This window comes from Crocuta crocuta, unplaced genomic scaffold (assembly GCF_008692635.1).
Source record: "Crocuta crocuta isolate KB4526 unplaced genomic scaffold, BGI_CrCroc_1.0 scaffold337, whole genome shotgun sequence".
NCBI lineage: Eukaryota > Metazoa > Chordata > Mammalia > Carnivora > Hyaenidae > Crocuta > Crocuta crocuta.
In genome coordinates, this window is record NW_027528873.1 from 1,964,035 (window position 1) to 2,108,213 (window position 144,179).

Here is a 144,179-nt window from a genome sequence, read left to right on the forward strand (position 1 = left end):
GGGTGTTGAATTCTCTGTTTATCAAGTGTAAACCGGTTCAGTCCTCCCAGAGAAGATTAGGTAACAAAGACCAAGAACCCTAAAAATGTCCCCTACACTTTACCCAGTGGTGTCATTTCTAAGAATCTCACCCAGGGAGGTCTTTTGAAATACAGGCAAAGCTTTGCATGTCATTTCTTTTGCAACACCACAACACAACCGAACGAGGGAAATGCTCATAGAAACTCTGCCTCAGTCCAGTGAAGGAAAACTATGCAGCCTTTAAAAATGATGGTTACAAAGAGAGTTTGATGAAACCAGAAAAATCCTGCTGATTTAAAATTGAGCTAAAGGTAGGGGCAGGGGAAGGTGGGCACAGAATGACAGAACGATAAATAGTATCTCACTTATTTGGGGGGAAAATGAATGAAGGGAAAAAAAAAGACTGGAAGGAAAAGTAATGTTGATTGCTCCTCTGCAATTTCCTGTTTGTACAGCTTTCTGCAGATTTAGCTCTACTTGTATAGTCGGAAAACACAACCAACCGACCGGCCATAACAATAAATAGAAGTGAACGCTGCTGGGGTTGGTGCCTCTCCAGACTGGGAGGGCAAGGGCAGCCCCAGCCTTCTCTGCTCCTACAGGGCCTGAGGGAGAGGTGGGCTCAGGAACTGTGAGAAGCACCATGTGGAACTGACCTGGGAGAGACTGCTTGTGTGGGCAGGGGAGAGGACAGTGCTCCAGCTCACCCTCACTGGAGGGACGAGTATGTGCATGTGGGTGGGTTGGGGTGGCCTCTTCATGCAGCCAGCTGAGCCGACGTTGCCTGTTACTTGGGGAGGGCCCAGGAAGGAGCAGGCCCCCTGAGAGGGCGACCCAGCTGGCCAAGAGTTGACCTGTAGTTGGGCTTCCCTTCCTCCCTTCTGCAAAGCTAAACAAAATCTCTGTTGCCATGGAAAGTGCAAAGCTTTGAGTGGGTCAGAAGAAGCAGAGCCTCTAGGTCAGAAGCAGCCTGAGTTCAGGTCTGAAGTCCAGAGAGATGGCTGGAGAGTCAGGGGAAACCTCTTACATGGTCCAGGACACCCAGCAGCGTCCAAAGCTCTGGACTGGGGTGGGTCCAGCAAATCCAAGCCACAACTGCCCTCTCCCTGCACACCTACCTCTTGTGGAACTGAGGGTCAAATGGCTTGGCCCCCAAGCAGGCCACTGGCTTGGCAAGTGAGTAGACAGAACCTACACATAGGAGATTGTGGCCCCCAGCAGTCCCTGCTGCACCATTAATAACCATATCTTCTGTCTGTTGAGTGCCTGCTTTGCTGTGGTGCACCCTACCCTGGGAGCTACTCGGATGTCTACACAGAGGTCAGTTAGATGAACAGCTGGAGCAGCCTGGGACCTGCCCCAACCCTTGGTCTGCTGCCTGGGGGACTAACCATGAACAGCAGGGCAGGACGGGGAGAAGGAAGTGGCCTCCAGAAGAGCCACGGGGTGCTGAGGAAGGCCCTCAAGGAGCTAGTGGAGTGACTCTCCACGTGGCAGAGTTGACAGTGAGTCTACACTGAGTGGAAACCTGAGCTCTCCATGGCTCTCCTCTCTTCATGTGATTCCTGTGTTCTGCTCATTCCTGAACCTTCTCTCCACCCACCCACAGACTCATGGGCCAGAGTGGTGCCTCTGGCTCTGGCGCTGTGCAGATGCGCACACATGGGCCCCCCACTGCCCCCCCACTCGCCCAGGCTGCCTTGGTCTCCACGCTGGAGTCTGACTCATCCCCCACCCCTGGGAGCAGTCTCAGGTTTCCTTTGCTGGATCTCGTCAGGACTTCTCTCTCCGTGGTGGCCGGACTGGCCCACTAAGCTATGCCTGGCATGTGTGTGGTCACGGGACAGTTACGGAGTTACTTGGGTGCTGGTTATTTTGGTTTTGCCTTGTGTTTGTTACTGTTTCTTAATACCGCTTAGGTCAGACAGAGCTGTGGTTCTGTAAAAAAAAGTAAGGACTCTTGTCTGTGAGTGACAAGAAAACTGACAGTGCAGCCCTTCAGCCCTTCCACCTATTTCATCACAGGAGCTACTGTTTATTGAGTGCTTACTGTGTGCGCCGCCCCACCTCATCATGTTGCCCCTAATTCTCACAACAACCCTACGAAGTAGGTATTTTTGATCATTCATTCACTCCATAGTTCTTGGACTAGTCATTGTTGCCCACCAGGCGTTCTTACCACACCTATTGTAAGGTGCAGCGACCTAGACTCAGAAGGGCTCAGGACCTTGCCAAGGCACTCAAGGCAAGGAGTGAAGGGAGGTGAGGGAGGCCTGGTGGCAGGGGCCCAGATCTAGGGAGGGCTGTGTGTGTTAGGCCAGAGAGTTTGGGTACTGCTGCTGAGAATGGGACCCTCAAGAACGTGGCTTAGGAAAAGCAGGTGTGGTGTGTGTGTGTGTGTGTGTGTGTGTGTGTGTGTGTGTGTGTGTATGATGACTTACTGAGAAGGGACCCTGAGTGCTGGAGAGGACAGGAGCACTGATTGATGAGCTTGGGGTCAGCTGGAGATGAACCTCGTTCACTTTGCAGATGACTTATACTGACTTCCATATTCCCAGACTTATACTGAACACAGCAAACACAAAAGGAAGAGCTGACCACATTGGAACAACTGAGGCCAAATTTGATATCGTGAAATTTGTTTTGTTAGATTTGGATTTTCTAAAAAGCTCCCTGTAAGACTCAGATTACTCCCAGCCCTCGTTTTCATCCGGAGTTCTTAGTGGACACTCATCCTGTGCTTGGGCCGGGGCTAGCTGCTCTGGGGAGGGAGGGCGAGGGAAGGAGCAGGCGTGGAGGCTGCACACAGGGAGTCACAGCCCAGGTGGAGACGACAAGACCAGTACTTGTTTCCGTGCACCATGGGCTGGAGAGCTCACGGGTGGCTCCATGGAGGAGGGAGCCCCTGAGTTGGCCCTTAAAAGTAGGGTAGGAGCTGGATTGTTGAGGCAGAGGAAAAGACATGGTGGAAAGCACAGCATGACTAACGGAGGAAACAGTTTTAAGCATGATTCAAGCTAAGCCAGGACCCAGCTTGAATGGAGTGGAGGAGGGCGTGTGTTGTGTTGTCGTTTCCAGTTCTGTTGAGATGTAATCGACATACAGCCCTGTATAAGGTTAAGGTGTACAGCGTCATGACTTGACTTACATATATTATGAAATTACCACAATAAATTTAATTACTGTTCATCACTCATATAGATACACAAGAAAAATAAAAGAAAAAAATGTTTTTTGCTTTGTGATGAGAATTCTTGAGATCTACTCTCTTACCAACTTTCAAATATGCCATACAGCAGTGTTAGCTCTGGTGACCTTGTAGTGTGTTATCACCCTCGTACTTATTTATCTTCTAACTGGAAGTTTGTCCCTTTTGACCACCTTCCTGGAATCCTCCACCCCCCTCCCCCACTGCTCCTGCCTCTGGTAGCCACAGATCTGATCTCCTTTTCCATGACTTTGATTTTTTTTTTTTAAGATTCCACATGTAAACCAGATCATACAGTATTTATCTTTTTCTGTCTGACCATTTCATTTAGCGTAACACCCTCTAAGTCCACCCATGTTGTTGCAAATGGTAGGATTTCCTTGTTTTTTATGACTGAATAATATTCCATCCTATATATCTACCTCAACTTCATTATCCATTCGTCCAGGGACACTTAGTGGTTTCTGTATTTTAGCTATTGTAAATAATACTGCCGTAAACATGGGGGATGCAGGCATCTCTTCAACATAGTGATTTCACTTCCTTTGGATATATCCCCAGAAGTGGAATAGCTGAGTCGTATGGTAGTTCTATTTGTAAATTTTTGAGGAACCTCCACACTTTTCTACAGTGGCTGCACCAGTTTACATTCCAACCAACAGTACACGAGGGTTCCCTTTTCCCCACATCTTCGCCAGTACTTGTTATCTCTCATTTTTTTCATGGCAGCCATTCTGACAGGCATGAGGTGATATCTCCTTGTGGTCTTGATTTACATTCTCCTAATGAGTAGTGTTGAGCACTTTTCACGTACCCATTCAACTATCTTTTTTTTTTTTTTTTGAAAAATGTCCTTTTAGTTCTTTCCCCTTTTAAGAAATTAATTATTTGGAATATGTGTTCTTTGAAAGCTTTCATCTAAAATGTTCCTGCTGAGAAAGAAAAGCAGGGTCCCAGGTCCCACCTGGGGAGTGGAAACAGCCTGTCTTGGGTTTCTTGCCACCCTCTCCCACCTGGAAAATAATACCTGGAATCCCTTTCTGGTGAAATGCCCACGCTCTTCCACTTATCTACAGAGATCAAGAGGTAGTATGGCATGGTAGCTATGAGATCAACCTCCATGTTAGAAAGACTTGAGTTCTAGTCCTGGCTGAGCCTCTTCTCCGTGCTGTGATCTTAGGCATATTGTTTAGACTCTGTGCATCTTAGTTACTCACCTATTTAAAGGAGATAATGAGAATTTCTATTTCACCCAATTGTGAGGATCAAATGAAATATACCACTAGAAGTTAGAGTGTATCTGTGGTTCAGACTGTGCAAGGAAGCCCAGTCCAAGAGCGAAAAGTAACTTAAAAAGTATTTCAGTCTTCGTGGCATATCTTGAAGAGCCTCACGGGAGATCCATTCTGTAACTCACCACGGTGATTCCCAAAGTCACTCTCCTTTCCCCCTCAGTTCTCCTGCACCTGCCACAAAAATCCTCACTCACCAAAGGGCTTTTCTGTTCTTTCCCTAGTGATTAGCTGAATTGCATCATAATATGGCAAGTGATGGGAGCCTGTGAATGCTCATACATTGATCTGTTTGCTTTGCTACAGAAATAGTATTTACAAAGCCCTACTCACAGAGCCTGACTCTTGAAGGCCTCAGTGCATTCTGTTATTAATAGGAGGCACTGTCAATGCACAGAGTAATTGTGCAAAAATTGGAGCTCAAAAATATAATCAGCTAGTAGAAATAGTACTTTTTCTCCTAAGAATATTAAATAACTGAAAACAGCTATTTAAACATTGAAAGGTTTTTAAAAAATTTTTAATGTTTATTTATTTTTGAGAGTGAGTGACAGAGAGAGAGAGAGAGAGAGAGGAGTGAGCAGGAGAAGGAGAGAGAGAGAGAGAGAGAGAGAGAGAGAGAGAAAGAGAGAGAGGCACAGAATCTAAAACAGGCTCCAGGCTCTGAGCTGTCAGCACAGAGTCTGATCCAGGGCTCAAACTCACAAACTGAGATCATGACCTGAGCCAAAGTCGGATGCTTAACTGACTGAGCCACCGAGGTGCCCCAAACCTTGAACACCTTTTAAAAGTAACTCCCCTAAAGTTTTAGTTCCATAGAACTGCATCCTGAAATGGTGTCTGTGGATCAGTAAGGGAGATTGCCTTCTGTGGCCTGCTCCAGTAGCTTTTCTAGTTCCCTTTGCCACTTCTTGTCCCCAAATTCCGAGTGGAACACTGCTAAAACTCCAGGGGCAATTGAGGGAGCTCTGTAGCTGGAAGGGATTTCAGGCCCCTTGGCCTCTAGAACAGGAGGGGCCACCAGAAAGGAATTCCAGGCAGGAGTGGGTGGGCAAGGAATGCAAGTGACTTGCCATTTGCATTCATTGGAGTTGGCTAGAGTCTTAACTAAGAATTGTGGGAAGACAGAGGAGAGATGGACAGTACAGAGTAAGAGTTGTTCATTCGTTCATTCACTCACTCACTCACTCACTCACTCACTCACTCACTCACTCACCAGCCCTTCATTGAATGCTTGCTGGTAACTGTGGCAGACTGTTTTTTCCAAAGATAGCCACACATTTATGTTTATTCCACCCTACATACTTTTCTTACAGTGTGAACATCACTCTTTCCACTGAGAAGTGGGGACCTATGTTTATATCCCTGGAAGGGTGTGTGTGGCTACCTTGATCAACAGAGTACAGCAGAGGTTATGCTGTGTGACTTACAGTTCTAGGTCATAAAAATGATACAGATTCCTCTTTTGTTTGTCTGTCTGACTCTCTGTCTCTTCTTGGATGCTTGCCCTTGGCACCAACCACCCAGAGGAAGGCCACACGGAGGGGCCCAGTTAGTGAGTGGTCAAAAGGCAACATCAACGACCAGCCATTGCGAACAGTCTATCAGCTGGTTCTCGACTCTGGCTAAGGCCTCAGATGCTGTGGGCACGACATCCCTGCTGGGCTGAATTCCTGATCTCCAGAAATGTTGGACCCAATAACTGTTGTTGTTTTGAATTACTGATTTCTGGGATAGTTTGTTATGCTGCAGTAGATCACTGGTACATAGGCTCTGTGGGGAGGCTGGGCCCACTTTCAGGGTCCCTGGGAGATCTCTAAGTTAACAGACAGTGATTCTCTTGCTTGATAAGGTGGGATAGAGGGAAGCGTCCAGGAAGTATGTCAAACTCCCTTGGGCAGTAGGGGTAAGGGCCCAGAAAGGCTTTTTGGAAGAGCTGACACTTCACTTGGTCTGGAAGGGCAGGTAAGAGTTAGCCAGGGGGAGGATGGAAAATGGAGAAGAGTGTGGGGAGAGCCTGGACTAGGGGCCCAGTCCCTGGAAAATCACTGTCTGGGATTTATCTGGCTTTTCTCACTCCACATGAGTGACTGGTCTCTTAAAGATCTGACTTTAGTGTGGGGCCTCACATCTGGCACAGCCCCTGACATCTGACCAGGGCACATCAGGACCTGTGCCCAGCCAGGCCTACGCTCTGCCAAGGCATGAGGCAGTGGCCCCACAGACAACAGTGGGGACTTCNTCACCAGCCCTTCATTGAATGCTTGCTGGTAACTGTGGCAGACTGTTTTTTCCAAAGATAGCCACACATTTATGTTTATTCCACCCTACATACTTTTCTTACAGTGTGAACATCACTCTTTCCACTGAGAAGTGGGGACCTATGTTTATATCCCTGGAAGGGTGTGTGTGGCTACCTTGATCAACAGAGTACAGCAGAGGTTATGCTGTGTGACTTACAGTTCTAGGTCATAAAAATGATACAGATTCCTCTTTTGTTTGTCTGTCTGACTCTCTGTCTCTTCTTGGATGCTTGCCCTTGGCACCAACCACCCAGAGGAAGGCCACACGGAGGGGCCCAGTTAGTGAGTGGTCAAAAGGCAACATCAACGACCAGCCATTGCGAACAGTCTATCAGCTGGTTCTCGACTCTGGCTAAGGCCTCAGATGCTGTGGGCACGACATCCCTGCTGGGCTGAATTCCTGATCTCCAGAAATGTTGGACCCAATAACTGTTGTTGTTTTGAATTACTGATTTCTGGGATAGTTTGTTATGCTGCAGTAGATCACTGGTACATAGGCTCTGTGGGGAGGCTGGGCCCACTTTCAGGGTCCCTGGGAGATCTCTAAGTTAACAGACAGTGATTCTCTTGCTTGATAAGGTGGGATAGAGGGAAGCGTCCAGGAAGTATGTCAAACTCCCTTGGGCAGTAGGGGTAAGGGCCCAGAAAGGCTTTTTGGAAGAGCTGACACTTCACTTGGTCTGGAAGGGCAGGTAAGAGTTAGCCAGGGGGAGGATGGAAAATGGAGAAGAGTGTGGGGAGAGCCTGGACTAGGGGCCCAGTCCCTGGAAAATCACTGTCTGGGATTTATCTGGCTTTTCTCACTCCACATGAGTGACTGGTCTCTTAAAGATCTGACTTTAGTGTGGGGCCTCACATCTGGCACAGCCCCTGACATCTGACCAGGGCACATCAGGACCTGTGCCCAGCCAGGCCTACGCTCTGCCAAGGCATGAGGCAGTGGCCCCACAGACAACAGTGGGGACTTCTCTCAGAGCATACCCTTCCTCCTGGGGTTCCTCTAGGGTCTGGGCCACCTTCTGAGGGGACTGGAAACCAGTGGTGGTGGGGAGGGTCAGCAGCCACCACCAGTGCAGGGGGCTAGCACTGGAAAATGTCAAAATAGTGCCCTACTCAGAGGGGCACGGTGTTTTTAATATGAATCATAGCAGCATCAGTGATCTGACTTCCTTCAGATGCTCCCAGCCACTCCTTGTGTTCCAGCCATACTGCATGAACTACCCCCCTCTGAACATAGCTTCTCCCCAGTTTTCTTGGGTTTTGGCTTGGGCTCTGCCTAATGCCACAAATGTCCTTCCTGCCATTTTCGCCTAATCCCTCACCTCAGGCATCCCCTCCTCCAGGAAGACCTTGGAGAGATCCCCAGGCTCTTTAGGACTCCACAGCCCTTAATGTCACAGCCTTGAGATAGTGATGCCCTGGCCTATTTACGTGTATGCCTCCCTGACTAGGCTTAGGCCAGTGGGATGTTAGAGTAGGTGGGCGTGGTGTGTTTGTACATTTGTGTGTCTATAAGTATCCTGTGGTTTGTGTCTGTGTGTCCTATCTAGATACATGTGCTTGCATATATCTGTGACTGAGTGTCCATGTGTGTCTAATCCTGGATGTGTCCGTGTGTATCTTTTGTGACTGCGTGACTGTGTGTGTTGTGTGCCTGTGTGGCGGATGCTCCCTCTGGGCTGAGACTGGGGGGTAGAGACAGTCACCACTGAGAAGCCCGGCAGCTATGTCTTCATGGAATCTCCCGCTTGCCAGCCTCCCAGGACAGCCAGCCTAGCCCAGAAAGACACTCTGTCCCCTGTCTTCCAAGTTAGGACACGTGACACAGACACAGCCCGTGGCACTGCCCACCCTCCATCCCCCCTGCTTGGGTGGTGTGCGTGTAGACAGGGCCAGCATCTCCCCAGTCTCCGTGCTGCTCAGTAAGGAATGGATTATAATTCCTGGGCAGGCTGCATCTGCAACCAACTTGAGGGAAATAATTGTTGAGCGAGTTGAAAGAAAAAAATCGTAGCAAGGAACTTCAATCCAGCCAGCCATCCGTGTCATTAAATTAGGCTAATCTAAATCCTCAGAGCCTAATTTAGCAGCCTCCAAGGCCAACTGAAGCCTTACCCTACATGGCTCTCTGGAGTTCCTACTGCAGAGTCCCCGGCAGAGGTGAGCTAGGGGGACACAGTGGGCAGTGACCTTGCAGCCTGAGGACACACAAAGCTATGATGGACACCAGCTGCTCTGTGGGGACCTGGCTCTGCAGGAGGAAGCCTGAGCTGGGGGGTGGGGGGGAGGCAGTGTTCTTGCACTGGCCCTGCCCCTGTGCCAGTCTCCCAGCCACCCCAGGCCTCATCTGCGCTTGCCCAGCTCACAGGGGCCATTAGCAACATGAACAGGGAGGCTGTTCATGCAGATAAGGCTGAACTCTCTCAAGTTACCTTAGTGTTTTTCCTCTGAGCCTAGAGCCCCATCTTGTTGACACCAACTGGTGGGTGAATGGAGGAAGGAATGCAAGCTGAATCTGCTATAAAATACAGTGTTTGTAACAGATTACTGTGAATCACTAACTCCTTCATGAGTGAGACACTTAGACTCATTGATTCAACCATTGCTCCCCTCCTTTAATTGTTTTTTTCTTAGACCCTCTGACTCCCTCATTCTCCCTGATTTACTCACTCATTCGCTGGCTCTTCCTATCTTCTCTCCTTCCTGCCTGCCCTCCTTTCTTCCCTCACTGCCTCCTTTTATTTCTGGTTTTGGAGAATTGGTGGTAGATGCTCATCCCAGTGGCTGCCCAGAAATGAAAAGCCCTTGGGGTCTGTTGCCTCAAGGCTCAGTGCCTCTGCCAGGCTCCTGAACTTGCTCCTCTTTCTCCATCCTTGCCCCTGGCTCCCCACTGCCCCCTTCCTGGAGCAGCATTTCCTCCTTGCTTCCCTCCCTGGGGGCTGGGAGGGTGGGAGCTGATGGTGGGCTGTTGGGTGCGCCTTTGCCAGGGGCACTCAGGAGGAAAGGTGCCGAACTGACCTGATAAATGAACCAACAGGGATGTGTGGCCTAGCCCCCCTCCCCCTTTGATCAAAAGCCTCTGAACCCCTGATGACATCCCATGGCATATTCCTCTATTAATCAGAAAAGCCTTGACAGATGTAAGCAATTTGTCTTTGGAGAGGACTGGAGGGGGAGCGGTGAGGGGAGGGAGCCCACTCCGGCCCCATCAGCGTGGAGAAGATGCTGAGGGTAAGTCTTGAAATGGGGGCTGAATTCATGCATACTAAGAAGGCAGGAGAACCCGGAGCCAGGCAGATCAGAAAGAGAAGCGTTTTCATTTCAAAGCATATTTCTTCCTTGATTGAATAGGGCCCCCCCCCAGTACCACCACCAAAACGGGATGCTGGAATGAGGCTGGGATCCAGGGGTTAATCCCACCCAGACCCCTTCAGGGCTCAGATGCTTAAAGCCACAGGGGCTGGCAGGTGGGGTTCAGGTGTGGATTCTCTGACAGTACAGCAGTCAGCATTCTCCCAGGGCCCTGTGGCCGTTTTTGGTTCCTGCCTGCTGCTGATGGTGAAGCTCGGCTTAAAAACACCATCAGACACCCAGTGAGCCCACTGTGCAGCATGTCCAGAGTTGGCACTGGAGGCACAGACAGGAAGTAAAGTCTACTCTCCAAAACACCTAGCCTAGACCACCAGGCAGTACATAATCCAGGAAATGAGTCTTGGCATGGGGGTGGGGAAGGGAGGGAGCGTACCTGCTATGGTGTGGACGCAAAGGGGATCAACAAGTCAGCAAGGTGGGGACACTTCCTGGAGGAGGAAACATAACTGTGTCTTCAAGGATGGGTAGATGTGCTCACAGGGGAAGGGAGAACTACTCCTCCTTCAAGACCCAGCCTGAGTCTCCTCCTGTTAGCCTCTTTTCCTCACTGATTCTTAAGGTCAGAAATTATGTCTGATTCATCTCCATATCCTACTGCCCTGCCCAGAGCTTGGCTTAGAGTAAAATAAATCCTCCCTGAGGTGAGTGGAACAGAGTTGCAGACAGTGGGAACAGTGTACAAAGGCATGGAGGCAGGCAGGAATCAGCTTGGAAGTGTAAGAAAACTGCAACCTGTGTTTGTATCAGTGGGGCTGTGTCCAAATAGTGTTTTGTATCAGTAGGGAAACTGAAAACTGAATTGCATTTCTCAGTTTTCATTTAGATGTCTGGCATGCTGCAAAGGCAGCCCAGGGGTACCTGGGTGGCTCAGCTGGTTGAGCCTCTGACTCTTGATTTCAGCTCAGGCCATGATCTCACAGTTTTGTGAGTTCAAACCCCACGCTGGGGCTCTGTGCTGACAGCACAGTGCCTGCTTGAGACCCTCCCCCTCTCTGTGCCCCTTCCCCCATTCACACTCTCTCTGTCTCTCAGTAAATAAACTTAAAACAAAAATAAAAACAAAAACAGAGGCAGCCCAAAGACTCAGCTGCAACTGAGGAGTATATACAATCTTATTCTCATTGTGGTTAAAAACAAGAGAGGGAGAGCTCCATGAATCTGTTTAGATGTTTCAAACATAGACTTTAAAACTCACTCTTGCAAATTTCAGAGACCGGAGCCACAGCCAATGTTTTGATCATTTGCCTCCTTCCCTTTCCAATAAACACCTAACGTACTTTGCCAAGCTTTCTGTGGTCGGGATTTACAGATCTGTGACTCACCCAAGTGAGCCAGGGAACATGAAAAGATGTCGCTGGGGAGAAATATGCAGGAAGGATGGGAGAGGTCAGCGCCTCCACCAAGCAGGACAGACTCCCACAGCTTTTCCTAATAAACAAGTTTCCAGGGCCCTTTGAATTCTTCCGGAGAGGAGAGGAACGTTAGCATTCACATGGAGGGGAGGAACATCATGGACAGTGACCACGTGGGCCTGGATCCTTAGCGAGGGGTATAAGCTGAGGCAGGAAACCGAACTGGGAGGCAGGCTAGGACCCAAGTTGTGATCGCTGACAACCATCATTGAGCACGTGCTGTTTGCCCATGTAGGAGGTGAACTATCTTGTCTGAGGTCTTGGGGGCCAGTAAGCGGGGAGCTGGTATCAGAGCTGGGCTTGTTAGTTTCAAAGAGCCTGTTGTTCCATATTCCACTGTGGTCTGGGCAGTATTGGGTCTTTCAGGAGGGCTGTGCTCCGGGGCCTGGTCCTGAACTGCCTCACTCTGAGATTGCTGCTCACTGAAACATGCCCAAGGGCATTCACTGATATTCAGGCCCTCAAACTAGTTCCAAAGGGCTAAGAGGATTTTAAATAGGATTCAGCCCAGGCTTCCGGAGTCCTCCGAATCCCTCCAACCTGCAGGACAAACCCTTTGCCAACTAGGGCTCCGTATGCCTAAAATCCATTCCCTGTGCCCATGTTTCCACCAGCTGCCCGACCGTCTGCGAGGCCAATACAGCGTCCAACCCCTGGACACTGCACACAGCCCTCTTTGGTTCCTCTGGCCTCAATTTATTTCTGGGTCCCCAAGAGCCTGACCATGACAACAAAAAGCTGCTCTGCTCACTCGGTGCTCACACAGGCCTGCTCTGCGGTCAGCCTTATGTATATATATGTTATCTGGATTAACTCCCCAACCCTGGTAAGAGGTGGGTCCTCTTGTCTTTGTTTCTTAGATGAGGCAGTGGAAACTCCGAGAGGTTAAGTATCCAGCGAGAGGTCACACAGCCAGGAAGCGGTGGTAGCAGTGTGAACGTCTCATCTGCATGACCGGAGAGCCAGTGTCCCCAGTGCCTGTGCCCTTCTGTGGTCAGGCCCCCTCACAGAGGTTCGCTGTCCTCCCCTGTGCTGCCACCGACTCGCGACCCTCTAGTTAACCTGGCTTCCCAAGTTCGAGGGGACTGGCCCCTTCATCTCCTGGTGCCATTTAAATCCAGCTTTTCAGTTTGTGTTTAAGGCATTTTAGCATCATTAGACCTCAGCACATGGTTTCTAGAAGGTGGCTCTGTGCATCGGTGGGCCTGTGGGCACATGCATCTGTGCATATATATAAGACCACGTGTGAATGTGACTGTGTGTGTGAGCACATGTGTGCATGTGAGTGTGTTGGCGGGCAGAGATGGGAGACAAGAACAGGGAGAGGAGGGGGAAGGAGCTTAGGACAGAACAGGCTTCTAGGACACGAGTGGGGCCTAGGGAGCCCAGGTATCTCTGCTGCACCCCACAAGGGACAGGAGCAGAGTGAGCATGAGAGCCTCAGTGGGGGTTCAGAGACTGGAGGCCCAGGGATGAGCAAGGCCTCTGTGAGGTAGACACACTCCTCTATGATATGCTTGACCATGGCTTCTGGGAAGCCTGGCCCAGACTTGTGTAGATACATAGGGCACAAAAGACAAGCTTCCTACAAAAGCAGGACCTGCCTTACTGATGAGGTGTGAAGAAATATAGTAATGACTGCCATTAGCTGAGCACATCCTTTGTGTTAAGTGTGTTACCTGCATGAATGTATGGAAACCTTATACCCTTGCAAGGAATACATTATGAATGAGGAAACTGGCCCAGAGAGGTTAAGGGGCTTGTTAAGTCCACACAGCAGACTGATGAATATGGAAGTATGAATCAGGACAAGGATGGGTCTGACTTCTAGTGACTGAGGCCAAGAGCCCTTCTGGGGGTGCGGGGTGTGAACTGGTAGGGGTGCCCGGTGCCTCTGATCAAGGAGGACCCATGTGTTTCCCACTGCTGGCACAGAGAATGTGTCAGCAGTCTTGATGGGACTTTGGAGATCTTTGTATCTGTGTCTGGAAGATCAAATTAGGATTCACCAGGGAGACCCCACGCTCAACCTGCTTCGGAGTCATTGAGCTGGTCTTCCTCTCCTCATTCTGGTTCTTACCCACTTCTCAGGGCTGAGTTCTGGGCCCACCTCCTCCAGGAAGCCTGGCTCGTCTAGTCCAGACATGTTGATCATACCCTCAGGGCCACCCAGCCCTGGCCTGTGTGCAGGATGACCGTGACCCCACCTGGGTGCTCTGCTTCGTGGAAACACCACAGCTTGGAGGCCCAGCAGAAAGCCAGCTGGCCGAAATGGAGAGGTGAGGGAGGCGAAGAGCCGTTGTCATCTGTTGAACAAACACAGTGGCGGGGAGCTCTCTGTGGCCCTCTCATTTGGAAAATAAATTCTAGCAAAGAGCTGCAACTGAGCAAGTCCTTAAAGAGTGTGCAGATGTGAATCTAACCAGGATACTATTTTTAAAATGCCTCTCAACATACATTCTAAACTGGGTAAGCTGGCTTTTTTCTCTGACATCCCACCTACCCACTGAGGCAAAGCTAGGGGCTCTGTGCTCCAGGGGAGGAGAGAGCAGGTATATGGCCTAGAAGATGGAGCTCCCTGCGGCAGGGAAGGAGGAAATGCTGAGAGAACTCTGTCAGGCTCCGAGGGGGAGGAAAACCTCCTTTCGTCTTGGAAGAGAGAAAGAAAAAGAAGGCAGGGGAAGTGTTTTCTGGTTTTCCCCACAAGCCCTTCCCCCATGGAACCCAAGATAGATGTGGTGTAAGAAGATGCAGATAAGTCTGAGGGTATTTCTGATTTCAGGGCTTATTTATGATTTCCATGGAGGTAGGCAGAACATTTTGATCCCTCTTAGAGAAGTTCTGCACCTAACGTGGTGCCACTGCCCAGAAGACAGAGTCAGAGGTGGCTGGACAGGGAGCTGTGCAGGTGGTGGACAGTCTTCTTGGTCTTTCTCTAGAGGAGTCTGGAGTTGTCCACAAGTTCCCACTGGGAAATGTTGGAAGAAGGTAGCAGAACAGCTGGGGGACTGCTGTGGTGAAGGTCAAGGGGGCCCAGAACAGAGACCAGGACAGGGGAAGCTGAGACACAGTGTGTGCATTATCACTGAGGAGGGGGCTGGGCTTTGAGGTTGGGGAGCCCAGTGGGCATGGCCCATGTTGAAGGAGAGACCATGCGTGAGGTCTCAGCCCTGAGCTCCATCAGAGGAGGTTACGCGGGGATTAAGACAACAAATCCAAGGCTCGGCTCTCACTTTTCTGAGACCCCTCCCCCACCTAAAAAAGGCCACACGAACTTCCCGCTACTCTTAGAAGCTGTTTGGGGAAGAAAAAGAGGAAGGAGGGTGAAAGAATATTTACCTGAAAGGGACTGGGATTCCATTCATTGTTTTACTCAGTGACCACCTGCTTCCCTCCACTCTCCTGATAGAGAAGACATATTTACAGAAAATAAAATGAAGCTTCAGTTTGGGGTTTAGTCCAGCATGTTGTAATGTGTCAAATTTTTACCTTTTTTTAACCTTTTTTTTTTTAATGTTTATTTTTGAGAGAGAGAGAGAGAGAGAGAGAGAGAGACTGAGAGAGTGCAAGTGGGGGAGGGGCAGAGGGAGAGGGAGACAAAGAATCTGAAACAGGCTCCAGGCTCTGAGCTACCAGCACAGAGCCCAACATGGGGCTCAAACTCACGAACCGGGAGATCATGACCTGAGCTGAAGTCGGTCGCTTAACTGACTGAGCCACCCAGGTGCCCCTGTACTGTGTTAAATTTTTGACCGTGAAACAAGATTAATTTCAGGTTTGGCCATAAATTTATGCTGAGGGCACAGTATCTCATATGTGAGACATCTTTTCTCTCTCTCAGAAAATTTATCATTTTAAATTATTTTATCATTTATTATTTGAAATACCTGGAACCAGAGGCCTTTGAAGACCATTATACCCCACTCCTGAGTCCCTTGAAGTGCAAATGTTCTTGCTTTGCCCTCTTTTTCTTCCATCCCAATCCCTGCGTCCTCTCCAGTGTGCTTCCCTTGTGTGGGGAGAAGAGTGAGGGCAGGGATGGGTTCTCCAGTGGCCCAGCTTAGCTGGTATCCCATAGGGAGGATACGTGGCCAGCCTGAGTGCAGATTGCTAGAAGAAGGGACAGATCTAAGCTTTGTAGTTTGAAATTACATTTGCTAACTCAACTTTTGGCTGCAAGTAACAACTCAACTAAGGGCAGCTTAGAAAATATAGATACTTAACAGGATACTGAAGAAAGGTGGCTCCAAAGTTAGTTCAGTGGCCTGAGGATGTCATCAAGGGCCACGGCTCTTTGCAGCTATTTTCCTATCCTTAGCACATCAGCATGTTTGATCCCATGCATGTTGCCTCACAGTCACAATACAGCTGCAGTAACTCCAGACATCACATTCTGGTACAAGTATATTCAAATTTAGCTCCTATGCCTCTCTTTTCTGGTAGAAGGACTTCTTTCAGAAGCTTGACCAGGGAAGGGGGCTCATGTGCCCACTCCCCAGACTAGGTTCTACACCCACCTGCCCTAGATCAAGACATCCATTATCAGATAATCAAGGTTCTCTTAGCAGAGAGAAAGGTTGGGAAGTCTTTGGGCCAGAAAGCCAATGTTTGCCAGTGGTTCAAGTAAAGCCAGGAAAGGAGACGAACCAAGGCAGAAAGCCTCATGAGGCAAAAGCTAAGAGGAGACAAAAAAGGATTTAAAGTGGGTCATTGCTGAGCTGCTGTGTAGATGATGATGATGGTGATGAGGAGGAGGAAGAGGAGGAGGGTGATGGTGGTGGTAGGGATGGAACTACAAGTGCCGGAGCACTTACCGTTTGTCACGCTTGCACAGCACTAAACAGTCCACACTTAATCCTCACAACAATCCTGTTTTACTTACAGTGAAACTGAGGCCCACACTGCCTGCTAGCGAGCGGTGGAGCCGAGGTCATTACTGCATACCTTGGCTACTGTGTAGGATGTTAGGAGCATTTCAAAGCAGCTGCTATGCATAGATTCCTTCTTCCCTTCCCTCTCCCATCACATATTTAAAAGTATTTAGTAAGTCCTCCGATGAGACTCAAAAAATATTTGATGAGACCTCTATCAAAGATCCTCACATTCTAGAATACACTGGAGAACAAGACTGACAAGGCCCCTGCCCTCATGGACCCACTATGAGAGGTGTCATTTGATCTGTCAACAAGAAAGATGCCGTGGTAAGGACACTGTGACGAATTGGTGCACTAGCAGTGCCTGGAGAGTGAGCCCTGTTTATACTGGGTGGTTTGAGAAGGGCTCTCTGAGGACAGGGTGTTTGGGTTGAAACTTCAGTGTGAGAAGGTGCGGCCGCCTAATGATCTGGGGGATGGGAATTCCAGGCAAAGCAACAGCAAGGGTAGCATCGGAAGCACTAAAGAAAACCATCCTGGCTGGAGCCTGGCTGGGCAGGGACGGGCGAGCGTGCTTTGGTGAGGAGTCTGGATTTTTTTCCAAGTGGTATGAGACACAGTAGAGCGTCATCAGCCGGGGCTGGGGGGGAGGCCTAATCTGAGTTATGCTTTTGGACATGTACTCCTGCTCGCAGAGCTCTCCCTTTCCTGTGGGGCACACTGACCCTCCATGTTCTGTGGGCATCTCCTGAGGAGGACTGTAAGTTCCTGGAGACGCCAACTGGAAGGTGCCTCCTTTTGCACCTGCGTGAAGTCGTCAGCAATGAACCAGTGACAGAGAAGCCAGTGTCCTGAGTAAATATTGGAAGTTCCTATCTTCACCTGAAGGGACCTGACAGCGGCTGTCCCAGGTGGAGAGTGAGCATGTAGGCATCTCCTTCTCTGAAGTGCTGGGGTCCATCATGTCACAGAGCAGAGCAGCCTTGGAAAAGGAACATCTTTCTTCCCTGGGACATGTTTCTCCAGGGTGTTGGGGCTTCTTCTCGATCCAGTTTCTCACACAAGCTTGGGAGCAGCCCTGGGTCTCATTAGGAGGAGACTGTCAGATGATCTCAGCATCCGGCAGATCATTCCCACAATGAGATCTGATAGGTAGCAGACATGTGTGCTGGGGGCGACCTGGTGAGCAGCTACCCCTCTGCCCCCGCCTGCCAGCCCAGGGGGCTTCCCCCGCCCTCGCAAGGTGCTCTCAGAACTCGGCTCTGAATACACGAAACATGAGGCCATCCCCCTTAATCAGAGCTGACTTATGGGAAAATTAAACACAGAAGGACACGCCAGCTCCAGGGAAGGTTCCTTCCCTGCCTTCCTGGAGGCTCAGCCTGACTCTGAGCACCTTCAGGGGGAAGGGCTGACCCCACTGTCAACCAGAGAGCAGGGACCCCATGGTGGCAGTTGCATCTGGATGATGTGTGTGCCTATTGACTGAAACAGGGAGACCAGTAACAAAAGACAGATAAAAGGGAAAAATCTTTTTGTTTAGAATGTTCTGTCTACTCTCTAAGTCCTCATAGCTAGATATCATTGATCTTTCAGAAGCACTGAGTTGAAGTCTCATTAAGTTTTTCCAGGTGCGTCAGGTACAAATTATCTAACTCCTGAAGCCATTAGGAGGAATGCAGTTTCTGTTCGAGGCAGTTTACAATAGACAGCCACGGGGGCCAGTGCAGAGGGATTGTCAGGAGCCCAGGCATGGGAAACCTCAGAAAATGGTTCAGGATGTTGAACTTTGTGGAGGAGACCCTAAGCTGGGCTGTGACTTGACTCCACTGTCACTGTTTGGACTGAAAGACCAGGAGTCTTCTCCTTTGTGCCACATTGAACTTGCACACAGGGCAGCAGGGTGATCCAGAGCCAGGGGTCTTCTTCATATACCCTAATTTGTCCAGAGAGTCCTTTGAAGGCTGCTGTGGGCTCCCTCTCCACTTAAAAAGACCCTTTCTCATGAGGATTTAAAGCATATGCTTGGCCAAGGCTGTCAAAATGCATCACAGAGATGATCCCAAACCAACCGCTGAGCACCCCCCCTGTCCTGATCAAAGCAGAGAAGGCAGGCGTCCCGCGGCCCGTGGATGCTGCAGCACAACATGGGGAGAGGGGGTGAGCCAGCTGGGACGGCAGGCTGACGGCCCTGCTAGCCATGGGGGTGGGGGCGGGGTCTGCTGTCCATGAGCTGCTGACCAGCTGGACACCTGGACAGGCACTGTGCCCAAGGTATCCATGATGAATCAGTGCCGACTCATGTCCAGAGTCAGATCACAGCAGCCTGGGCTAGTCCAGGGAATCAGGCTGGTAGGGCTGGTGGGGAGGGGCCATCCCTGCAGGAGCAAGGTGGAAAATCAGAAAGCACAGATGGTGCTTGTTCCCTGGATGTGGGTGGAGGACCAGAGTAGATCCTGGAAGCCCCAAATCTGAAGCTAACTCTACAACAACCACCTTGCCTGAGCACCCGCCCTTTGTCTGGCATCCTGCCAGAGCTGTCAGGCTAAGCCTCGTGCAGTCTTCCTGCCAGGCCTTGGGGACGGGCATACTTGCATCTCCCAATGTGACAGATAACACAGTGGAGCACAGAGAGACTGTGTGCTGTGCCCATCTTCACCCAGCTAGCTTGTGGCAGAGTTAGGATTTGAACCCACGGCAGTGTGAGCCCACGGTTGGAGCCCCTGCGTATCACTGCCCAAAGATCAGATCGGTTACAGCCTTATCGCAGAGGAAAGGTGATGGTCAGAGGGCTGAGGGATTGGGGTACAGGGCTTCCCAGTGGGAGACTGGCACAGAGGAAATCCACGTGTGGAGAACCCCAGCTCAGCGGCTGCACACCCAGGGGAAGATTGAAAGAGGAGGATGAGAGGGGGTTAAGTGGGCAAGGAGGGCATCTCCTGCAGGTGACCAGCTGGCCTGGATCTGCCTAGAGATGGCCAGGAGGTTTGGCAGGGCCAGGGAAAAGCAACCCACACTCTCTGTCTCATAGCTCTTCCTGGCACCCTTGAGTCTGGGGTGTGGCCCCATTCTCTGCAAACTTCTGAGAAAAAGGGACTCAGAGGTGAAGTGCATGGTGGCTGGCTTATGGTCATTGAAACAGAAAGGCTAGTTTCAGAAGAAAGCTGCAAACTGATTTGGGAGGTGACCCATCTGGGATCCTAATGGCCTTGCCTTGGGAAGATTTCAGCTGAAGAAGAGGTGCTGTGTCCCCTGGTTCCCTGGCTTAGACGGCCCAGATGTCTCAGGACATCAGCGCTGTTGCCTTGTGTGGGCTGGGATGGGGGTCCAGCTCGGGAACACGTACTGTTGCCCCATAACTGCGCTCTAGCTTGGCTTCATCAGCAGTTGTGATGCTGTGCTTCGGGACCCATGGTGGGTTTCTGGTACCCACTGGGAGTTCTTGGGTGCTGCCTGCCCAGTCTCCCGCCCCTGCCCCAGTGCCCAACATATCAGACTTTTCAGGTTCTTGTCTGGACTCCGAGGCTGGCACCTGCCAAGGGTTTCCTCTCAACCCCCAGCTGGGGATTGGCCTCAGAGCCAGAAGCTCCTGGATCAAAACTCCATCACTTACTAGCTGTATTACCTGGATAAGTGACTTGATCTGTGGTGCTGGTTATGAAGCTATTGTCTCCAAGTTCTGAAGCTGCCCTTCTGTATTGTTATCTAGTGCTCTGGGTGTCTGCAAACCAGATTATGCCTTGCCAGGGGCTCCTGTTAGGCTCTGCCAAGGGCAGACACCGGGAGGAGCCTGAATGGCTGGAGGAGGGAGAAGAGTCTTGTTCCTTTTCATCTGCTCCTGCTCCCATCAGCGATGCTCCAGTGGTGGCCCTGCACCCAGCAGTAGCTGCTGGTCCCACTTGCTCAGAGCTGGCCCATCACGCCCCCTCAGGGCCACCGGCTCCTCAGAGCTCTGAGTCCCAGCCGCACAGGCCCCTCCTCCAGGAGCCTGGTCTTTATAACCCCCAAGTCTTCACCTTTGTTCCCCCAGCCCTAGTGGCTGAGCATCTTTTCATGTCCTTATTTGCTGTTTCTATATTTTCTTGGAAGTGTCTGTTGAAACCTTAAAAAACAAACTGGGTTGCTTTCTTATTATTTATTGAGTTGTAAGAAGTCTTTACATATGCTGTCATTCCTTCCTGCTGTCATTACCTCTGTGCTAGCTCAGTGTTCCCTTTTGCCTTTTCAGTTCTTTAATTCCTGGTTAACAGCACCTATATGAAATTGGCTCTGCCAAAAAGATATTTTCCTTCTCCTGATGCAGACACCCATTCATACCAGACTCTTCACTTGTCCAGTGGAGACAATGACTCCATGCCCAGACGGTTGTGAGGACTCAGTGAAGACATTCCTGTGAAGAGCATCATTGGTCCGAGGCCAGTCCCAGAGAGGACTTGGTCAAGGTGGCCCCAGCCAGAGCGCCCCAGTGCAGCCCCTTGTGTGTGTTTTAAGCTGAGGGGAGGAGCAAAGTGCTCTCGTGGGCTCCTCTCATTTGGCCTGGAGGCAGTTTTTCCAGCCAAGCTCTCCTGTGAGAACTGATGTAATGAAGGGAAGACCCGAGCCTGCATGTCTCTCCACCTTGGAGTGGGACAGGCAGAGGGCAATAGGCCCTCCTTACACAGCACAATAGTTGAGTTTAAGAAGGACCTTAATAAGAGGGGCGCCTGGGTGGCTCACTTGGTTAAGCATCTGACTTCGGGTCAGGTCATGATCTCATAGTTCATGGGGTCATGCCCTGCATTGGGCTCCATGCTGACAGCTCAGAGCCTGGAGCCTGCTTCAGATTCTGTGTCTCTGTCTCTCTCTGTCCCTCTACCACTCACATTCTCTCTCTCTCTCTCTCTCTCTCTCTCTCTCTCTCAAAAATAAACATTAAAAAAATTTTAAGAAGGGCCTTAATGAGAAATCAAAAACTTCTGACATCCCAAATGCACTGTTAAGAAGCAGAAAGGCAGGGTACCTGGGTGGCTCAGTTGATTAAGCCACTGACTTAGGCCCAGGCCATGATCTCACCATTAGTGGGTTTGAGCCCCACGTCAGGCTCTGTGCTGACAGCTCAGAGCCCGGAGCCTGCTTCTGATTCTGTGTCTCCCTCTCTCTCTGGCCCTCTCTTGCTCATTCTCTCTCTCTCTCTCTCTCAGAAATAAATAAAACATTAAAAAAAAAAAGGAAGCAGAAAGGCATGCCATAGACTGGCAGATACTAAACCAATAAGTACATGAATGACTAAAAAAGGGCAAAAGATTTGAAGAGATACTTCATACACACACAAAAGATATCTGAATGGCCAACAGGCACATGAAAAATGCTGAGTGTCATTCATCATAGAGAAATTCAACTTAAACCACAATGAGGTATCACTACACCCCCACTAGGAGGGCTGAAGGTAAAAAGACTGACAATACCAAGTGGTAGTGAGGATGTAGTGAAACCAGAACCCTGCTACTTTACTGGTGGATTGGAAAAAGACGTAGAAAACAGTTTGCCAGTTTCTTATAAGATTAAGCAACACTTGCAAAATAATATGGCAACCCCACCCACAGGTATTGTGAGAAATTAAAACATATATCTACAAAGTCTTATATGCACATAGTCATAGAAGCTTTCTTCATAATAGCAAAAGCCTAAAAACAATCTAGATGCACATCAGCAAGTCAAGGAATGGATACATTGTGACATATTAGTACAATGGAGTCTTAACTCAGCAGTGAAATCTATGAACAACCAATGTACACAGTAACATGGAGAAATGTCAAAATGCTGCAGAGGGAAAGAAAACAGATGCAAACGAGTACATACTATATTTTTTCCACGTATATGCACCTCTAGAAAAGCCTAATCGAATATATAATGACAGAAAACAGACTGGTGGCTGCTTAGAGCCAGAGGTGGAAGGGAGTATTGACTGAGAAAGGGCCTGGAGTACTTTAGGGAGAGGACAATGTTCTGTTTGTTGCTTGCGGTCATGGAATATAAATTGTCAGGACTCAATAAAGTTGACCTCAAGGATATCACTCAAACACGAAGCAGAGAGTCTTGTTGAGACTGATGTATGAGGCAGGACATGGGGCCCCTTCCAGATTGACCCCTTTCACATACCCCTGTGCTGGGTCTCTCTTTATGCTCCTCCACCCCTCCATCCTTCTCTGTGTCCAGGAAACTGACTGGAATGGACTGTGTGGATGACCCGTTGCCCATGGTCTTCCTGTTAGATTTGCCAACAGCAGGCACCATATCTGAGGGTGGAGGAAGGTGGGTAGGAGCATTTATTCCTCTGGCAGACCCTCTGGGGTTGCTGCAGGCCAACTGCACCCCTGGACTGAAGGTCACAGCACCTCAAGGTAGCTCTGTCTGGATCAAGCTAACTTCTAGGTTCTGGTGACGCTCCCACCATCACACCCTTTCTGAGTCTGCACTGTCCCAAGGCGCCCTACCTCTGCCCACACTGTTTGAGTATTGGTTAACCCCCCGTCAAATGGGTAATTCATATGTGCCACCTCTTGCTTGAGGGATCCTGACTGATGGAGCACACGCTATTTTTGGTGAAACAGAATGGAGGCTCTGTTTTGCAAGAGAATCTGGGGAGCAGGCGGAGGTATTAATGTGCGAGTTTTCATGCCGATGCCTATAGAACTGGCCCCGGAGAGCACAGTCCTCTTCCAAAGCCTTGGCCCTCCCAGGCCTGGACAAATTCCTTCTCTTGGTTCCCTAAAGGAGTTAATAATTTTTTAAAAGTAGTCAATACCAGGGGACATTAGCAGGAAAACAGAGAGGACAGATGCAAGAAGCCTGAATCAGGCAGGTGGTGCAGAGCGGGATGGAGGTCCCCGGAGTCTGTCTGCTGCCCCATACGCTGCCCAGTAGTCCAGCAGCCGGGGTTGGAGCTGCCCTGGTGGCTTCCACAGAACAGTGGCTACCGTGTGCTTGCTGTTAGTATGGACATCTTTCCCGTGCGATTTCATCTTTTCCTCATGCCAACACTATGGCTGAGACACTGCAGTTTCCATTTTTTAAACATGATGAAACTGAGGTCCAGCAGAATCAGGTAACCTGTCCAAGGTCGTACCGCTTATGGCTGTTGAGCCAGCTTCGAACCCAGGTCTGACTCCTTGGTCTGACTCCAAGCACAGCTTGCTGCTGCCCTTCTTTACTAATCTTGGGCTGTAAAAGCTTGTCTGGTTGTACCCCCACCTGTAAAACCCCAGAAACAAAATGATCGATTTTCTGGGACCCTCCAAAATGCCTCAGCGAAGCCTTGGACCCCCAGGCCTTGCTGAGCAGAGAGGAGTTAGCCAGCCATCTCTCCACCTGGTTCCCCCAGGGCCCTGCCATAACTACAGTGGAACAGAGCCCAGAGGACTCACCTCACTGCATAGGGCACTTGTCCTTGACATGGGGAGCTCCTCCATGTCCCAGTGTCACAGAGGGCTGTTGATGGCACATGTCGGGCTGCCCAGGTCTCTGCAATGCCTTGTAAGCTGGTCCCAGCAATAGCATTGGTGCCTGGGCTCCCCTGCAGCTGGTGGCCATGGCTAATCTCGCCTCCTGGGCGTCCCTGCTGATCCCCCAAACACCTAGCCGCATGCTCTCTAATTGTTTTTGGAGTGTATAAAACGTTTATATAAGGTTTACAGATATGTATAAAATCACCACCCTTGTAGATTACCAGAATCTTAGAAGCCGTATGTGAGCGTCCCCCTTGTCCCTTAGGCTACGGTCCCTAAGAGCAGCCCTGTGACATTCGGGGCAGGCTAATTCTCTGGGGAGTGTGTGTGTGGCTGTCTCGCACATTATAGGATATTTAGCAACACCCCTGGCCAGTAGCACACTGCTACTCCCCTTATTTGTGACAATCAAATATTTCTCCAAACACTGTCAAATATCTCTTGGTGGGGGGCAGAATCACCCCAGTGGAGAAGCTCTCCCATGGAGGAAACCGCCACTGTGACTTGGTGACAGTCGGGACTTTGATTTGTAGAGCTGTAACACCCATGCACACATCCCTAAAGCAACATGGTTTTGTTTTGCTTGTTCTAAGACTTGGTAGAAATGGGATCACATAGCACACGCTCTTTCGAGTCTGGATGAGACGCGTCCCCGCCGCTGCAGGCAGTTGCTCCTGTGCGTTTTCATCGCCGTGCAGCATTTTGTCGTGTGAACATGCCACACTTGGCTCGTGTATGTTCTAGCACTGACGGCCCTTGGGCAGTTTCAGTCCAGGGCTGTGGTGAGCATGCTGCCATTCTCCCGGGGGTGGAATTTCTCCAAGGGGTTGTAGAGAGCAGACACTTTTTTTTTTCTTGTTTCCTTCCTTCCTTCCTTCCTTCCTTCCTTCTTTCCTTCCTTCCTTCCTTCCTTCCTTCCTTCCTTCCTTCCTTCCTTCCTTCCTTCCTTCTTTCTTGAATAGCTGCGCTAAATTAGTTTCCCACAGGCAGGGTATGAACATTCCTATTGTTTTCCCATCTATGCCATCATTTGAGATGACCAATTTTTAAACCTTCATCAACGGATGTGTGCGTATATTTTGTCATTCTTCACACCCCATTTGTCTGCACTCCATTGAGAGCCCATCCCCCATACTATCCCAAATGATCAGAGCTTCCTCTGACTTCGCTCTCCCTGCCTGCATTGTATCTGCCTCATTGCTGTCGCCCTCTTCTCTTGCCTGGGAGCCCCACAAAACCAGGGATGTGTCTGTGTCCCCAATCCCACCAGCCAACTATGTTGGATGAATGAATGGATGATTCTGGTGAGAATCCACGTAGGTGTTAGCCTCTCCTTCTGACAAGAGGAGAAACTGCAGCTCAGCCCAGTGGGGGAATCCCTGTGCCCAGAGCTCTGTGGGGAGGCAGGCAGAGGCTCCAGATTCTTAACCCTGTCCTTCCCAGCGGGACACGCACCCCAGCTCTCCCCCACTCCCACCTGCAACTTGCCCTAGCATCCCCCTCTTTCTTACTGTTCCCTCCCCCATTCTCAAATGCACTTTGCTCTGGATGCCACTTGATTTGAGGTCCAGCAGGGAGGCAGTGGGCAGGTTGGAGGAACCTGACTTGCTTTCCCGAGGTGGCTGGATTTCTGGAAGGTCTTGGGTGGGGAGGGAGGGCATATGCTGGTGGGGTGACGAAGGCACGGCTGCAGTGCAAGCTGTTTGTTTCTCTGCTGCATTTGGGAGCAGAGACAGTGACTGTCATTTCCCATCCATGGAAGCTTGAGGAGATGCAGAGAGATGGGCATTGAAGAGACAGAAGTTATCAAGGTCAGTGCCCTAGAATCCTGAGAGTATGGAGACGAGGGGAGAGGCAGCAAGTGAGGGAGAGCCTTCCCTGCAGACAGAGCGCATGAGTGATGGCCAGCTGGCCAGCCTGGTATGGTGCAGGGTGGGACCAACAGATGGTAGTGGTAACTGGCAGGTGCACTTACTTATTACCTACTGTATGCCTGGCACCCTGTTAGGTACTTTAGTGGCATCATCCTGTTTTCCTGTTTTAAAGCTAGGGTTGGCCATTATGTCATGAGGACTCTGAGGCTTGGAGACTGGGAGCAGCTTGTCTGCAGACACTGCTTCTACAGCAGGCACACACTCTATCCTGGGCTCTTGAAGAGACCTGGTAGCCTCCCACAGGCTCCTTGAAGCAAAGCAACAACAAGCCCAAGCCACATGAACCACAGTGGGCAGGACCCAGAGCACAGAATGATTTCAGCAGCCTCCAAGAACCAAGCAAACCTCTCCAGAGCCCTGGAGGTGGATTGGGGGGTGGGGGGAGGAAGCCAGGTGTGAGAGTGGACGAGGCAGTGGGGTTGGAAGAAAACCAGGTACCTTTGGAGATTAAGAGATTCCACTGGAGTTGGGGGGGAGGTTTAGGGGTTCAGAGTGAAAGACCATTTTGGTTGCTAAGGCCACTGTCCACGATCTCCCCAGAATACCTCCCAGTCTGCATTTTCAAAGTGTGGACAGTTTTGAAGCCCTTTCACCAAGATGACCGTCCATAAAGTCTGAGGGAATAGAGTTGCCAGATAAAATATACAAGATTCCCGGTTAAATTGAATTTCAGATAAGCATCAAATAAGGTTTTAGTGTAAATCATTTAGTATGTTCCAAGTATTGCCTGGAATATACTTGTAGGAAAAAAAATTTGTTGATTATCTGAAGTTCAAATCCAAGTCTGAGCATCCTATATTTTTATTTTGCTAAAATTGGCAACCGGAAGGAGGAGGCCCAGACTGGTATCCCCATTTTACCCAGAAAGGAATCGAGGCACAGATAAGTCGTGTGAGGCACGGCTGGCACTGTCACCATGCACTGCGATCCCAATCCTTCCCACTCCACACAGCTGCCACCTCTGAGAGCTAATTGCTGAACGGAGTTGCAACCTGACATCTGGGGCATGTGTCAGACCACAACAGAGCCCGTCTTCCCTTTCATCAGGCCGGGCCGGGGGAGCTGCCGGAGCCCTTGGAGGGAGGGAGAGCTGTAACTTCAAAGGCCGTGTCGCTGAGAATTCCAGCCACAGCCTTCCAGGTTTGCTTTTGGCTTCATTTCTTGGACTCACTTGGCTCTGGGGACTGAGGTTTTACTTGGATGTAGGGAGAAGATACTGCTTCTTTTTTCCACTTGGGGAAAGCACCACCTTCACTAAATGGTGCATGGCCATTTTGCAAATTCTTTCACACGTATCCGTTAATCCTCACGTCACCCCTCTGAAATGCCTTCATGTACTGTTGTCCCCATATTACAGATGGAATAATTGAACATGAAGCCGTCTGGGGGCTGTGTAGGGCAAACAGAACGAGGCTGGTTCTGGTTCAAAGGTCTTGCCAGTCCACCATGGGGAGGGGAAAATTATGTGACATGGGGAGTTACCCCTGGATCTCAGAACATATATCTTACTGAGCCAGAACCCAGCAAACCAAGTCATCCCAGATTCTGCCTTCTTCCTCTGACTTTTCTGTGAAGGAGGCACGTTCAGGAGGCATAGAGATAAACTGAGATTCGGACTCTCCTCCAAAGAGGTGATCCCCACATTCCTGATGCCCTCCTCTTCTTCTGTGGCCTTTCTGTTGCTGGAGTTCAGAGTTAACATTCCAAGCCACCAACAATGATGGGAACTGGTATTTCAGAAGGATTATCAGCCACAGGCAGAGAAAGGAAAGCAATTTGGGGTGTTACTTTAAGCCTAATGGAAGAGCTCCTTGCCCCACCCCTCTGGTGAGCCAAGGTCTCCTGGCTGACAGTCCCAAGGCTTAGTGATAAGTTTGCTGTAGAGAGAAATGCCATGCTGCATGGGAGGGGCCACCCAGCCACAGCACCTTCTCTTCTGGTGTGTGGCAGAGGGGATAACCTGTCAGCGTACCACATGGCCATGTGGTTTGTGTGGCTTTCCTTCAGAACAGAGGTGGCCCCGGCCTCCATACATTTCATTTCCCAAGTGTATCTGTGTGTGTTTGTATGTGTGTGTGTGTGTTGGCGGTGGTGCTGTCATGAGTGCCAGAGCCAGTTTCTCTCTTTGAGACAGCTCAGATGGGCCTCGGCTGGGCTTCCTGCCTTGCTGGAAAGTGGGAGGTGAAGCCTCAGAAACATACTTTGTGGTATCAGTGCAGATGGGGATACATTGTGTGTGTGTGTGTGTGTGAGTGTGCGCTGTGCCCTGGACAGTCCTGTCTTCTGAGATAGGATGAGTGAGCCTCCACTCTCGAGCCCATTTCAACGGACAGGAAAAGTTAGAGAAAGAAGAGCACACTTCCAGAGTCACAGCTAATAACAGGGAGAATCACCGCAATGACAAGGCTACATATAGGTGTATTGACCAACAGCTCAGTCCAGCCGTCTGGCCATCCTCTCCAAATTGCCAGCATGTACGTAGTTACCTTGGATGCGTCAGATCGAGCTGAATGCACCCGCTGAATACCACAGGGACTCTCAGTTGCCACTATATAGAAGGATCACCCAGCTGAGCCCTACAAAAAATTGTGAGGACTAATAAAATAGTTGCTGTTTAAACATCTTAAAAAACACAGAGTGAAATGCACACTGATTACAACAGCCTCCCAGGCTGGCTTCCCACTCTTCCATTTTCACTGCTGCCAGAGGGCTCTCTCCAAGCACTGCCCTTTGTGGGTGGAAGTTCCCTGATAGTTGGGGTACCGGGTTCAGATTCAGCAGTCAGGCATGAAGTCCCCACATCTGTCCCTGTCCTCCCCTTCCAGCCTGTGCCCTGGGCCCCACTCAGCCCACATTTTCCGGGCCCTGTGCTTCTGTGAACCCGCTCCCCCTCTACCCTTAATCCTATTGGCCTGGCTCAAGGTCACTTTCNAGTCTGTTATCTTTTTGTGATAATCACATCGCACAGGTGCCTAGAACTTTCCAACCGACAAAGCACTTTCACAGGATACGCTCATGTATTCCTCATGGCAACCTTACAAATCAGGGATCACTCGCCCCACTTTGTAGATAAGCCTCAGAGAAGGTAAATGCCGACTCTGATTCTAAATCACCCTGTTCGTGGAAGCTGGACTTTCTTTCCGGGTCTGGCGTTTCCTAACTCACGCTCTCTCTTCTGTCCACATTGAAAATTCCACAGGAGAGTCCTGTGGGCACAAGGGGGGTTCTTGAGTCCCAGACAGGAGAGGCACTTGGCTCTCTGGCTCTGTCAAACCCTTTTGGAAAAACAAGTCTCTCTAAAGACAACCGATGCAGCGATTTATCATCAAGCTTCCAGAATTAGAAAGAGGAATTTGCATGCCTGGATGTGGGTTGTTGGTTTTAGGAGGTAGATGGCGGTCAAGAAAGCAAGGTCACTTTCTTGCCCTCTCTTTTCTGTTGACTGCTCCCTACCACCCCTGTAAACTGGGAGATCCCCTGCCTCTTTGGATGGAGGAGGGAGAGTTGAGGTTTCCTCTGTCCGAGGGGCGGGTGGAGAAGGAACGAAAAGGCTGTGTGAAAGGGGAGGACGCTCTGTGTCTTTCCAAAGATGCGAACGGGGAGAGGGACTGCGGTGGCCTGGAGAGGCACCCCCAGGACTGAACCGCCTGGGAGGACAAGATGCACCAAGGGTACATCTGGGTCCTGACGGCGGTACCACAGCGCCACCTACTGGCACACAGGGAGAACACATGTGCTGTCTTGAATGGGGCGCTGGACAGGATCCCAGAGCACCTCCTAAGCCAGGACCGGGGCCAGGTGTTTTTTTTTGTTTTGTTTTGTTTTGTTTTGTTTTGTCTTGTTTTGTTTTGTTTTGTTTTTCTAGGAGAGAGAGCGAGAGAGAGAGAGAGAGAGACAGCGTGAGCAGGGGAGGGTCAGAGAGAGAAAGAGAGAGTCACAGACTCTGAAACAGGCTCCAGGCTCTGAGCTGATAGTCAGCACAGAGCCCGACGCGGGTCTCGAACCCACAAACCGCGAGATCATGACCTAAGCGAAAGTCGGACGCTTAACCGACTAAGCCACCCAGGCGCCCCATGGGCCAGGTTTTTTTTGCACATTAAGTGGCCAGATCACCTTGCTAATCTTCCCACCAATTATGCCTAGCAGGAGATATGGAAGAGGCTCAGAGAGAGCAGCTCTAGAAGAAGTTGGTTCCTTGCTGGGATGAGTCAGAGCTGGTTCCAGCAGTGGCTCCTCATGTCCTTCTCCAATGCCCTTAACCCACAACCACCTGTGTCCCCCTTGCCTCCTGGGTGATCCTCTGTGTGTTCTCCCACTGTGTCATTTTGCGGGCAAATATAAAATGCCTTACGATAGTGTAACTTACTGAGTACCTGCTCTGTGCCTGAGGCTGCTTATTAATTTTTGAGTATTCTCACTAAGCCCACAGCAACACTGAAAGGCAGGGATTATCAATCCCATTTTACAGAAGAGAGACTGATTCTTGACGAAGTGGAGTAATGCATATAAATTCACCCTGCTGTGCAAAACAGAACTGGGATTCACAACCTAAAGCCCTTAAATCCCTGCTTTCCTGGGAGGAACTCTTGATTTTTATAATTATTGTCTTCAAACAGCCTATGCTTTGGTAGAATAAAAAGTTTTGCAACCAGAAAAATCCCCCATAAGACAGTAGTAAGTTTTCTACCAAATTCAGATTCATTCTCTCTTCATGGCTTAAATAAAAATGGGCATTGTTATTGTCACCATTATCAACATCATGTATCCCACAAACAAATAATGAATGCTGTCACTGTCATTTTCATAGTCCAGCATGAATTGTGGCCACTGTCTGCCATCAAGGTCACTCTCATTCCCATCAAAGTCACTGTCACTGCTATTCTCTGATTTCTCTGATTAGGGTGGGCTCTTCTTATCCTTGCCTGGAGGCCTGGACCCTTATTTTCTAGTTCTGCCCATTGTTCATGTGTTTATTCATTCATATATTACTGAATATTTATTGAGCTCCAATTATGTGTCAGGCACTCTGATGAGTACTGAAGATATAGTGGTGAAAGGCTATGCTCAAACAGAGCCTGTAGTCTGGAAGGTAAAATAGGTAATAACCAAGTAAACCTTACAAGTATTTGACCACAATCTTAATAAGCGCTCTGAAGGCAGGACTGGGATACTATGGTAGCAGTAAGTCCCCTGCCTTAGTCTTGGGGCTCCCCTCTCTGCAGCCTCCCTCACAACCTCCAGCCCATGCTGGCTATGCACTATGGGAAATCTTCCAGCCACGGGACCCTCTGTCCTGGGTCCTCAGTGACATTTCCAAGTTCCTGGGATTTCATTGCTTGCTTTCAGTTGCCTCATAATTTGTATTGTTTTGTGAGTCTTCCCGAATTATAGTTTTTAAATCAGAAGAAAAAGTGCCCCTTTACAATCTGGGTTCAGAAAATTCATGTTATACAGTCTTGAATTACTCTCCAATTGTATCATATAGGTGTTTGTGCCCTTCAGACTCCATTGAGGAGGATCTCCACTTCCATCCAAGAGAGGAAGGGACTAGATTTACCTGAAACAAATAAATGAGAAAATATATAAAATGATGGTTCTCAAAATACAAGACACCAGGCAATGAAGAGCAGTGTCCCTGTCATGGGAAACAAATGAGGTGAATCCTACAATTTTCACATCTTACTGACTTGAGAAGTTCTCCAGGCTATAGCACAGAGAAGGGGAACCCAGCCAGAGCCCAGAAAATTCCCTGAATTCAGGAGATGGAGTTAAAAGCCCAGGGAAACCAAGGTGTCCAGAGTTTTCCAAATATATATCAAAGAAGCAGAGAGCTGCCCATGGAACTCTGAAGATCCACACAGGGTTCCCTTCTAGCACTCAGCAGAGTACTGGTCAGGGCATGAGTATGAAGCTACTACCTGAAGCTGAGGAAGGGGAACATCTGAAAGGAATAGAGAGCAGTGGAGAGCATACTCAAAAGGCTGGAAATAGTGATTGTTCCCACCAGCAAGAAAAATTCATAAATTATGGTGCATTGGGTAGACTATTTGAAAGGTGTTGTCTGAGTAATGTGAAATAATTAGCCCTATGTGAGGCACTGCCCTAGACCTACCTAACAAATCATAAGAAGAATATCCAGGAGCATCTGGGTAGCTCAGTTGGTTGAGCATCTGACTTTTTATTTTGGCTCAGGTTATGATCCCAGGGTTGTGAGATAAAGCCCTGTGTTGGACTCTTGCTGAGCATGGAGCTTGCTTAGGATTCTCTCTCTCTCTCTCTCTCACTCTCTCTCTCACTCTCTCCCCCCCCGCCGCCCCACTTCCCCACTCGCTCTCTCTCAAAAACATTTTTTTTTTGAAAGAATGGCCAAAAAGATTGATGTTTTCAGTTCACCTAACTGAATCCCAGACCAAGGTACAAGAATATGCAATGAAATACCAAAATATTCAGCTGCCAACAAAGTAAAATTCACAAACTGTGGCAATCAAATATTAACAGGCATGAAAATATTATTAAGAACAAGAATAATCAATCGAAACTGACCCAGAACTGACACAAATTATTAGAATTAGCAGAAAAGGACATTAACAGTGATTATAACTATTTTATCTATTATAAAAGTTAAGTAGAGACATAGAAAATACAAGAAAAGGCCTAAATCAAACTTCTGTAGATGAAGATTACAATGTCTGAGATTAGAAGTATACTGGGTTAGATTTAACAGCAAATTAGACTCAACAAAAGAAAAGATTAGTGAGCTTGAAGCCATAGCAATAGAACTTATTCAGAATGAAACATAGAAAAAAGTTTTTTAAAAAAGAGGATCAGTAAACTGAGGGATGACTTTAAGTGGCCTCAAATATATGTAATTGGAGTCCGTGAAGGAGAGTGGGGGGTGGGGAAAGAAGTGGACAGAAAAACATTTGTAGAAGTAATGGACAAAAGTTTTCCACATTCACTGAAAACTATACACCTATTGATCCAAGAGGCTTAACAGATCAAAAGCACAAGAAATGTGAATAAAACTACATCAAGGCACATCATAATAAAAATATTCAAAACCTGGGGCACCAGGGTGGCTCAGTCGGTTATGCATCCAACTTCAGCTCCGCTCATGATCTCGGTTCTTGGGATCGGGCCCCACGTCAGGCTCTGTGCTAACAGCTAGCTCAGAGCCTGGAGCCTGCTTCAGATTCTGTGTCTCCCTCTCTCTCTGACCCTCCCCTGCTCACGCTGTCTCTCTCTCTCTCTCTCAGAAATAAATAAAAATATTTAAAAAATATTCAAAACCCAAGATAACGAGAAAAATCTTAGCTGTCAGAGGAAAAAAGACATTATGTGCAGAGGAGGAAAAAAGACATTATGTGCAGAGGAACAAAAAAGAAATGAGTACAAAAGATTTCTCATCATAAAGGTAATCAGGAATACACTGGAGCCAGTCTTCAAAGTACTGAAAGAAAAAAAAAAAAGGACAATTTAAGGTTTTATACCTAGCCAAAAATATCTTTCCAAAAATGAAGGTGAAATAAAGATTTTTTTTTCAGAGAAACAAAAGATGTGAAAATTTGACATCAGCAGAAATGACAAAATGCCTTTGATGGGTGAGCTCATTAGTAGACTAGACATGGCTGAATCTCTGGGCATAGGAAGACACATATATACTGAAAGTAAACGGATGTAGAAAAATATACCATCCTATCAATAATCAAAGGAAAGAGAATAACTATATTCAGACAGAGCAGACTTAGAATAGGGGATGTTATCAGGGATAAAGAGGGGGCATTACACAATTACAAAGGTGTTGATTCTCCAGGAAGACATAACAATCCTTATGTGTGTGTACCTAACAAGAGACTGTAAATATATGAGGCAAAAACTCATGGAACTCCAAGGAGGACCAGATGAATCCACTATTATAGTTGAAGAATTCAGCAGCCCTCTATCAGAAATGGACAGATTTATCAGGCAGAAAATCAGTAAGGACGTAATTGAATTCAACAGCACCATCAGTCAACTGGATATCGTTAACATCTGTCAACAACTTCAACCCACAATAGCAGGATATAGATTTTTCTCAAACTCACATGGAACATTCACCAAAGTAGACCATGTTCTGGATCATAAAACACCCCTCAGCAAATTCAGAAGAACCAAAATCATACAGTGTCTGCCCTCAGATCACACGATGGAATTAAACTAGAAATCAGTAACTCAGCAAGGTAGCCAAGTGCACACTGAGCATTTACCAAGGTAGAGCATACTTTGCACCACAATACAAGTCTCAATAAATTTAAAAAGCTTCAAGTCATACAAAATATATTCTCTGATTACAATAGAATTAGATTAGAGATGAGTAACAGAAAGATAACTGGAAAATTATCAAATATGGAGAAACTAAATAACCTATCATTAAAGGAGGAATAACAAAGAAAATTTAAAAGATTCAAAAATTTGTGGAATGTTGCTAAACCAATTGTTAAGGGGAAATTTATAGCATGAAACACCTATATTGGAGAAGAAAGATCCTCAAACAATAATCTCAGCTTCCACCTTAAGAAACTAGAAAAATAAGTAGAATAAAGGGAATAAATAAAAATATCAAATAAACAGAAATCAATAGAAAACACAAGAACAGAGAAAAATACAACAAAAACATTGAGATGATCAATAAAATTCATAAACCTCTAGCTAGACTCATTAAAAAGAAAAGAGAATATACAAACTATTAATATCAGGAATAAGAGAAGTGATATCTTTATAGAATCAACAGATTTAGAAGCCTAGTTGGTTCATAGTATAAACAATGTTATACCAATAAATTTGACAACTTACCTGAAATGGACAAATTCCTTGAAAGATACAAGCAACTCACTTAAAAAACTAAAGAAGGTAATCTGAATGGCCCTGTATCTACTAAAGAAATTGAAGTTTATTTAAAAAGCTTCCCACAGTGAAAACTCAAGGCCCAGGTAGCTTGACAGGTGAATTCTTCCAAACATTTACAGAAGAAACAATACCAGTTCTACACTAAATCTTTCAGGAAATTGAAGAGGATGAAAGATTCTCCAAATCATTCTATGCAACCAGCAGTACCCTGATACTAAAATCAGACAAAGACTACAAAAGCAACTACAGATCAAATCCTCCATGAAAATAGAGTACAAACTCTACAAATGTAATCAAATCATCCAATGGTCCATATTAAAAAATGATACATCTTTATCAAATGGGGTTTGTGCCTGGAATGAATGTGGGGTTGGTTTAATGTATGAAAATATATCACTGTAATTATATTATATTATTATATATTTATTATATATAATTATATAATTGTATATTTTTCTATATAATATATGTTGTATATTAACAAACTATAAGAGTAAAACCCTATGATCATCTGAAGAGATTCTAAAAAAGCATTTAATGAAAATCAAACATCCATTCCTGAGAGAAGCTCTCAGCCAACTAGGAATAGAATTAATTTCTGCAACCTTACAAAGGATATCTATGAAAACCTACTTAATGTAAAAAGACCAACACTTCTCCTCTAAGATCAGGAACAAGACAAAGATATCTGTTTGAACCACTGCTCTCCAACATGGTACTGGAGGTTATAGTAAATGTAATTAGGTAAGAAAAAGGAAAAAAGAAAGTCATCCAAATTGAAGAGTTAAAAACTATCTTTATTCACAGATGTGACTGTTTATGTGAAACATCTGATGGAATCTACAAGCAAGAACTAGAAAGTTAGTTTAGCAAGTCTGAAGATTAATAAACAAAAACCAATTGTATCTCTAGGTTAGCAACAGTCATAAATTGAAATTAAAGTAACATTTACAGTAGTATCAAAAATATTGAACACTCAGGGATAAACCTGACAAAATATATGATCTTTACACTGAAGGCTACCAAACATTCCTTAGAGAAACTACAGGGACCTAAATAAACAGAGAAATAAGTGTTGTTCATCAGTCAGAAGATTCAGAATTGTTAAGATATCAATTCTTTCTAAATTGATTTATATAGAAAGAATAGATTTAATTTGGTCTAAGATCTGAGATTTGATCTGAGATTTGATATCGTCTCAATCAAAATTGCCACAGGATTTTTGTAGAAACTGAAAACCAGATTCTAAAATTTATATGGTATTGTAAAGGACATATTATATGGAAATGTAAAGGACATAAAATAGCCAAAACAACTTTGAAAAAAAAAGGAAAGGAGAACAAATTTGGAGAACTAACACTATCCAGTTTCAAGAGTTATTATATAAACCACAGTAATAAACCAGTGTAGTATTGCATAAACATATAAAAATAGGTCAATGGAATAGAGACTTCAAAATAAAGTACATTCACACATATATAGACAACTGATTTTTTTTAAAAGGTGCAAAGGCAATTCAGTGCAGAAAAGATAGTCTTTTCAGCAAATGATTCTGAAACAGTTGGTATGCATATGCAAAAGTATGCTTCAATCCATGCCTCATATTAAAAAATTAATTCAAAATGCACCATACAGCTAAGTGTGAAATCTAAAACTATGAATCTTCCAGAAGAGACCATAGGAAAATCTTTGTTACCTTGGGTTAGGCAAAGCCTGACCCATGAAAAAACATACTGATAAATTGAACTTCATCAAAATTAAAAACTTCTCTCTTAAAGATGTTGTTAAAAGAATACAAAGGCAAGCAGAAACAGAGATAAAATATTTGCAAATGTATTTTTAGTATAGGTTTTGTATCCAGGATATATAAGAATTCCTGAAATTCAGTAAGAAAACAAACAACCCACTTTAAAAATAGACAAAAGATTTGAATAGAGAACTCTCCAAAGAAGATCCATGAATGGCAAATAAGACATGAAAAGATGTTCAATATCATTAGTCATTAGGCCAATGACAACTAAAACCTTGGGGTACCTGGTTGGTTCAGTTAAGTGTCTGACTCTTGATCTAAGTGTAGGTCATGATCTCACAGTTTGTAGGATCAAACCCCATATTGGGCTATATGCTGACAGCATGGAACCTGCTTGGGATTCTCTCTCTCCCTCTCTCTGCCCCTCTCCTGTTTGTGTGCGTGCATGCATGTTCTCTCTCCCTCAAAATAAATAAGCCAAAAAAAAAAAAACAACACACTAAAAACTGCAATAAGATACCACCATACATGCATTAAAATGGTAAAAAAACTGACCACATCAAGTGTTGGTGAGGATGTTGAGGCAACCAAACTCTTGTACACTGCTGGAGGAGATGCAAAATGGTACAATGACTTTAGAGGATAGTTTGGAAGTTTCTTGAAAAATTTGATACACCTAATCATATGATTCAGCGATCCCACTCCTAGATATTTTCTTAAGAGATGAAAACATATGTGCAAATACTTGTACACAAATGTTAATAGTTTTATTTCTAATAGGGCAAAAGACTGGAAACAACCCTAAAGTCCCTCAGCAGGTGAATGGCTAACAAATTGTGGCACACCCGCATAACGGAATATTATTCAGCAATAAAAAGGAACAGTTATTGATACACATGACAACATGGGCAAACCTTAAAATCATTATGCTGAAAAAAAGAAGCCAGACAGAAAAAGAGCACATACTTAGGATGCCTTTTTATACAACTCCAGAAAATGCAAGCTATTCTGTGAGGGAGAAAGCAGTGGTTGCTTGGGGGGAGGAAGTTGTACAGGCTGAGTGGAAGAAAGGGATTCCCAAGGGTCACAAGGAAACTTTGGAGACAGAAGGAATGCTACACAGCCATGGAACAAGATGAGAGGAGACCAAAAAGATGCTGATGCTAAGAGTAATAGTAATGATGCTGTCTATCATTTGATGGGCACTGACTGTGTGCTTCATGTCTGTTAACCCTTGCTCCTGTCCTATGTGGAAGCTGTTATCATTTCATCTTAGGAGGAAATGAAAGTGATGAGGAGCAAGGGCTCATACAGCTAATAAGTTGTGAGGCTAGAATTTTAACCTACATCTGTTATGATCCCAAAGCTCTTAACATGAAACTGCCCCCCATTCCCAGGCCAGTAGACACATGTGAAGACATGCATGTTCACCTGTACACATACAAGACCGCATAAACACACGCACGCACACACACTCACTTTGCATATACACGTATGTGCTTGCATACATGCATATTCATATGTATTTGAATACGTGCACACAAAATGATCACCCATGCACATACACACATGTATGCAGACACCTATGTCCCCAGAAGACACTTACATATACACATACACATTTGCATGACACATCCAAACACACACATTTGCACATACACATAAGCACACACACTTAGGTCACCCTAAGAATCTATATTCTGCTCTTTTGGTTCTGGTTTCCAACTGCTGCAAACCACTGCCAGCCTCTCCTAGTCCAGGCCCCAGGAATCTTCAGGACACTGAAAGTTCTGAGACCAAGGTGAAATTATGCTCAGACCCCTGATCTGGGAACTGCATGCAAGTCAGGGCAATCAGATGCATCACATTTTCTCATGAAAGAAACTTCTGACAGGCTTATTAACCTTTGAAAATACCAGCTCTCTGTCCAAAGGACTTCCGGAATCCAGATCGAACTGAAAAATAATCTTGTGACAGACCACCCGGTTATGAGCTGATGGGAATTACTTTCAACCCAGGCCAGCACGTCCCTCTGACAAAATGTTCCACATACCAAACCTGACAGCAGCCAGCTCTGGGGAGCAAGAGAGCCAAGTGTCAGCTATTATAGATTGTATCCCTGATGGCCGTGACATGGGGTGATTACTCTAGGCCTCCGTCATTGTGGGGGCATCTGGGATGGCAGGAAGGAGCTGGCCTAAGTGCCTTTGACATTTATGTCACTGTGCTATAGGACAGAGGGTCTGCCTGTTATCACAGACAGATGTAGCCTTGGCCTCTGGCAATCATTTTCTGTCTTGAATGCTCAGTTTGGGGTAGAATTATAGTTGAGCGGGTGCTGTCAGAAGCAAAGAGACAGAGTATCGTGTGGAAATTTGGAGATAAACTGATAACTCCAGGGTTGGAGGAAGTGACTCATCCACTCCCACTGTTTCAGGGTAGAAGACAGTCTTCCTGCTTGCTCTTTTTTGGGTCACCTTCTGGACTCAGAAGACAGTCTGTATCATTTCTGGAAGTCTCCGTGTTTTTCCTTACCCCAGGAAACACATGTGAAACTACTTTTCCACCATAATAGCTGCCAGGGATCCCAGAGTGTACCTTGTGTTTGCTTTGAATAAGTTGGATGGCCTTGGGCAAACCCAACTTTGGAGCCTCAGGTTATATGTATAGAAAATGGTCATATTGGTGCCTGTTCCGTCTGCCTCGCCAACATGCCATGAAGACCAGCAGGACTGATGAGAAGACAGTGCCTTCCGAACGAAGGGATGGCGGCTGTGCTTTGTCACATCTTTCCACATCCTCACCATGACTCAGGGTATTTCTTCTCAGATGCAAATTTGCTCAGGCTTCTAGGGACAAATGTTTTCCTTCTTCCTCTAGAACTATCAGAAATAACTTCCAGGCTTCCAGATCCTGGTTCCTCTTCTCTTGCATGGCTGTGACTGTCCCACCGCTCGGTGGCCTGCTATTCCTTCAGGTTCTGGTATTACGGTCAAGTGTACAGGCCCCAGCAGCACCATCAAACTTCTTGTTCCTGCAGCTACCAACACAATCCAGCTTTTTCTCAACTAATGACTGCTTTCTGTTGCTCGGAGAAAAGAGGCAGAGAGGAAGGAAGGCCTTCTGGTTCCTTCCACAAGACCTATCCACACTCAACTCACCTTTAACTTCTTGCTTCCTGGTACAAAGACTGCTTCCCATCAGTGGCCAGTGTCCCCACTGAGGGTCTTGTTCTCTGCAGCTTCCTTGGGAGCCTCCCATCATTACTTGTCCCTTATCATTTCACTTCTTGCCTTGTTATCCATCTCTTCGCAGTGCAAAAAGGGGCTTTGGCCATGGAGTCTATGTCTGTAGGAACATGTTGGGAATTTGGACCTGAACTGGGGCAGGGAAAATACACTCTGGGTGAAGACATAAATGGGACAGATGTGGTCCTTGGGGAAGATGATGTTTTGAAGACCTGTGGAAGTTTCAAGTGTTTGCTGGAGATTGCAAGGGCTCTTGGATTTTCCAGATGGTCACTTTTCTTTCTCAGGCCCTGTCCTTCCTCTTTCCATCGCTCTACATCCCTCTTCCAGTCTTCTGCCCCCAGATCCTCATCTTGAAGAATTCTAAAATTCCAGGGAAAAATCCCAGTCCCTTTAGGAAAACAATGAAAATTCAGACCCCCGTAAAATCACTGACAGTTGAGTAATTGAAATGTCACTATACTTTTGCTTTACAAATAATAATACACACTCTTGCTCCACAGAGCTGGTGATTCCAGATTTGACCTGATGAATCCTACCACTGGATGCATTTAGGGTGTTTTAGGACTGTCAGAGGGCCCGCCCTCTCCATTTCCTAGGGAGTGAATAGGACCTCACCTAGGCCATTCTGTTTCTCTTGCCAGGAACTTGGATTTGATGGAAAGCAAGTAGTTGGAATCAAGACATTCTGACAAGAGCCTCCTGGAGAGATTTCTCTTGAGTTCTTGCCTCTGGGAACCGTGGAGCTTCCATCCTTCAAAGCCTTCCTGCACCTTTGCTATTCAGCTTTCCCTTTAACTCTGTAAGATGGTCAACATCTTTCCCAACACCTCCATCTCTGTTTTAGACAGGAAATATTTCTGTGGCTTATAACCAGATAACCTTAACTGATAAGCTTTCCTTCTGAGGATCTTCAGACAGGCACCGACTTGCTGCCACGCAGCCCATCTTGCACCCATCCCATTTACGAAATGCCAGACATCAAATCCTCAAAGTCCTTTATCCTCAAAGTCTGCAAGGTAAGTGCTCTCATTATACCCATTTTGTAGGTGAGGAACTGAGATTCTGAACAATGTGGGCAACTGTCCAAGGTTAAAGGTAGAACTAGGAAACTTGGTTAATACTTGTCAGTAAAACTTATTGTGGCCCAAGTAAAGGAGATTAATGAAAGGGCCATGGGAAGGTCTCTGGCCAAGACAGCACCTTTCCTCATCTCTTTCTTTCTCAAAGCACACAGTCAGCCATCTCTGCTTCTGCTCCATCTTCCAGCCTTTTTCTGTTCACTGACTTTCTCTGCTCACTCATCAGTGAATATATTGCCAAGAAAGGCAGCTCCAAATCTAACTATAAATAGTAATTAATTTCAAGGTTCTACCACCAACTACAGTTTCCATGTTTCTTAGTTTAAATAGTAAGAGAAAATATGGTGCTTTGACAGCTGAGGTAGGCTGAAAAATATCCTTCCTTCCCCAAAGATATCTACCAGTAATCCTTAGAACCTGTGAATGTTTTATAGAAACAGGGTCTTTATAGAAGTGATTAAGTTAACTATTTTAAGATGGGGAGATTATCCTAGATTATCAGGGCAGGTTCTATCAGAGTGAGGGAAAGGAAGATTGGGCACAGCCAGAAGAGGTTAGGTGAAGGTCAAGGCAGAGATTGGAATGATGCGGCCATAAACCATGTAACGCTTGCAATCACCAGAAGCTGGAAGAGACAAGGAGTAGATTCTCCCCTAGAGCCTCTGAAGGGAGGATACTTTGCTTTCAGCACAGTGATACTGATTTTGAATTACTGGCATCCATAACTGTGAGAGAATAGATTCCTGTTGTTTTAAGCCACCAAATTTTTGTAATTTGTCACAGTGGCTACAGGAAAGGAATACAGCAGCTAGTGGATTCATTCCTCTTACATTAGGTGTCCACTCATTGTCCAAACAGTGTTATCCAGGGGGATGTTGATATGAAAACATAGCCAGTGAGGCCTATCCTCTCAGCAGTGCCTATGAGAATGAAGTAGGTGGTCGATTCTTAGAGAAAGGGCATGGGCTGGGAGACACTTGGATGCATCTCACTGACACTCCCTGACACCTGCTACCTGCTGTGATGTAGGTGTGAGCAGAAGTGTGGGGAAGCATAGGGCAGCAGCCATGCCTGAATGCAGCACCAAGCCTAGGGCTCTCTCCTTCCCTACCCAAACAGGGAGTCTGTTCAGAAACAGAGGTCTTAATACGCAGTGGTAGAAAAGAGGTAAGGTTAGAAGATAAATCTACCTGTCCAACTAACTCAAACAAGTGTTAACATCCTTCTTTAGCCAGGCCTTGGGATGAGTTCTTAGCACAAGATTTGCACATCCTGGACAGCTGGTAAGAAAATAACAGGATCATTTAATCATTCATTCAGTCATGTATTTAACAAATGTTTGCTGTGTATAGACATGTACCAGGTTAGGTGACATATGTAGAGTGATTATCTTCATGGGATGAGAAAAGTAAGCAGATAAATGAGCAAAATAATCACAAATTGAGAAATGGGTTATGAAGTAGAGGTAAGGTTCTCAAGACAGAATGAAGTGTATGAGTTGATATGAAGGTGGTGGTGGCAATCAGTTATATTTGGCATGGGGGATGGTGTGTGATAATGTGGAACGGGTAAATCGAATAGGCAGTTGGATGGATTTAAACCTGGGGCCAGGAGAAAAGGTTTGGACAGGCAATGGAAATCGGTTAGAGCCATGGAAACGAAGGAAAGGTCCAGGAAGAAAAAAAAAAAAACATATAAGGGAGATGTTGTAAGTTTTATCTTTGGCTGTATGCATACAGAGGACACGAACATCTTCCACATGTAAAGAAGCGGATTACAAGAAAATTGTAAAGGGGCGCAGTCTCGCCTTCCACCTCTCTCAACCGGACTACACTTCCCAGAATGCCGCGCGAAGCGCGCGAGACCCGAAATGGCTCACAGCCGCTTCCGGCGCCGACGGCCCCGGACAATCATGGCGACCCTCAGAGCGTCTGTGTCGCTGTGGAGCCTCCTGACAGGTTCTCGGAGCGCCGAGCGGGTTTGTTTCCGGGCCCGAACTCGGCCCCAGCTCGGCACCCTGCTCCAGCCGCTGCCCGGGCCCTGCGGGGCGGCGTTGCCATGCCGTCGGCTTGGCTCTGAGGCAGGTGAGTGANGGCGCGTATTTATGGGGGACCCAGAACCTGCTTGTGGCTGAAGAGAACCACGCAGACCCCACCCCCTTACGCCAGTCTCCCGCTTCTCTAGCAGTGCACCCTTAGGCCCAGCCGGCGCCGTCCTGTACCTTGTACCTGCAGGGTCTGTCATCGTCTGCCTTTGTAATTCCTTCTCCCACTTAACTAACGGTGCTTGAGATCGGCTCCTTGCTATGTTCGGCACGGTGGTATGTTTAGGGGATACGGCCAACTAAAAGGGTTTTTCTTCGAGGGAACTCGTGGCTCAGGGGGGAGTGGCAGTGCAGTGTGACCCAGGCGGTGGATAGGGGAACGCACATAGGAGTAGCACTCTAGGTGGGAAGGGTTTCTGGAGGTTGTGACGAGCGCCGAGACCTGGCTAACCGTGCTATAGTGAGAAAACAGGAAGCATTTCAGGCAGAGGAAACAGCATAAGCGAAAGTGAGCAAAATGAGACTGAACACAGTTAGTTTGGAAACCCGTGTTTTATGTAGGCTTGATAAGGGTTGGTTATGGCGTTGGCTCTACGTTTAAAAGAAATCAGTGTTGCTTCTCAGGTTTCTGACTTGCGCAGTTGAGTGGAGAGTAATCCCATTTATACCAAGACAGAGAAGATCAATTGTAGGAATAGGCTTTTGGTGGGGGAAAGGGGGAGGTGAGGGAAGAAGAGGCAGGAGTACATAAGAGGAGCTTGGAAGGAAAGCAGAATTAAACGTCTGTTTGCGCACGTTAAATTTGAGGTGCTTTTGAAATTCGAGTGTAGGTATCAATCATACCTGAAGTGAGAAACATCTGGTAAAAGTGGTAACTCAAGCCGGGGGGACTGGGTGAGACTGACTGAGGAGAGAATAGTGCTGAACACGTATTGTCTGCCTTAAGTGGCCTGGGTGCTAGAGATGAGTATGACAGGGTTCTGGACTTTGGGGGAGCACAGTGTTTATGGGACGCAGTGAGTAAGCAAACTACCTTAGTTTTTTTTCTAAATTATGTTGGCGGTCATTGGTGAGTTTCAAGCATGCACGATCTTGATTACATTTAAAAATTTGTTTTATTGAGATACAATTAACATACAGCATTGTGTAAGTTTAAGGTGTGTAACACAATAATAGTATGTTATGAAATTTGTATGTCATGAATTATTACCATAGTAAAATTAGTTTACATCTTTTCTTTCCTGTAGATACAAAGAAAAAAAATTTCTACCCTGTAGTAAGAACTCTTAGGATTTACTTTCTTAACAACTTTCATATATGCTATCCAGCAGTATTAACCATATCATGTTGTACATTGAATCCCTAGTTCTTATTTATCTTTTAGTTGGAAGTTTCTCCCTTTTGACCACCTGCATCCACTTCCCCCTCCTCCTACCCCTTCATCTGGTAACTCTAAGACCACAAGTCTGATCTCATTTTCTTTTTTCTTTTAAAATCTTTATTTGTTTTGGGAGAGAAGAGAAAACCTATGAGTCGGAGAGAATCTAAAGCAGGCTCCTTGCTGTCAGTGCAGAACCAGACATGGGGCCCGATCCCAAGAACCATGAGATCATGACCTGAGCCGAAATCAAGAGTCAGATGATTAACTGACTGAGCTACCCACCCAAGCACGACCTGATCTCTTTTTCTGAGTGTTTAAGATTCCTTGTACAGTTGAGATCATACAGTCTTTCTCTGCGTGACTTATTTCACTTGGCATAATGCCTTCACTGTTCATCCATGTTGTCCCCAATGGCACAATTTGCTCCTTTTTTATGGCCAAATATTCGATTATGCATGCACACATGTACATATACACACACACACACCACAACTTTATTATCCATTGATGGATATTTAGTTGTCTCCATATTGTGGCTATCGTAAATAATGTTGCTGTGAACATAGGGGCTCATATCTTTTCAAATTAGTGCTTTTGGCTTTTTTTTGGTAAATAGCATAGTGGAATTAACTGGGTCATATAGTATTTCTGTTTTTAGTTTTTTCAGGAACCTCCATACTGGTTTTCACAGTGGCTGTACCAGTTTACATTCCCACCAATGTTGTACTAGAGTTCCCTTTCCTCCATATCCTTGCCAGCACTTGTTGTCTTGTCTTTTTGAGTCTAGTCTTTTTTTTTTTTTTTAATGTTTACTGATTTTTGAGAGACAGAGACAGTGCGTGAGCAGGAGAGAGAGAGGGAGGCACAGAATCCCAAGCAGGCTCCAGGCTCTGAGCTGTCAGCACAGAGCCTGACTCGGGGCTTGAACCCACAGACTGCGAGATCATGCCCTGAGCTGAAGTCAGATGCTCAACCAGCTGAGCCACCCAGGCGCCCCATTTTTGAGTCTAGTCTTTATGACAGGTGTAAGGTATTATCTCAGTATGGTTTTGATTGGCATTTCCCTGATGATTAGTGATATTGAGCATCTTCTCATGTGTCTTTTGGTTATCTGTATATCTTCTTTGGGAAAATGTTTATTCAGGTCTTTAGCCCATTTTCAATCAGATTATTTGTTTTTTTGGTGTTGAGTTGTATTCTTTAGATATTTTGATACTAATCCCTTATCTGATTTATCATTTGCATTCTCCCATTTAGTAGGTTGCCTTTTCATTTGTTGGTGGTTTTCTTTGCTGTGCAAAAGCTTTTTATTTTGATGTAGTTCCAATAGTTTGTTTTTGTTTCTCTTTCCTGAGGAGATGGAGTAGACAAATGTTGCCATGGCTGATGTCAGAGAAATTACTGCCTGTTTTTTTTTTCTAGGAGTTATGCCTTTAACACATTTTTAGCTTATTTTTTGTGCATGGTGTAAGAAAGTGGCCCACTTTCATTATTTTGCATGTAGCTAACCAGTTTTCCCAGTATTATTTGTTGAAGAGACTGTGTTTTTTTTTTTTTCCATTGTAATAGTCTTGCCTCCTTTGTTGTAAATTAATTGACCACGTAAGTGTGGGTTCATCAGGGATATTGGCCTATGGCTGTATTTCTTTTCTTTTCTGGTCTTGGTATCAGGATAGTGCTGGCCTCATAGAATGTATGGAAGCTTTCTTTACTCTTCTATTTTTTTTTTTTTAAAGTAGGCTTTATGTTTAGTGTAGAGCCCAGTGTAGGGCTTGAACTCATGACCCTGAAATCAAGACCTGTGTGAAGATCAAGAGTCGGCTGCTGAATTCATTGAGCCACCCAGGTGCTCCTATTATTTTGGAAAGTTTAAGGAGAAAGAGTACTAACTCTTCTTTACATGTTTGGTGGAATTCACCTGTGAATCCATCTGGGCTTGACTTTGTTGGAGTTTTTTTAAAATTGTGATTTAACTTTATTTTACTTGTAAGGGGTCTGTTCACATTTTCTGTTTCTTCCTGCTTCAGTTTTGGAAGATGGTTATGTTTCTGGGAATTTACCCATTTCCACTAGATTGTCATACAGTTTTTCATGGTAGTCTCTTATAATCCTTCGTATTGTGGTGCTGGTTCTTCTGTTTTAATTCTAATTTTATTTGAGTCCTTGTTTTTTCTTGATGAGTCTGGCTATAAGTTTATCAATTCTGCTAATCTTTTCAGTGAACCAGCTCTTGATTTCATTGATCTTTTCTATTTTTTTACTCTCTTTCATTTATTTCTGCTCTAATTTTTTTATTTCATTCCTTCTAATGTTGTGTTTTGTTCTTTTTCTAATTTCCTTCAGGTAGAAGGTTAGATTGTTTATTTGACATTTTTCTTGTTTCTTTGGTAGGCCTGTATTCCTGTAAATTTCCTTCTTAGAACTGCTTTTGTTGTGCTCCAAAGATTTGGGGCTGTTGTGTTACCGTTTTCATTTGTCTCCGTATATTCCTTTTCGATTTCTTTGTTGACCTATTGGTTGTTTAGGAGATTGTTGCTTAGCCTCCATGTATTTGTGTTGTTTTTTTAAAAAAAATTTTTCCCCTTGTAGTTGATTTCTAGTTTTATACTGTTATGGTTGGGAAAGATGCATGATATGATTCAATTTTCTTAAATTTATTGAGACTTGTTTTGTAGTCTAACATGTGATCTATCCTGGAGAATGTGCCAGGTGCACTTGAAAATAATGTGTATTCTCTTGTTTTTGGATGGAATATTCTGTATAGATCTCCTGAGTACATCTGGTCTAACGTGTCATTCAAAAGCATTGTTTCCTTATTGATTTTCTGCCTGGATGTTCTATCCATTGATTTAAGAGTGGTATTAAAGTGCCCAGCTATTATTGTATTACTGTTAGACATAATTTATGTCTATTAATATTTTACTTTATGTATTTAGCGCCTCAATGTTGAGTGCATAGATATTTACAATTATTATGTCTTCTCTTTGGAGTGATCCCTTTATCATTATGTAATTCCCTTTGTTTCTTGCTACTGTCTTAGTTTTAAAGTCTATTTTGTATGATGTAAATATTGCTACTTTGATATTTTTTTTACCTCCCATTTGCATGGACTAGCTTTTCCCATCATTTCACTTTCAGTCTCTCTGTATCTTGAGTTCTGCAGTGAGTCTCTTGTAGGTGGCACATAAATATTTTTTTTTTCTTAAATCCATCTTCTACCCTGTATCTTTCGTTTTTAGAGAATTTAGTCCATTTACATGTAAAGTAATTATTGATAGGTATTATACTTATTGCCATTTTATTAATTGTTTTCTGGTGGTTTTTGTAGTTCTCTGTTCCTTTCTTCTTTAGCTCTCTTGTTGTTTGGTGGCTTTCTTTAGTGTCATGTTTAGCTTTTTTTCTTTCTTTGTGTGTGTGTGTGTGTGTGTGTGTGTATGTGTGTGTGTATTACAGATTCTTGATTTGTGGTTATCAGGGGTGCATATATAATACCATATATGTATAGCAGTCCCTATTAAGGTGATGGTTGGTTAAGTTTGAACACATTCTGAAAGGACTATGTTTTACTTTTTCCTCCATGTTATAAATATATGTATATATATATGATATCATATTTTACATCTTTTTATTTTGTGTGTCCCCTAGTTTTTTTTTTAATTTTTGTAGATATAGGTGATTTTACTGCTTTTGTTTTTACTTTTTTTTAACTTTTTTTTTTTTAACAAATAGTTTATTGTCAAGTTGGTTTCCATATAACACCCAGTGCTCATCCCCACAAGTCCCTCCTCCATGCCCATCTCTCCCCTCCCCCCCACACCCATCAGTCCTCAGTTTGTTCTCATCATTCAAGAGTCTCTCATGGTTTGCCTCTCTCCCTCTCCTCCACCATTTCCCCTCTTCTTCTCCCCCATGGTCCTCTGTTAAGTTCCTCCTAATTCTCCTATACGTGCAAACATATGATATTTGTCCTTCTCTGCCTGACTTATTTCGCTCAGCATAACACCCTCAAGGTCCATCCAGGTTGCTACACATGGCCAGAGAACTCAGAGCTGGACCCAAAGGTATGCAGCCAACTAATCTTTGACAAAGCAGGAAAGAATATCCAATGGGAAAAAGACAGCCTCTTTAACTGCTTTTGTATTTTAACTTCCATAGTGGTTTTCTAAGTGATTAATCTTCTTTACTGTATGTTTGGTCTTACTAGTGAAATTTTTTCCTTTCACAGTTTTCTGAATTGTAGTTATTGTCTTTTATTTTTTTAAACCACTTAAGGAATTACCTTTAACATTTCCTATAAGGATGATTTAGTGGTGATGAACTCCTTTAATTTTTGTTCATCTGGGTAACTCTTCATCTCTCTAATTCTGAATGATAGATAATTTGCTGGGTAGAGTATTCTTGGTTATAAATTTTTTTCTTTTCAGCACTTTGACTGTGTCCTGCCATTCCTTTCTGACTTTCAGATTATTTGCTGAAAAATTTGGTGATAGCATTATGGGATTTCCTTTGTATGTAATTGTTTTCTCTTGCTGCCTTTAATATTCTCTCTTTATCTCAAGTTCTGTCATTTTTATTATGTGTCATCGTTTGGACCTTTTTGAGTTCATCGTGTTTGGGGATTTTTGTGCTTTCTGAACTTGGATGTCTTCCCAGATGAGGGTAATTTTCAGCGATTACTTCTTTAAATAAATTTTCTACCCCCTTGTCTCTCTCTTTTTCTTCTGAGATCCCTATAGTACTATGTTATTGTGTTTGATGATGTTATAGAGGTCTGTTAATCTATTCTTACTCTTTGTTATTTTTTTCTTTTTGCTCTTCGGCTTGGTTGCTTTCCGTTACACTGTCTTCCAGATCACTGACCCATTTTTCTGCATTCTCTTATCTGCTGTTGATTCCTTCTAGTGTATTTGTCCTTTCAGTTACTGTATTCTTCAACTCTCATTGGTTATTTTTTATATTTTCTGTCTCTTTATTGAAGTTGTGAATTCATCTATTCTCCCCCAAGTCTAGTTGAGTATCTTTATAATTGTTACTTTGATCTTTTTATTAGGCATATTCCTTATCTCTGTTTTGTTTAGCTATTTTTCTGTGATTTTTGCCTTGTTCTTTCAATGTGGACATATTCTTCAGTCTCTTCATTTTTTTCTAACTCTGTTTCTGTGTATTAGGTAGATATGTCTCCTGATCTCTAAAGTAGTGTCCTTGTGTAGAAGGTCCTGTGGTGCCCTGTAGCACAATCCCTTCTTGTCAACAGACCACAGGGTCCAGGTTTGTCCCCTGTGTGGGCTGTGTGTGTCCTCATTTTGTGGCTAGGCCACAATTTCTGTGTGCATCCTGGTGGATTGGGCTGGCCCTTAGCTCAGTGGACTGAATGTCCTACTTCATTTACTGTAGGCACGGTGGGCAGCGTTTGCTGTCTGTACTGTTGAGAGGCCTGGCTGCAGCTGCCACAGGCTTGCTAGTGGGTAGCCTGGTTGTTTCCAGTTAGTCGCTGGGACGGCTGTGGGCCCACTGAAGGGGGCAGGGTTTGTTCCCCATGCAGCAGCTAAGAGGCCTGGCTAGCAGGAATTGAGTGAATGCTGTTGTGTGGAACTGTCTCCCCCACTTCCTGTGGCAGGAGTTGCTTTGGAGGGGTGCCTACCAAGGCAGGTGGGTTGGGTGGGACAGGTCCACAGGACAACACTGAGGCAAGGCACATGCTGCTAGCAAGATAGACGAAGGGTGTGTTAGAACTGGCTTCCTCAAGAGTCTGGCTGTCTAGGCTTGGGGAGGGCAAGAAAAATGGCACCACCATCACTTTTGTTAAGTTTCCTGCAGATTCCTGTCTTTCTGGCACATGTCCTCAGATTAGTCAGTAAATTGCTTTCACATATGCCCCCGGTGCTTTTCCCACTGCTGCTTTTGTGCTGTGTCTGGGGTAAGTTATTTAACATGCTGGGTCTCAGTTTTTTAACCTCTGGCTCTCTCAGAGTTTAAAATCAGCACCACCTCATTTTCAAAGCCAGACCTTATGGGGACTCCTTTTTCTAGCGTGGGTTCCCCAGGGCTGGGAGAAGTTTATTCTGAGAGTCTGATCTTGCTCTGCTGTGCTTGTGATGTCCTTGTTTTTGGTTAGTTGAGCCAGGGGTTTGGTTCCTGTGTTTCCACCCTTCCTACCCTTTTGGATGTGGCCTTATTTCTACAACTAGCTGTGGGAGATCTGTTCTGCCAGCCTTCAAGTCATTTTCAGAGTTTGTTGCCATACATATAATTGTTGCCTCGGTGCATCCTTGGGTGAAGGTGAGCTTAGGATCCTGCCACTCCACTGTCTTCCCTGCATTCCTCCTCTGATTTCTTTCATCGTTGTCTTTTAGTTTTCAACACAGAGCTCTTTCACCTCCTTGGCTAAATTTATTCCTAAGTATTTTGTGGTTTTTGATACTGTTGTCAGTGGGATTGCTTTCTTTCATTTTCATATAACTTACTGTTAGTATAGAAATGCTAGTGATTTTTAAATGTTAATTTTGTATCCTGCAACTTTATTGAATTTGCTGATTAGATCTAATAATTGTTTTTTTTTTTTAATTTGGTAGCGTTTTTAGGATTTTCTACATACAAAATCTTATTAGTCTGTAACCAGATACAATTTTACTTATTCTTTTCCAATTCTGATAACGTTTTCTTTTTTTTTCCCCCCCTAATTGATTGGCTTGGACTTGCAGCAATATGTTGAATAGGAGACATCCTTATCTTACTCCTGAACTTTGAGGAAAGGCTTTCAGTCTTTCATGGTAGCTGTGGCCTTTATTATGTTGAGGTGTGTTCCTTCGCTGCCTAATTTGTTAAGAGCTTTTATCATGAACCAGTGTTGAACTTTATCAAATGCTTTTCTGCATCTGTTGAAATGATATGATTTTTTTCTCTCATTCTGTTAGTGTGATGTATCACGTTGATTTGTGTATGTCAAACCATCCTTGCATCCTAGAGATAAATTCTAATTGATCATGGTGAATGGTTTTTTTCATGTGCTGCTGAATTTGGTTTGCAAGTATTTTATTGAGAAATTTCACATCTGTGGTTATCAGGAATATTGGCCTGTGGCTTCTGGCAGTGTCCTTTTCTAGCTCTGATATCAGACTAGATTGGGTGTGTTCAGGGTGGTATGGCTGTAGAGTCTGGCTTTGGTATCAGGATAATGCTGGCCTCATAAAATGAGTGTGGGAGTGTTCTCTCCTGTTCAGTGTTTTGGAGGCGTTTAAGAAGGATTGGCATTAATTCCTCTTTGAATATTTGGTAAAATTCACCATCTGGTATTGGGTTTTTCTTTGTTGGGGGATTTATTATTGCTCATTGAATCTCCTTAATAGTAATTGGTGTGTTCAGATTTTCTGTTTCTTCCTCAGTCTTGGATTTTTTTCCATTTCTTCCTTTTCCTATTATTCCTTATCCTAGCAGCATTCATAGGTCATGTGGGCCAGATATCTTACAGTCATTCCTGACTTCTCCTTTACTCTCCACATCTAGCCAAACAACAGTAGTAACAGCAAGAGCTTTGTTACTTACTATATGCCAGTACTTACTGAGCTAAGTACCTTACGTATTTAGCACATTTAATCCTCACAATCCCAGAAATACCATACTTCTCTCCATTTTACAAAAAAAAAAGTGTACTAACACAGAACATACTGCCTGTTATATCTTATAAATCTCTCTTTAATCGTCTATTTCCCACTGCCACTACTCTGATCAAGGCTATCCTCATCTCTTGCCTTAGCCTCCTAATCAGTCTCCCTGACTCCATTCTGACACCACTGTAGAGCATTCTCCACAGAACCAGTGTAATCTCTTAAAAATGTAGTCAAAACAATAGAAAAGAGTAAAACTAAAACCTGGTTATTTGAAAAGATAAGAAAATTCACAAACCTTTAGCTAGACTAAGCAAGGTAAAAAGAGAAAGGACCTAAATCAACAAAATTATAAATGAAAAAGGAGACATTACAACTCATACTACAGAAATACAAAGGATCCTAAAAGGCTAATGTGAATAATTACATGGTAAAAAGTGGGCAACCTAGAGGAAATGGAAAAATTCTTAAAAACATGACCTACCAAGACTGCTGGTGTCCCTAAAAATCCCTGGGGTATGTGGATGGAGGATGATCTTGGCTGAAGATTCTGATTTTAGAGTCACCAGCATATAAAAGTGATTAAAGTTATATTGCTAGGATATCATCCAACAAGAATATAGGAAGGGAGAAGAGAAGGATTTTTAGGGACACCAGCATTTACAGGACTAGCAGAGGAAGAGGTGGCTGGGAAGGAATGGTGCTTTTTTCCTCTCTCTCTCTCTCTTTTTTTTTTTCCTAATGGAGATGGCATAGGGGAAGTTAGGCAAAGGGGTAGGCAAACTGGTAAGGCAGAGATATCTGGGTCTCCCGTCCTGTCCAAGCTTCTTCCATGATACCCACATGGCCTTTTCAATTCCATGTCCAGTGATCTAAGCCTGTGTTTCCTAGTTGCAGCCCCTTAGCTTGGAATTTTCTTCCCTTTATTCTCTGTCCTGTTCAGGCCCCTGGGAAGTCTTCTTTGACCCTGGCATGCCCTTCTCTGCTCCAGGAGCATGTATGTGGCACTTGCACTGGGACCACCAGGACAGACTAGAGCTGATACAGGCTCTAGAAACAAACTTTGGTTTGAGTCCTGACTCTGTCACTTAATAGCTAGTTGTCTTTAAGGAGGCTCTAGTATTTTCATTTATAAAACTGAGACATCCACACCTATCTTGTGGGTTGTTGTAAACACTCCTAAAAATGTATGTAATGCCTGACGTATAGGAGACAACTAAGTTATTACTACTTTACTTACTTTTAAAATTTTGCTTCTAAGTAATCTCCACATGCAATGTGGGGCTTGAACTCAAAACTCTGAGAATAAGAGTCCCATGCTTTACTGACTGAGCCAGTCAGGCACCCCAGATTAATTAGTTTTTTATGTTGCTTTTCCACTAGATTGAGTGCCTTTTTGGCAGTATTCTTATCACTGTAAATGCTCAGTAAATGTTATCCAGGAAAGAATGAATGGATTTCATAGGGATTAACATTATGCATACTGAGGTAGACATTTTGTTCATCATTTCTGTTGTTAACTTTTCTGTTTTGAGGTCTTGTTGGCTCGTCATTTTTACCATCTTCTTATTTATTAAAATCCATTTTAACAGAATCTGGTAGCTCAGGGATCAAGAAACCTACATTTATGGATGAGGAAGTCCAAAACATACTCATCAAGATGACAGGCTTGAATCTACAGAAGATTTTTAAACCAGCTATACAAGAACTGAAGCCACCAACCTATAAGCTGATGACCCAGGCACAGTTGGAAGAGGTATGTGAATGCAGACATATTGCAGGATACTTTTCTTTAAAGGGTTAAATGAGATTTCCGGAGGCTCCCTTGGTGCTAAGAGCTGCTCTTCCATAGGCGCTCATGATGTTTCAGGCACAGACTGAGAAGAGAAATGGGAGCAGGCAGGCAGGCAGAGAGAAGCAGAGAGAGTGGCTGAAATTAGGCAGATGAGGGGTGGGGTGGGCACGTAGGTCAGGCCTGGGTGTCCAAGCAGAGCCTCTCTTCTGCTCCCAAACCTGCTTGAGCGTCCTTCGTTTGTCCTGCCTGAGCGTCCTTCGTTTGTCCTGCCTGCTTCAGCTTCCTTCCTCAGAAGCCTCTGCTGTGAGCTGCTTTGAGGCTGATGCTTTGGTGGAATTAAGAGATCCTGCTGAACCGCATCTTACTCTAGGCACCAGGGTCCTCCTGGAGTCATGCATATTGAATGCTTTCTGGAAAATGCTTTGGTGTACGAATGTGTGAAGTATTACTGCTCTCTCTAGTTTAAAGGTAAGTTACAGTCAGAGCAAAGCATTCAGATATCCAGTAGTATATCACATGAGTAAAAGGTCCCCCTGGCACTTCTCAGAGGTAATCACTGCTAACAGTGTGGCATGGAGCAGTGTGGTCAGTGGTTAAGAGCATGGGATTTGGAGTTGAGTTGCCAGGATTCAAGTCCCAGACTGCAACTTCTTAGCAATTTACTTAACATTCGTGTGCTTTTATTTTCTCTTCCATGAAATAACAGTATCACCTAGTTCAGAAGGTAGTTGTGGGCATTAAATGAGCCAAATACTTTGAGAGTATGTGAACAGTATATGATACATAGTACATACACAATAAATGAAATTCTTCTTTCATTTCAAGCAGCTTTTGTGGCCTGGCTCTGTCTCCGAGCATCCTTTGCTGTATTGAGAATGGTTGAGCCTATATAGGTGGTGCTCTCAGCCACACCACAGAGGCAAAAGCCAGGGCGCTGGGGACTTTTCACTCACCCAGTCGTGGCTACAGCTTCTTTTCTTCTTAGTCCTTGGCATTTTTTATCAGTATCTGCTTTTGTCAGATGATGATTCTTGTCCATAACCTTGTAGCTTTCCTTAAGAAATGTTTTATTTCATTAGGCTACAAGAAAGGCAGTTGAGGCAGCTAAAGTGCGATTAAAAATGCCACCAGTTCTGGAAGAACGAGTGCCAATAAATGACGTGTTAGCTGAAGATAAGATTTTGGAAGGAACAGAAACAGCCAAATACGTGTTTACTGATATATCATATAGCATACCACACCGGGTGAGTATATGTCTAATTGCAAAATGATCTTTATTTGAAATATGTGGAGTTGGGCCTGAGGGATGAGGGTCAGCATCATTGTGACCCAGCTGTCTCTGAATCTTCCAAACCAGAATTCCTGTGATTGGGTGAGACTCTTGTGGAAGATCCAGCCCAGCATAAGGAAGAAGAAATGAGACTAGTCCCACATCATCATGTTACCATGTCCTTACAGATTATGGACACAGTATATTCCAGATTGACTGCAGAGAAAGGTGTGCTGAGACAGGACTAGGGATTTACAGACAGAAACCCACCCCCAAACCACAAATAGGCAGAAATCTTCAAGGCAGTGGCAGAAGAGGATTCTTCTGCCCAAGTTAGACTGACTTCCTAAGCTGAAACATTTGGGGGACATGGAGGGTTTCTTTCCTGTAAATTCTTGAGGATGCCAAAAAACCCAGACTTCCCAAAGGATACTCACTCTTAAGAATTTGCAGCAAGAATGACAGGTTTCCCCAGATAATTCTCAGATACTGCTGTTGCTTTTGGTGTGGTTTTTACTCTCTAGCTCCTTTCTCCTTAATGGCCAATTCCAAAAAAAACACTCTGGCACTTATAAAATAGGTCACTTTTGTGTTTGACTCTTTTCAAATAAGAGTGAAACAAGCGATTTACAGTTCAGCCCACATAGTACTATGTAATGCTAGGGTTGGGGGAAGGGCCACACCACATTAATCTTTTTATCATACATGATTATGGTCAGGAGACATTTGAGCAATGTCCATGTCTGTACATCAACCGCCTGTATGTCTGACCTGATCAGAGTTTCATTTTAATTAAAAATTTTGCTTTGGGGTGCTTTAATGTATGTTTGCAGTGCTTTGAAGGCTGTTTAGGGGAGCGTTTTATAACCTGAAAGGGAGAGAGGAACTTAGAATTCAAATGACCATAATCGTTTTGAGAAATAATTGTTATTTAGGCATCTGCTGTTTTTTCTGTTTGCAGTACTTGATGAAAGTTTGATTATGTTATCCTCAAAACACATTCAGAGACTCTCACACTCTGAAAAGTTGAGTCGGTACCATCTGATTAATTTAAAAATTAATCAGATGTATATCAGTTATCTGTGATGTGCAGAGTTCTGTGTAAGTCACTGGGTATTGCAAAGAATTGTAATCCATAGCTCCTGCCCGTCTTCAGTTCTCTAACAGTATCTAAGCAGTGTCAGGAATCTTGTACCTGATAAATTGCTACCTGAGCAACACAGACAGTGGGTGGAATTCAGAGGGAAACGATCTCATGGCCTGAGATTTGGTAGTTGGAAGAGTGAAGAGGTAGGAGGCAGGTGGACAATCTCTCTGGCACATTTATGTTTCCTTCCAGTATGAGGAATGAAAGAAGTGTGGAATTAAGATTCCACATTCTTGGGTTTGTTCCTTTTATCCCAGGGACTTTAGAGGTAGATCACAAAGTAGTAACATCTGTTTCAGTGAGACTTTGGGATGGGGAAATGAAACAGTTCGAAAGGTCTCATAGCACTTCTTCCCTCTGAAATGGATTTAGGTGAATCTCTGACCACCTTTTTTTAGTAGAACCATCTTATGTATTGAGCTCACTTTAGGACCATGGTTGGCAGTTAGTAAATACTTTCATTTTAGATTTCTGATTGTCAGAGGCAGAGCATTGATTAGTGAACTAAGTATCAAGTCTTGCAAAGTCTTTGAGGTTTAAAATTATCATTGAAATCGTATATAATTGCATTCTATGTCTCCCAGTTGCAGTTTATATTTTGATTGCAAGGTATTCTTACAATGGTGCTTAATGGAACACTGAAACTGAAAAGAAGTCTTCACAAACTCATCCTTGATTATGTTTTCTATTTCAGAAGCGTTTTATTGTTGTCAGAGAACCAAGTGGCACGCTACGGAAAGCCTCTTGGGAAGAACGGGACAGGATGATACAAGTTTATTTCCCAAAAGAAGGCCGTAGGGTTTTGACACCAGTAATTTTCAAGGAAGAAAATCTTAAGGTAAGGTGACTGTGGTTTCATAGAGTCAGTGGTGATGGTTTCTTTGTTGAACGTTGGCTCTGGTGCTGCAGGGCATCCTGCTTTGATAAGCATAGATAGACTTTCTTTTTTTTTTTTTAATATAAATCTAAGTTAACATATAGTGTAGTATTGGTTTCAAGAGTAGAATTTAGTTACTCCTCACTTACATATAACACCCAGTGCTCATCCCAACAAGCGCCCTCCTTAATGCCCCTTGCCTATTTAGCCCATCCTCCCACCCAACACCCCCAGCAACCCTCAGTTTGTTCTCTGTATGTAAGGGTCTCTTATGGTTTGTCTTCCTCTCTGTTTTTGCTTCTCTTTCTTTATGTACATCTGTTTTGTTTCCTAAATTCCACATATGAGTGAAATCACATGATATTGTCTTTCTCTGACTGTTTTACTTAGCATAACACACTTGAGTTCCATCCACGTTGTTGCATATGGCAAAATTTCATTCTTTTTGGTTACTGAGTAATATTTCCATTGTGTGTGTGTGTGTGTGTGTACACACACATACACCTTTATCCATTTATCAGTCAGTGGACATTTGGGTTCCATAATTTGGCTATTGTTAATTGTGTTGCTATAGACATTGGGGTGCGTGTGCCCCTTCGAATCAGCACTCCTGAGAGATACATGTTTCTGATGATGTCTCCACCACTGTTACCTGTCTTGCAATTGGCGTAGCTGGGATTTGAATCTAGTGTGAGTTATGGAGACTATATTATCTCTGCCTGCCTCTTACTGGGGACAGATGTGGATGACCACATCTGTCATGGCATCAGGACGAGTGTTGAACTTTCATGTTTTTCTCATCTAATTCCAACTGTGCTGTGTGCTTTTAGATCATGTATAGCCAGGACCGGCATGCTGATGTCCTCAATCTCTGTGTTGCCCAGTTTGAGCCAGATTCTGCTGAATATATCAAAGTGAGTATATTTTATAGTTTCTAAAGTATGGACTTAAGTATGGTTATGAATAAAATTTTTACAGGGGGAAGAGAAATACCTGAACATCTAGGGAATACCTAAGTCTACCAGATATTTTATCCTTACAGCAGCCCTTGTGGATGAGAGAATTTAAGTTTGGAGAGTTAAGTAGCTTGCTAGAAGTTGCACAGCTAGTAGGTGGTTGTTTTAGGACCCAAACTTGATGGCAAAGCCTATTCTCTTTTCATTTTGTCATAAAGGAACAGAGTCATTTACTAAAATTTGCCAAAATGTCACGTGTGTATCTTACAATTCAGTAAGTAATCATGTAGTGTCTTCTGTGTGTAAGAGAGTATTGTGGATAATATACAGGATGACATGAACTAAGATAGGGTTGCTCTGTCAAAGCTTGCAGTCCTGAATTGACTTTGGAGAAGGGTGCTAGGTAAGTATGCTGATAATTATCACCTTGGGTTTAAGATGTTAGGTACTAGAAGAAGACTACAAAGTACTCTCAGGAGGGGCTTCATAGGGGTCTTGAACAGGGTTCTAGAAGGGCAGCGAACAGTGTGAAGTTGAGTGAGAAGAGATGTTTCAGGCAGGGAGGCGAACAGTGTGAAAAACAGGCAGGAAACTGCTTGCAAATGGCCAGTCATCTGGTTTGCTTGTACATACAATGTATATGTATGAGAGGTGTTCAAGATGAAGCTAGAAAAGTAAATAGTAAATGGGGCCGTATGTGACCTCAGATGCTAGCCTCAGGAATCTAGACTTTAGGAAGTAGGCCTTTGAAAGCCTTTTGAACACAGGAATGCCTTATTTATCATAGTCCTCAGTTTGCAAGATCAGTCTGGAAGAACTGAAGGAACATTAGTTAATAAGATGGAATGGAGCAGTTGATGGAACAGGAGAAAAAGGGAAGACTAAAAAAATATTCTTGATTTTCTTTTTTTTTTTTTCTCTCTCTCTTCCTCTAGTGACCAAGATAATGGTGGTCCATTATTTCTAGTGGTCTCCATACGTGTAATAGGTGCTTCATAACTAGTGCTTGGCTGCTGAAAAGTAATTGATCTGACTGTAAATGTGTGGCAGGCTTGTTCCAGGCTGCCAGAAAGTTCTACAGTGGAGGGTCAGTTTAAACCAGAGCTATTGGTAAATGATAGCAGAGGCATGTATCAGTAGACCTGATTTACAGATACTTTTTTGGGCAATGTTCCAAGTTAGTAAATGTGCATCCAGAAATGCTTCTTTTTATTTTCATGTTTCTGAAAAATTACATTTTATGTGGATAGATTCATCATCAGACTTACGAAGATATAGATAAACATGGAAAGTATGACCTTTTACGTTCAACAAGACACTTTGGTGGAATGGCTTGGTATTTCGTAAATAAGAAAAAGATTGATGGTTTACTGATTGACCAGATTCAAAGAGATCTGTAAGTACAATCTTAGTAAGGAAAAGAAATTCTTACAACTATTACAGTAAATCTGTATTTAAATGATTTTTCCCCATTGATGACATCGTATTGTCCAGTAAGAAATACCTTTCATTTACCTCATTTACTTATGGGTTTGTTTTTCTAGCACAACTCCGTTTTTTCAAGTTTTTGCTTTTGTGTGTGTTTTTTAAAAAATGTTTTTAATGTTTATTTTTGAGAGAGAGAGACCGAGCATGAGCTGGGGAGGGGCAGAGAGAGAGAGAGACAAAGAATCCAAAGCAGGTTCTAGGCTGTCAGCACAGAGCCCGATGCAGGGCTCGAACTCATGGACTGTGAAATCATGATGTGAGCTGAAGTCAGATGCTTAACCGACTGAGCCACCCAGGCGCCCCTGCTTTTGTGTTGTTTAAACATGGCTAGATTCTTTGAAAGAGTACATGGTAGTGGATCTGTATTATATACCTTGGATACTGACTTATCCTGGGTCTCACCAATGTTTCTGGGGATCAGTGAACTTTCCAGACACTCAAGGGATTAAATAGGATATATAAAGACATAAGCTCTGACAGGTGCTTGTTTTCTGGTGGGACTGGGGCTTTTCAGTAAAAGTCATTTAATTTATGAAAATACTGTTGCTTTTGATACCCCTTGCTTTTGCAAGATTTTTAAGATGTTAAAAAAATTGGTTTTTTTTCCAAAGTTGCATGAAACAAGGAATGTCTGTTGTATTTTAACATGCATTTATTTTAACTGGTGTGCGCCCAAGGTTCTAGCTGAAATAATACTTTATTGCTTCTGATGAAACTGAACATTGTTTTTGATTATCAGTTGGATTAGAAATGCCAAGATGACAAGGAAAAGAAACCAGCATGGCTGTAGTAAGGACAACTCTGTATGAAAAGTCCTTGACTGACTAAAAGGCTGGTCAAGATGGTTTAGGGATTACTGCCACCTTGAGACTATAAGGAGCTTTGACTCAGAGTATCCTCCATGCAATCTAAGTCCTTCACATAAAGGTCCTAAGGCATTTGGAACTAGAAGGTTCCACAGGCATTCTCTAAGAAATACAGCCCATATTTGGAACCAGAGCACCATTTCTCATAAAAGCAGCATTCCTAATGGTCGATGACTTTGGGCCAGCCCACTACATCCAGTTCATAGGGCAGATTACCTTCATCCCACATAAGCAGGGGGCTCGTTGGCAGTGATGTCTCCTGTGAGTGAATTTTCTTAGAAGGTTTTTAAGGTGGAATCATTCTGAAGTTTTTTTACTATGAACACATGTAATAGTTTTGTGAAAAATTTTAATGTGTAACTGAAAATTAAAGTTCATTATTAAAGTGCACGATTATATATTTTAGTAATACTCATTACCATATGTAAGCTTTACATTTGAAGCACTTTACTTGTATACTGGGATGGAGTTTTGAGTACTTAATCTTTTGTGCTCCACATTAAGTGAAACCATTCCTATGGGGTTTCTGACGGGGAGTGTGCTGCAAATCCCAGACTGGACAGTAGAGGGTGCACATCCTCACTGAATGGAACACGAGGCAGAACTGGATTCCGCTCAGTTATTGCAGACTCAAGTCCACTGTTGGTTTGTGGTTGAGATTCTTTTAATATCTGTTTGAACATGGAAACTTATTTGCTCTTATCTTCAAATATGGGCTGGGGGTTACGCTAACTTGTTTAGTAAGATGCAGGCATTATACTTTAACATGAATGTAAGAAAGCCCTAAACAGGAATCTAAATATAGAAACCCATTTAAGCCCTTTATAGGACCACATGCCTAAGCTCTAAACAATTTTATTTTTTATGGGGAATTTTATTGCTATGTTTATTGGATTTTGTTAGATTATAACAGACAATACATTTGTAATGAATGTGTTTGAATTTTTTTCCCTGGAAAGTTACTATACGAACAGCTCCGGTTTCTCATTTCTCCCAGAGGATGGCCTTGAGAGTGGATGGGCCTTGGGATAAGCCTAGAGCATTTCTCTAAGGTCACCATGGCTTGAGAAATTCTTTACTCCCATGGCCACTCCACTCTATCCCCTAGCTCAGATGTAAAGCAGGGAAAATTAATGAGATGGCAGGGAGAAATACTGAAATAAGATGTCTTTATTCCCTCCCCCCAACTGGAGGCAATAACTGACTAAGTGTACACAGCATAACCTCAAAAGCATAATCATTTTAGAAAGGTGGTTACTCCCTCAGCTTAATGTGACAAATGGTGGGCAAGTATTGACTATGTGAGAAGACAGTGACTGGTTTGGGGAAGGCTAAAGAGGTTTTCATGCTGATGGAAGTTGTTTACACGTTTCTAAAAAGGTAGTACAGGAGCGCCTGGGTGGCTCAGTCGGTTAAGCGTCCGACTTCGGCTCAGGTCATGATCTCACGGTTCGTGGGTTGGAGCCCTGCATCGGGCTCTGTGCTGACAACTAGCTCAGAGCCCGGAGCCTGTTTCGGATTCTGTGTTTCCCTCTCTCTCTGACCCTCCCCTGTTTATGCTGTCTCTATCTCAGAAATAAAAAAAAAAAAAAAGGTAGTACAAATGAGAAGACTGCTTTCTAGGTTGCTAAAGTAGAACCTGACATTCCTTCTGACTCAGGTGCGTAATTTCAGATTTGCTTCGCTAGGATGCTATTTTTTAACTAATGGGTTCCTATGAATAGACAGGTGGCCTGGGAGTCATTCCTTGGACTCCTAGGAGGCCTCTTGTAGAGGCATTTATCCATTAATTCAGAGTCTTAATGAAAACTTGTTAGCGGAAGATGTCACTGCTAATGAACTTAAAGGCAAGTGGCTTTGAGCATCCCCTGACCACCAGCCTCCAGCTTATGTGGGATGAAGGTACTATTCCTGCCTTCTGAAGGGGACATTATTAGCTACTGGTGAATTGGGCTGGCCTGGCAGCTGTCTCCTGTTAAGAATGCTGTTTCTATGAGAAGTAATAATCCGTTTCTGAAAAGAATATAGTCACACTTAGAATATATTCACTTTCATAAACTGGGCCCTGCCTACCTCAGTGTGGAAATGAAGCCTAAATTGGCCCATTTTCTGAAAATGCCTTTAAAAATATAAAACCTAAAGGCTTAAAAATTTTCTGGCCTGAGAAAAGCTTGAAGTGGAATTTTAAGTTGGCACACATTTTTATAGGACTGTGAAGCAAATGAAAACTGACTGACAGCAGTAAATCCTTTCCCTCTAGTTTGGATGATGCCGCCAGCTTGGTCCAGCTGTATCACATGCTCCATCCAGACGGCCCATCAGCTCAGGAGGCCAAGGAGCAGGCTGCTGAGGCTGTACATTTAATTAAGGTAAAGGGACTTATTTCGCCTGGCTGTTGTGTGGTGCTAATTGATATTAAAAAAAAGAATTCTTTCCAACTCAGACGATATAGATTTATTTTATTTTTCTTAATTTATTGTCAAGTTGGTTTACATATAAGAGTTGGGAAGAATTCTGAAGTGGGTCATACTGCATGGTAACTAAACATTTGTGGTCTTGAAACAGTTGACTAGAGTCCTGTAGTTCTTCAGCCTGGATAACAAACAGATGGGATGGGAGTGGGGGAGCTGCAGGCTCGAGTCCCGAGTAGTTCAGATAGTAGGGCAGCAGCCCCCTTGTTCTTTGAGGTAATTAAGTGACCAGCAGGGCAGGGTGGAGTAGCAGGTAGCACATGTTCCCAGTGTACCTCCCCATCCTTCAAGGTGGTCACAGTCCTGTCCAGAAGGGGAGAGGGTGGTGCTTGTATATTACTAAGTCTTAGCTGCATTAGCACTTTGGAGCTGCGTACCTCCCCCAACCATGGCCTTAGATTTCTCTGTCTCTGTATAACTTTCATGTCTTCTAATGCTCAGACTAGACATGGTTTTGTGGATCTGGCTTCTCTCCCAGTGTTATTTTACGCATACCGCAGAGCAGTTCTAAGGATAAAAGTGACCAGTGACGACGCCCTATGAGAAGTAGAGAGAAACTATGGTACTGACTCTGGTTTTGTGTAATTGGTCAGATAAAGCAAAATGCCTTTGGGGAAAATAAAGTGGTTTTGAAATCTGATGATTTTCATTTTGATCTAGGATTTTAGGATTCTTCTGGTATTTAGAATTACTATGGCTTGAACTGTGTTGGATATCATTTTTTGTAGTTTTATTGGTTTATAATCAGGAAAAAATTGTGAAACTTGTAAGACTTTAAACTGAGACTTTGGTAATGCAGAAATGGAAAACTTTATAAAGAGTACATGTTCTATCGCTTAAAAGAGTTTCTTTTTTTAAATTTAAACAGGTCTTTGCAAAAACAGAAGCACAGAGGGGAGCATATATAGAATTAACACTACAAGCTTATCAAGAAGCATTCGTTAGCCATTCTGCAACTTCCTGAATTTTTTAAAATAAATTTCATTTTACTAAATACAACTAGCTTTCTCTCTTAATGTTGAGCTGAATGTTTAAAAATGTCAAAATGAAAATTGATGTGAGTTCCTAATTGTTTTTTAATACAAAGAAAACCTTGTTACTCCACTGATTTTCCTAGGCCACAAGGGTATATCTGAGTGCCTGGTTATGAATCTCTCTCATTAGAGTGGATGGTGCAGTATAAAACAACAAAAAGGTACTTACATCTTTCTGTATTACCAAATAAATAGGTAGTTTAAACAGACCCCAGCTTAATGAGGTTTCTGGGTTTCAGATCCTGATTCTAGAAGCAGGTAGGTACTAGACAAAAATCAAGGCATAATCAAGTATTAAAAACTTGGGGATGAAATCAAGAACGGTTAAGAGAATGTGGGCTGGTTCCTAGGTGACGTGTAGTTTTAGTTCAGCCTTCTAAAACTATTTAGAAAGGAAACTTTTGAGCATTTTCATTAATTCAAAAGATTTTATGAGATATGATCTAATGACAGTATGAAAAAAAAATCAAAGCCCACATCTGTTTTTGCTTAACAAGAAGCAGTGATTTAGATGTAGCACATAAACTTCTAAGATGAGGCGAACACTGTGCTCCCAGTGGGCCACAGCCTTTCCATATAAAAATCTAAGGAGTTTCTCAGAGTCCAAAGTACTGTGGTCAGGGTGGTGGTCAACACCTGTCCGTAATAATGAGTGTAGCCAGGTTCATGGGAAACATTACAACTCAGTCATCCGAAATATCTTCATCCAGGTTGATGTCTGTTGTGTCAATATCTTCTAATTCCAAATTATCCAGATCTACTTCTAGTTCAAGTAAACTCTGCCAAGAAAGAGAGTTATTGGTAACTTTTTGATTCCTGATCCAAAAAGAACCAAAGCAATAGTCAAGAGGGGCCTTTTTGTCATTTCAAAGCCACTGCTCTGAAAGTGATTATGTCATTGAAATGCAGCGGCCTGCACATCTTGCGGCCATTCATGGGGAGAAAGGAGTGAGCCTGGGGTTCCCATGGAAAGTTTGGGTATTAATGTTTGTACCTTTTCATCTTTGTTGGCTGTGTGGGAGGCCACAATAACTGGAGTAGTAGATGCAGGTTTCCCATCAAGTTCCTGAAAGCCCAAATGGAGAGAATATAAAGATGAAGGAATTTGTTTAGGATTAGGAAGTGGGAGATGGTACTTAAAATAAATCTTAACCAGATTATCTGATTAAGATATTCTACTGACCTGTTGAGCTGCAGATCTTGAGGGCTGAAAGCCTTTTGCCTCTTCCATAACATTTCTTTCTTCATTTGGCTATCAGAATAAAGCAATGATGAAATGAAATAGTCTAAGTCCTAATTCATCCATGAATTTGGCCTAAATCCCAGATATTAGCTCACAATCCACCAATAATGTATGTAAATTCTAAACGAGGCCTGGTTCCCTGGCAACTCACTGTGACAAGTGGGTACTGCTTGGCCGGCCACAGATCAGCGTGTGTTTCCTTCACCCATTCTTCCACAACAAAGGCTTCCTTTAATCCAGGAAAAAGGTTTTCATACTCTGTTGGATCAGCAAGGGATTCTGCTGCTTTCTGATTGACTTTTGAAAGATTTTCTCTCCAGAGTTTTACCACCCTATGTAGGTATCATGAAACCAAAGGGAAACTGAGTTAAGTGTGCTCTAGTTTTTATGTGAAACATTTGTTCCTAAAATTAAAAGTGTGTACCTTGAAACCTGACTAGGTAAGTAGGTCCGGGCCAGGAAGGCAGCTTCTGGCAGTCGGCCAGTTCTAATCAGGAGTTCTAAGCAAGCATCAAGCCTAAAGATTAAAAGAAGAGACACTAATTACCAAGAATAAACGAAGAAGTATAGATGTAGTATTGCAAAGTCAGCATTCCCTCCCCAACTTCCACACATACACTTCATTTTTGTCACTGAGCCATTAACTTGTGACCACCAGTGTTACGTAGTCACTGGACTCCAACAAGTGTGAGGGGTAGGACAGGTTGATGACCATTTTCAATCTCCTGATAACCTATTTTAACAACTCCTAAGAAGAACCTGAGGGGGCTCTTCAAGACCAGCTAAAGCAGCTAATCAAAAACCACACGGTAAAAGCTTTCAGGGAATGTGGGAGCAGAAACTCGCTTTCACACGTGGGAACATGGAGGGCAGTGTCTCCAGTGTGGGGCAATCCAGTGGTGCCCAGGAGGACAATGTCCTAGTGTCTATTTCACTTTTTTTTTTCCCTAAGTTTTTTGATAAAGTGGATACTGTGTTTTAGAAGTCCTAGGTTTTTGAAAAATAAAATCAAAGAACAAAAAGCATAGGTTTTTAGATTTTAGAAAGGTTAACACAGTATATATACCACACATTACCTAATACCTGTAACACCCTCAGCATCAAAGTTACAAACATTAATATTTTGCAGGAACACATGAATACTAAATGTGATAAACAAGTGGCATAAAGGCAACTAATAATAGTATTTCAGAGTTCAGGTCAGGTTTTGCCATCAAGTAAGTTATAAAAAAACTACTTTCAGGATATTTTGGGGTTTCTGAATTCCTATTCCTATTCCTGTAGGAATAGGGACCTATTCCTACACAGACACAAATTTACAAACACATGTATTATAAATACACACTGGGGTGCACAAAGTTCTTAAAGTATGAGGTTTAAATAGTATGCAGGGCAAGGTTAATGAATACTTTGTGTTTTATTTCATAATATGGCCAACTAATGTTGAGATGATCTGGTTTGTGCTGACTGCTACACTTTAAAAAGTATATGACATTTTTAATGCTTTTTTAATGCAGTTGGACTCAAATCTAGAAGTAACTGGCATCCTTAACTCCCTATATTACTGCCATGGGAGAATTACCCAATTTGGGTAAAATTACCTGCCTTTTGGGTACTATGGGAGCATCACAACAGCCTCGGGCCATGGGAAAATAAAATGGCTCAGCCAAGGAGAGGCAGGGCTTTTGATAAATGGGTTTCACATTTCTCTCAGTCCAAGCCTCCCTGAACAGCTCATTTTGCTCAAACATTTCGACCTAATTGGTAAGAGCATCCCTTGCTTAAGGTAAGTGCCAGCACAATAGGACGGTCCTCTGACCACTCCTACTAGCCAGGGTCTAGGCTAGGCGTCCATCTGTCTCTTTCCAGGGTTAGTTCCTCCCTCAACCACCCTCAAAGTCAGTGAATCAGCGCAGAAATCAGTGCTTTAAATTACTACACCCACCTTTTAGATCTTGAGTCAATACTTACTTGCCCTGTAAAAAGTAGCTCATGAACGCCACATTATTCTTGCCATCTCTCTCCGCACCCTCTGCTAGTTTGTTCACCATACTAGCATTTCCAGAGGCGGTGGCCAAGAGCAACAGACCCCCATAATCTTGCGCATGGTGCAGGCACTCCTGGGCGAGGCCAAACTGACATTTACTAATGGCAAGTTCGGCAAGTTGTTTCCACTTCTGCTCGGACTGTAAGAAAGAGTTCCCAAGTTAACACATCTATGGAAATAAACACTTGAGTTTTTCAACATCAATATTCTGTTAACTTGAGTATTACCATGCTGATAATGGGAGCTATTTTACACATATACTGAGCTGTGCTTGTTAAGTTGGTTCTAACAATCAAAATAAGAATACAGTGTAATGAGAAAATGGAAGTTATTCGCATATACAAAATTAATTCAAACAAATCAATTTTAGTGATGCATGAATAATCATCAACCCAAGTAATTTTTATTTTGTAATTACCCACTAAAAGTAAAATACTAGCTAATTGGGAGTTTTAAGGTAATTAGACTAATTATTTTAATGACTAATTTAATACCATTTTTTGAAAGAATAATTATTTCATATATCCTTAAATATTTAACAATGTTATCTGTCATTTGTAGCTTCTCAGAAATCAAAATGCAACACATTTAGATCTTAACATGAAATTTATTTAAAACACCTGAAATGAATTTACCAATAAATACTACACTTAAACCATGGTTGGGGGGGCCCTCAATATATAACAGTTCATTAAAATGTCATTAAATTGTGTCAAAATATTAAAATCTTTCTTAAAAACCAACAACTTTCTCACTAATCTGGGATACTGGCAAATTAGTGCTGTGTCCGTCTGCATTCAGAGAGTTCCCAGACTATAATATCTAGTATTTTACATCTTTTGGAAAACAGATCTCATATAAGCTATGAAAACACCTTTTCCTTTCTTTTGAATGTTTATTTTTGAAAGAGCACAAGTGCACAAGTGGGGAGGGGTAGAGAAAGGATGGGGGTCGGGGACAGGATCAGAAGCAGGGTCTGCTGAGCTGACAGGCTGACAGCAGCAAGCCTGACATGGGGCTCGAACTCATGAACCACAGGATCATGACCTGAGCTGAAATTGGACACTCAACCAACTAAGTCACCCAGGTGCCCCCAAAATACTTTTTTTTTTTTTTAAGGTGCTTTCATTCTTTTTTTTTTTAATGTTTCATTTATTTCTAGGAGAGAGAGAGAGAGACAGCGTGAGCAGGGGAGGATCAGAGAGAGAGGGAGTCACAGACTGAAACAGGCTCCAGGCTCTGAGCTGGCAGTCAGCACAGAGCCCGACGTGGGGCTCGAACCCACGAACCGTGAGATCATGACCTAAGCGAAAGTCAGACGCTTAACCGACTAAGCCACCCAGGCGCCCCCCCAAAATACTTCTTAAACATATCAGAATGCTAAGAATATCTTCAATATAATCCATTTAATTTATGTAAAGACTAACAAAATGCATTTTTAAAAGATTAGAGAGAGGCAATAATGTCACCAAAGACTCACTAATTTGCACTTCAGAAAACTTTAATAAAGAGAACTTACACTAAACACATGTAAGTACCCACTAACCTTTGCATTAGTTATGAAAAATCATGACTTAGTACATACCTCTGCTTCTACTGCTAACTGGTATGCAATTTTTAGTTCTCCAAGCTGAAGAGCAAGTTCAAAGCGATGCTCAGGATCTGTGGATACTGTAAGAGCTTGTTGCTTGAAGCCCTAAACAGAGAATATGGGAAACAATGTGTGGTTAGTCTGTATGTGTAGATTTATAGTGCCCAAACAGCAAATCATTATTCATCCATCTTCCTCTTGAACTAAGAATACCCTGCTGACATAGAAACCCCATGGCCTAAACAAAAGCAACAGAATACTCTTTAATGAGAAGACAGAAAAATTAAGGAGTCATTAAATTAATTGGTAAGAACCAACCCAGCAGATAGATTTCAGTCCCACAATGCTGTTTTCTAAGCAGTGAAAGCTGACTGATGCTAGCTAGTAAACTCATGTAAAACTGGTAAAATGAGAAATTCAAAAGTAAACAACTGTCAAGAACAGGATTTTGGAAAGGTGACTGAACAAGAACGATTTCATTAAAATAAAGGCACAGTGGTGTAGACCTAGCTGTTCATAGTATACTAAGCTGGGCTTAGAAATCATCTAGTCCAGTCCCTCAAACATAAGAGCTTCCTTTCAGTTTTTCCTAATCTGTAGGTCATTTGGCAAACATTTTGCTTCCAGGTCCTAATGCCAATCAGGTATCCTTACCTATAACTTTACTATTGGTCTTATGTCCACTTTATTTATCAGCCAGCATTCCAGAGGGCAGGAAATCTAAAACGGTCTTCCATTTTCCACTGAGTTACCAAAACAGGCTTTTAGACCAACTACTGTAATTACCAGATTCGCTTCTCCTCTAACAGTACTGACAGTAGTCTACACCATATATGGGCAAGTTCAGCTCTATGGATGCAGTGTGTTAGACAAAGCTCAGACTTCAAGACACTTCACTGGAATGAGGGAGAATGCTCAGTTACAGGGTGGTCAAGATGGAGGAACTGGGCAGCTTTCCAAGTTCTGTCTGGATCTTCAGGATGGCTCTATCACTGTGTTTAAAATGTTTTAACTTCCCAGACTATCCAAGCTGTCCCTCTTCTCATTCATCCATGAGTACATTGTAAACAAGGCATTCTGAATAATCTGCACACTCCTTTTCTTTCCTAGCACTGGTGTAAATAAAAATCCAAGAACAGAGTATGTAAGACCTGTGGAACTCATCAGATATAGGCAAAGCAGATGAAATTAGATGGACTAAATATACTTTTGTTTTCCCCCAAATCCCCACTGAAATGACACTAAAGGGACTCTTTTGGGAATAAATTCTTTTTTAAAAAATGTTTATGTAGAGAGAGACTGGGGGAGGATCAGAGAGAGAATCCAAAGCAGGCTTAGCCCGGTCAGTGCAGAGCCCTACATGGGGCTCGATCCCAGGAACCATGAGATCATGACCTGAGCCGAAATCAAGAATCAGAATCTTAACCGACTGAGCCACCCAGGTGGCCCTACGGTATAAATTCCTAAGGACACAGAAAGAGGAGACCTCTGTAACAAAATTTTGGAAGCTAGAAAACTGATAGAGGAATTTAAACAGTTAAAACACTAGAGAAAATTAATCCTAAATCAGGAGTGAGGTCAGCATAGAAACAACTTCATTCACACATCAGGATCCCCACAGGCATCTCATGGAGGGCAATGCTAAAATAAACAAAACTGCCTGAAAGTCTATGTAACAAGCAGCTAAGACACAGATACCCCAGGTCCCCACTCCTCACCTCCCCCAACCTCTGGACACACACAGAAGACACCAAATTTATTCCCTGAAGAGAGTAAACTAGAGAGTCTCCAGTCTGAGGGATACCTTACACACTTTTCAACAGGAAAACAGGCAATTATGAGAATAGAGACTGAGCCTAAATGAAATACCAGATATTGAGACACCAGCCTGTTTTCTACTCTGCACCCAGAATGATGGTGATTTAAACCCAATCTTACCCCTTGGGATGTAAACTAACTAGCCCAATGCGTAACAACTAAAATGTCAACTCCGGTAACAACTAAAATGTCAACTCCGGGCAAGCCATACGTCAGCCAGAACAGTACCTGATGCAATGTTAAGCGCTCATTAAATTCCAAGATGAAAATATGGACATTGAGGATCCCTAATCAAATGGCCCAGCCACATCCATATTGTGAAGTCCATACCCAACAAGACCACTCACAAATTCAGGCCTTTTATCTATTTCTTAGACCTCTACTCTTAAATGAGGGCCCAAGGATCATCAGATGCATGAGGAAAATCTCCATCAGGAAAGACAGAGATCAAAATGAACCCATAACACAAAGGAAGCATACCATGAAGGGGAAAAAGAAAACCTCAAAACAACAACAAAACCTATCATTCAGACCCTCAGAGAAATAAACTTTCATCCATACACAAGAATAAGATTTTAAAAGTACAATAATAAGACAATGAGACTAGTGCAGGAGGCCTAACATTTCATTAATAATTCCACAAAGACAGAACACAGAAAACTAAGGAAGGACATCATCAGAGAAATGATTCAAGAAAATCTCTCAGAAATTACAGACATCAGTGTGCAATTAAATAAAAAGAGCTCATTTAATACTCAACAAAATGAATGTGTTCATAATTGGCCTCTACAAGGCCCACCATAACATTTCAGAACAACAGGGACAAGGCCCAAAAAGGTTCCAGAGAGAAAAAGAGCAGGTACCAAGATCATTAATATAAACCAGTAACACTTCAACAATAACTAGAAGCTAAAAGGCATTGGAACAAATGCCTTCAAAATTTTGGGAGAAAATTACCTCCAACCCACAATTCTGTATCTAGTTAAACAGTCAAATATGTTTTAGAGGAGAACAAGGGCAGTTTCAGATAACCAACATTACAAAAAACTTTACTTCCTATTAATAACCCTTCTCTCAGGAAGCTACTGAAGGACACCCTCCAGCAAAATAAGGGAGTAAACCAGGAAAGAAGAAAAGGGATATAGGAAACAATTAATCCAATTCAGAGGCAAAGGCAAGGCCCAATCTGATGGTGAGGGGATATCTATGATGATAGGAGATTTTGAGGAAATCTGGAGAACCATCAGAATCTAGGGAGAATTAACCGTAAGTACACAGAAAAATAAGCAAAGAGGGAAAAAAAAAGGCAATTGACTCCAGGAAAAACAAATAATTGCAGGAAGGGAAAGCTACACTATATTATTTGGCTCAGCTGTGAGCAGTATTTACATAGCCCTAAAAATGTAAACACCAAAACTGACCTAATCAAAATCATCGAACTATTGTGGGAGGAGGACTGAAAAGTGGCATGTATGTTGTAGAAGTACGAGGAGAGACAAAGGGAAACCCTCACGTTCTACAGAGTGGTAAGTCACAAGAATACCTAAGGCTGAGTAACAGCAATATGTTATCTAGAGATGTGGAAATAAAGTCCAAGAGAATCAACGAGAAGAATTAAACTTCCACTTCCTTTAGGAAGTAGATATGATAGAGGGAAGGAAGTGCTGCTTTTTTTCCTTGAGCTTTGCAGAACTTTACAATTTGTGTACATACAACTTTGATTTTAAAACACTCCATTCAGAAAAAATTATATCACCAATGGTAAATTTTATGTTATATATATCTTACAATAAAAAAGAAAGAAAGAAAAAGAAAAGCCTGCTAGGATATAAAGAGAAAATGCAGGGCAGAAATGAAAATACTGATAGAATGGAAAAGAAGTCTACAGAAAGAGAAGACTGATAATCATTTCCAACAATTAAAGAAGGTACTAAGGGCATTTAGAAAGGACAAGGAAGAATATAATAAGTGACTTAACTTTATAGGAGAAATTCCACTGCCATAAGGAAATCAGTGGCAATAAAGAAACACTGTTTTCAAATCCATACTAACATTCTTTTAAATTACTGGTTTAAAAAAAAACAACAGCACCACAAAAAGAAACAAGCAGAAAGACAAAACAAAATCCTTTTACCTGCTTTTCCAGGAAGTGTGCAACTCTGGTCCTCTGTTCTTTTGGAATGGTAGGAAGAACTTTGTCAGCCATGCTGAAGTCCCTTCTCATGACAGCTGTCTGGTACTCCAGCACTGAAACCAACAGAGAGTAGCTAACGATGTTCAGTTCTTTATCCCCCAGATAAAGCCTGTTGTCTTTAGGAATATAGCCCAGGAGATACATTGTTCTGTAATAGAAACAGACACTAATTTAGGAGTAGGCCCAAATTATCAGGTAAACATATAAAAACACACACACATCCACACTACGTCTCACTCAAAATCTTTTCACTTTGATGCAATTTTGATCAACAACAGCCAATCTACTAAAACTCTAACACTAAAAAATCAGGCCTATCACTGCTACAAGCCAGCAATAGATTTTGTTAAAAAAAAAAAAAAAGCATAATTTTAAATTTAGGATGCTTGAGACAAAAGCAAAGTAATACTCAGTTACCTATCCAAGTGGGCAATGGTCACTATTTCTCCTCCAACATAATAATTTAATCTGTTCACAGAACTCGTGTAAATGAAGCAATCGCCTACCCACAGCCCTGTTTTCACAATTTCCTGAATCTCACCAAGAACCTGCAGAGAGAAAATAGTCTATTATTACCTTATTCAGCATTAGAAATCCTGTCAGTAATAAAAACTGAGTATGACTGGGGGTGATAAGGTAGAATCTTGCATTTCTTAAATGCAAAGTAAAATCCTATTTCAAGAAAGAAAATATTTCCTTGGAATTTCTATCTTCTTTTTTCATTTAAAAACAGATTCCTGGATGAGTATCTATAATGTAAAATCTCACTGCTGAATCAAAGCTGTGATCTAAAAAGTACTGATCTAAACTTCTCACACACATGGAACTGGAATGGGAAGTATTTCATAAAATCTTCCAGGACCATCTCCACAATAGGTGATTTATCTTTACCATTTGAGAGCTCATTTAAATCACCAGGTAAAATGTCTTAAGACCAAAACACCTTCTAATTTCCTTACTGAAAGATATCAAAGTCATCTGAAGATTTCATAAATCAAAGTATGAATATCTTTTAAACATGTATATTTTCAAACTCTGATCTTTGAGGCAAGGCTTTAATCTTCACATTTCACCAGACTTCCTTAAATGTTTATTTTTCCCAAACCTAACTTAATAGAATGTTAAAATCAGTGAAGTTCTGTTATACAAATATAAATCATTTAAAAACGGAGGCAAAGTTGTGCTGATGTGGTCACCTCAAAGGCATCTTCAATGCCATCTTCTGTAACTCCTTCATGTGTTTCCTGTGCAGCCAAGACTTTTTCCGACAGATACTTAAGGATAAAAAATGACTCCTCGGTGGCAATACAGACCAGCTCTCCAGAGTCAGACCAGAAAATCTACAACATGACAAATAAAAGACAAATAGTTTTGGATTTCTGAGTAGTATGACAAACTGCATATGCTTTGTTTCTTACAAGATTCGTCTTATATTAGGATAGTAAGTATGCATTGAACAACTGTATGTAATGCATAGTGGGTGCATACATATGTACAGATACATGAATGCATATATACACGTGTGTGTGTGTGTGTGTGTGTGTGTGTGTGTATACACTGAGAAGGTGGGCTGGGCAATGCTGTGCTATTTAGTCTAGAAATGGAAAGACTAAAGGGAGACAGGAAGGAAAATGTCAGCGACCAGTGGATATAATGTCATTTAGGAGCAGCAGCCTATTTCCTATTGCTCTACAACAGTGTTTCTCAGCCTTTTTTTCCCATTATCACCTGCTCCCACCCACCCAGGAATGTTTTTAGACTTTTTTTCCTAACCATCCCCTACAAAATTTTAATGCCACAGCTACTATGTATTATACATATATATAATTATATAATACATGTTATATATAAAATTACATAACATACATTATATGTAACATATATTACACACACACTGTATATATGTACACATACAGTATATATTTGCATAACATATAAATACATATGAATACCTATACTTTATAGATAAAATTTTCTTCACCCTCAGCAACCAATTTTTGCCCTATTGGGGTACTAGTGCCCACTGAGAATACATGCTATAAAAGACAGAAGCAGAGCCCTACAGAGGTGGATTTGTCTCCAAAGAATTTTGTCACAACAAAAGCTGTCAAAGAAGCAGGTAGTTCTGTAAGGTAGAAAATTTTGTCATTGGAGACATTTACCTAAAGTTTAAAGAGCATCATCAGGGAAAGTATGAAAAGGCTTTCTGAATGGTGTGATGCCCCTAGGCCCTTCCAACTCAACACTTTCTGATTTCTTGTCAGAAGGCTTTTCAAAGCAGGCTTTTCATACTCTGTCAAACGCCATTTAAAATATGAATAGCACTTGGCATTTGTATAACTTTACCTGCTTTTCAAAATACCTGTCTACTACCTCTTTTAAATACTGCAAGTCTGATTTTCTATGCAATCCTGAAGTAAATGACACTGTGTCCAACACAGTGGAAGCAGGACAGCTGAGTACAAGGACATTTTTTTGCCTCAGGGACTCAGAGCTGCTCACAAAGTGGAACATTCCAAAAGTAACAACGAGGGAAGACTCACATGTTTGGGCTGAATTTCAATTCTGCGTATGAGTTCTGTATTGTCCCAGTCATAGAAAGCTAAGCCGTTTACAGATCTGACTCCCAACAAGAAGCCTCCGTAGATACCTGAAAAGAAAAAAGATTTTTGTTTAGATGTTTCGAAGCCATTGCAAAGCTTCTAAAAATGTAAGATTTATAAATAGCACTCACTTTCAGCTCCAAAATCTGGCTTAAAGGATTTTTTTTCCTTAAAGTTCTTAAATATCTTCACAACACTGTTGCTCTCTCTTATGGCATATCTGGGGGCGAAAGGAAGGCAAACACGGCACATTATATACCAAACCATACCTCCATCAAAGGTCATAAATATCTTCTGATATATTTGAGTCATGACTTATGAGTTTCATACTATTACACAAATTATTAGGGTTTACAAATTCTTTTAGAAACTGAGAAAAGACCCAACATCCCTCAACAGATGAGTGATTAAACCAACTGTGGTATATTCAGGCAACGGAAGGGGACCAATTACTCATGCAGCAACGTGGATGAATCCCAAAAACACTGTGCTGAACAGAAGCCAGACACGTAGACTGGATACTGGAGGATTCCATTTCTATGAAACTCTAAAGACAAATCTAATCCACATGGTGAGAAAAAGCAAATCAGTGACTGGGGCCAGGGAACTATTAAGGGAAAATGAGGATTTTGTGGGGATGGTAGAAATGTACGGTCTTGATTTTGCTGGTGGTTATAGATTGTATACATTTACCTAAATTCACTGAAATGTTCACTTAAAATAGTACAATTAATTTTGTAATAAATTATACCTCAATAAAGGCAACTTAAAAAGTAAAGAAAAACTTCTGAAAGTGGCTCAAGAAGTTAGCCAATGTTTGGCAACAGCTTAGAACACTGTGTATATTCAGGCATCTTGAAGAGGTGGCTGTTCCTGGATATTCAAGAGTACCTAAGGAAGTGATCTGAGGAGTGTTCCTACCAAAATAGGAAAGATGCTGAATAGGACCTTAGCTGGATAAAGCTAAAAAGAAAAAGAAAAAGAAAAAAAAAAAAAAGAACTATCAAAACAGAGAGGTATGGTGAGAGGTAAGGCACAATTCATGAACTCTAATTTTGTTTAAGATAACAAAATACATTTAGTATATGGAACTGTATAAATATGCATTTAGTATATGGAATATATGAGTATATTTAGGAAATTTACAAAAAGATCAAAACAAATTCCTACTCTCAGTGTACTTTATATCTTACTGTTAAAAAATTTAAAAACATGCATCTTATATGCAACACTGAGGCTCAGGTTACTCACTGTTGAGGGCAAGGGCAATTAAAAAAAATAGGGAGGAAACAAAACTAAGAAAACTGTGGAGATGTACATCACCTGGGTGGTAAGAGGAAAAAAAACCAAACCCTGGTGTGTATTACGAGCACAAAAAGCAATCAAAAAGGTACCACTCAGTAACCAGAATCTAGTGTAAAAAATTATAAATTATAAATCACCGGTATCTAGCACGATAATTCAGAGTTAAAAGATTTTTCCTGTGTTATTAATAAGAATATTTTATGAACACTCTAAATTCAGACAGAATTTGTTTCTTAAGAATGGAGGGTGGGTAACATCACAAAAAATAAGTTTTAAGAAAGATTCAGTAAAGTCCGCATCAAGATGACATCAGACTGTAGTCTCTCCTAAGTAGCTCAGGATCCTAGCAGCACCTCAGGACACCATGTCACAGGGAAAGGCTAGTTCCTCTTGAGCCCATAAGCACCAGGCCCTCCTGTAGGCTCCATCAAGGAAATGAGTGCTGGGCCCCCAGTTTAATGGGATTAGTAGATCAGCCTGAGTGAGCCTGCTGAATACGGAACACAAAAGGCAAAGGCAGCTCTGGTGAGAACTGTTCTTGGTAGGGAGAAGCACAGCGACACCAAGCCTTGGGAACAGGATTCACAAAGCCACACACAGATCACCCATCTGCAGTCAGGGCCAGCTGGCTAGCACAAGCCGAAACTTACTCTGAAGAATCATGGGCCCACGCAAACTCCTGGGCAGACCCAAAGCTCTTGTTTCTCAGTGCCATTGCCGTGTAGATGATATACTCGCCATCACCACACACCACAACAAACCTGCAAATTATGGAGGCCAGGAAGAGAGGAGGATCAATGAAAGGTGAAAGTTATGAAACAATGATTCCTCTTCGTAATAAAATATTTCTAATGACAAATGCTACTTCAGTTGACTTTTATAACTGAATCTAGTATCTTCTGAAGTTATATATTTCTTCAAATACAGAGCTAGACATAAATATTCTAGCCAACAGATCCAAAAACATATCATGAACATGGAGATTTGCTGAAACTCTTACCACAGTGGCCTTCTCTTATAAGCAAAGGAGACCTGGGGCAGGAAGACAAGAATGGCTGCAGATGTACAGGAGGAGGATTCTAATAATTGAGCTGATACTTGTTGAGCACAAGATGCCTAGAACTTTGCTCATCACATTACACCATAAGGGCACTATTTGCTGCAAGACTATCTTAATTTTAAATACATCATTCCAATGAATAAAAATACTCATTTTTAATGACTGTTAAGTTTATCAAAATAGAGTATTTTAACATTTAAATAATCAGTAATAGGATGCTGCACAGTCAAGTAAAATTTTCTCAACAGATATAAAACAACTCTCTTTAAAGTACTGAATTGGGTATACTGGCTGCTATTAGATTGCTAATGGTAAACTGCAAAACTTTCAACAACAAAAAAGTTGTATGATATTACAGGGAAAAATACATAATGCATTCTTAATCTTCCTAAGAAAATTACACTACAAGTAACTGTGAATGCCATTTACTGAACGAGGCCGCAAATGTGGTTTACAGTTTGTCTTTTTCAACACTCCGCACAGAATTGTAAGATGCCCAGATCTATTGTAAGTGACTTTTAAAGATCCACAGGTTTAAACTCATGCTTGAAACTCCTCTCTTAACAAGATGTTGGATGCTTTCTAAGTCATAAGGAACGAAACTGAAGGTTCAAATTATAGCTAAGAAGCAGAATAATTCCCAGCCCCCAAACTGTTTTTTTAAATATAATTTATCGTCAAATTGGCTTACATACAACACCCAGTGCTCATCCCAACCCAAACTGTTTCAAAGGACACAAACTTCAGAGTCTGCTTTTCTTAAGTCAGTAAGTATTTAGACCACCTACTAAATACATGTTACCTGCCCTCAGAGACGCAAAGGACACGAACCCAACACATTTAAAATGAGTAAATATAAAGCTATTTAACTGTTCAAAACTGTGTGGTGGGACAAAGCCAGTGGGGCAAATATGCTTTCACCTTGCATGCCACCTTGATCAACTGGTACGGCCACCTGTGGCCGTGCTGAGGTTTGTGAGGCCAGGGCAAAAGCTCACGAGGAATGCCCACCCTAGAGTAGGAGTGGCACATGCTGTGGATTTGCAAACCCACATATCTAACAACACAGAAGCTCAGAGAGAGATTGTGGTGATGACTTACCGCCCATTAGGGTTGTGCTGAATGGTTTGAGGGTATATTTCACAACTGCCCATATCCTTAACTGCCAGTGGCAATCTTTCTCCATCTTTAATTTCAGCATCTCCCATTGCTTTTAGGTTGGCCTGCTGGACTTCTGAATGCTTGGCCCAAATTATCTTTCCATTGGCATCCATGGACATGGCAGGTTCCTCCCGACCAAGCTGGAAGAATAACAAAAGGCTCGTAGCAATAAAAAGAAAACAAATAAAACCACAAAATAAACACTTTCTATTTTTGTTTAACAGAGGGCTCTTTCCTTTCACTTTAAATCTCCAGTGTTTAATCTCTTGTGCTTAATGAAAGAAGAGCCAGTTTAATAAAACCGGTGATTTGGAAGATGACTGTACCAAAATAAAAGGAAAACTGTTTCCACTGTTTATTCATTCAGAGAGAGTATAATTAGAGATTACCTTAACAATGATGCTCCCTTCGTCGTAGCCCAGAGCGACATTGTTGGACCCTCTTAGACTGGCCACACACCACACCCTCTCCATTCCATAATTTAATGTGCTCTCAAGGCGATATGTGCTTGAATGCCAAATACGCACAGTTCCTGAAAAGAACAATGTGAACACTTAACGATGTATTAGGTCAGGTGAAACAGCCACAGGGAAGTCCTTTTTTATTAGCTTCCTGGCAGCTTTGATCTATAGTCTGTAGGTGCCTATCAAGTAACATAAATAGAAAATTATACTTAATAAATGTGATTTTCCATGTGAAATAATGAATTTTGCAGGCATAGTGCCTACTATGTACCTGCAGATGCTTTCTACACATGATCTTTTCTGTTCACTATAATCCTATGAGGTGAGTATGTCTGTTCCCACTTCACAATCTGCCCAAACCACACATTCATGAAGTGGCAGTGCCTGAATTTGACCCCAAGTTTTTAGACTCCAAAGCACCGACAGGCTTTTTCAGTTTTTCTCTAGGACTTTTGGGTGTCAACAGACATTAAGATGATGATGACGATGAAGATAACAATGTCCCTTCATTCTTTTATAGGTCAAGCATTCTACTCTAATAAAAACAGCAAAATTTTCAGAAGCCTCCAATTACAATGACAGGCACGACCTGGTTTAAATATCTACTTTGTAATGAAAAGCACAGGAATAAATATACATTTCTAACTTACCGTCTTCTGAACCTGTGATGATGATTGGCAACTCAGGATGAAAACTGGCGCAAGATACATTTTGGGCATGTCCCTCCAGTGTCTGTACACATGTTTTATTCTGTAATCAAGACAGCAAGACACAGAAAACAATTTTTTGTGTGTGAAAAATAAGTAACTCAACTTTAATTTTTCCACTGCACAGATACATTATAAATGAGAGCAGTAATGACAATCTAAATAGTACTTGATACAGAAATTTTTGAAACACTATTATCTTGTTGTGTGCATACTTTCTCTAACTCTTTGATACTATAAGGAAATGTAATCGTAACCATCATACTTAAAGGAAAAAAACACACACACCTCAAAATATCTGGTTTTCATCTGAATATTTTCTTGACAAATTCCTAAGTCGGTCTTTTAATATTTTTATTCTGTACTTGAATAAGGTTCTAAGTAAGACTGATTTTCTAGGCCTCATTTTATTAACTGTATGGAAATTTTGATGTGAGAAACAAAAAACAGAAACTCAACCTGTCTCTTAGAGATAAAAAGCACAGTAATAAGAAGTCATAACTAGATTTACAAAGTCTATGTGGCAAAATGGCTATAGCATGGCTATGTCATGATATTCATTAATCTGCTAGTTTTCAATTATAAACAAAAGTTTACCAGTGAGGATATTAGAGAATGTAATAATTCATTTTAATCACACATTTAAATTCCTAATTTCTACTGTTAAATGAAAAATAAATATGATGGCATTTTATTTTTAAAACCTTGACAAGCATTTGTTTTCATTTTTATGGAGAACTTGGGGATCACTGTTTAGGTGTAAATACTGAAGCCTGAAGTTCTTTTGTTATGAATGTAGTTCAATAACCCAAGTTTTAACTGTCCTGTAAGAAACAATGAAATCCATGTCTAATATATGGCAAAGTGTGGTTATGAAAAAAACTGTACCTGATAGTCCCATATTTTAACAAGACGGTCATCTGCACCTGAAATGAGGTATGGTTTGTCGCCACCACTGTAGTAATCAATGCAATTCACGCCTTTCTCATGTCCTTCCAGAGTGAAGTTTGGGGAGGAAGACCCCAGCTGCCAAACCTTTAGAAAGCAAGAGCATCTGACCGTCACTGTGGGGCCTCGCTTTTCACAAGTCAGCTCCACCACACTTTTGACAGGTTATATAAAACGCCAAAGCACAGGGGAGGGAAACTAAAGAATGTACTTTTTTTTTTTCACCCACTTGTTTCTGTTGTTTCTTACTTTACTTGAATTTCTAGGGGGCAGAATAACTATGGCATTCTCTGAAAACACCAATTTCCAGGCTTCATCCATAGAGATTTTTCTTTATCCCTTGAGATTCCCCAGAAATCTAGATTTTTAATAGACACTCCAACAGTCCATAAGCTATAGTCTAAAGAATAGTACTTTTGGGTAAGAAATGATTTTATGAGAATTTTAACATAAAGGTCATGAAAGTGAATTTTAAAAGGTCTATTAAAAAGAGAAAATTTCCACTTAAATAAAAATTTAAAGTGTGGAAAAGTAGTCAAACATTATTACTATAGCACTAGTATTGAGCTTCATCTTTACAAATATTTCCTGAGTGCCTACTACACAGGAGGGGAGGGTGAAAATGTGTAAACAAATGTTTACCATTGACTGGAAACAACAGATTCTACTAGAGCCAAAGATAAGACAATTTATGTTTTCAAGAGATACCTAATTTAGTGAAGAAAGTCTGAAACTAATTTCAAAGTTTCCAACCTATGTCAAAAGCAAGGGCAATCTAGCAAAAGGAAAAAAAAGTAACGCCAAAAACCCAAGATATTCAGAGAGGTATCAATTTAAAAATAATTCTCACACAAATAACATGTAACATTTTATAGAAGTTAAACAAAAATGTTACACAGATGTAAGCATACACACATAAGCAAAAGTTAATGCAGTATATAATTTTAAACCTATGCAGATAGAGATATTTTAAAAATCATAATGGAAAAAGAAGTATGGTTGCATTCCTGCAACAGGTATTAAGCATCTAGTACAGGCGAAGCACTGTGTTGCTTGCACCAGAGTGTCTGTTTGAGGGAGTGGAGGTTGACACATTGCTCCTGCACCAAACATAACGTTTTGAGGAATAAAGATTTCTGTAGATACAGTAGTTATCATTCAAAATGAAGGCCATAATGGAGACAAAAGGAATGGAAGGAATGGATTGAGCAGGACTGCTTCTATCTAGAGGTGAAACTGATGTCTGAAAGAGCTTCTCAGAGTAAATAATTGTTACTGAGCCTTGAAAAAGAAGTAGTTCTCTAGAGGAAAAAAAAAAATCAAAAGGGAGAAAAGAGAGTATTACAAGCAGAGGTTACAGCCGAATATGGTTCTGTGAACATTCATGGCATCTCTAAAGAATGGTGGATAGACCAGGGTTATAGGAGATGTCTCATCATATTAGCTGTGGGTAGTCTTGGGAACCCTTGTAAGTCCACACTAAGGTATTGGAACTTTACCCTCAGATAGGGAACTGAAAGATGAAATCCATGTTTTAGATAGATAATTGGCAGCAGTAGGGAGAAGCGGAATAAGAAAAAGAGAATGGAGGCATATGAAATTTAAATGTAAAACAGATTAATAATCAGCAGACATCAACAATGAATATACTAAAAGGAAACAGGAAATAGAAGAAATACACTAAAAGGAGAGGGAAAAGAAGTATGAGAAGATTCTGGCATTTTTCTTATTTTGGGTTTGCAGTGGTTTAAAAGTCTTTCAGTTTAGTGCTTTGACATGGAAAAACACTCCTTCCATTAAGAGCACCAAGTTGCTACAACATTCTTGTAAACAGAGTATGTCCTTCTGGATCAAAGTGAGAGACCCTATTTTGACTTCAATACAAGCTTTTGAGAGAAACTTATAAGCAGGAATAACTTTCTGGGCAGCCAGTAGTAAAATACCTAAAACAACTACATTTCACCACCATAACTGATATAAATAGTGGACACCTTACCTTGATGGTCCTGTCCAAAGATGCACTGGCAAACTGATTGTTATCTTTAGGATTGATCACAATCTGCATAACATAATGGGTGTGTCCTTCAAACACTTGTGAGCAGGACCATTTTTTATCCCAGTCCCAGAGCTTAATAAGCATGTCATCTAGGCCAAAAGAAAGTCTCAAGTTAGCTACAATTGAGATTTCTTTCACTCAGAGCTAAAATGTGGTCTTTGTGCCTTTTAAGGTAGCAAATCTAAGAGAAATTATACACTCCGTGACTTAAAGAAGCAGAATCAGAACTGAATACATTTTTCAAAATCCTTATTTATCCTAAGAATAAACTTAACTCTCCATAGACGAGTAGAGATATTACTAATAGCAAATACAAAAATTTCATGAAAAATTTTAAGAAAGCCTTGATTAGAATCTAAGTATGACTGAATAACAAGGTCAGTGACTAGTGAATAAGCATTCCTCTTATATGATGGCTTAAAAAAGCTTTCAATTACTTCTCAATTTTAACTTAAAAATGTTTCAAAGAGCTATTACCAATTCAGTGCAACTTGTTTGAATTGCCCTCCAAAAAGTCCACTGTTTTAGATATAATACCAATGAGCACTCTAGCCCGAAATAAAAAAAGATAAAACTGAATAAAGTATATAGCAATCTAGCAAAAATCTCACCTACCAGCATGTAAATTAGCTTTCTGTTCAGAAGATGTTTAATCATCTAGACCTGCAGGCCTTCCCTGACAGGAACTGGAACAATTGCTATACAAATCCTAAGTAGAGTTGATATTTCATTAAATACAAAAGCAAGTAGCATTGATAGCACGTTACTGGATTTAAATAATTTAAAGGCTGCTTGGAATTAGAACCTTACTTGTAACAGCAGTGAAAGAATTGCATGTCTCATTGAATGAAAATGAAGTACTCAAAGAGATGCACACGACCAAAAGGAGTCACTTCTTACCGCTGCTAGTGAGAATGAAAGGCTGGGTTGGATGAACAGCAATACAGCGGATATAGTCTGAGTGTGCTTCAAACATATGAACTCTTTCCAGAGTGTTGTAATTGAACACTCTGATCTGCATGTCATCCTAGAAATGGAAATTTAGAAATCATCACTGTTATGAAGTAAACTGCACAAAAAAGGTGGAGTATAGGCTCAAGGTATAAAGTCCAAGCTTCAAAACATTACACTAATTAAAAACTCAAGAATTAAATCATTCACATAATCACTGATGATTAGAGATTCATATAATTACTTACCGCTCCTGTCACAACCCAATTCTTTCTTGCAACAAACTTTGCAGCTCGAACAGGAAGGTCACACACTTCAAATGTTTTCACCAATGTCTTTAAAATTAATAAGAATATACACTGTGAGTTATGAGAAAATAACTGAAGAATCTATTGTTATATTTAAAACATCTAATTATTTAGATCACTTCTAATTTAAAAATATTCTCAGGCTAAAATACAAAAGTTCAATCAAATAAAAAAACAGACCAATCATCTTTTCAACAGTTTCAAAATTACAATACTTATAAGGGTAAAAGAGTGCAAATGTTCACAAGATGAAATTCCAGATCCTCTGTGCTCGGCCTGCCCTTCCCTTTCTCTCTAGCCTGACCTTTGGCTACTCCCAGCCTTACCTTTCCTCCTCCTGCTCCCTCTGCCTGAAAATCCACCCATAGAACCTTATACTCCTCTTTCATAACATAGCACCTTCATAATTATGTTTAATGGCAATCATTCCTGCTAAGCTCCCTGAGGGCAGGAATCTTGCTCACCACTGTATTCTCAGAGCTTAGAACAGTGGCTGGCAAACAACCAGTGTGTAAGAACTATTTGTTGAATGAATTGGCTTAGTTTTCTTTTTACTTATTTTAAAGTTTACTTATTTATTTGGAGAGAGAAAGACAGCATGAGCCAGGGTGGGGCGGAGACAGAGAATCCCAAGCAGGCGCTGCACTGTCAGCACGAACCCCAAAGCAAGGCTAAAACTCACAAACTGTATCATCATGACCTGAGCAGCAAGAGTCAGAAGCTTGACGGACTGAGCCACCCAATGCCCCTGCTTAGTTTTCTTTTTAGAATTAAACCCATCAACTCACAAAATAAACAAGATACAGTTGTTTTGTACACCTTAGCAATATGTTTCCATACAAATGCTATTTACCTCTCTTTAGTGAAGCGTAAGAACACAGTGATTTAGATGTTTCTTCAAGCTGTTCAAAATGGAATAAGTATACAAGATAAAAGTAGAAAACTAGGAGACCCCCCTCCCCAGAAAGAACACGGATAAATCCATCTCTTTGTTCTCCTGCTTTGATGCTTTATTTCTTAAGATTCTGAAAATCAAACTATCATTTTGCAATCTCTTTTTGTACCAGCAAGTAATGATAAACAGTATAATTTTACTGATGAACCATGTGCACTAAATAAAAAAAACAGAAACCAGTAAACCTGAAGCTAATGTAACATTGTATGTCAACTATATTAAAACAAACAAAAACCAAGATTAAAAAAAAAAAATAAAGAATAGAGACTGGTTCATAAGAACTGTTGAGCCTACTCTTGGCTTCTGAGGCCAGACTTCAAAGATTCTTCACACAAAGACAATAAACGGGGGCATCAGCTCCAACCTGTACAACCACTATCAGCTGATTACAACACAGACAGTGAGAGCAGACAGAGCATGCAATCTCTAAGGTGACAGACAAGTCCACAAAAGCTCATGAGTAGCCAGTAAATCCAGGGATCTGCTGAGCAGTACACGTAAAGCAGCTGCAGAACAGTCAGGGTTCAGTCCATGTCAAGTGCTGTGACTGATACAAATGACACAACAGATGGTCTCCACATTCTAGAAGCTAAACAATCTGAAGAAGAAATGCTATACACTCAACATACACTCAATGTAAGTCAGGAAAATACTGACTAATAATTGTATGGTACTTTACAGGTCACACACACAATTTTATCTAATTGGATTTAATCCTTTTGATATTCCTATGGCAACAATATCATCTTCATTTCAGATAAGTAAACTGAGCCTTAACATGGTTAAAAGGCTTGCCCACATCACTTAATTGGCAGGATGGCTCCAAATTCTAACAGTGATTTTTTTTTAAATCATTGCACTCACCACCTCAAAGACATATTTGAAATTCAAGTACATTTGAATTTACTTTCAAAAACTTTTTGCCTCTTTCAAGAATTCTGCTCTCAATATACATGAGAGACAAGTAGCTTCCGTTGGTGATAAATAGAGGGGGGAAAAGCAGGGAGAACCAAAGAGATGAACCATTCAACAAAGACTTACTGAGTATCTACTATAAGACTGACTGTCAGATATGCATGTGAAGTAACAGTAGGAAATAAGGCTAGGATAATCCCTGTCCACCCAGACTTCCATTCTTGAAGAAAAGGAGGAAATTAGACAAGTTACCAACAAGATGAATTATGAAAGTGGAAGCAGGTGGCGCTGCCAGAGGGCACAAAAGAGAAACATGAGGCAAAGTGGGTGAAGATAAAGCAGTTATGTTACAGTAAAACCTAGAGAAGGGTGAGGGAAGTACACCTGGGACTTAGAACATACTACAGTGAAATGACAGAGCTGAGAAATGGCTAAACGGAGCAGAGAAAAGATTTAGGAAGTATGGTGCGGACTCAGGGAGGCACCAACATATCTGTTAAGCATAAAATCACAAAGATTTTAAACATGTGAATACAAGAATAGATAAAACAGATGGAAAAAAAAAAGAAAAGCAGTTAGCATGCATATTATCTGCATTAAGACAAATGGATTCATAAGATGAAGAACTGAAATTACAGAGGTGAGAAATCCTGATACAGTGAAATAGTGATAAATAGAATGTTTATTTTTCATTAGCTCAAAAAGTAATTATCGAGTACTTCCTGTGTGTCTGACAATGTTATCAGCAGTGGAATAAAGCAAAGAACAAAGTGTTAATGTGTAAAAACCGTCACTGATGGGGTCTTGGTTTAGTGTGCAGTCATTCTGTGTCATTAGAGTGACATACGACTAGAAGGGTGTTTTTAGGTTTATTCCTGACCTTGATTTCCTAAGACTTTTTTTTGCCATCTTAAATTACTCAATGCGAATTCTGTCTGGCTTTCAAGAACTTAAACTTAGATGTTGAAGGCAATTATTATATAAGTAGACACAGAACTGTAGGGAATAGTGCTGACTATATGTTCTGTATTTTGAAGGAAAAAGATCAGGAATGGTCAACAAAGATGGAAAATGAGACAAACCAATTTGAAGGGTAATTATTTACTCAGATGAAAAAGAGCAAAACAAGCATTCAAGGCAGATAACCCACATAATGCATATTTTCATATGTGTAACCAAAAGCTGACTACAAATACTTCTCCAACATACTCTATAATTCATATGGTAGACTGAAAGTTATCTACAAATAATTATATCCAGTACTTGGGAAAAATAAATAAAATTAAAAATCCCATTCTTGGGATTGTTAGAATATTCACTCAAAAGAAAATTAAGTACTATTAAATACTTTTTCTAGTGCAAGTAACCTTATATTGGTGGCAGTTTCCTTAGTTGCAAAGAAAAGTTAATACTACCTACATCAGAATTTAACATTTAAATATTATATATGACAAGACCAAACATTTTATCCCAGTTATCACCCTGTAAATGTTAGTTCCTCTTTATTGAAAATACTTTGTACCAATTTATCTGAGAAAGCAGTCTGCATATAGCTAGTGGATTCTATTTCTTCTCTTTCATTATAAACACTGTCTAACACACTATTTCTAAAAAGTCCTTAAAAATTCCTACCTGTGTTTCATGATTCCACACGCACACACTGCCATTGTAAAGACTTGCCAACATCCATGGCTCTGTAGGATGCAAATCCACACTCTTAACTCGATCTGATCGAGCAGTTAGCTTTCTCTTTATATCAAGTCGCAGAGGCTAAGGAGAAACAACATCAAAAACCCAGAACACATTAAAGTGCTATGCCAAATAAAGTATGTTTGAGATCTCAACTAAAAATAGTACATTAACAGGCCTATGAAACAATTCAGTTTTCACTTTGCTAAACTGTAGGCCCAATTTCAAGTCTAAAGCACCTACTTTTTCACTCATAAAAACATGAATATTTAAGGCTTTTAAATTTACAGTAGTGGTTGTCAAACTCTTTGGCTTCAGGACTCTTACAATAAAAAAAATTTCCTAAAAAGCTTTTGTTTATGTAGTTTATATCTACATACTTACCATGGGAAACATTAAAACTGAAACAACTTAAAAAATATTTATGTATTAATTCATTTTCAAATAACAAAAATAAACCCCATTACATGTTAACTTAAATGACATATTTTTATGAGAAGCAACTATGTATTCAAAATAAATTTAGTGAGAAGAGTGGTAGTGTTTTATATTTTTGCAGAACTCTTTATATTCTGTCCTTAACAGAAAAAAGTTGGTTTCTCATATTCGCTTGGGTCTTTAATATGTTGTGGTATGCTATTCTGGTTTATGTATATGAAAAAACAGTCTCACAAAGATATGTAGTTGGAAAAAGAGAAATATTTAAGTAACTTTTCCCGAATAGCTGTGAATATTCTTCTTTTATACACATCAAAACTTGACAAGTGGTAGTTTCTTAAAGGTTAGTTGCAATGCGAAAACTGAAACCAGAGCCCAACATGGGGCTAGATCTCATGAACCATGGGATCATGACTGAGCCGAAATCAAGAGTTGGACACTTAACCAACTGAGCCACCCAGGTGCCCCTGATCTATTCTGTATTTTGAATGGATCTTTCACCCATGCATCATTTTGTAACATCATGCATTGGTTATGTGGAAAATTTTGGCTCAGTGAATTATGTGGATCTTCCAAATTTTGACACACTTCATTATACAGTATCAAAAAGTCACATTCATTAATATCACCATCTATTTCAAATGATAAGTCTTTAAGTATTAGAAATCCATCCAGTTCAATGACAGAAGCTTTCTAAAATTCTAATTTTCACTTGAAAGCACCAATTTTATTATCAGGAACAAAGACTGTCAGGGACCAGCTAACTTCTTTCAGTTTTTAGAAAACGTCTGCCAAATAATGAAGTCTGAACAAACATTGTTTGCTAGTCACTTCTTTTTTTTTTTTTAAGTTTATTTATTTATTTACGTTTGAGGGGGGGGAGGGAAGGAGAGAGAAGACAGAGCACAAGGGAGGGGCAGAGAGAGGAGACAGAATCCGAAGTAGGTTCCAAGCTCCGAGCTTGTCAGCACAGAGCCTGATGCAGGGCTGGAACACACAAACTGTGAGACCATGACCTGAGCCAAAGCTGGATGCTTAATGAACTGAGCCATCCAGGCACCCCTGTCGATCAGTGTTTCAAGTAAGCTTGTATAGCAGTATGCAACACAAGTATTTTGTGCATACTTTATTTCAATACACAAAATATTTAAAAGATGTATACACAAGTATCAAAATGTAATAAAACTAATACATTTTTCTGCTTTGTTAAGGACATTTTTTAAAATGTTTATTTTTGAGAGAGACAGAAAGACAGAGTGTGAGCGGGGGAGGCACAGAGAGAGAGGGAGACACAGAATCTGAAGCAGGCTCCAGACTGTCAGCACAAAGCCTGACATGGAGCTTGATCTCACGAACTATGAGATCATAACCTGAGCCAAAGTCAGGCACTTAACCTACCACTGAGCCACCCAGGCACCACTCATTAAGGACATTAACTCTTAACTTAAAAACAAAATTGTGTGGGGGCGCCTGGGTGGCTTAGTCGGTTAAGCGTCCGACTTTCACTTAGGTCATGATCTCGCGGTTTGTGGGTTCGAGCCCCGCATCGGGGTCTGTGCTGGCTGCCAGCTCAGAGCCTGGAGCCCGTTTCAGTCTGTGACTCCCTCTCTCTCTGACCCTCCCCTGCTCACGCTGTCTCTCTCTCTCCTAGAAATAAATAAAACATTAAAAAAAAATTTAATTAAAAAAAATTATGTGGTAATGAAGAATATACTATCAGTACAATTTGGTGACACTATGCCAGCAGTTCAGTTTTGTCTTCCATTCCTTTTATACCAATGTGCAAATTATCAACATAGTGAAAAAGGCCAAAAGTGTCTTACTATCAGGAAAACAGTTTTACTTTGTGAACCTCCTGAAAGAATGGGGGACTCCTAGGAGATTGCAGATCACATTTTGAGAAACCTTGGTTTACAGACTATCCAGTAAGCATATATAAAATATCCACTAAATCGTTATGTTGTGCCCATGTAATTAGTGTCCTATCAGAAAATATTAAGTGTTACTCATGAAGTCTTAGTAACCCTAAATTATAATATCAATCAAAACAGTATAGTATTGGTATAAAAACACATGGATTGATGGGACAGAATAGAGAACCCAGAAATAAACCCATGCATATAGTCAGTTAGCCTGCCAAAAAGAAGCCAAGGATATACAATGGAGAAAGGATGGACTTTTCAATAAACTGTTTGGCAAACTGGACAGCCATATGCAAAAGAATGAAACTGGACCACTATCTTATACCATAGTTAATATTACAAAAATTGACCCAAAATGGATTAAAGACTTGAATGTAAAGTCTGAAACCATAAAACTCCTTGAAGAAAACATAGGCAATAAGCTCCTTGGCACTGGTCTTGATGATTTTTTGGATTTGACACCAAATATAAAGGCATCAAAAGCAAAAATTAACAAGTAGGTCTACATCAAATAAAAGCTTCTGCAGAGCAAAGGAAACCATCAACAATGAATTTCATTTCATTTCATCAATGAAAAGACAACCTACAGAATGGGAGAAAATACCTGCAAGTCATATATCTGGATAAGGGATTAATATTCATAATATGTAAAAAGCTTATACAACTCAATAGCAAGAAAAAAAATAACCTAATTAAAAATAGGCAGAGGTTCTGAATGGACTTTTTTCCAAAGAAGACCTCAGATCACCAATAGGTACATGAAAAATGTTCAACGTCACTAATTATCACAAATCAAAACCATAATGAGATATCACTTTACACCCATTAGAAGGGTTATTATCAAAACGACAAGAAATAACAAGTGTCAGTGAGGATGTAAAGAAAAGGGAACCCTTATGCATTGTTGGCTGGAATGTAAATTGGCGAAGCCATTATGGAAAACGGTGTGGAGGTTCCCCCCAGAATTAAAAACAGAACTACTGTTATGACCTAGCAATTGCACTTCTGGGTATTTATCGGAAGAAAAACAAAAGCACCAACTTGGAAAGATATATACACCCCCATGTTCACTGTAGCATTATTTACAATAGCCAAGACATTGAAACAGTGTTTAAGTGTCCACTGATGGATGACTGGATAAAGAAAATGTATCTAATATATGCATATTATACATATATGTATACATATTATATAAGTGTATATATGTATATAATATATATTACATATATTTATATATAATATTCCATTGTATACACATACAGGAATATTATTCAACCATAAAAAAGAATGAAACTTTACCATTTGTGACAACATGGATGGACCTTGAGAGTATTATGCTAAGTGAAATAAGTTAGAGAAAGACAAATACTGTATGACCTCACTTGTATGAAGAATCTTAAAAAAAAAACAAACAAAACCATACACAACAAACAGCTCAAGCTCACACATGCAGAGAACAGATGGGTGGTTGCCAGAAGCAGGGGGTGGGGACAGGCAAAATGGATGGAAGAGGTCAAGGGTACAAACTTCCAATTATAAAATAATTAAGTCATGGGAATGTAATCTGCAGCACAGTGACTACAGTTAATAATACTGTATTGTATATTTGAAAGTTGCTAAGAATGAACCTTAAAAATTATCACAAGAAAAAAATTACTGTAACCACGGAGAGTGATGGATGTAAACTAAATTTACTGTTGTGATTATTTCACAATATATACATATACTAAATCATTATGTTGTACACATGGAATTAACATAACATTGTCAATTATAGCTCAATAAAAAACTTATTTCTTAGACAAAGTATTTTGTCAATATTATTAGCAAATACGAGGTGAATGTGATGTGAGATCAATACGGGTTATATCCATGTCCTTGAAGGTGTTTGGAGACAAATGGGAATGTTAAACATTTTAAGAATTTAAAGTTACAGGAACCTAATGAACTTAATTAGGAACCTAACTAATGAGTTATTTAGTAATCTAATACAAGAACCTAATTTTAATTAGAACAATTTTAAACAGGGGCACCTGGGTGGCTCAGTCAGTTAGGCGTCTGACTTCCGCTCAGGTCATAATCTCAGGGTTCCTGGGTTCGAGCCCCAAGTCAGGGTCTGTGCTGACAGCTCAGAGCCTGGAGCCTGCTTTGGATTCTGTATCTCCCCCTCTCTCTGACCCTCCCCTGCTCTCGCTGTCTGTCTCTGTCTCTCTCTCTCTCAGAAATAAAAACATTAAAAAAAAGAAAAATTTTAAACAAAAATTAAAATACTCTTGATTCAGAAAATGCTAATAGTTTAAAACAGCGTTTTTCAACCTGGATTCATCTACACCGTACACAAGAATATGATGTGAATAACTATTTTCTCAATTCTCCCAAGAATACTTACCATTCTAAAAGTTATTTCATTATAAACAGTGAAACCTTTGGATATAGTCTTAATTCTCTCTTGGGCACAGATTGAGGAAGATCGATTTAAAATGTTTCCACTTCAACAGGTTTTATATAAACAACCTAAAAGTTTATCTGGCAAGTTGAGTTACCACTGAATATTTATTTTTGTGATCTTCCAGAGTGATCATGAATGGAACAGAAATTTAAGGTTACTTTTCAACACAAAAGCAAGAACACTAGATAATTTTAGCAGAGATAATTTCCCAAAACAAAGCAAACAGCTCACAAGGCTTTTATTCATCTACTACTTCCAACCTTGTTATTACATTACTTCTACACATGCCTCTTCCACTTTTAGGAATAACCTAAATCTCTATACTTTAAAAGTTCTTTGGCTCTTCTCCACAATCACCAAAAAAGGTTTCCACGGTTATGCCTTCCTCTCCATCTCAAACTCTCTACTTTCACACCACTATCCTCACATTCTTTGGTCATTCAGGGAAGCAGGTTCCTTTACTTCATCCGTTTCTCAATTCTGCCTCATTAATTAGCATGACAAATTTCAACTCTTTTTTCTGGTCCCTTCAAAGCCAAGAAACGTGAGTGTCTGTTGTGTGCCAGGAACCACAGTGGGGGCTTTCATGTAAGCCAGGACATTTCATAGTTTTCCTCTAGCAAATGGAGAAATCCTTATACACTTATACTTATAAACTGTGTATATTTTACCATATGGATGTTTAATGATGACTGAGTAAAAGTGATGCTCTGGAAAGTTGGGCCGGGGGACTAAGCAACCTAGAACACCTCTAAATACCCCTAATTCACAAATCCCAGTTTAAAAAGCACAGCTGAAATCTCTTGTTATACTTCTTCTAACACTGAAGCGACTACTTTGAATGAGACACTGTATTAGACACACTAGAATACAAAGACAAGTAAGATATTCATACTGCACCCTTCATTCTAAATGTCTCCCTCCATCTTCCAAAAACTGGATGCATTTAGGACTCCTCTTAAATGCTGCTGTCACCAATAAAATCTTTTTGGTTTACGTTAGCCAGAACTATCCTTTTCTTTTTTTTTTTTTTTTAATGTTTTATTTATTTCTAGGAGAGAGAGGGAGAGACCGCGTGAGCAGGGGACGGTCAGAGAGAGAGGGAGTCACAGACTCTGAAACAGGCTCCAGGCTCTGAGCTGGCAGTCAGCACAGAGCCCGATGCGGGGCTCGAACCCACGAACCGCGAGATCATGACCCGAGCGAAAGTCGGACACTTAATTAAGCCACCCGGGCGCCCCCAGAACTATCCTTTTCTAAGGGATCTTACAGAAGTTAATTCTAACCTTTAACATTTGTACACGTATCTCTTTTTGCTTTAATGAGCAGATTCCCCTTCAAGAAGGGTCATTGTTTACTCATATCTTTAACTCCATAGCATCTCCTATTTCTGGATATGGGGGTTTAAGGACACATGGTATAATCCAGGTCTAGGGAACTATGCTGCACTCAAATTTCAGTCCCACCACTCATTTCAAATACACAGTACTGGGCAAGTTTACTTAAAACTTCTCTCAGGTTCAACATAAGTAAAAGAGGCTTAATACTTTTATCTACATCTTAATGTTATGAGAATTAAATTCGGTGTTATGCAGTTAGAATAGTGCCTGGCCTATCATAACCACTCCGTAAACATTAGTTATAACTCACTCTGCCAGCTTTTGTAAGAATTAAGAGGCAAATGTTTAGCAAATTGCACGGGCACACAGTAAACAAGTGAAAAATAAATTCATATTTTGTATCTCATACAGAAGATTTAAAATGTATTAAAGAACGAAGGATATTTCATTAGAAAACATCCATTACCGAAAGCGCAGGAGACTCCCTGAGATCTTGTTCAGGGGTCCTTAATCTGGGGGACCCAACCAAGTTCATGGATGAGGATAGGGGAGGTGGTCTGTAGTGAACCCACTGAATTCTCTAAAACGCTGAGTGCTTCTCTACCCATTTTTCTAGAAGTATCCATAACTTTCACCAGTTTCCCCCAAAGACTCAATCTCTGCTGTAATTCCAACTCTCAATTAGCTTTATACAAACTTTTATTTTTAACTGCAGCACACAGAACTTGGACTTATTAATCCCAAAGGTCTTCAAGCTCCAAAATCTCTGAACCTACGCTTTATAACAAATAAAAGGAGGTGGGGGGATGTGCGGGATAATATTTAAATATAAAATACTGTCTTACATTTTTTTTCAGAAATCATATTCTCACACTACTGCATTTTTTTTCTTCTTATTACAACACTTTTGGGCAAAAGAACTTTGGGTATCTTTGACGGTGAAAATGACAATAAAAAAGTGCTGTCTTTCCTGACTGCCATTCTTACCAGCCACTATACCTGCAAATGCAGAAAAGCACGCCAATTTTATACCCCTCCTTTGCCCCCTAGAAACTTAAAGTGGGATGCCAAAGCATTCGAAATCCCACCCTGGACTCCATATACACTTTATTTACCTCTTTCAGAGGGAATGCTTTTCTGTTTAAGATCGCAGTTTGTGGTCAGCACACACTACTACAGCAGCAACAAGCCCAACACGAGTGTAGGCTCAGTTGACCCCGTTTTAAAGGCAGACTGAGACAGTTTTGCCAAAGCCCAGGCACTGCGTCCCCAAACCACCTCAGATTCCTGGGTCCCACTGCCGCCTCCCTCACAAAACTCAAACTGGACCAGGACCCCGCAAGGCCTGAGGCGGCGGCCGCATCCGCAGCCTCCACTCCTCAAGGCTGGTCTGAGACGAAAAGGCCCCGCTCCCTCCTGAAGGGCCTGGACCTACCATTGCTCCGTTGGTCAGAGCCCGGGAGCCCTCGCTTGCCACCGGCGACGCAGTCCCAGAGAGACCCACCGACCCTCTGACCGGCCGACTGACTGACGTGGAACTTCCGGGAGGCTACTCTCGCGATAGTGGAAGCCAGGGCGCGAGCGCCTGCGCAACCGCGACGCAGGGCTGACGTTTTCCACCGCCTTCCCAGTTTCCTAGGCAACGGGGCCTTCTAAACTGTGCGGAGCCGAACAGTTTGAGAAGGCGGGGTGTGGACTTTACCACCAAATGAAATGGTCTTGATTCCTGAGAGAAGATGAGAACTAGAAGCCGAGAGAGAGAAAAAAAAGATGAGAAAAACGAAATGCTTAGTCCCCTTGGACGCTAACGGCAGGGAGAGCACCGCCGTAGTGGAGTTGTGGCTTGAGGAGCGCTGTCCGCCTCTTCCGACTCTGGCCCTGATGGGAGGGATGGGGAGAGGAGGCGGAGCGCCGCTCCAAGGCCTCCGTACCCGCGTGGCCTGGAGAACTAGGCCCAGGGAATTCTCCGCGAGCCCTGGGCCCTGCGCCGAGTTAGGCTGGGAAGAAATGCCCAGACTCAGGGCCGGGCTTCAGGCCTGTAAGCGTGGAGGGAGGCCAAGAGCCTTCAGTCTGGAGCCCCTCAGGAGATGGGGTCTCCAACCATGCATGATCACTTGTTACCGTTACTGAGTGGTCGACTGTGTTATTCATTTATTTAAGAAATATTTACTGATTTTCAGCTTGTGCTAGACATACTTTCCTCTCAAATCCTTCCATCAAACGAATGAAACCGAAGTTCAAAGTAGTGACAGGCCAAGGCCGCATAGTAAGTGATGGAGTCGGGATTTCATCCCAGATTTTTATGTCCTCAAAGTCCGTGCCCTTTCTACTACATCAGAGTATCTCTTCATAAAGGTAGAAAGGACATGAGCCACGGGGTGCAAAAAACTGCGAGAGCATTTGCCTGACACCATCTTCCTATATTCCTGCTTCTATTTTATTTTGTTTTTAAACACTGTGGGCCAAATAAATCTTGTTAACGTTTAAATGAGGACCTCTGGCCTGAGAGAAGCCTTGGCTTTTTTAAACCTCTGTATTGTGAGAAAGGCAAAAAGTATGTGTGTGTAGAAACATATTCAGAGGGAGACATGGACCTCTGCGTGGCTTTTAGTGGAAGTTTTGCTGCTAATGTGATCTCTTTGTGGACCTCAGTTTTCCTCATATTAAAAATAGGTTGGGGTCGCCTGGGTGGCTCAGTCAGTTAAGCCATGGAACTTTGGCTTGGTCACCATCTCCCTGTTGGTGGGTTTTAGCCCCAGGTAGGGCTCTGTGCTGACAGCTCAGAGCCTGGAGCCTTTTTCAGGTTCTGTGTCTCCCTCTCTCTCTGACCCTCCCCCGCTCCATCTCATTCTCTCACTCTCTCAAAACTAAACATTTTAAAAAATTAAAAGAAAATAGGATAATCTCTAAAAATCTTTACATTTCTACTATTCTGTGTGGGTTTTTTTTTTCAAAATTTTTAGTGTTCATTTTTGAGAGAGAACACGTAAGTGGGGGGAGATTAGACCTATAAAAATTTAGCCTTGAATTTGGTTGAAAGAAATTCCATTTTAAATAAGATTCTCAAATATGAACTAATAGATAAAATAACATTAACTACATGTGTGTATATTCCTAAGTTTTCAATCGTGGTTTTGAAATCTTTTGTTTACTCTCTGCTTTAGAGGAGACTGGAAGGTTAGGAAAATAGCTCTGGGGAGGAAAAGAAATATGGACAAGCTTAGCAAATTGGTAAAGGGTTTCCCAAGGGGTTGATGGCAATTGATCAACAGATCTTAAAGTCTTACCTGGTCAATTTCTAGGATGACTGTTTCAACCCTTCCTTTTTTCTGCTGCTATGAGAATTCCAAATGGAAGTTCAGTCAGCAATGCCTCTATCAGTACTTTGCATTTACCTTGATCTCCCCATTCTATTCCCACCCCTTCATAAGAAGTTGAGGAAGTGAAAATAATTCCTGGAAAGGTCTAGTTGGTATTTTCAAAAAAATAAACCTCTGTGTGTGTATGTGTTTTCATTTAGCAAAGTGGTGAGTAGGTACATGAAAAATAGCCTAGTTTCTCTCTTCAAAAGGAGGTCAGTTAAGTACAGATAATGAAATACTATACCAAATATGAGTACCCTGAAAAGTACCAATAAAGTACTCAGAGGATAAAATATCCAGCCACGGATATCAGTTTCATAAAGGAGGCATAATTTGACCGGGACTTTGAGGCAAAGAGCATGTGGTATGTTTGAGAACCACAAAAGTCCAGTTTGCCTGGTATTTGTTGAGAATGACGCTGAGGGAAAAGCATGGAGAGGAAGGACAGAGCTAGAACCTGAAGATTCTTAAATAGGGAGGTATTGGACTTTGATTCAGTAAGGAATTTGGAACCATTAGTCCAGAAAAGAAACCTGTTCATACCTGCACTCTGTAAGTTTCACCATTTGTTGATGTGTATGAAGAAATGGATTGGGACAGTAAAATACTAAAGTTTAAGGGAAGTAGATGTGAAAATAACAGTTATGAATGAATTTTACTGAGTGTCCACTATGTATTCAGCATGAGAATATGCAATTTGCATACTGTGATTCAGACAGTAATACTAAAAGATCGATATTATTTTCTCCAACTTATAGAAGAGAAACTAAGGTCCACTTGGTTAAGTAATATGCTCCATGCCACACTGCTCAGGAGTGAGTGACAGATTTGAGATACGAATTCAAGTTTATCTCCAAAACAAGCGCTGTTTGTTTTTTTAATAGCATCTTTTAAAACTTATTTATTTTGAGACAGAAAGAGAACACAAGCAGGAAAGGGGCAGAGAGAGAGAATCCCAAGCAGGCCCCATATATCAGTGCACGGTCTGATGTGGGGCTCAAACTCATGAACCACAAGATCATGACCTGAGCCAAAATCAAGAATTGGACGCCCAACTGACTGAGCCACCTAGGCACCTCAACAAATGCTGCTTTTATTAGACTATTTCTTCCTTTTTCACTAGGAAGCTAGAATCAACAAGATACACAAATGATTTGAGTTTCTTGTGAATTAAGGGGCTGGGAGGCATCCTGATGTTAATGTTTTGAATCTAAAGAACCTGGAGGAACACCTTTAATTAGAGAAAGAAGTAGAGCCAGTAAATGACACAGATAAGAAATAGGGAAACTATATGTCAGATACATCTAGGAAAACTATGCCACAAAAGGAAAAGAGAAGGATAACATAATAGAGTGACCAGCAGTCTAGATGGCTTTAGAGAATTTAAGGAGGTTTGGTATTTAGAAAAATGCTTGCCAATGAATGAAAGGACACAATGAATTATGAGGACACAAGTTGCCTTCACAAAAGCACTTTCAGTTAAGTAATGCTAAGGGAAGCAGGTTTTCAAGGGATTAAGAAATGATTGTATGATAAGGAAGTGGAAGTAGTGAGTATAAACTTATCAAAAGAGTGGTAAGAAAAGGCAAATGTTGATGTCTCACTAAAAATGAACCAATTGTTTCTGTATTTAGGGTACCAGTGTCATTACTTCATAATAACACTCCAAATGGATGTATGCAACTAAACAAACCTTTGCAGTATGAGTAGGAACTAGACAGACAAATGTCAAGAAGGTATATGCAGAGTATTTGAAGTGGAGGGAAGTGAGAGTTCGATTTTCCCAGAGAACTAAATGTAGTTTAGCATGTCTGAGTCAGTAAGAAGGGGGAGAATTGAGAAATGGGACTAGAAAGATAGATGAAGCTCAGATCTTGAAGGTCCATGATTGCCAGTTTAAGGAGTCTGGACTTTACTGAGAAGGCTCTAGGGAATCATTGAAGAATGTTAAGTAGGGTAATCTTCATGCTCCATTACTGATTCATCATTGCGTGTCAGTTACTTTTCCTATTAAAGGAAATGTTAAGGTTATCAGCTGTATTTCTGCATGAAGTGAATAAGAAGAGTTTGACCACATAATCACCTACCAACCATCAGCAGACTAAATTGAGTTGAAGAACCACTGAGCTGTCTTCCAAGAATGAAACTTGTGGACACTAGAGGCAAAAGCTTTGATCGCAGAAGCATTCATTAGTTACAGTGTGCTGTGCATTCCATCTGATTACCTACTAAAAATTTAAAAGTTATTAAAACAAATTTACTCCATGTGATATGGGATTGGGGATAAGCGAATGTTCACTTTTGTTTACCTGAAAGCATAAAAGTCTAAATTTTTAGTAATGTTTTTGGTGTGGAAATAAATTTTGCCTTTTAAAAGAATGTATTAACCTCGTTTCTTTAATAAAGAAATTTTTAGAGGAAGCAGAGTTTAAAATCAGCTTTGAAATGAAGGAGGTGATTACACACATTGGAATTGCTAGACATTGTAAGTATGGTAGTAGAATTTGGGGAATTTGTTGTTTAGTGACCTACATAGTGTTTTCCATATGCAAGGACATTCTATACCTCACTCTTCACATGTGGAATGCTAAGACCGCCAATGTTAAGTCATGACCAACAGACTCTGGAGACTTCTCTGTCTCAGGGTTGTCTTGTGCGGTGAACTTTGCTGGTATCAGTTTCAATACCTGTAAAACAATGTTGGACAAAAGGAACTCTTAAATCCCTTCTGCTCCATGCTTCTTTAGATTTTTGAGTGTGTTTCTTTGTTCTTGTCAAACGAAGAGGGCAAAGGGATGTAGGATGTATTAATAGACATTTATTTTTACTTCATGTGTCAGTGCAGTAGTTCTTCCCACATATTTCACAATACACATTGCTCTTTTTCCCTGGAAGCCACCTTTAATCAGCAATTTTTTTGTGTGTGACGGTTCATTATTATTTGAACAATACTGTATAAACCCCAGGGTCCTAGGTCTTAGGGCAAGGAGCCTGCTGGATGTGAGGGGACTGGGAACAGAGGCTCAAGTGTGCACGGTATGCAGAGGTCCTAGGTGAACATTCTCTAATAACCAATGCTTAGCCTTTCTTTCCAGAGACAAGATTTTATGAAGTTTTACATAAGCAAGTTGATAGGTTTAGAGCAATTATGTTTCCTTAAGAATTATGTCCCTGTAAATGACAGTGCTGCATATAAATAAATGAATAATAATGACAAATAGCTTGGATATCTGGCATGTAGCAGTTACCTTTAAATTAATTGAAAAAAATTTAATGTTAAAATGAAATATCTGGAGTGACAAGGCATTGCACAGTATAATTTCCATCAAATTGCCTTATTCCACTTTCTTCTAAAGAATTTGTCAGCTCAAGTTGATCTAAGGGCATTACCAAATTTGAATTCAAATGTAGTTCAAGCCCCAAGGTTTAAAATATGAAGTTCTTGGGCTCTGAGCTCCTGATACGCTTTTGTATCTGAAGATAATAATCCAAATCATATTGAGCTGCCCTACTCCAGGATTTTTCATTTGATGTCAAAGCAACTTCACATTGATAGTGCTTGATCCATCACTAAAATTCAAATAAAGGTACTGTTGTTAGGAATAAGAAAATATTTCTTTTGCTAAATATGGCTATACCTTGGTGTACCTTCCATTGATAATAAATGCAGATATATCTTGAAAAGGTTTATATATAAAGTGAATGTTAGCTAACTGGATCATATATACGTATTATTTACACACACATGCATATATACCAGATATAGGCAGAGTCAATATCTGAGGGAGGTGAAAGGAGATTACACGTATTTTATTTGTATTTTCTAACTTTATTACAAGCATACTGTGTAATAAATTTTTCTGCAAATATATAGCAAAGGAGCTTTTCATTTGAGGGAAGCCTATTTTGAATCTGACTATAAAGCAAAGAAATACCTCCTGTTTCCTGCATAAGTCTGGATTTTCATTTTATAAAGCCCATTTAAGGTGCAACAAAATGATATAGTCATATCAGGAATGAACAGTTTGCCAAAAGAGAATATGCAATCCCAGAGTGTTCTGGGGAAGTAAGATCCAGGTTTTGCAAAAGGAAGTTCTCCGATGGATTTTTCATTAAGGTACATCCCTGGTAGAGCTAGACAAGGAAGCAGTTGTGTCGGAAGATGTAAATGTGCAAGGGGGAAGTTAATTGAGGCAGCGATCAGGAGGGAGGAAGGATGAGAGCTGTTAAGGAGCCCAGTGGAAGGGCTGTAAGCAGAGCTTGTATTCAATTGGTATGTATTAGTACTGCCAACACGTGTTTAAAATACCAGTTGCTAGAGAGTTGCTACTTTGATCCCTAGTTGATTAGGTCCCCCCCCCACCAGGTTTCTCCATATTCTAGCTCCTAAAAGGGTAACAACTTCTACAAGAGGCCCTCAGGCCCCTGATCTTGTGCAACAGCCAGTATCTGGTCTGATACTGGGAATCCTTTTTGATTGATGAGTGTGGTACTTTTGCCTTTCTAGGTATGGGTTTTGTTCTATTCTGTTTGGAATCCAAGGGGTCCCTTAATCCTGATAAATTCTCGGTTACCATGCTAGTCTCTTCCATCTCTTCCTGGCATGGCAGTGTTAGAAGGTTGTACTGTATTCTCCACACCCCCTATAAACTTTTGTGTATTCTTTTTCATTCTCCTCTCAGTACTGCATTCTGTATAAGGTCTTCTGCTCCACCTTCCCACTCATTATTTCTTCCTCATATTGTCAAAATGTTGCAAATACGATCATCGAGTTTTAAATTTCAGTTACTATCATTTTTATTTCTAGTTTGGTTCTTCTTCAGATGCGGGATGTAACTTTTTATAGCCTCCTTATAGTTATTTTCAAGGTTGTCATTTATTTCCACAAACATATAGGCATAATTGTTTTTAAACCTGGGTCTTATAGCCGAAGTCTGTATGGGTCTATTTTTTCTGTCTTGGTTTGGCGGTTCTTGTTCCCATGATGCTTGGTTATCTTTGGAGAAGTAACTGGTCACTGTCCTTAAATTACTTATGGGGGTACACCAAAGCCTAGTTTGGATGTGCCCCCACCCCCACCCCTAGAGAGCCTTTATTTTGGTTTGGCCAGGCATCTGGGATCAATAACAACTGAGATCTCTCTACACCAAATTCACCCAGGCTAAGTGTTCACATAGTACAAACCCACAAGAGGGTGGTCTGTGGCCACAACTTCTTGAAGACTTTTTGTTCCTTTTCTTTTAAATTCTCCTGCCTTGCTAATTGCCAAGCGAGCTTTCTGGCAGCCCACTGAGGTTGAGGGGCAGGGGTGGCAGATTGAGATCTGGGTTATGCTTAATCCATATGTATACTAATCTGGGGGAAGCTGTCCTCTTCAGTTTCTCTGAGCTCCTAGTCTTACCTGGATCCATCCAGCCTCTATTGGCCATAGCAGTGTTGACAGACACCCTTAGGGGTTTTGATCATCAGTAATCTTCTTACCATTTTGGTAGCAGCCAGATATTAACCTGAAAATTCTTCTTTCCTCCAAGTTTATTTATTTATTTTGAGACAGAGTGTGTACACACATGCACTAATGGGGGAGGGGCAAAGAGGGGGAGAGAGAGAGAGGATTCCCAGCAGGCCCTAAGCTGTCAGCACAGAGCCTGACATGGGGCTCGAACTCCCAAACCATGAGATCATGATCTGAGCCAAATCAAGAGTCAGTACCCAAGCACCCTGACCTAAAAATACTTTCCTGTGTTTTCAGATCCTTGGTTATTTTAAGGTAGTAGTGTATTTTTTGTTGCGTTTTCAGCAAGAGCGTTGATCTGAACAACCTAGGTCACTATTACCTGAAACCCGAAACCTCTAGAGTTTATAATTTGGTCTTAATAAAAACATTTTGAGCAGGAAAGACAATGAAGATGAGTTACTCTGATTTAGAATGAAGGAAAGAGGTCTAGGCTGAACTGGCAAGGAGCTGTAACACCAAAGCTACATTTTTAAAGGAGATGAGACAGAGCCCTTCGCAGTGCCCCTGAAAACTGACCTCATCTATGGGTGATGTGATAGGGTAACACTTTGACATATTTGGCAAGAATTTCCCCCACATTTCTTTATACACCTATTTTCTCTTAGCATCTTCCAGCTTTGACGCTCCTATAGCCTCTCTTGAATCATCTGTCTCAAACTCTCCCTCCATTCTCTCCACCATTGCTTCCTCCCTCGCCTGGATCAAAATATAAGGGAAGGAGTCACCAGTATTCCCAGAGTAGAGGAGGATCTTCCCCCAAAGGCAAAAATGTACATACACATATACTTTTTCATACAATTTCAACACCTCATAAAATCCATGTTAAAAGCCCAAGCATCAAGTCTATGATGTAGACAATGCAATTAAATTCAACAAACATTTTCTGATGACCTATCTTAGGCTAGGAATCATGAAGAGTTCTAGAGCTAGATAAAAGAGATACAATCCCTATCCTAAATGTTCCTGAGCTTATTATGATAATGTAATAATAACATTGTCCTTCTAAACATATTCGGTGTGATTACTCTTCAAGGGACTTTATAAAATTATTTTGCCTGCCTAAAAAAACGCAGGAAATTTGGATGAACCATAAATTCCATTTGCAGCAAAAAGAGCAGGAGCCTGGCTATAGATTTTAGTGGCCTATACCCACATGGTCAAACAAGGGAAGAATAAATGACACCATATAATGAGCACTCTGCAGGTGTCAGCAGCACTTGCACAGAGCCCCCTCACTCTGTACCTTCGGTATGAAAGGCCACATTCCCATAGGAAATGAGAATCAATGGTAGTGGTAAGAAAGCATCCATGGGACACCAAAGAGAAATGCAAACTGCACATTGCCCTCAGGCACATTGCCTGGATGAGGAGGGACATAAATTTTGCTTTCAGCATTAAGAAAGTAGGCAGAAACACCAGAAATTTAGCTATATCTTCTAGCAGTCAAGATTACTTTGAATAGGGCTCTTAATGTCTTAATGCAGCATTAGAACATTTTCCACAAATCAGACGTGTTCTCCTTGTCTTATCACCCAACACTGTCATTTGCAATTCACTGAAATTTGGGTATACAGTTTCATCCTGAGTGAGATTCACCAATGAGCTAAGACGAGGTAAGTTCCTTAGCCTGTGACTACATAGTGGAATTGCATCATACATTTACATTTATGCAAATTTAGCTATTTGAGCTCAGAAATAAAGATAGCTTAAATAATATTAGCAGTACCTCTCTCTTTCTCCTGGAATGAACACAAACTAGAAGAAGTGAATCTGTTATTCCTTCAAAAACACTCCAGATCGTCTGTATCTCCTACAATGAGAACTGTTCCCTCAATGAATGAGAGTCCAGGTAATTTTCCTATCACATGCCTCTAACTGTGATCCACCTGTTACCTAGAACTAACCCAGGAAGCAATCATCAAAGGGAAAAATGGCTATGTTAGATTATTAGGCGCTGCTACAGTTACAGTGAAGATCCCTGCTATCCAGTAGACTTCACTACCTGTATTGAGCTCCATGAAGAAGGTGAAAACCAAAGACAAAAAGAGCACTCAAGACAAAGGAAGGAGGGTGCCATCCATCAGCCTGAGGAGATTAAAACAACCTTCTTGAAGGAGGAGACACTTACGGATGGACCAGATTATTTCACAGTTGATCATCTGTCACAGAGCTTGGTGCCTTTCAGCCAACAATTCTGAGAACATCTCCATTTTATAGATGAAAAATCTGGCCACAAAGGTTAAATCTGTGCCTAAGTTCACACAATATGTGGTAGAGCTGGGCTTCAAACCAGGTGGGTACTGTAAGGTGACATTCCAACCTGTTACAAGGATAATGTTAAGATAACTAGGTTCTTAGAACACTTAATAATAAATAAGCACTCAGTAAATATTAATTATATTCCCTTTTGCCCCTATGGCATCCCTCTATAGGACGTAGCTCAGAAGCAAATGTTTAACAAAAAGGCCAAGAAGTAGTGGGGTGGAGGATGGGTTGAGCTGTGTAGGGCAGGAAAGTGGTACAAATCAGTGTGGCTTGTCAGTGGACCCAGTGCAAATCCCCTGTAAAGATTACTATGGATATAAAATTAATACATAGAAATCTATTACACTTATAAGCACTAATAACAAATTATCAAACGAGAAGTGAAGAAAACAATCCCATTTACAATTGCATCAAAAAGAATAAAACACCTAGGAATAAATTTAATCATGAAGGTGGAAGACTTAAACACTGAAAACTATATAAGACATTGTTGAAAGAAATTGAAGGTGACACAAATAAATGGAAAGATATTCTATACCCATGGTTTAGAAGAATTAATATTGTCAAAATGTCCATACTATCCATAACAATCTGCATGTTCAGTGCAATCCTGACCAAAATTCCAGTGGCATTTTTCACAGAAATAGAACAGATAATCCTAAAATTTGTATGGAACCACAAAAGACCCTGACTAGCTAAAGCAATATTGAGAAAGAAGGATAAAGCTGAGGCATTGTATTTCTTAATTCAAACTATATTACAGAGCTGTAGCATTCAAAATAGTATTGTATTGGCTTAAAAACAGACATGTAGATCAACAGAACAGATTAGAGAGCCCAGAAATAAACCCACACATATATGGTCAATTAATTTATGAAAAGAAGCCAAGAACGTACAATGTTTTTTAATAAATGGTGTTGAGCAAAGTGGAAGGCCACATACAAAAGAATGAAACTGGACCACTATCTTACACCACACACAAAAAGTAACTCAATATGGGTTAAAGACTTGAATGTAAGACCTGAAACCATGAAAACATAGGCTATAAGGTCTATGACATTGATCTTGCTGATAAGTTTTGGATTTGACCCCAAAAGCAAAGGCAAAAAAAGCAAAATTAAACAAGTGGAACTATCATACTAAAAAGCTTCTGCACAGCCAAGGACACCATCAACAAACTGAAAAGGCAACCTGCCAAATGGGAGAAAATATTTTTAAATCATATATCTGCTAAGAGATTAATATCCAAAATATATAAAGAAGCCAAACAACTTAATAACAAGACAAAAACAAAACCAAGCAAACATAAAATCAGTCCAATTAAAAAATGGGCAAAAGATCTGAATAGCCATTTTTCCAAAGATGACATACAAATGACCAACATGAAAATATGCTCAACATCACTAATNAAAGAAGCCAAGAACGTACAATGTTTTTTAATAAATGGTGTTGAGCAAAGTGGAAGGCCACATACAAAAGAATGAAACTGGACCACTATCTTACACCACACACAAAAAGTAACTCAATATGGGTTAAAGACTTGAATGTAAGACCTGAAACCATGAAAACATAGGCTATAAGGTCTATGACATTGATCTTGCTGATAAGTTTTGGATTTGACCCCAAAAGCAAAGGCAAAAAAAGCAAAATTAAACAAGTGGAACTATCATACTAAAAAGCTTCTGCACAGCCAAGGACACCATCAACAAACTGAAAAGGCAACCTGCCAAATGGGAGAAAATATTTTTAAATCATATATCTGCTAAGAGATTAATATCCAAAATATATAAAGAAGCCAAACAACTTAATAACAAGACAAAAACAAAACCAAGCAAACATAAAATCAGTCCAATTAAAAAATGGGCAAAAGATCTGAATAGCCATTTTTCCAAAGATGACATACAAATGACCAACATGAAAATATGCTCAACATCACTAATCATCACAAATCAAAACTATAATGAGATACTACCTCACACCTGTTAATTAGAATAGCTATTATTAAACTATTATTACATATTGGTGAGGATATGGAGAAAAAGAGGCCTTTGTGCACTGTTGGTGGGAATGCAATCTATTGCAGCCATTATAGATAACAGTATGAAGGTTTTTCAAAAAAATAAAAATATGATCCAGAAACACCACTGTTGAGTATTTATCCAAAGAAAATAAAAATACTAACTCAAAAAGATATAGGACCCCAATGTTCACTGCAGCAATATTTACAATATTTACAATAGCCAAGATATGGAATCAACCCAACTGTCCAAAAACGAATTAATGGATAAAGAGATTGTGGTGAGAGTGTGTGGGGGGGGGGGGGGTTGGGGGGNGTCAGAGAAAGACAAATACCATGTGATCTCACAACATTTTTTTAAAAAGCTCAACCTCATAGATACAGAGAAGTGTCTGTAGTGGCCAGAGGCAGGGGATGAGGGGTGTGGGTAAAAGGGGTCAAAGGTACAAATTTATAGTTATGAAATAAGTAAGTCATAGGGATGTAATGGGCATCATGGTAACTATGGTTAATAACGCTGTATTGCATATTTGAAAGTTGCTAAGAAAATAGATCTGAAAAGTTCTCATCATAAGAAAAAAATCTATAACCCACTAGATTTACTGTGGTGATCACTTCACAATATATACAAATAATGAACCATTATATTGTACACCTGAAACTAATATAATGTTGTATGTCGATTATGCCTCAATAAAAAGGAATGAAATTTTGAAAAAAAGATTTTCAGTTAGTCTTGTATTGCTATTAGTGATGAGTTGAAAATAAGGTCTTCACTGGGACATCCAAATCTACTATATATATACTGATTGATTTCTAAAAAATAACTTATACATACACATGGTATATATACAATATAGTGTATATTAATTAGTATGTATATATATTTAATTTGGATATTACATAGAAATAGTTATTTTTATTTTATTTTTTTCTAACTCATGTACAGTGAGCAATGTTGTTCTGGCTGCCTGTATACCCTTCCTTTTTGAGGAATTTCCCCATTCCCTAGGAGCTTGAGCTAAAGTATGACCATGTGGCCTCAGTACATCTTATATAAGGCACTTCTATCTGGGCTGAACTTTGAGAGGCTGGTCAGCGGGTGGTAATTTGCAGTGAAGTCCAGCAACATGGAGGGCATGACCAGGCCATGAAGTGCAGCAGAGCCCACGGAGAAGATAGAGAGGCAGTGATACCCGTGGTGCCTGCAGAGGCCATGGGGCTCTGTTGAGCAAACAGATCCTGTGGTGGGATAATGGTTAGGCCTTCTTCCTCAGCCATTATGCTTCTGATACATGCCTAGAGTTAGTCTATGTTGTTTTCTTTTTTTAAAATTTAGTGTCTACTTATTTTTGAGAGAGAGAGAGCGCGCGCACAAATGGAGTTGCAGAGAGAGACGAAGACACAGAATCCAAAGCAGGCTCCAGGCTCTGAGCTGTCAGCACAGAGCCTGATGCAGGGCTTGAACTCACAGACTGACATACAGGTCAGATCATGACCTGAACCAAAGTCAGACTCTTAACCGAGCCACCCAGGTGCCCCTAGTGCGTGTTGTTTTTAATCAAGAGCCCTGCTTAGTGTGATATCCAATAGCCTGTTTACAAACAAAAGATGGTCTGATGGTCTCAACAGTAATTTTGAAACCTGAAGGAAAGCCCCAAATACCACATTGATTTTAACAATAGCCAAAGCAAGTTTGGGATGACTAGTAAATATTCCAAAATATTGGCCTTGGGGAGGTTACCATTTATGGAAATAATGCTTCTTTCTCCCTAGATATATGGGTGGCAAGAAAACAATCAGAGTCAATCATAAAACCAGGCGTGCCCCTTAGCTCTCTGTGGTTCAGTTGGTTTCTTGGCTCATTCCTTACTTTATCGAAAGCCCGGTCAGACTGTCCGGGTGGAATGTTCATAAAAACCAAAACCTTAGTGTGAACATTTTCTTTAAGGTCAGTGTAATTTACAATCTGTCCAGAGAAGCTTTTAGAGATGTAGAATGTGATGTAGAATGTGACTGCAATCCACAATGCACTCTCATTACCCTTCCCTCCTATTAGAAATTGATTCTGGCACAGTTCCTTCAGGTGGAAAGTGATTCTGTCAGCAACTGCTGCTTCGTTTTCCACACACTGGTGTTCCCCCTACCAAAGTATTAAAGCCTCCTTAATGTTCCTTTAGGAAAGGTTAAAAACAGTTATCACCAACATTTGGAGTTTCATATCTCCTTGTTATTTCTACTCTGCTTTGCTCCTTGGGCAATTAGCAATCATGTAGAGTGGAAGATCTTTTCCTCAAATTACTTGAGCTTGACTGCTCTATATGGCAAGTGACCTGAAGGAAAACATGCCCAAACAAAGCACGTAGTCCTGGCTGTGGTTAGCAGAATTTGTCTCCCTTTTTCCCTACCCCTATGTCTCTCTCTTACACTTTAGGACAAGATAACACTGTCACCAAACTATCACTGATACCTTGCAACCTGACTAGACAGATCCAGAGAACAAACTGAACTGTTTCCACAGATGAGCTGAAGCTGACAAAGAGGATGGTCAGCCCATCTCTGTATATGGCCATTAGCATTCCCACAACTTCCAGAGTATTGGGTAGTGTGATGATTAATTTTATTTGTCAACTTGATGAGATCCCAGGGTGCCCAGCCATTTGCCTAAACATTATCTCTGGGGGAGTCCGTGAGGGTGTTTCCAGATTAGCATTTGGATTGGACTGAGTAAAGCAGATTTCCCTTCCCAACATGGGTGGGCATCATCCAATCTGTTGAGGGTCTGAATAGAAAAAAAAGTGGAGGAAAAGAAAATTTTTCCCTGCCTGACTGCTTGAGCAGAGACATCCATCTTCTCCTGCACTCAGGCTGATACTTATACCACCAGCTCTCTTGTTTCTTAGGCCTTTAGACTTGGATTAAATTATACCACTGGCTTTCCTGGGCCTCTGACTTGCAGACAGCAGATCATGGGACTTCTCATCTTCCATAATCAAGTGAGCCAATTCCCCATAATAAAGCTCTTTATATACATACACACACACACACACACACACACACACACACANCTCCTTCCTGATACCATGCTTTTTAATCTGTTTAAATCCATGCATACCCCTTTTGGGTAAATAGAAAATATTCTTTCACCACATATATTAAACATTACATTTTTCCCTAGTGGATGTTAAGTTTAATTTTCTTTAAACTTATTCATTTTTAAAGTTTCCAAATATTTAAGCATGTCGAACGTGTCTTTTAAAAATAAAGTAGATTCCTTAGAGATTTGTGCCGGCCTCTCTGGTTAACAGTCATGGATGAAGACAAACATAATGGGTGAGCCTAACAGCATCTCAACCTTCTCATTGCCATCCACTTTAAACACCAAACAGCTTTTCCAGATTTTCCTTCAATGCGAAATGGCTCTGTGACATGTTATTGCAGCAGTGATATGTAAGTGGGCTTCTTCTGCTTTGCTTTCCTAACAAAGGGACAGACATAACTGACTCCATCTCTTCATGTCTTCTTACCTTGGGAACGTTTGCCACCTCTAGCAACCTCAGTCTTTTTAATGTAAAATGAAAATAGCACCTAATTCATAAATTGCTGCAAGAGTTACAAACATAAATGAGGATAACTTTTAAAAGAACAATAACCCATTTTTTGCACCTCATATTTCCTTTTACTCTTTGTGGAACAACTCCCCCCCACCCCCTTATTCATGGTCAACTATTTTTGATTACTACCCTAGGGATGAGACATCCTGGTGAAAACAGATATACAAAGAGTCCCTTCTAGTCACTGAATAGGTAGAGGTGAGAAAAGAAAGGACTCCGGATATAGGCTAGAGAATTCAACAATTCAAGATGTTTCAAAATTTGTAAATATTAGTATTTGACTTCCATTTTCAGGAAAATAAAGTAGACGTACTTTTCCTTATTCCTCTCCCTAAATATAATAGAGCAGCTAGGGACCTCAGTAACCAAATAATGACACAATGGTGAGTTCCCTGGTTGTTGTTGTTTCTGTACTATATATCCCATACTTGGAGCTGAAGAAGCCAGCAACCTGTAAACAGCAATGGGCACAAACAAACAAACAAAAAAGCCCTAATAAAAGTTTGTTCTCACTAACCAATGGGCCAGAAAAGGGACTGCCTAGAAAGGAAGTAAGCTTTTAGATGATAACTCCCTCACGCCAGCCAAACACTACAGAAAAACTACTTCTCCATCCTACTGATGTCAGTAAAGACTAAGTAGTAAGCCTAGACTTCCACCTTCACCAAGCTACAATGAGATATCACCACTCTCTTGCTGTAGTGGTATCAGTAGAGAGCTGGAAAGTTTATCCTCATTGGATGATAAGGAGGCCTACCCCATTACAGTGTCAACAGAAACCACACAGGAACCCTTAACTTCCACCTCTACCTGTCAGTAATGAGGTACTCCTCCTTCCCAGTGGGGTGGTAACAGAGGAGGCCTAGTGGAGAGTTAGCCATAAGGAAGCCACCCTCTCCTCCATCCCCACGGTATTAGTTGAAGCTATGTGGAACAACAATGAGATATTCTTACCCCTCCCAGCTTAGATTGATATCAGTAGAGTGTACTGGTAATCTAGAACTCCTACCTGCACACCTAACAGTAGCAAGGAGTTTCCCCCCTACCCTGCTCTCAGATATCAATGGAGGCTAAGTGGTGACCTTGGACTTCCACCTGTATCTGACAATAATGAGATGCCCTTCCCTCCTCTGACCCCCAGCCACTACAGTAGTATCAGAGGATGTCAGCTAAAATAGAAGGTTCAAATAAGATCTAGAGTCAAACATAATACTCAAAATGTCCAGATTTCAATTGAAAATCACTCACCATAACATGACCCAGGAATTTTCAAAGTGAATGAAAAAGACAATCAATAGATGTCAACACCAAGATGTCTGAAATGGTAGAATTATGTGACAAAGAGTTTAAAGCAGCAATGATAAAAATTCTTCATGAGCAATTATGAACATGCTTGAAACAAATGAGAAGTAAAAAGGAATTCTCAGTAAAGGAACAAAAGAAGAGGGGCACCTGGGCGGCTCAGTCAGTTAACTCGCCGACTTCAGCTCAGGTCATGATCTAGCAGTCTGTGAGTTCAAGCCCCGCATCAGGCCATGTGCTGACAGTATAGAGCCTGGGGCCTGCTTCCAATTCTGTGTCTCCCTCTCTCTCCACCCCTGCTTGTTCTCTGTCTCTGTCTCTGTCTCTGTCTCTCTCAAAAATAATAAACATTAAAAAATTTAAAAAAGAAACAAAAGAAGAATATTCATGTCATAGAGTTCTGGAAGGAGAAGAAAAGCTTTTTCCACACAGAAGAAAACCACAACCTTTCACCTTTCATCAACAAGGTGAAAAAGCAATCTACTTGATGGGAGAAGATATTTGCAAATGATATATTTGGAGAAGCTAATACCCAAAATGCATAAAGAACTTACACAATTCAACACCAAGGACACAAATAGTCTGATTAAAATTTGTCAGAAAACCTAAATCGAAATTTTTTCAGACTTACAGATGTTCAACTGACATGTGAAAAGATGCTCAACATTACAGTCATCAGGGACATACAAGTCAAAACCACAGTGAGCTATTATCTCACACCTGTCAGAATGACTTGTATCAAAAGGACAAAAAATAACAAGTGTTGGTAACGATGTGGAGAAAAAGGAGCCCTTATGCACTGTTGAGAGGAATGTAAATTGATTCAATCACTATGGAAACCAGTATGGAGGTTCCTCATAAAATTAAACATCGAAATATCACATTATCAAGTAATTCTACTACTGGGTATTTACATGAAGGGAAAAAAACCACTATTTTTTAAAAAGTTTATTTATTTAGAGGGCGGAGGGGCAGAGAGAGAAGGAGAGAATTCCAAGCAGGCTTTGCACTGTGAGCACAGGGCCTGACATGGGGCTCAAACTTATGAACTGGGAGATCATGACCTGAGCTCAAACCAAGAGTTGGATGCTTAACCAACTGAGCCACCCAGGTGCTCCACAAAAACACTAATTTGAAAAGATATATACACCTCTATGTTTATTTCAGTATTATTTATAATAGCCAAGATGTAGAAGCAACCCAAGTGTCCAGCAATAGATGATTAAATAAGGAAGATGTGACAGATATACAATATAATATTACTCAGTCATAAAAAGTAATGAAATCTTGCCATTTGCAACAACGTGGATGGATCTAAAGGATATTATACTAAGTGGAATAAGTCAGACAGAGAACAGCCACCATATCATTTCACTTACATGTGGAATCTAAAAAAGAAAACAAAGAGAAAACAAGTTTCTGGGTTCTCTATCCTTCTAATTGGTCTATGTGTCGGTTTTTGTGTCAGCACCATACTGCCTTGATGATTACAGCTTTGTAATACAGCTTGAAGTCCAGAATTGTGCTGCCTCTGGCTTTGGTTTTCTTTTTCAGGATTGCTTTGGCTATTTGGGGTCTTTTCTGCTTCCATGCAAATTTTAGGATTATTTGTTCTAGCTCTGTGAAGAATGCTGGTGTTATTTTGCTATTCTTTTTCCAGATGTTTAAAGTGTAAGGTTAGGTTGTGTATATCTGAAAATTTTTTCCTTATTTAGGAAGGTCTGGATTGCTATATATTTCCCTCTTATCACTGTGTTTGCTGCATCCCAGAGGTTTGCGGCTGTCGTGTTTTCTTTTTCATTGACTTCCATGCACTTTTTAATTTCCTCTTTAATTTCTTGGTTCACCCAACATTGTTTCATACAATGTTCTTTAATTTCCAAGTATTCATGGTCTTTCCAAACTTTTTCTTGTGTTTAATTTCAAGTTTCATAGTGTTGTGGTTTGAAAATATGCATGGTATGATCTCAATCTTTTTTACTTGTTTAGGGCTAATTTGTGTCCAAGTATGTCATCTATTCTGGAGAATGTTCTATGTGCACTTGAGAAGAATGCATATTCTGTTGCTTTAGGATGAAATGTTCTGAATATATCTGTTAAGTCCATCTGGTCCAGTGTGTCATTCAAAGTCATTGTTTCCTTGTTGATTTTCTGCTCAAATGACCTGTCCATTGCTGTAAGTGGGGTATTGAAGTCCCCTACAATTATCGTATTATTATCAGTGAGTTTCTTTATGTTTGTGATTAATTGATTTATATATTTGGGTGCTTCCACACTTAGAGTGTAAATGTTTACAATCATTAGAACTTCTTGGTGGATAGATCCCTTAATTATGATATAATTCCCTTCTTTACCTCTTTTACAGTCTTTATTTTAAAATGTAGTTTGTCTGTAATAAGTATGGCTACTCCAGCTTTCTTTTGGTTACCATAGCATGATAGATGGTTCTCTATCCCCTTACTTACAACCTAAAGGTGACTTTAGGTCTAAAATGAGTGTCTTGTAAGCAGAATGTAGATGGGTCTTGTTTTCTTATCCATTCTGATACCCTATGTCTTTCTGTTGGAACATTTAGTCCATTGACATTTAGAGTGAATCCTGAAGGATATGAATTTAGTGTCATTGTGTTGCCCGTAGAGTTGGAGGTTTTGGTGATATTCTTTGGTCCTAATCTTTGTTGTTTTGATCTTTTTGTTTTGTTTTGTTTCATCTTTTCTCCACTCAAGAGAGTTCCCCTTAAAATTTCTTGCAGGACTGGTTTAGTGGTCACAAACTCCTTTAGTTTTTGTTTATCTGGGAAACTTTTTATCTCTCATTTTGAATGACAGCCTTGCTGGATAAAGAATTTTTGGCTGCATATTTTTCTGATTCAGCACACTGAATATATCCTGTCACTCTTTTCTGGCCTGCCAAGTTTCTGTGGATAGATTTGCTGCAAACATGATCTGTCTTCCCTTATAGGTTGAGGACTTTTTCCCCCCTTGCTGCTTTCATAATTCTTTCCTTGTCTGTATATTTTGTGAATTTGACTATCACATGCCTTGTTGATGGTCAGTTTTTGTTGAATCTATTGGGAGTTCTCTGTGCTTCTTGGATTTTGATATTTATGTCTTTCCTCAGATTAGGAACATTTTCTGCTATAATTTGCTCACATAAATCTTCTATTTATTTTTTCTATCTCTTCATCTTCTGGGATTCCCATGATTTGGATGTTATTCCTTTTTATTAAGTCACAGAGTTCCCTAATTCTTGTATCATGAGAGGTCTTTTGCCTTAGTTTCCCTCTTTTTTTCTGCTTCATTATTCTCCATAATGTTGTCTTTTATATTGCTGACTCGCTGCTCTCCTTCGTCCATCCTTGCTGCAATGGCATCAGTTTGAGATTGCATTTTGCCTATAGCATTTTTAATTTCATCCTGACTAGATTTTACTTCTTTTATCTCCACATAAAGGGATTCTACACTTTTTTCAACCTCAGGTAGTATTCTTTTTTTTTTTTAAACATTTATTTATTTATGAGAGACAGAGAGACACAGATCATGAGCAGAGGAGGGGCAGAGAGAGAGGGACACACAGAATTGGAAGCAGGCTCCAGCCTCGGAGCTGTCAGCACAGAGTTCGAGGAGGGGCTCGAACCCATGAACTGTGATATCAGTACCTGAGCCAAAGTTGGATGTTCAACCAACTGGGCCACCCAGGCACCCCCCCTTCAGGTAGTATTCTTATCGTGGTTCTAAATTCTAGTTCAGACATCTTGCTTATATCTGTGTTGATTAAGCCCTTGGCTGTCATTTCTTCCTGTTATTTCTTTTGGGGTGAATTCCCTCATTTTGTCATTTTGGAGGAAGAAAAAGAATGAATAAAATTAAAAATTAAAAGCAACACCGAAAATCAAATAAAGGAAGATATATCCTAGGTGTATTATGGTCTGGTTATTGAAAGAAGTTTGACAGAATGGAGAAAAAAGGGAAAGAAAAGAAAAAAAAATAAAAAGATAAGATAAAAAGGAAAAATGTTTATAATAGAATAAAAGGGAATGAAGTGAAATACAATTAAAAATTTACAAAAAACTAAAAATATAGTAAAAAGAATTTTAAAAATTTTTAAAGAAAATAAAAATTTCTATTTCTGTATCTAAGAAAATGAAAAAAAAAACAATTTAGACAAAGAAAGAAGCAACAAACAAAACCAAATAGATGAACCAATAAACAGAATGAAACCGAAATGAAGTTGCATCCAGTTTCCCCTAGAACTCAAACTATGAAGCAGTCTATAGTCCATACACTAAGTTGCCAGAGAGAGTTGTGCTGGTCTAGGGGATGTGCTTGGAGAGTGCAGTTGGGTGGGACTTGGTGTAATGGCTCCATTCTCCACTAGGTGGCCTGGCTTAGTTTACTGGGGTGGATCAGTTTGGTGTGTATGCACATGGGTGGGATAGGTGGAAATGGCTTCACCCAGCTTCCTAGTCTCTGGCATTGGAGCTTGGCGCTCTCACTGACCTACAGTTAAGCACTCCCCTCCTTTTCTGCAGGCTTCCATCCATTCCTCAATTCTACCCTGTCCATGTCCAAACTGTCAATCTGTCAGATGGCACTTTCCTCCAGAGTTTTATCTTTGGGGCATGTGTTTCCAAACCCCTCACTTCAGAGAACACTGCAGTTTGTATCCACTCCAACCATCCAGGGGTTGCATCCATGTGGCCCATGGACCCCTGAGACTCTGCTGCTCACTCCTGGGGATTCGCCCTGCTTCCTCACCAAGGCACTGCCAGGTATTGAGCTTCGGAATCCTAATGGTATTGAAACCCTCTCCTTTCTCCCTGTCAATGGTTTTAGAGAACAGATTTCTTGTTCAGTCCCTTCTGAGTTTTCACTCTCTTTCTCTCCAGTTACTTTCAGGAGGAGTACTTTTTCTGTAGTCTCTAAATGCNTCTCTGTACTGTGTACCTGCTGAGTTCTGTGGCTCAAGTTATATTAATTGTTGTGTTAATCCTCAGATCTGTTTCCTACATGTGCAAAATGGTTTAGTGCTGGTCTAGCTGCCTTTCAGGACAAGACACGCTGAGAACTTCTATGCTGTTCTTCCATCTTGAAAAACCCAGATGGAATTTTTTTTTTTTAAAGTAAGCTCTATGCCCAATATGGGACTTAAACTCATGACCTTGAAATCAAGAGTTGCATGCTCTATTGACTGAGCCAGCCTGGAGCTCCCAAAATGGAATTCTTAAAAAAGTTCAAGTAGCGCACAGGAAGCAGGAAGCAGAAAGATGAAAAGCAGAGCAAACAGGAAACAAAAAATAAAACGGCAAACTTAAGTTTTGACAAATCAATAATTACATTAAATATAAAATTTCTAAATACACTCATTAAAAGTGGATTAAAAACTGACAGCTACATGTTATCTACAAGACGTTCATTTCAAACATGACACAGGCGGATTGAAAGTAAAAAGATGGAATAAGATATATCATACACACTTTAGTCAAAATGAAGCAGAAATAATTATGTTCTTTCAGATAAAATATACTTCAGAGAAAATTGCCAGAGACAGAGTGACATTACGTAATAACAGGATCGATCCACCCAAAGACACAGCTATCCTGAGTAGGTTAGAACATCAGAGCCACAATGTGTGTGAGGCAAAAAGTGACAGAACTAAAAGGAGATGGACACAAACCCACAATTATAGTTGGAGACTTCAATACTCCTTTCTCGACAATTGATTAAGCAATAGACAGGAAGCCATCAAGGACAAAGAAGAGCTATGAACTCAACACCACCATCAATAAACATGATCTAATCAACGCGTACGGACCATGCCACCAAATAATTCCAGGATACACTTTCTTCCCAAATTCCCACAGAATATGTATCAAGATGGACCATATCTTGGGCCATAGAACAACTTTTTTTAAAAAAAATTGAAAGAATTTGAAATGATACAGTATATTCTTTGACAGTTGAATCAAACTAGAAATCATAACTGAAAGATAACAGGAAAATTTCCAAATACTTGAAAACTAAACAATACACACTTAAATAATCAATAGGTCACAGAGGAAGTATCAAGGGAAAATGAATCCATTGAATATAATGAAAATGAAAATAAAAATAAAATGTACCAAAATTTTTGAAGAATTGCTGACAGGTAAATTTATAGCATTAATTACTTACATTAGCAAAGGGGAAATGTCTCAAATCAATAATATAAGCTGTCACCTCAAGGACCTAGAAAAAGAAGAGCAAAATAAACCCAAAACAAGGGGAAGGAAAAATATTATATTCTGTAAGAACAGAAATCAGTAAAATTGAAACAGAAAAATAATAGAGAAAAATCAATGAAATATAGAGCTAATTCTTTGAAAAGATCAATAAAATAGATAAATCTCTAGAAAGACTGACAGAAAAAAGGAGGGATAAAAGTTACTAATATTGAAAATGACCAGAGGCTATCATTACAGACTTTTTAGACATCAAAGGATAATAAAGGAATACTAAAAACAACTCTGCATAAATAGGAATAGTTATACAAAATGGGCTAATTTCTAAAAGAAACAAAAATTATCACAACTCATAACTACTATAAAATAGACAATTTGAATAGCTTTATGACTACTAAGGGAAATTTAAATTTCCCAAAAGAAAAGCTCCTGGTCCAAATGGTTTCACTGGAGAATTCTACCAAATGTTGTTTATTATTATTATTATTATTATTATTATTATTATTATTTGAGATAGAACACACACAAGCAGGGGAGAGAGGCAGACGGAGGGAGAGAGAGAGAAAATCTTAAACAGGCTCTACACTCAGCACAGAGGACACAGATCTTTATCTCATGCCCCTGGGATGATGATCTGAGCCGAAATCAAGAGTCAGATGCTTAACTGACTGAGCCACCCAGGTACTTTTCTGCCAAATGTTTAAAGAATAATTAACACTAATTCTACACAATCTCTTCTAGGAAAAGAAAGAGAAGACTCCACTTCACTTTATAATACTAGTATAACCCTAATACCAAAATAAGGCAAAAAAACAATACAAAAAATCCTACCCTACAGAGTAATATCCTCATGAACTTAGGGACACAAAAAACCTCATTATAATTATATATTGTGGCATATATAATTCAGTCATATATAAGATCATGAAGACTTGTTATATAGTACAGTAATCAAGGCTATGTGGTATTAAAGGAGAAATATCACATAGATCAGTGGAACAGGATAGAGAACCGTAAAATAGATGCACACAAATATGCCTGACTGATTTTAACAAAAGTGCAAAAACAATTCAATTTGTAGAAATGCAGATCTTTCAACAAATGGTACTAGAGTAGTTGGATATTTATGGGAGAAAAGAAGAGAACCTCAGTCTAAGTCTCATTCTTTCTATAAAAATAAAGGTCAAGTGGATCATAGACTTAAAGGTAAAACATAAAAACATGGAGCTTTTACAGAGAAAGAAAAATAGGAGAAAACCTTTAAATCTAGGGCTAGGCAAAGATTTCTTACATTTGACACCAAAAACCCAAATCCATAAAAGAAAAATATTGACAAAATTTGACTTCATCAAAATTGAAAACTTTTGCTCTGTGAAAGACCCTATAAGAGAGAAAAAAAAGAGAAGGTACAGACTGGGAGAAATATTAATATACCATATACCTGACAAAGGACTAGTATCTAGAATATATAAAGAATGCTCAAAATGCAACAGTAAAACAAACAAGTAATTCAATTATAAAATGGGCAAACAACATGAAGAGAGATTTCACCAAAGAGTATATGCAGAAGACAAATAAACACATAAAAAGATGTTCAACATTATCCATTAGGGAAATGCAAATTAAAACAACATGAGATCACTACACACTAATCAGCATGGCTAAAATGCTGATTCGGATGCAGAGCAAATGGATCACTCATACATTGCTGGTGGGAATGTAAAATATAAAGACCACTCAGTAAAACAGTTCAGCAGTTTCTATTTTTTTAAAGTTTTTTTAAACACTTATTCATTTTCAAGAGACAGTATGAGTGGGGGAGGGGAAGAGAGGGAGACACAGAATCCAAAACAGGCTCCAGGCTCTGAGCTGTCAGCACAGAGCCTGAAGCAGGGCTTGAACTCACAGATGGTGAGATCATGACCTGAACTGAAGTCTGACAATGACTGAGCCACCCAGGTGCCCTGTGGCAGTTTCTTAAAAAAACTTAACAGGGGCACCTAGGTGGCTCAGTCGGTTAGGCATCCAATGTCAGCTCAGGTTATGATGTTGTGGTTGGTGAGTGAAAGCCTGTATCACACTCTGTTGTCAGCGCAGAGACCGCTTCAGATCCTCTGTCCCCTGCCCCCATCTCTCTGCCCCTCCCTCACTCTCTTGTGCTTGCACTCTCTCTCTCAAAAATAAAAATAAGCATTAAAAAAAACCCTAAATAAGCATCTACCATACAGCTTAGCCATTGTATTAGGCTTCTATCCCAGAGAATGAAACTTATGTTCCCACAAAAACCTGCACACAAATGTTTATAGCAGCTTTATTCATAACAGCCCAAACTGGAAACAATCCAGCGATCTCTCAGCAGGTGAGTGCCTAAACAAGCTGTAACACACACACCATAGAATATTATTCAGCAGTGCAAAAGAATAAACAACTGATATGTGTGACAACCTGAATGAATCTCTAGAGAATGATGCTGAGTGAAAACAGCCAATTCCAAAAGGTTACGTACTATATGATTTCATACAGCATGTATGGATGAAATGACAAGATTATAGAAACAGAAAACAGACTCGCAGGGGTTAAGGATCCCAAGGATGAGAGAGAAGTAGGTGTCGCTAAAAGGGCAACATTAACAATGCTTGTTTCTGTAATTTGACTGTATCAATGTTAATATACTAACTGTGATATTACACCATAGTTTTTTTTTAATTTATATTTTATTTATTTCTGAGAGACAGAGAGAGAGCGCATGAGCAAGCAGGGGAGGGTCAGAGAGAGAGGGAGACACAGAATCTGAAACAGGCTCCAGGCTCTGAGCTGGCTGTCAGCACAGAGCCCGACGCGGGGCTCGAGCCCACAAACTGTGAGATCATGGCCTGAGCTGAAGTCGGACGCGTATCCGACTGAGCCACCCAGGTGCCCCTACACCATAGTTTTATAAGATGTTACCATTAGGAAAACTGGCAAAGTGTACATACGATCTCTGCATTCTTTCTTACAACTGCATGTGAATTATAATTTTCTCATTATAATTTATAATTTAAAATATCAACACTTATTTAAAAATATCAATACTTTGTTCAAATAATGTATATCATTATTTATAAAACAACTTATATTAATGTGAACGACTGGCCTAGAAATCTAAACAAGTAGTTTTGTATTGAGCTTTTTACTTTGAACTACTTTAGACTCATAGAAAAATTGCAAAATAGTAGCTTCCATATATTCTTCACATATACACTCTCAAATGTTAAAATCATGTATAAACATAGTATAATACCAGAAGCAGGAAATTCATATTGACATTATTAACCAAATTCAAGACTCCATTCAAATTTTGCCAGTTTTTTCCAGTAATGTACCTTTTTGTTGTTGTTGTTCCAGGGTCCCTTTCAGGATCCTACATTGCATTTGGTTGTCATTTCTCCCTGCTCTGTGACTAGTCCCAATTGCTCCTCAGTTTTTCCTTGTCTTTCACGACCTTGACATTGCTGAAAATAAGCTGGTTTTGCTGAATGTTTCTCATTACCAACCTGTCTGGTGTCTTCTTGTGACTGGACTGAGCTCTTGTGCTATGAAGCCATCTGAAAGCTTTTAGCTTTTAAAATTAGGAAGGATTCAGGGGAAGACGGGTTGGGGAGGTAATTCACAGCTACTCCTGGGTCCTATAGGAAAAGGTCCTTCCTCTTCTGAACTTTTAGATGTGTCTCTGAGAGAAAGATCATAGAAATGCCAAATAGACTTGTGCAAGAGTGAAAGGAACCTGTGTCACTTTCATGGACAGACAGGTTTGGAGATCTCTCAAGCCAGCATGGCAGCAAATATTTATTACATAAATCCCTCTCATTCTGCCACCACATCTAAATGCAATCAAGAGGTTGGATAGACCCTCCAAACTGGCTATTCACATAGCAGAATAGGGGCTCAGACTAGAATCTATTTTGAATTTTGGAAAAATCAATGTTACATTTCTTATGCTTCTGAACTGTGACCTGGGATTTATGCCCATTGGTAAGAACTGAAGAGCCTCTTTGGTTTCCCTCCCTCTTTGTTTTTATCTTATTTTATTTTTCCTTCCCTCTCCCTATGTTCATCTGTTTTGTTCCATAAATTCCACATGTCTTTCTCTGACTGACTTATTTTGCTTAACATAATACACTCTGGTTCCGTCCCTGTTGTTGCAAATGATAAGATTTCATTCTTTTTGATTGCTGAGTAGTATTCCATTGTATGTACACACACACACACACACACACACACACAGACACACACACACCCATTGGTAAGAACTGAGTCATCTCTTATGGATATGGATATTTGGGCTCTTTCTGTAATCTGGCTATTGTTGATGGTGCTGCTATCAACATTGGGTGCATGTGCCCCTTAGAATCAGCATTTTTGTATTGGATAAATACCTAGTAGTGTAAATCCTGGGTCATAGAGTAGTTTTATTTTTAACTTTTTGAGGAACCTCCATACTGTTTTCCAGAGTGGCTGCACCAGTTGGCATTCCCACTAACAAAAGGGTTCCTCTTTCTCTGCATCCTCGCCAACATCTGTTGTTTCCTGAGTTGTTAATTTTAGCCATTTTGACAGGTATGAGGTGGTATCTTATTGTGATCTTGATTTGTATTTCCCTGATGATGAGTGATTTTGAACATCTTTTCATGTGTCTGTTAGCCATCTGGATGCCTTCTTTGGAAATGTGTCTTTCCATTTCTCACTGAATTATTTGTGTTTTGGGAGTTGAGTTTGATAAGTTCTTTATAGATCTTGGATACTAACCCTTTATTTGATATGTTATTTGCAAATATCTTCTCCCATTCCAGTGGTTGCCTTTTAGTTTTGTGGATTGTTTCCTTCGCTGTGAAGAATCTTGATGAGGCCCTACTAGTTCATTTTTACTTTGTTTCTCTTACCTCTGGAGACATGTCTAGTGAGAAGTTGTTGTGGCTGAAGTAAAAAAAAAAAGTTTCTGCCTGTGTTCTCATCTAGGATTTTAATGGTTTCCTGTCTTAAGATAAAAACAGAGAGGGAGGCAAACCATAAGAGACTCTAAAATACAGAAAGCAAACTGAGGGTTGCTGAAGGGGAGGTTGGGGGGGGGAGGGTGCTAAATGGGTGATGGGCATTGAGGAGGGCACTTGTTGGGATGAGCACTGAGTGTTGTATGTAAGGGATGAGTCACTAAATTCTACTCCTGAAACCAATACTACACTATATGTTAACTGACTTGAATTTAAGTTTTAAATAGAACTGAACAAATGACAGTGAATATTGTGAATAAAGATATATACGCACAGACCACTGCAGAGGGTGTGCAGCCATGGACCATGAAGGGAACCCCTTAGCATTTTTATGAATGTGGGTGGGAGACTTACCTCTTCTTCCAGGTAATGAGCAAGTGAAATAGACAGCTCAGTCACTTCACCACCAATAAATTTCCCCACCACTCTGTATTCCTTTAGGGTCTGACTCTGTTCACATTTCCAGACTTAGGGGATTACAGGATTTTAGACCAATGATATTCCTAGAGGGTCCAGCACCCTAAATTTACAAATGAAGAGACTGTGGTACAAAGAGGGAAGGATAGCTTGTATAAGCATGTCCAGCAAGACAGTGGCTGAGCCTTTGTGTTCCAGGCACCCAGCCCAGTGTTTTGTGGTTAATTTATCATATTTCATGACCCTCTTGGGTAGCCTCCTCCCAGGAAAGCACTACCTGTCCCTCCAGCCCACCTAAATCCTATCTAGCTTTCAAAACCCACCTCGTATATCCCATGAACTGACCTTCGCCATGGCAATTCTTGTCAAAACTAGTATTTGGCAATTAAGCATTATCTTAATGTCTTATCTTCTAAGATTGTTCTGTCAGCTTAAATATATGGGTTTTTTTTTGCTGTTACTTAATTTTTTAAGCCTTTTTGCATTAGCTTGTGCAATAAAAATATTATATTCTTGAGCACAGGCTTTGTATTTGTGTGTGTGTGTTCCTGCAACAGCACCCACGGTATCATGCAGCAAGTGGATACGTAATAAGCACTGGTTGATCGGATGCTAGCACAAGCTCACCGCAGTGCACATTGTGACACAAAGGAGTGTAATATGAAGGCTAATTATGGATTCAAGAGTCTGTATGCCTGGCTTTGGCAAGTTGTGTGAACTGAGGCAAGTTGCTTCAGTTTAAAAATTTTTGGCTTTTTAAGTTTTTATTTAAGTTCCAGTTAGAGAACGTACAGTGTTATATTAGTTTCAGGTGTTCAGCAGTTCCATACATCACCTGGTGCTCATCACCACAAATGCACTTCTTTGTCCCCATCACCTATTGCACCCGTCTCCTCCCCTCTGGTTTGTTCTCTAAGTTGCTTCAGTTTTCAGCCTCAGTTTTTTTTTTGTTTTGTTTTGTTTTGTTTTTAAATATTTTTATTTATTTCTAGGAGAGAGAGAGACAGCGTGAGCAGGGGAGGGTCAGAGAGAGAGAGGGAGTCACAGACTCTGAAACAGGCTCCACGCTCGGAGCCGGCAGTCAGCACAGAGCCCGACGCGGGGCTCGAACCCACAAACCGCGAGATCATGACCTAAGCGAAAGTCGGACGCTCAACCGACTAAGCCACCCAGGCGCCCCTCAGTTTTTTTTTTGTTTTTTTTTTTTATCTGCAATATGGGATAATGATACTAATTCTCATAGGACCAACAAGGGGATTAAATCAATTTCTCTTTCTGGCATATAACACACTTATATATACACATGGTCGCAGCCATAAACCTTCAGCTGATGGCGGCTATTACTACTACTAATGTCATGCCATGGGCTGGGAATTACTGAAGGTCTATTAACTTCATGGCCTTAAACTAATCCTTCAACAGTGATTCCCACACCTCACAGGAGGGTTACAGGATCCAGGCAGGGGCATCTGGGGACGTCCCCATAATTGTCACCCATTCTTATCCCTACCCTACTTTCATTCCCATTAAAACAATGATGTGCATTTTAAACATAAAATCATATATGTATATATATGTTGTGGATACACAACATTTGCAGGGCACTCCTCCCAAAAAACCCAAAACCAACAGGTGTCTTGCTTTAGAGTTCTTAGCCATATTCTCTGCCTGCATAAATACTTTCAGCCACTAGGCGGTGCCTTAACCCTTCTCTGTGCAGCATGTCGGCCAATTACCACCAGGGAGTCGCCTCTAAGTCTTTAAGTGAATTGTTCTCAACCTACTGCAGAGTGTGCAAATCATTTCCTCAGCTGATTCAGATGTATTATGATGTGCTGGGAAACCTGAGCATTCTCTCACCCTGTGGAGATTAATTACCCTGAAATATTCATTGGATTAAATGTATTTAAACATGCACTGTTTAAAGCTCAGTGCTGCAAAATGCCATGCTCAAGATATATATTATGGGCATTAAATAATTAACTTTAGTGTGTGAGAGAAAGGGAGAGAGGGAGAGAGCGAGGGAGAGAGATAGGGAGAGACTCTATTTAGTACTAGGCCAGGGGTGATACTTGACAGCAGCCAAGTCTAAAGCTTTCCACAACTCAACTCAATCCTGACTTCGCTATGACTAGAATTACATGACCTTGGGCAAAATATTAACCTCTAAGACTCAGCTTCCTCACCTTTATTTTTTAAATGTTTATTTATTTATTGAAGAGAGAGAGAGAGGGAGAGAGGGAAGGGGGAATCCCAAGCAGACTCCACACTGTTAGCACGGATTCCTGACACTGGACTCGAGCTCACAAAGTGTGAGATTGTGATCTGAGCCGAAATCAAGAGTTGTACTCTTAATTGACTGAGCCACTCAGGTACCCCAAGTCTTCCTCATCTTTAAAAGGAAATTATAGTACCTCAGAAGTATAAATTTTATGTGGCTAATACATGGAAAGCATTAGGTATTGTGCCTGACATAGTAAGCACTCATAGAAAACAAGATTTAGGGTTTTTTGTTTTTCTTCCTTAGACCCACAGATGGCCTTGGTCCCGGCTCTGTGGCACTCTTCCTTCCCTGTGCCAGGGTGCTCTCCCTTAGCTCTGGGAGAAGTTGAGAGCATGGGTGTTAGGTGTGCAGACTTAGGAGCAAACTGCCCTAGTCCATGGCCAGCTCTACATATCCCAGCTGTGCAACTTTCTTAAACTCTCAGTGCCTTCTTTATCTGTAAAAGGAAATAATAATAGTACCTTACCTGATAGGGTTGTTGTGAGGATGGAATGAGTCACCACATAGAAAGTCATGAGAACAGAACCCGCTGCATAGTTAGTGCCCTTCAGGTGTCAGCTATTATCATTCAATCCAGACCTCACCTGTGTCTAGATCGCAGCTGACCTTCACACTCAGAGTAGGGGCTGCATTGCCTCCCAGGGCCCTACCCTGCTTGTCTCACTGCCGTGTTCAGATCCTGGGCCTTCTAGAAGCCCCTATGCAGGCCCGCCTTCTCCACAAGGCACCTGCTCCATGCTCCAAGTCTAGCCTCCCCTCTTTTCCTCATTCAAATTCATCCCTCCTGAGTACCCTAATTTGTGGCTGCTGTAGGAAACGCAGCAACCCAGTTAATTCATAGTAAGATGCTAATGGCTGAATATAAGCTCCAGGGGGACAGAAGTCTTGTCTGTTTTGACTCACTACTTATCCCTAGTACCTAACAGGGGCCTGAACATAGGAAGTGCCCTATAAATATCTGTTGCATGACTGTGTGGACCTGTGGGAACATAAACCTTCGTTGAAAGTAATGCATCTTGAATAGTGGGATTTCAGACATCTCGACAACTGAAGAGGAAAATGTTGAAGGCAGGGATTCCGACCCGTGTCCCTGAGACCGCAGTGGCCAGGGGACCTTCTACTCCACTTACAAATAGAGCTGTACTTATTTTGGTTGCTGTTTTACTATTTTGAAATGAACTTTGACTTACAGAAAAGCTGCAAAAAAAAGGACCCATCTCTCAGCTTTCTGAATGTTAATGTTAACATCTTACACAGTGCAGTGACCAAAACCATGAAATTAACATCAGTACTATTAATGTTACTATTTGTGCTATTAAGTATCATTAATTAAGCTATAGGCCCAATTTGAATTTTACCGGTTCTTCCCTCTCATGTGGCTCTCACATTGTAATCGTTATGTCTCCTTAGTCTCCTCCAATCTGTGACAGTTCCTCAGTCTTCCCTTGTCTTTGGTGACCTTGCCACTTAAAAAAAAAAAAAATACCAGTCAGTTATATTGTAGAATATCTGTCAGTTGGGGTTTGTTGGATGTTTTTCACTATTAGATTGAGGTTATGGATTTTTGGCAGGAATACCACAGAGTGATGTGACCTTCTCAGCATATATATCAGGGGGTACATGATGTCAATATGTCTTATTACTGGTGATAATTAACCTTGATCGCTTGGTTGAGGTGGTGTCTGCTGAGTTTCTCCACTGTAAAATTGCTATTTTTCCCTTTAAAATTAATAAATGTCTTGAAGAAGATATTCTGAGACTGCAAATATTCTGTTTATCCTCAACCTTTCCCACACTAATTTGAGCATCCGTCAGTAGATTTTGCCCATAACAATTATCAATGCAGTGTTTGCCTACTGGTGATTTTTTTAAAAATCTCTCTCTCTCTTTTTTTTTTTTGCACTCACTTATTGAAATCGGTTTGTAAGGAAGAGCTGTCCCTTCTTCCCTATTTATTTTTTATGCAGTTTAAAATGTATATCCGTATGGAATAATGGATATTTATTTTATTTTTTGAATAATAATCCAATATTTGTTTGTTTGTTTTTATCAGTTTGTTCTGGCTTTGGCCAAAGTTGCCTTCATTTTGGCCTTGTGTCTTGTCACGTGCCCCATCCTTGTTGGAGGCCCTCCTTGTTTGAGGTCATATTTGGTAACAATAGAGATCACCTGGCATATCCCCCATTACACACTGGGGGACAGGGTCCAAGGAGGCAAACTGCTGTTAAAGGCGGTGGGACTTAGAGGCCAGGTCTCCTGGGTGTCTGTCCGGCTCTGCCGACACCCTTCATACTTCATAGTCTTTGTTTACCATGAAATCCACATAATCCCATATATTCCACCCCGACCGCCCAGTTCCTAGAGCTCAACCAGTCCCTGGGAGGCTGGGAGGGCAGGAGGCCATGCTATCTCCCCACTTCTACCATGTGTCATGGAGGGCCAGCCCTCTCTGTACCCTCTTTGCCATCAACACTCTCAGAGGCAGTCAGGATTAGTTTGGGAAGGTAAATCTTTCAGTTGTCATTACTGTTGTTGTTATACTACTGTAAACATAGAGCATCTCACTTTTCAGAGCTTTTTAAAAAAGTATAAGTACAACTTATTTCTCATTCTCATAGTAGTGACTGAATCCAAATGAGGCTTGGTAAAGGAGCCAGGACAGTTAAGTAGAAATCGGTTTCCTCTACAGAGAGAGGAGGAAACATCAATACATATATAGAATGTGGAGTGTTCTGCAAGAAAATTGCCCTGGACTCTTTACAAAGTCAGCATCATAACACAAAGGTGTAGGAGTCTTGTAAATTGAAAGAAGCTAACGAGACATAACAATCACATACAATGTGTCAATCTTTGATGGGGGCCTGATTTTTAAGAGGTTGTGAAAGTCATTTGGAGTCACTTGAAATTTGAATTTGGACTGGATATTAGACACTAGGAAATTATTAACCTTTTTTGGTGTGATAATGGTATTATTATTCTGTAGAGCATTCTTTTTTTTAATGTTTATTTTTGAGAGAGAAAGAGACAAAGCACAAGTGGGGGAGGGGCAGAGGGAGAGGGAGACACAGAGTCTGAAGCAGGCTCCAGGCTCTGAGCTGTCAGCACAGAGCCTGACATGAGGCTTGAACTCATGAACTATGAAATCATGACCTGAGTTGAAGTCAGATGCTCAACCAACTGAGCCACCCAAGCACCCCAGAACATTCTTTTTAAAAATTTTTAAAAACCTTTATTTATTTTTGAAAGAGAGAGTGTGAGCAGGGGATGGGCAGAGAGAGAGGAAGACACAGAATCAGTAGCAGGCTCCAGATTCTGAGCTGTCCGCACAGAGCCCAACGCAGGGCTCGAACTCACAAACTGGGAGATCATGACCTGAGCCAAAGTCAGACGTTTAACCAACTGAGCCACCCAGGCATCCCAGAACATTCTTGTTCTTGGGATATACATGCTGAAGTATTAGGGCTGAAGTCTCTTGGTGTCTACAACTTACTTTCAAAAAAATTCTGAAAAAGAGTCCATAGCATGAAGCAAATGTGGCAAAAGGTTAACTAACAGTCGTTAAATGTAGGTGTACAGTGTTCCTCTTTCAGTATTCTGTATGCTTGAAATTTTTCAAAATAAAGTCTGAAGAAAAATTACTCTTCCAATCTTGTTTTATATCCTTTACTTATTAATAAAATGCCCCTCACTTTTATTCTCATTAAATGACAAAACAAATCAGTTCCATCCTGCTGAAGTGATCACATGACCAGGGGCTCAGGAACTCACCATAACAGCATCAAGAATCAAGCCCGGATCTGTGGAGATGTGGTTGGGATGAAGAACAGAGCTCCAGTCTCTGTATATCCAGTGTTAAATCCCAGCTACTCTGCTGTTCGATCAGTGACCTTGGCTATGGAACATGACACTCCTGTGCCTCAGTTTCCACAACTATAAACTGAGGATAGTAACATGCTATTTGTTTCGAGCAAAAAGCGTTCTATCTGGACATGTCGTCTAATATGGATATGAATATCATCACCAATATTGATGGTAGAGAGTGGTAGAGCCACCACAAACAGTAGCTGTTATGTTAGGCATAAGGGCTTCCTTATGAGCCTCCCGCACGCGGTCCAGTCCTCCTGGGGTGTGCAGGGAATGGGAAGATGATAGCCCAGGCCCCAGGAACTAGAAGTTGGTGGACAGAAACAGGACTGAGGGCGGGATAGGGATGGGGTCTGTCCTCAGGGAACTTGAGATCCTTTGAACAAATGAAATTTCACTGTGCCTTCAAAATTTTTGGGTTAGGAACATTAACTTATTAAATGTGAACACTTAAGAATATCTGACAATATTTCAAAGTTCTGGTTTGGCATGGCTGCATCTTCTTTTAATATTTATTTATTTATTTTTAATGTTTATTTTTGAAAGAGAGAGTGTAAATGGGGGAGGGGCACAGAGAGAGGGAGACACAGAATCTGAAGCAGGCTCCAGGCTCCGAAGTGTCAGCATAGAGCCGGATGCGGGGCTCAGATCCACAAACCGAGATCATGACCTGAGCCAAAGTCGGACCCTTAACTGACTGAGCCGCCCAGGAGTCCCTACTTCTTCTTCTTCTTCTTCTTTTTTTTGAATACAGAAGCTTCGGTAATAGGAGGGTTGACAATTGGATACCTTTATGTAAAAGCATGATCCTTGGGTGTTATGTGACACTACATGAAAAAAATTAACATGGAGTACAACATAGACTTAAATGTAAGTGCCAACTCAAAAACTTCCAGAAGAAATAGAGAATAAAACCTTAGTGATCTTGGGTTAGGCAAAGATTTCTTAAAAAGGACACAAAAAGCATGAGTCATAAAAGAAAAAGGATTAAATTGGACTTCATCAAAAGACAGTGTCATCAAAATCCGCCATTAAGGAGGTGAAACAGCAAGGCCCTGACTGGAAAAAAATGTTCACAGAACGTGTATCTAACAAAAGACTTGTGTCTGGAATACATGAGAGATTTCTTACAACTCAATAATGAGAAGATAAACAACTCAATTAAAAAGTGGGCAAAAGACTTGAACGGACTTCACTAAAGAACTTATACAGATAGGGTGCCTGAATGGCTCATTCTGTTAAGCGTCTAACTTCGGCTCATGATCTCACTGTTCTGGAGTTAAGCCCTGCTTGGAGTTGGAGCCCTGTGTCAGGCTCTGTGCTGACAGTTGGGAGCCAGGAACCTGCTTCCGATTTTGTATTTCCCTCTCTCTCTGCCCCTCCCCCACTCACAGTCTGTTTATCTTTCCCTGCCAAAAATAAACATTAAAAAAAAAAAAGAACATATGCAGGTGGTAAATAAGCACATGAAAAGATGCTCAAGTTCATTAGTCAAAATACAGCGAGATGCTACCACACACCTACTAGATGACCAAAAGAAAAAGACAGGTGCCAAGAACTGGTTGGTGAGGATACAGAGCAATGAAAACGTTCATACACTGCTGGTGTAAATGCAAAACCATAAGGTTACTTTGCAAAATGGTTTGGCAGTTTCCTACAAAGTTAAATATACACTTAATAGAATTCCTGGGAATTCTACTCCTTAGTATTTACCCAAAAGAAATGAAAGCATATGTTCACACAGTGGCTTGTATGTGACTGTTCATGGACCTTTATTCATAATAGCCTAAACTAGGAGCCATCCAGATGCCCATCAGCTGGTGAGTGGATGAAAAACTATAGTATGTCCACATAATGCAATGCTATGCAGCAATAAAAAAAAGGAATGAACATGTAAAACATGGATGAATCTCAAAAGTGTGTTAGGTGAAAGAAGGCAGACACATAGTTATATAATTTTGCTTACATGATATTCTGGCAACAGAGGTATTCTGGGAAAAATGATCTAGTGGTGATGTGGAGGTGACTTGACTTGCAGAGGTCCCCAGGGGGCTGTACACTGACAGAAGGTGGGTACTATAACCTTGACCTGACCTGGTGGGAGCCTGGGCTGGGGAGATTACAAAGTGTGAACATCAGGGCATTATATAGAGACTTGGCTTTTCATCTAGGCTTTGCTAGGGATGAACTGTGTGCCACTGGGAAAGTCATTTAACTGCTCCGGGGCCTCACTTTTCTCATCAGTAAAATAGGGATTAAAAATCTACTTCCAAGGAAAGTTAGAGGTTAGTTAGAGCTACAGGTAAAGTGTCTCACACCAGAATGGAAGTAATAGCTCTCTGAAGATTATTTTCCTTCCCTGTTGGTTTCTTCCACTTTGCCCCTCATTGATATGTGTCTTGCTCATTCTCTCTGCTTCTTTTTTGTAAGAAGCATAAGCACAAAATGTGCCTAAGCTAGGCAAAAATGTATCTCCTGGTCAGTTTTACCCCAGTATCACCCTTAGTTGGGTCTTTCTTCAGCACATCTTGGCCAGTGACATCCTATGTGATCTGGACAAGTCACCTTCCTTCTCTGGACATCTTCTCCAGAATGAAGGGCTTGGGCCAGATGATTGCTCTGGGCTCCAATTCCAGATTCTTCATTCTAGGGTTCCAGTTCAGGAATGAAGAAATGGCGGAACTGAAGAAGCAGTTGCTTATGAAAGTCCAAGAACAGCTAGATCCTCTGGGCGCCGGGCCTGGGCCTGTGGTCCAACTGTGAGTCGAAAGGGGACCTTTGGGAAGTTAGTCTAGAGTCTAGAGGAGAAGGATGGTAAGTTCAGAGTGGTTCCTATCTCCCCTCCCCCCCGCCCCGCACAGCGCCTGACCTAGCAATTGTTGTTAGGTGGGTGGAGGTGCCTGTTCTTTCTCAGAGGAGAACCGTTTCTCGGGATGGGGTTGCTGAGTGTTCTAAGTCAGAGGTGCTGGCCTGATCTCTTCCCCAGCACAGCAGACTCATCGGTCACCAGTGAACAGTGGCACTTGGCAGCCTCCTATCTTCTTTAATGTCTAGTTTTCCTGATTTCCATCAGGCTTAGCTACCAAAGCAGTGAAGGGAAAATCTAACTTCTCAGCTGCCTACTTTTGGAGGAGGGGACTAAACATTTTGGTACATTTTTGCTGAGCAGGGAATCCAGAGTGAACCTGGCTCCTTCCTCATCTGTATTCCTCATACAGGGATAAACTGCCATTCGGGGTGTGCTCAGATCCTGGGACTCACCAGATACAGACAGGGTCTGCCTTCCCTGATGTCCTCCAGCCCACTCTGCTGGGCCCTAGGACATGGTGCCTGGTCACCGCAGTGAAAAATGAGTGCCAGCACTTGCTCCTGTGGCAATGAGGGGCGAGGCAAGCTCAGAATACTTGGGGGTGCCACTGTTATACACAGCCTCCCTGTGAGAGGAAATGGCAGAACGCCACCATTGAACTTGTGGCCTTGGCCTCCAAGAAGATCTTCTAAGTAGGATGCAGAGCAGCCTCAGATAAAAGAGCCAAACAAGAGCCGTTAACCTCTCCCTGGGCTGTAGTTGATGGATCCCACCCAGGCAAGTTCCTTGTCTTCAAGCCATGCTACACAGTAACTTCCCTACTGGCCTGCTGTACCAGCCCTGAGCTCTAGGTAGGCCAGTATGTTGTCTCTGACGGGCACATACTTTGTAAAAAAAACCATGTAGTCACACAGGCCTGGGTTGAGACCCCAATTCTCCCCCTTTAGAAAAATGACTTAGCTTCTGTGTTTTACTTTCTCATCTGTATAATGAGATTAGTAAACCTGCCTGGAGCAGTCATGGGGAGACAGAAAAAAAATGAATGCAAAACATCCAGTGCGGAGCTCCATACGTGGCTGAGGCTCCATAAATGGTGCTTATTCTTAGTTGGTTTTAGGACTTCATGCACAGGAAAGGGTCACATATCCCAGACTGTTCTGGTTGCAACAAAGTTTATTTCACTAGATCAGTAACTCTCAGACCAGCAGTATCTGAGAATGGTTAGAAATGCAAATTTCCAGTCTTCACCTCAGCTCTTCTGAATCAGGAACTCTGGAGTAAGGCTTAGCTGTTGTAATAAGCCCTCAAGGTGATTCTGATGCATGTTCAAGTTTGAGAATGTTTGTACTTTTTGTTGTTGTTGTTGTTGTTGTTGTTGCAAATTTGAGAGTAGAGAATTTAAAATGGTGTCGTGTGATATATTAATCTGTCTCACTTTATGCACCAAATTGGAAATAATACAGATCTACCCCCCAAATATAACATCATGATTTGCCTCATTTCAGAGCTGGCAAGTGAATGAGTTGTGAACAGTATTTACACTCTATATACTTGGTGGTGCCTTCTTAGTTGGTATCAGTTGAGTTACTCTCAGCAGTGGACAACAGAAGAATTGGACTGAAATGGATTTAAGAAATAGGAAAATGTCCATCTCACGTGTGCATCTGGGAACAGTTCATCAGGGGCTCTTGGCTCCTCTGTGATTCTGTTCTGCCTGAGTCTGTGTGTTGGCTTACCTCCAGGCCTGGGATGTAATGGATGCAGCAATCCTAGGTGTCACACCCAGACTTGTCAACACTGCAAGGAAGAAGCCTATTTTTGTGACCTTTCTTAAGGAATCAGGAAGCCTTTCCTATGAGATCCTGGAAGGCTTTCCCTCATCTCAATGGCTGTTCCTAAATTATATATCCACCTCTAAACCCATGTCCACAAGATGAGAAGAACACAGTTGGTTTATCAGTTGTTGGCATGGATATTTTTGAAGACATTCCCCTTTCCCAGCCCACCAAAGCAGAGACCCCTGACCCTTAATTTTCTACCTGGTTCCATTCTATCCCTACCTCAACCATCCTCCACCCCACCTCCACTCCGGGAGAGTTTGGGATTGTTTCTGCAGAACTAACTGGGTGGAGAAGGACAAGACAGTAGAGGGGAGAGAAGGAAGAGAGGGGAACTTGGCTCCTGAAGGAGGAGGTGAGTCTTCAGAAGAAAGCATTGAAAGAAAGGAGAGAGGAGACGAGAAAAAGAAAAGTTGAGAAGGCTGGAGGCAGTGAGACATAATTTCAAGGGCCTTTTGGCTAGTGAGGGGCTTCAGAGCAGGTACAATATAAGGGAATCAGGAAAGAGAGAAAAGAGATTTCCAAGGAGATTTGCTAGGGGTATAGAGTGGATCCACCTTTATGTTTTCTTCTTCTTCTTTTGTAATGTTTATTTATTTATTTACTTATTTGAGAGAGAGAGCAAGCAAGCAGGGGAGGGGCAGAGAGGGAGGGAGAGAGAGAATCCAAAGCAGGCTCCATGCCGTCAGCACAGACTCTGATGCAGGGCTTGAACACATGAACCCTGAGATCATGACCTGAACTGAAATCAAAAGTCGGACACTTAACCAACCGAGCCAGCCAGGTACCCCACCACGTTTATGGTTTTCAAAAACTTCTAGTAAAGAATGTAATTCCTGACCCCTAGAGAGAAAATAAAGTTGGATCACAAGCTCACCTTCCTGGAATACTTAATGAAAGAATCACAAAATTAAAAACAGCTTCCACCACCAGAACGAAAACAAAAAGCAAACAATCAGACACCCATAGCAGCAGCCAATCAAGGAAAGGGGTACAACTTTGTGCCACCTTGTCCACAATGTGCTATCAGGGAATGAGTCCGAGCAGTCTGGCTTGACTTGTCATGACTTGTAAACTTTCCCCGGAGCCACTCAGATGGAAGAAGGTAAGTGAAAAAAAATTCTAAGAATTTACACAACTATGCCCCAAACTGGAGCAAGAGGGACTAAAGCATGACTGCCAGCTTAACTACCGGATACCTAGTTAAATGTGAATTTCAGATAAACAGTGAATCATTCTTTAGTTTACACCCCGTGCAATACAGACGACATACCTATACTAAACATTATTTGTTGTTTATCTGGAATTCAACAGAGTCCAGAGTCCTTGTATTATTATTATTTTAATCTGGCAACACTAGACTGAGGTAATGAGCCGAAATTCTGTAGAAAACTTCAAAAACAAAAACAAAAACAAAACAAAAAAAACAAACACCCTAAAGTAAAAGCCCCTAACTACGCTAGAAAGGTTTCAATGCAATGGGACTCCCCATTTCATGGGCTCCTTTCTTATTGGGGATGCCGTTTTAATGCCTCAGGGAGCTGCATCTGGCTTCAATAAAATCCCAGCAGAGAGAGGGCCAAAGTTCTCGGGGCTCCACATGACCTCTACCTGAGTTCTCCTTCCTAATCTCAGGTTATAAAAAAGTAGAGAGACTTGCATCACCTTTTGAAGAAGACAACCAGGCTTTGGGTATAGGAGGATGGAGTCCATAAAGAAAGTCTTTTTAGAGTTATCTGCATTACAATGAGCAAAATAAAAAAGAATGCATCATAAATATGAAAGCAAGCAATATGTAGAATACAAAGAATAGATGAAGAATACTGCCTAGAAGAAAACCCAAGGAATAAAAGAAAATTCCCTCTGGCCATTTTGAGACAGCTGTTTCTGTCCAGCTGGCTGTTCACCACATGTTTATAGCAAAGAAGGAAAAAGGAAATAAAGAAAAAGCTTAGATCTTTGATTAACTCTTTACTTTGGGGAATTAATGCTGAAGGGGAAAAAAAAAATCAAAGAACTGCCTCAAACAAGCAAAACAACATATATAATAGGGATATTTGTTCTATTGCTGTTTATAATAGTAAACTAAAATGGTTTGTATAGTCAGAAATCGGTTAAGTAAATGCTAAAAATTCATACCGTGGAATTTGCACGGAGTGTTGAGAACTAAGATTGAGATCTGTGTTTTCTATTTCTGAGTAAAAATAATTAGGTTATGGAGCAACATGTAAAGGAAAATCTCTTTGATGATCTGCAAATGTGTGATCATGTGCTTATGTTTGTAAAAGTGCCCACGAGGGTGTTTTCCCAAGATGTTATCAGTGGTTTGCATGTCTTATGATGGGATTTCTAATTTTTGCCCCCTTCTCTGCACTTTTCTGTATTAAGTTCACTTTTTCCTTTCACAGCATACATGTATTGATTTTCTTTTTCTTTTGTTAAATTTTTTAATGTTATTTATTTTTGAGAGAGAGAGAGACAGAGACACAGTGCAAGGGGGTGGGGCAGAGAGAAAGAGACAATGACACAGTGTAAAGGGGTGGGGCAGAGAGAGAGGGAGACACAGAAGCTGAAGTAGGCTCCAGGCTCCCAGCTGTCAACACAGAGCCCGACGTGGGGCTTGAACTCATGAACTGTGAGATCATGACCCGAGCTGAAGTCGGACACTTAACTAATTGAGACCCCAGTCACCCCTTGATTTTATTTTTCTTAAAAAGCTTGTATCCCCCTTTGCTTTTCTTGAGTTCAGGGGACTTTCAAGGTACCTGAAAGTAGAGCAGGTAGTATGAAGTAGACCAGGTAATGAAGTAGACCACGTAGAATGTGACCAGGTCACATTTGCTTTGTAACATGTGGCCTACACCTTGCCTGGCCTCAGGACGGTTCTGCAGTCCCAAGCTCTTGGAGAATCTTAGCAACAGCTGCTTGGCCTGAAGCCACTGATGACCAGCTGGGTAGGCATCTGTTGGAACACTGGAATTGAGGCAGATGAGCTGTTTTGGAAGGCAGAATGGGTCCATGGAAGAGAGAGAACATGGCAACTTACTGGCCAGGCAATCTTGGACAATTATTTATCCTGTCTAGCCTCAGTTTTGTTGTCCATAAAAGGAGGTTAATGCATCCTTACAGGGTCATTGTAGGCATCAGATAAAATAATATATGTGAAAGATACTCCCTAAATTTCAGTTTCCCTTTTCAAAGTCTTTCCATTGTGTTGTTAAAATTAGATGTTCCATTTTACTGAAGATTGGACCTTGGGTTGAGGGCAAATTTACTTGGAAATGTTTATGCAAGGATAAACGTCCTTCCTGCCCTCTAATCTATACCCACAATCTAGCCTTCAATATACTTTAGGATTTCACTACTGATGGGAGTCTTACAACTCAATTATTTGTCTCCAGAGTCTGCGTTCCCTGTGCATTCTTTTATTTGATACATGGGAAACAAGAGAATTCTGTAATTTCTATGAATAGAACATGATTAAACAGTTGTCAGGAAATCAGAACAAAAGGGAATGCTTTGCACTCAAAAGGCTTGCAATCAGTAACGAAAGGTCAGAATGGCATGTGAGATGGAAATAGGGTGTCCATTCCCACTGCAGGCTGAGGGACCCCTGGTTCTCAGCTTTTTATCTCTGGCTCATTTAAACAGCAGAGTCAGCCTGCTGCCCTGGGCTGACACACAAGTTGAGTACATTTGGTTACTTCTAGTTTATTCAGAACAGCAATTTGGATTTTAAAAATTATTAAGATGCGTTAACCAGCCTTTCATGTTGTCTTTGGAGGGACAGTCTGTCCTAGGGTAGGGTGAAAACATTATCTCTGAAGTCAGCTTAACACAGGAACCCAGCAAAATGGATTGCTCACTGGATAGGAGTTTTGGAAACCACGTTTAAAACAGAACATATTGTATAACAAGTGTGTCAAAGCAGTGACACTCAGGGCACCTGGGTGGCTCAGTCACTTAAGCGTCTGACTTTGGCTCAGATCGTTATCTTGAGGTCTGTGGGCCAAGCCCTGTGCTGGGCTCTGTGCTGACAGCTCAGAGCCTGGAACCCGCTTCCGATTCTGTGTCTGCCTCTCTCTCTGCCCCTCCCCTGCTTGTGCTCTCTCTCTTTCTCTCAAAAAAAAAAAAAAAAAAAAAAGGCAATGAAACTCAAAGAGCTGAGTTCCAGTGCAGACATCAAGCATATGGCCATGGAATTCATCATTAATCAGAGCACAGGACACATCTGCACACATTCCAGGCAATTTCTCCCTGAGATGACATCTGTATTTTCCACTGAGGTTGAAGTTTAGGCAAGATGGATATACAAATGAACCTAGATATGTGCTTAGGCCAGGGGCTTCAGAATTTCAAAATGCCTGAAGATCCATCATAACTTTACCAAGTCAGAGTACCGCCTGCCCCCACGAGGTAAATCTCACCTGTGGGATGGACGTGCATTTGCATGGGGTGTCACAACCTCTCGACCCTCACAGACATGCCCTGTGTGGGAGGAAGGGACTGAGGGGGCTTCTAGGGTTGAACATAGGAAGTGATGATGCTAATGAATCAACAGCCACTGAACGTTCAAACATGGAGACAAGCTCTTCATAATTTTGGTCACTGGCCATAGGATTAGTAAGTTGCCCTAAATTGTGAATGAGTGTGTGTGTGTGTGTGTGTGAGCATGCGTGTGTGTGTATTCACACATTAAGTGGAATAAGAGAACAGAAATAAAAAATCACAAACAATTAATTGCCCAATTAGCTGTCCTCATAATTATGGGAATGTGGCATTTAGTGAAAAACGCAATGATCATTTGAAATTAAAGTGCCCATTTTGCAAGTGTCCCTCCTGGCTCAGTCGCCATGCCAACTGGTTCTCACAGTGGTGCCATTGCTTTTGAGAGGCAGGCACAATAGTCTTTGTCACACCAAGCCCAGTCTGCTTTCTTAATTAACAACACTGAAACCAGGAAGGCGAAAGGCTGTGGTTGGGAACTGGTGGCTCAGCTGGACTCCCTTTCCAGTGATTTCACAGACTTGAGGGTGGCCTGCCTGAACTTTGTATCTGAGGAAATATTGTTGAGGGGGGTGATGCAGGTCAGGGCTGGGAAGACTGGCTGATTAGGGACGTTGTGCAGTCAGCTAAAGGTCTTTTTCTTTTTCCTTTTAATATAATTTATTGTCGAATTAGCTAACATAGAGTGTATACAGTGTGCTCTTGGCTTCAGGAGTAGATTCCCATGATTCATTGCTTACATACAACAGCCAGTGCTCATCCCAACAAGTGCCCTCCTTAATGCCCATCACCCATTTTCCACTCCCCACAGCCCCTCCATCAACCCTCAGTTTGTTCTCTGTATTTAAGAGTCTCTATGGTCTGCCTCCCTCCCTCTCTCTTTGAAACTATTTTTCCCCCTACCCTTCCCCCATGGTCTTCTGTTAAGTTTCTCAAATTCCACATATGAGTGAAAACATATGGCTGACTTTCTGACTGACTTATTTCACTTTGTATACATAATGCCCTCCAGTTCCATCCATGTTATTGCAAATGGCAAGATTTCATTCTTTCTCACTACCAAGTAGTATTCCTTTGTATATATAAGCCACATCTTTTTTATCCATTCATCAGTCAATGGACATTTGGGCTTTTTCCATAATTTGGCTACTGTAGATAGCGCTGCTATAAACTTTGGGGTACATTTGCCCCTTTGAATCAGCACTTCTGTGTCCTTTGGATAAATTCTTAGTAGCGCTGTGTCCAGGGTAATTCTATTTTTAATTTTTTGAGGAACCTCCACACTGTTTTCCAGGAAGGCTACACCAGTTTGTATTCCCACCAACAGTGCAAGAGAGCTCCCTTGAGTGCTGTGGGAAGAAGGTATATAGCTGCTCCAAGGACCAAAAACCCTGTAGGCGCCCACCAACCAGAGGCCTTTTGTTGGCTGGGTGGAGGCACTACCCCGAACCGGGGCACACACGGAGTGGGATCCTTTAAAACATCAGTGTTTCAATCTCAGCCAAGTGCCGGGAAGGGCGGGAGTCTGTGGAGCGGGACAGACCCGTTCGTGCCAGGACAGCACTGTGAGGACAGCCTGAACAGGGCGGTCTGGGACCCCCGGAGGAGAGCCTGGGGTGTTGCCATTTTTCTCCCCATCACCGACAAGGTGGGGCTTCAGGGAACGGAGAGTGGCCACAGTGGAGGCAGACCGCCTATGCCAAACCACACTCCTCCATGCCTGGTTTCAGTGTATCTACGGAGCAAGATTGACACTGACCGAAGCGAACGGCCCCTCCTCCAGACCAGCACAGCCGGGTTCCAAGGCACCATCACGTATCTTTCCAGCGGTTTGGCATTTTCTATTTTGATTCTTGGTCAATTTTTATTACATAGATATATTTTTTCTTCCTTTTCTGGCTCTTATTTCTTCCCTTCAGTATTCTGGTTGTTGGTTTGTTTAAGCAGACATTTTTAATCTATTCTTTTTACACTTCTTCTGTATCTCTTTTATTTTCTTCTCTCTGGATTAAGGCGTAGAGTTTTTCTGATTCTCTGCCTTGTCAATTTTTTTTCTTTTTTCTTTTTCCCTCATCCCTGTCATTTCTCTCTTTGTAGGGATAAGTCTTCTTCCACCACCCCCTCTTTTTCAATTTTTTCTAGGGTTACTTCAATGAACAAATCAAAACACACCTGGTGGAGGGTCCAAACCACCACTACGAGTAGGGAGACAAAGCCATCAGAGTCACAACAGAGAGCATGCAACACACTCCAAAAACACCTCTTGAAGGGCCAGGCCCTAGACAGTGCATGACCCCTTTTTAGTATAGTGGTGCTCACAGGTGCAGGACACATAGAGGTGTTGTTTTTTTTTTTCAAAGCAGGGTGATGTTATGGGCAAAAATGAAAGACAAGTGAATATGAGCAAAATCTTAGGTTCCAGGGATTCAACATTACTGATTGAGGTCTTGCTGGATTCTTTACATTTCCTACTGGTGTCCGGAAATTCAAGAAGGGGACAGAACCAGAACACTCTTCTTCCTCCTCTTTGTTTTCATGGTATCTGGTTTCAGACCTACATGCCCACCCAGGGATCATCCCTAGGCCACACAAAGACCTTGGTTTTCTTTGTCATCCTTCCCTCATGGCATCATGACCCACCCACTCCCCCAGGCACACACACACACCCACACACACACACACAGAGCCCATCCAGAAAGAGAGCACAAACCCGAAAACAGCAGGGCCCATGGTTCTCACACGTATCATTTTCATACCCCTGAGCCCAGGAGGAAGGGCCCCAGGGGAACCAGGATTTGAAGGGCCCTGAGACCTCCTCCTGGATAGACCTCTTCCGCCTTGGGTGACAGCTCAGATCCCAAAGCCCAGGGAGGGATTTGCAGTCAGTGAACATTGAACAAAAGCAAGCTTGTCTGACATGGAATTCTCAAGAAAGCCCCATTGGCCAATACTTCTGCCCTCCTGCACAGTGAAGTATAGTGTTCATAATTGTCATGTTGTAGGACATGAACCAGCACTTGCTTCAGAGCGAGGGGAACTTTTGGGTCTGGGTTTATTGCAGGCTCTGTTGCTTTTCAGCTGGAGGAACTTGGATAGGTCACTTAAATAGTTCTTAGCATTAGGGAGCCTTGTCTGTAAAATGGGGAGAAAAATGGCACCTATCCGATTAAGTTACTGTGAAGACTAAATAAGCCAATGCACGGGAGGGACCTAGCACTGGTAGATACTCAAAAGTGCTAGTCTTTGTTACTATATATTCATTATTTCTTTCAAAATGGTGGCTGAGTGTCAAAACTGGGACTCCAGAGAGGATCCATCAACCCCTCAGCCTTGTGCAGGCTCTAGGATTTGGAGGCCTAGTCACAGGCTGATTGGGCTCACTTTCCACATGGTCTACAGAAGAGTTTTTCTAATCCTCCTATAGGTGCAAACATGTGATATTTGTCCTTCTCTGCCTGACTTATTTCGCTCAGCATAACACCCTCAAGGTCCATCCATGTTGCTACACATGGCCAGATTTCATTGTTTCTCATTGCCATGTAGTATTCCACGGTATAGATAAACCACATCTTCTTGATCCATTCGTCCATTGATGGACACTTAGGCTCTTTCCATGTTTTAGCTATGGGGGAGAATAAGGGGGGAAATGGTGGGGGAAAGGGAGAAAGGCAAACCATGAGAGACTCTTGAATGCTGAGAAACAAACTGAGGACTGATGGATGTGAGGGGGAGGGGGGAGATGGGCATGGAGGAGGGCACTTGTGGGGATAAGCACTGGGTGTTATATGGAAACCAATTTGACAATAAACTATTTGTTAAAAAAAAAGAAGAGTGTTTCTAAAAATGGACATCTAAAGCATATCTCTCATACTGCTTAAAGCCTTCAATGGCTGCCATTGACCACAGAATATAGACAGGGCTTCTTGCATGACCAAGGGTCCCTCTGAGTTACTAGGGCCCAGAGGTAGAGTGAGCAGGGCCAACTGAGGACTCTGTCCATCAGGGAAGGGTCTGAGGCCCTCCATGGCTCAGGATCCAGGGTTCAGTCCAGGTCTCAGGAAGACCCAGGAACAGAATGGAAACAGATTTGGGGCAGCATTTCAGGACTGCCCTGGGTGGTCCCTGGGTGGGCACAGAAGTCAGTTTATGAAACCAGGTTATCATAAAAATGAAGAAAAGGAATAGAGTGTTCTGGTTCTGTCCTCTTCTTGAATTTCTGGATGCCAGTAGGAAATGTTGGAAAGAATCCTACATAATGACAGCTGGATTGGAGAGTAACCATTGATCTTGGAGTGGTGAGGGGACATTGACCTCTCTCTGTCCCACCACTGTCTATCGTCCTGCCTCCTAGTGTCTGAGGAGAAATGTGGCCACTCCCACGATGGCTTCAGTGGCTGTTATGAGAAAGAAGCTCACCATGGGCAGTTAAGACACTTTGTGTTGCAAGCAACAATTCTGTTTGTTTCTCACCACACTAGAAGTCCGGAGGTCAGGCAGGGTCCAGATGAGGATCAGAGACTATTGGTGTTGCAATGATGTCATCAAGAATGCAGGCTGTCATTGTGTCTCAGCTCTGCCACCCTTGCACAGATGTCCTAAGATGGTTTCCCTCAGAGTCTCAAGATGGCTGCCAGGGAAAATGGCAAATACCTGCTTCCTTGTGAGGTTGGGGGATGTGCTCAAGAGACCTCTCCCCTGACCATGAAATGTAAACCTTTCCTTTTAGCCTGACTGGGCAATTTAGGGTACACCAGACCAGTAACAGTTTCCCTCTGGAGATGGGTGGATCCCAAGACAAATTTAAAACTCATTTGAAAAAGGGGCATGAGAGAGCTATGGGTTGGGTAGGCAAGTGACTTCTCACTCATGTTCTAACAAATAGGTTCCTCACCCTGGCACATGGGAAGCATCCCAGGTTTTCAGGACTGACATCTGGCTTCCAAACACCCATGGCAAACTTGAGAGGTGAGTCAGAGTTAGTCTATCTACTTGCCAGAAAAGGGCTCAGAGAGGTTCGGAAACTGACTCAAGGTGACACAGGTGGTGGGGCAGCAGCTGGACTTTCTTTTTTTTTTAATTAAAAAAATTTTTTTAAATGTTTTATTTATTTCTGAGAGAGAGAGAGACAGCATGAGCAGGGGAGGGTCAGAGAGAGAGGGAGACACAGAATCTGAAA

The 144,179-nt window shown here is 41.7% G+C and overlaps 2 protein-coding genes across 2 annotated transcripts; one reads left to right on the plus strand and one right to left on the minus strand.

The window, feature by feature from the left end:
* Positions 1-42,749: 42,749 nt before the first annotated feature.
* On the plus strand, positions 42,750-63,764 carry MRPS22 (mitochondrial ribosomal protein S22). Its single transcript, XM_077756684.1, has 8 exons — positions 42,750-42,950; positions 53,488-53,651; positions 54,770-54,934; positions 56,802-56,945; positions 57,815-57,898; positions 59,191-59,336; positions 62,555-62,663; positions 63,634-63,764. The coding sequence occupies exons 1-8, from the start codon at positions 42,779-42,781 to the stop codon at positions 63,727-63,729; spliced, it is 1,080 nt and encodes a 359-aa protein (XP_077612810.1). The 5' UTR covers positions 42,750-42,778; the 3' UTR covers positions 63,730-63,764.
* COPB2 (coat protein complex I subunit beta 2) lies at positions 62,734-95,514 on the minus strand. The gene is made up of 22 exons (XM_077756683.1): positions 95,399-95,514; positions 87,758-87,895; positions 84,196-84,282; positions 83,897-84,023; positions 82,937-83,085; positions 80,881-81,027; positions 79,936-80,035; positions 79,211-79,353; positions 78,762-78,961; positions 77,251-77,361; positions 75,427-75,515; positions 75,236-75,342; positions 73,889-74,032; positions 73,110-73,240; positions 72,633-72,840; positions 68,675-68,785; positions 67,014-67,228; positions 65,467-65,559; positions 65,194-65,374; positions 64,983-65,051; positions 64,794-64,865; positions 62,734-64,578 (listed from the first exon to the last, which is right to left on the minus strand). Exons 1-22 carry the CDS (start codon positions 95,399-95,401, stop codon positions 64,483-64,485), a joined length of 2,721 nt encoding a protein of 906 aa, XP_077612809.1. The 5' UTR covers positions 95,402-95,514; the 3' UTR covers positions 62,734-64,482.
* Positions 95,515-144,179: the final 48,665 nt, after the last annotated feature.

What these genes read in the sequence shown, in the direction of transcription:
- COPB2 (XM_077756683.1), bottom strand. An exon ending in AGTTAGCAGTAGAAGCAGAG is followed by an intron (nt 67,229 to 68,674) that starts GTATGTACTAAG and finishes TCTTTCTTACAG; the next exon opens with TCCGAGCAGAAGTGGAAACA. An exon ending in AGCTACTTTTTACAGGGCAA is followed by an intron (nt 65,560 to 67,013) that starts GTAAGTATTGAC and finishes TTTAATCTTTAG; the next exon opens with GCTTGATGCTTGCTTAGAAC.
- MRPS22 (XM_077756684.1), top strand. Translation starts at nt 42,779, where the DNA reads ATGGCGACCCTCAGAGCGTCTGTGTCGCTGTGGAGCCTCCTGACAGGT. An exon ending in CATATAGCATACCACACCGG is followed by an intron (nt 54,935 to 56,801) that starts GTGAGTATATGT and finishes TTTCTATTTCAG; the next exon opens with AAGCGTTTTATTGTTGTCAG. An exon ending in TCAAGGAAGAAAATCTTAAG is followed by an intron (nt 56,946 to 57,814) that starts GTAAGGTGACTG and finishes GTGTGCTTTTAG; the next exon opens with ATCATGTATAGCCAGGACCG.